A 140947-nucleotide genomic window follows, 5' to 3' on the forward strand; every position below is an offset into this window, starting at 1 on the left:
ACACACACACACACACACACACACCTTAAAAAATGTAACTTCTTATACAAGAAAAAATAGTAAACCAAGGGATCATTAACAAGGTGCATGACCCTGTGGTACAGGAATCAGGTAACGGGGGAAGGGATTCAGGCCAGGGGGTGCAGGATTCAGGGCAAGGAGGATCTCAGGTTGGGGGCTGAGAGGTTGAGGAGGTGGCTGCCCATTCCTCCAGCAGTTCCTTGCAGGACTAGGCTTCTCGGCCCCCCAGGAAGCTGCTTGCTGGAGGGGGGGGGGGAGCAGAGCTGAGCACTGCCCGACCCCTGGCCAGCCGGCAGCTGTTTATGGGAGGAAGGGATGGGGCTCCATTGATCCACAGACAAGCGGGGAGCAGGGGCTGCACTGCCCAGTGCTCCCAGCCCACTCTTAGGGTAAGGAGGCAAGGGCTGTGGCTGGCAGCCTCCCACCTAGACAGAGCGGCCGCCACGATGCACCGTACAGTGGCTTGAGCCCCGTTTGAGGCACCCGAATAGCTGCCTCCCACCACATGACTCCGGCCCCGGAACCTCAAATAACCACTCCCAGCCCCACGGCTCCGTCAGCCAGGGCACAGCGTCCTGCCTGCCATAGCTGGAGCCCAAGCTGACACAGGAGGGACAGCCCCACTGCACCCCGGCTCTAGCCGGAGCAAACGGGTAGGGCAACTCGCCGGTCATCACTCGGCCCCGCTAGACCATCACCGGCACCTTTCAGCTTCTGGTGCAGTAGGAACATGAGTGGTGGGCAGTGCTGCTGGGCGTCACTGCAAGTGCAGTGCACAGGCCTCAAATTTGTTGTGCATGGCCACGCAGAGGTGCCGCTTAGAGGGAATCCTGGTGAGTAGAACAAGCACGAATAAAGAACAGCCAGGCAGTGCTTACAAGATCCTGTGTTTAATGTCAGGGGTAAGACATTAGTCAGGGAAAGTACAGAAGACCAGAGAATGGTACAAAAGTACTGTTGGTACTTACCTGGTGTTGGTACTTACCTGGTATCACAAACAGCTACAGCTTATTGGGGGAAAGAGAAGAACTGGAAGCTGCCTAAGAGCTGCTGTATAAGCTACTCTTCTACCAAGAGCAGGGAGTTAACAATCCAGGAAATTAGACTGCATACAAATGGTTAAACAAACTATTTGAAAGGGGAGGAGGGAAGGTTTCTTACCAAAAGATAGGAAAGGCTTATCCTCTACCCACCTCAACCATACAGATGCTCTTCCAAATGTTGTACTCTATCAGACTGACAGACACTGCTTTTTAGTTATCATTTCTAGGTCAACAGGAAGCCAAAGGTTCCCGTATCTTTGACTAGCAGCTCACAGTAAGCTCACTAACTAAAACCTCTAGGGGAAATACATTTGAGCATTTTGGAGAAAATAAGTGGTGGGCAAAGGGATTGGTTTTTATCAGAATAATATTAAAGTTAAAAACCAGCTCTTTAGAAAAGTTACATCTAATCCTTTTGATTCATTGGGCTGCAGCTAGTATTCGCATAGAAGGGAAAGCAAACTCTTGTTTACCAGTGACCCCGTTCTCTCTCTCTGCACTTGTAAGTGGGAGGCATTAGAAAATGAGGGTAACACCCATAGAGGAAATCCAAGTATTCATATTGTGACCTTCATGTTTGTATTAACCAATCACCGTCACAAACTCTGGGGTTGCTGTTCATTATGGTTCCAAAACTAAGCCTCAAGATAGTTGCGATTTCAAACAGACCCAGTAAAGGAAACCAGCAATGTTTGTTCTTTTTGCTTTGCACAGGAAGTGTCTTAGGAAAATGCAGCTGCCTTTGCTACCCACAATCTAGTTATCGATACAAGTTTGAATTTTGCAACAGAAGATATTCAACTTATCCCTTGCCATTTCCCTTTTACATAGCCTAAACAAATAAAGTGGCGGGGAAGTTGTTTCATTTATGTATTAATAATTGCCGCCAAAATGTCACAATAACTCAGGACTGGTATGGTTCAAGTTTCTTTATTACAGTCCCCTGGGCTCTGACCAGATCCGTCTCCTTGCAGCTTCCCCCTTGCTGCTTGGTCAGTCCCGACAGGATAATAACCTCTCCATTGTTACGAGCTTATTAGCCATTGAGGGAAGAGAGAGGGAGCTGGACCTGCCCACCCTCCCCATGCTGTTCTACTGTTCTTGGGGGCTTGCTGAAGTAATTGTTAAAACCAGTTAAGATATTGTTTGTTTAAGGAGAGACCTCTCCCTGTGTAAGGGGGTATGGTCACAGGGCTGCTTCCCGGAGTGCTGATAAAGTCACTAACAATCGCTTCTTTGCTCTCTGGGGCTTCTCCACACCCTGGCCTGCTGGGTCACATCTCCTGGTGTTCCCCAGCCAAGGTACGGAGCTGAGATCACCCCTCCCCTCCAACGCTATGTCTATGCTCGCGGCTTCTTGCTCAAGTACGGCCGTTCTTGCGCAAGAATCTGCAGAGGGTCCCCACTGCCTGCTCGCTCTTGCACAAGGTAATTTACAGTACGGCGTGGTAAGAGAGGGCTTCTTGTGCAAGAGCTACGCTCTTTTTTATCAGGTACAAGCCCTCTTGCACAGGAGCTCTTGCGCAAAAGGGCAGTGTGGATGCTCGGCAGGGATTTCTTGTGCAAGAAAGCCATATGGCTAAAATGGCCACCAGAGCTTTCTTGCACAAGAGAGTGTCCACACGGCCATGGGCGCTCTTGCGCAAAAGCACAGCTCGCACATGGCAGTGTGGGCGTTTTCTTGCGCAAGACTTCTTGCACAAGAACCCTTGCACAAGATGTTCTTGCGCAAGAAGCCACCAGAGAACGGTACAAAAGTACCATTGGTACTTACCTGGTGTTGGTATTTACCCGGTATGACAAACAGCTACAGCTTATTGGGGGAAAGAGAAGAACTAGAAACTGCCTAAGAGCTGCTGTATAAGGTGCTCTTCTACCAAGAGCAGGGAGTTAACAATCCGGGAAATTAGACTGCATACAAATGGTTAAACAAACTATTTGAAAGGGGAGGGGGAAATGGTTACTTACTAAAAGGTAGGAAAGGCTTAGACTCTCTTCCAAATGTACTCTATGGCTGTATCTACATTGGCCACTGCTTTTGTGCAAAATCTTGCCGTCTGTCTAAACTGGCTGTCAGTGTTCTTGCGCAAGAACTCACAATCTAATGTAAGATCGTCAGTGTTCTTGCGCAAGAACTCTGACGCTCCCGCTTGGGAAAAAGCTCTCTTATCCAATTGTTTTTGTGCAAGAGGGCAGTGTAGACAGGGACAGGAATTTCTTGCGCAAGAAAGCCCCGATGGTGAAAATGGCCGCCAGAACTTTCTTGCGCAAGAGAGCATCAACACTGGCATGGTATGCTCTTGCGCAAAAGCACAGCTTTTGCGCAAAGGCACATGCCAGCGTAGATGCTCTCTTGCGCAAATACTTTTAACTCAAGAGTTCTTGCATTAAAAGTATTTGCGCAAGAGAGCACCAGTCTAGACGCAGCCTATCAGACTGACAGACACTGCTTTTTATTTATCATTTCTAGGTCAACAGGAAGCCAAAGGTTCCCATATCTTTGACTAGCAGCTCACAGCAAGCTCATTAACTAAAACCTCTAGGGGAAACACATTTGAGCGTTTTGGAGAAAAGAAGTGGTAGGCAAAGTGATTTGCTTTTATCAGAATAATATTAAAGTTAAAAACCAGCTCTTTATAAAAGTTACATCTAATCCTTTTGATTCATTGGGTTACATCTAGTGTTCACATGGAAGGGAAAGCAAACTCTTGTTTATCAGTGAACCCGCTCTCTCTCTCTGCACTTGTAAGTGGGAGGTATTAGAAAATGAGGGCTAGAAAACGAGGGTAACACCCTTAGGGGAAATTCAAGTATTAATATTATGACCTTCATGTTTGTATTAACCAATCACCGTCACAAACTCTGGGGTTGCTGTTCATTATGGTTCCAAAACTAAGCCTCAAGATAGTTGCGATTTCAAACAGACCCAGTAAAAGAAACCAGCAATGTTTGTTCTTTTTGCTTTGCACAGGAAGTGTCTTAGGAAAATGCAGCTGCCTTTGCTACCCACAATCTAGTTATCGATACAAGTTTGAATTTTGCAACAGAAGATATTCAACTTATCCCTGGCCATTTCCCTTTTACATAGCCTAAACAAATAAAGTTTGTATTTTAGTATTTGTCTAATATTTTAAATGAATGCTACTGGTTTCCAAAATGAGTAAAAGGAATAAAAGTATAATGCAAAGCAGAGCGGATATTCTAGCGTGTGCAGTGGTGGAGCCATGTGACTGTACTAAGGAGGCAACAGCAAAGAAATTACAGCTACTTAAAGGATACTGGTATCAGAGGGGTAGCTGTGTCAGTCTGGATCTGCAAAAGCGACAAGGAGTCCTGTGGCATCTTATAGACTAACTGAAGTGTAGGAGCATAAGCTTTCGTGGGCGAAGACCCAGTTTGTCATGCATCTGACGTAGTAAGTCTTTGCCCATGAAACCTTATGCTCTAATAAATCTGTTAGTCTATAAGGTGCCACGGGACTTCTTGTCATTTTTAAAGGATACTGACGGGTCGTACCCAGACAGAAGTGTTCTTTAGCATGGGGCACTACTGTCTGATTGAATAGCTTCCCAGATTGTCCAGTCAATATGTGGATAAGTTTTGGACACTCAGGGAACGAGGCTCTTTCAGCAGAGGTGTCTCCATCATAGGCTCTTTGAACAGTTGGAGCTGGGTAAGCCTACACTTTTTTTATTCCTGCACTCTCAGGAGTCCCCTCTCTTACACTATACAGTTGCTGCTGCCCTTCTCAATGGCCTGGTTTTAATTGAAATCGGAAACAGATTGAGACGAGCTAAGAGTTACCCTCTCACTCGTGTCCTAATCTAGGGGCTAACGATGCAAGAAAACACATTTGAGTCCTAATTAATTGATCAGATCTCTTACTGATTTTTTTTTTTGGGCAGCAGTTTTACACTGTTGACTCTTCTTTAGCTTGTGGGCCAAAGCGCTTGCAAACTCTTCCCAGTGTCCTATCATTCACAGTTAGGGTTGCCAGATGGTTTCAACAAAAATACCAGATGCACTTGCCATGACATCACAATCGACATTCCATCTGAGTTAGAAAATACCCGACATTTCTATATTCTCATTTCTATTGTCTCAATGTGTTTCCCGAACAGAAAGCTCAAATACTTGACCATCCGGTTCCAAACTGGACACTTGGCAACCCTATGCACAGCCTAGATCAAGGTACTCTCCAAGCAGAGGCAACTGGTTAGGGAGGACCCAGCGCGCCGGGTGAGGCTCAGGACATCCCCAACCCCAGATCCTTCTTTCTCCTGCTTTGGACTGGCCCTGCCTCATCCCCACACACACCAGCAGCAGCGGGGAAGCCTAGCAGACTGGCCCCCAGTTCTCTTTGCTCCCCTGCATGGGGCATCTGGTTTGTAAGGCAAAACAAGGCACAGCCTCCAGAAAGCTGAAGCTGTGCTGACCCCGCTCCCAACTGCCGGGGGGGTTGCTTTGGGGTTCAGGAAGGTCCCAGGGCAGCTGGGAAGACAGAGAAGCCGGGAGCCTCCTCAGCATCTGGGGCTTGATACAAGAAATAAGTATTAGGTACTTAGAAGTTTTATTTGAAGAAAACGTTTCACAAAATCACTATATAATACTGTCTGGTGTATAAGTGCATGCTGGCTCCTAGCTCTTGGTCCTGCTCCTAATGCTGGATTTGGTGCAGAGACTGCAGTATAAGCTTTAGACTACAGAGCCCCAGCTGCTTTCTGGCTTCCAGCTGTGTTTCCATAACAGGAACTGAAAAGCTGATGTTTGTCAGTTAACCATTAAACCAGTCGCATCACGCTCCCCTTTTGATTTTTGAGAAACCCTCCTTCCCCCCAAAAAAACCCTTGTTGAGCTAAAAAAAGGAAACTGACTGGGGCCTAAAAACAATTGCGGCCCCTTTAATTCCCAGGACCTGTGTAAAAAAAAAAAGTGTCCATACTCCAGGCACATGTTCTGGCAAATACCCAAGCCAGGAAAAACAGAAAATACCGGACATTTCACATGGTATTTTCTGAATTTTTTTACCGGATGGACCAGTCTCTTTCTGGGGGGGGGGGGGGGGATTGTTGTGCAAGAACTGTTTTGTGCAAAAGCGCGTCCACACTGCCATGTGCTTTTGTGCAGGAGCATCCATGGCAATGTGGACGCTCTCTTGTGCAAGAAAGCTCCGATGGACATTTTAGCCTCTGTTCCAACACTTTACTGTAAATTTACTTGGGCAAGAACGTGCGTGCCGTGTAGACGCTCCGCACGTTTTTGCGCCAGAACAGGTGTTCTGGCACAAAAAGCCTATAGGGTAGATGTAGCCAGAAAGAATTGTGAAAATCAGTGACTACTATGTACTTAAAGGCTGTTGAGCAGTAGCTATCAAAATAAAAACACAGCCCAGCAGCAGAACCTGTACAGAGTAATACGAGCAACAGAAATAACATTTGCCAAGTTTACATGTGTCTGACCAAGTGGGTCTTTGCCCAGGAAAGCTTATGCTCCAAGAAATCTATTGGTCTATAAGGTGCCACAGGACTCCTCTGGCTTTTGCTAATCCAGACTAACAGGGCTATTCAGTTATAAGGTCAAGAAGACATATTCCTGCTCATCCAGAAATATAATTTATGCCATGATGTGCTGACAGTGTCCGTCTGCTATGTACATTGGACAAATGTCTCAGCCACTTCGCCAAAGGATCAATGCCCACAAAACAGCTATCAGACAGTGTGTCACAAAGAAAAAACAGTTTCTTGCCATTTCAACCAGCCTGGGCATTGTCTCAACGACCTCACCACATGCATCCTGCTTCAAAGACTCTTTAACACAAGACTACAAAGGGAAGGCTCAGAACTGTCATTCATGCTTAAATTTGACACTTTACCACCGAGGGTCTCAACAAACGTGCTAATTACCTTACCTATTACAAAGATAGCTTCCCCAATTATCACCTCTAATATCATTAGCTCACAGACATTAACCTCCTCCTCACCCCCCCCCCAGTCTCCCCTCTGTTCTGAAATTTGATTTGTCCTTTTTATATGTGTTCATTTTTTTTATTGTATCCCTTTGGTATATATGCTCATGCCAATTTTCTTCCACAGTTTCATCTGAGAAAGTGGGTCTGGCCCAGGAAAGTTCATCACCTAATAAACCAGCAGCTACGTCTACACTGGCATGATTTTCCAGAAATGCTTTTAATGGAAAAGTTTTCTGTTAAAAGCATTTTCGGAAGAGCATCTAGATTGGCAGGACGCTTTTCCACAAAAGCATTTTTTGTGGAAAAGTGTCCGTGGCCAATCTAGATGCGCTTTTCCGCAAAAAAGCCCCGATGGCCATTTTCGCGATCGGGTCTTTTTTGCAGAAAACAAATCTCTGCTGTCTACACTGGCCCTTTTGCGCAAAATTTTTTTAAAAAAAGACTTTTGCCGGGAGCAGCATAGTATTTCCGCAAAAGCAGTGACAATCTTACATGAGATCGTCAATGCTTTTGTGGATATTCAAGCGGCCAGTGTAGACAGCTGGCAAGTTTTTTCCGCAAAAGCAGATGATTTTGTGGAAAAACTTGCCAGTCTAGACACAGCCATCTTGTTAGTCTTTAATGTGCTGAATAATCCTGTCTTTTGTTAGGGCTACTTCCCCTCTGATACTATTTGCCAAGGAGCAAAACTATCATTGCAAGCAGGGGAGTGCAACTCAGGGAACCAGGGCAGTGAAGAAAACACACACGGGACATATGAGACTTCGCGTCCTCTGCTCTGCCCCTTTGCTCCCTTTTTAACACAGCTGTAAAATGTAGGCAGCGGAAATTGACGCGTCCTGTGGGCAGGGCGACGGGCGGGGTTTCCGCAGAGCTACTAGCGTGCTCCGTGCCCCTAAATTGTCCCTACTGGCAGGGTCCTGTGTAAATCTCTGAGATCCCATCGGCTCCTCTGTCCCAAGGGCTTCAGAGATCCGACCTGTCCCTCCCCCTCTTCCCTCCCCTAGGGCCTGGCTATCGCAGGGGGGCCCGTAGCTCTCGGCCGCCGCGCAACACTATAAGCAGCTGAAGCTTCTTTGAATTTCGCGGGCAGCGATGCCGCCTCCCCGCGCAGCGGCAGAGGGCTGGAGCGGAGCCATCGCTCCGGCCGGGCCGCTTCGGGGGCTGCTGCCCTCGGCCCCCCGGCTTTGCGCTGGGGCGCGGCGGCGCCCATGGAGGGAGCGGTGAGCGCAGCGCGACACAGCCCCGGGGTGGGGGAGGAGAGATTTACTGGGAGGGGACTCACGGGGGGGGGGGGGGATCGCGGGGGCCCCAGAATAATGGGGGGGGGGGGATTTGTTTGTATTTGGGGCTGGGACCGAGCTACCGGGGGCTGAGCCCCGTTTGGGGCGGGCGTGGCCTGGGGGGCTGCCCCACCAGCAGGGAGGGAGGCGAGACCCACACAGAGGGGGGGCTGTATTGGGGAGCGGCGGATCTCGGGGCGCCCGGCCCCAGCTGCTCCCCTCTTTGGCTGGGTAGCGAGGGCGGGGTCGGTGCGTGGTTTTTTGGGTCTGCTACGACGGGGCCGCCCTTTCACTGCGCCTCTGGGGGAGGAGAGGCAGAATTTCACGCTGTCACAAACGCACCTTGCAGGGGCGGGGCTGCAGTTCCGCCCGGGCCCGCTAGAGGTCGCTGTGGCGCCGGGACCCGCCCAGCTGCGTTCTGGTGCTGACAGGCAGGTGCACGGATCTCAGGTCCCTGCCCGCTCCTCTGGCTGCAGCCGCCTCCGGCCCTCTGTGCATGGGGGAGAACCTGGAGCCCCAGGCGGCCGCCCCTTTTCTGGCTCCTCCAGAACCTCTTCCTGAGATGCCGGCTGCACTTCCCCGTCGCTTATTTCTCTCCCCGTTTCCCCCCATCCTGCTCCCCACAAAGTCCTGAGAACATCTTGTCACTTTGCTCCTGGCCAAAGCTGCCATCAATCACACCGGGTGGGGGGGTGGGGGGGGGGGCTCAGTGACAGGTGAAATCAGGAGGTGCAGAAATAAGGCCCCCTCTCTGGGCAGAGTCCCCCTGGGGGTGTTCACTGGCTCCTTGCACAGGGTGGAGGTTCCCTGCTCAATGTACCCCTCCTACTTTCCTTGTTTTAAACCAGTGACTTGCAGCCTGATCCTCTTTTGTATTAGTGTTCCCCAAATAATCAGTTGAGTCCTGGCCCCAGTGGTCACTCTACCAAGGCTGGGGAAGGGGCCTTTAGAAGTGGGTGGGGTTTTTCCCTCCCACCTCTCAGAACTCAAATAGTGTGTGGTCAGTGTGGACGGGGCCGGGCCTTGGTGTGCAGGTGGGGTGAGAAACCAACCCCGTTCCCAGCCGGCCTCTGTCCCCTGGGCTGCTGTGCCCTTCCTTCTAACCTAGCAACTGTCACAACTTGGTTCAGTGAAGTGGTGGGGGCCCCAAAGGGTTAAAGCCGACTACCCAGTGAAAACTACAGGATGATGGTGAAACAAATGATTTTTTTTTATTAGACAGAATGGTCTTTATCAAAAATCAAGTGACTTTCAAATGAGTTTTAAAACAAGCAATTGCCTAACGCTTTTACAGGAGGGGAAAACTGGACCAAACTGCACTCAACTGATTACATACTCAGTGATTACAATTCGATTATATCAAATCACTCTCTCATTCATTTAAGGCAGAGCAGCATGCAAGCAAAAAATACAAAAAACAAAGCCAATATAATGATAATAAAAACTCCACCCACGGCCAGTCCCTCTATGGTTATTTTTGGGCGGCTGGTGGAGTTAGTCATTGATTTATTTCTATAACTTAACAACTCCTGGGTTTCTATTTTCTAACACTTATACTTGGCCTTAATGCAACACTATTATACAACATGGCTGTGTCTACACTGGCATGAATTTCCGGAAATGCTTAAAACAGAATAGTTTTTGTTATAAGTATTTCCGGAAAAAGAGCGTCTACATTGGCAGGCTGCTTTTCCGGAAAAGCCCTTTTTCCGGAAAAGCATCTGTGGCCAATGTAGATGCACTTTTCCGGAAAAGAGCCCCGATCGTCATTTTCGTGATCGGGGCTTTTTTCCAGAAAAGACTACTGGGCTGTCTACACTGGCCCTTTTCCAGAATAGTGTTCCGGAATAAGGACTTATGCCCGAGCAGGAGCAGCGTAGCTTTTCCGGAATATCGGCTGATTTTGTACAGTAGAGCGTTGTTGCTTTTCCGGAAATTCAAGGGCCAGTGTAGACAGCTCGCAGCTTATTCCGGAAAAGCGGCTGATTTTCCGGAATAAGTGGCCCTGTGTAGACACAGCCCACAAGATTATACAATTTACACAGTGTGGTTAATAAGACTCAGTTACACTTTACAGCAGTGGTCCCCAACCATTTGAGGTTGCCGGGTGCCAGGGGGCGTGGCCGTTCGCCCGCCGGGCGCCCGGGGACGGGGCCCCCCATTGTGCACCCGGGCGCCCGGGGGCGTGGCCGTTCGCCCACCGGGCACCCGGGGGCGGGGCCCCCCATGCCACATTCCCAGGGCTGCCCCCCCCAAGCGCCGCACGCCCGGGGCCGGCGCTTGCGCTCTCCACCCCCAAAGCACCGCACGCCCAGGGCCTGTGCTCCCCCCATTCACCGTGCCCAGAGCGCGGGTGGCCAATCTGCGGCGTCCCCGGGGCCGGCACTCACCGTGCGCCATGTGCCCAGGGCCGGCTCCAGCACCACGCATGCGCCACGTGCCCAGGGCCAGGCCAGCCTTGAGCACTTGGCGGGCGCACACAAATGCCCCCGCGGGCACCATGTTGGGGACCACTGCTTTACAGAATTACACAGTGAGATTAACACAATTCAACTATTAACCAAACTAGTAACTAAGGGTACGTCTACACTACAGCACTAGTTCGAACTAACGCGTCTAGAACTAAAAACTAGTTCGAATTAGCGTTTTGCTAGTTCGAACTAGCGCGTCCACACTGATTGGACGCAGGGGGCATTTAAGGGCAGCTGAAACCGGTTCTGGCAGGGCATCAGGTCAGCAGTTGCTTTGTGTGGCTGCTGTCTGAGGCTATCTGAGGCTTGTGCTTAAAGGGACCCCCCTGGACAGCCGGTTCTCAGCTTTTCCTGCTTGCTTGCCAACCTCGCCGAGGGACAGCAAAGCGTCGGTCTCTGTGCCCGTCTGTGTCGGTGCTTCCCTTCGGGGGGGCCGCCGCAGGTGGCAACATGGAGCCCCGGCTCGCCCTGCACCTTCTGGTGCACGTTCTGGACTTGCTGCTGCAAGCCTGCCAGCAATGGCTCGAGGCTGCCTGGCACCACCTGGGGAACGTCAGCCCCCTGCCTCTCCACCTGGCCACCCTGGGGGCCGTGGAGGAGCCGCGGCGGCGCCCCGGCACCGGCGTGCCCCGCCGCATCTGGCGTCTGGACACCAGCAGCGACTGGTGGGACCGCATCGTCCTGGAGCACTGGGACGACCGAAGGTGGACCCAGAACTTTAGGATGAGGAGGGACACCTTCCTGGAGCTCTGCGAGTGGCTCGTCCCTGCCCTGCAAAGAAGGGACACTCGCATGAGGCCCGCCATCCCCCTCCAGAAGCGGGTGGCCATCGCCCTCTGGAAGCTCTCCACGCCGGACAGCTACCGATCCATCGGGAACCAGTTCGGCGTGGGGAGATCCACCGTCGGAGCAGTGCTCATGCAGGTACGGCGCTCGTCGGCCACCGAGCCGGGGGGGAGGGGGGTTGCGAGGAGGGGATGGGCCGCCCCAGGGACAAAGGGGGGGGCGGGAGGAGGCGAAAGCGCCCCGCACCGGAGGGGTCGGGCTGTCCCGGCCGTACTACACGCCGCCAGGGGGGTTGCTTCCGGGAGTGGGGCGCGGGGCACTGCCAGGGCACGCACACTCCCAGCCACCCGGGCGCCCCACTGATTGGCGCTTTGCTGTGTCTCTCTCCGCAGGTGGTCAAGGCCATCAACCGGGTGCTGCTCCGCAGGGTGGTCCGCCTCGCCGACCCGGACGCCGTCATCCGGGGATTCGGCGCCCTCGGCTTCCCCAACTGCGGGGGGGCCATCGACGGGACGCACATCCCCATCCGTGCCCCGGAACACCAGGCGTCCCGTTATGTGAACCGCAAGGGGTACTTCTCCGTCATCCTGCAGGCCGTGTGTGACCACCGGGGACAGTTCACGGACATAAATGTGGGCTGGTCCGGCAAAGCACACGACGCACGGGTGTACCGGAACTCCTCCGTGTGCCAGCGGCTGCAGGACGGGACCTTCTTCCCCGACCGCCACATCAGGGTCGGGGACGTGGACATGCCCGTCTGCCTGGTGGGGGATGCCGCCTACCCACTGCAGCCGTGGCTCATGAAGCCCTACAAGGGGCACCTCAATCCCTCCCACCAGGCCTTCAATGCCAGGCTGACCAGGGCCCGCATCGTGGTGGAGGGGGCCTTCGGGCGACTGAAAGCCCACTTTCGATGCCTCCTCACCCGTCTGGACCTGGCCGAGCACAACATCCCTCCCGTGGTGGCGGCATGTTGTGTGCTCCACAATTTGTGTGAGCGGAAGGGGGAGGCTTTCCTGCCAGCCTGGATGGCTGAGGCTGACCGCATGGCTGGACACTACGGTCAGCCCCGCACCGCCGCCGACCGGGAAGCCCAGCGGGGGGGCCATCCGGATCCGGGAAGCCCTGCGGGAGAGCTTCCAGGTGGAGGAGGAGGAGGACTGACCTCTCCCTGCATGCCCCACCGGGGCCTTCTTCCACCCCACCCCCCCTTTCCCCTCCCTACCTACTGTCAAATAAAGACACCTGTTTTTCAAACAAAAACGTCTGTTTATTTCACAGAACTGGGGTGGGGGAGGGAGGAATGAAGGTGGGAGAAGGGAGGGGGAAACCTGGGATGAGGGAGCTGGAAGGGGAGGGGAGGGAAGGGAGGAAGGGAAAGGAAAGCTCAGGGGTGGGAGTCCGGCTGCCTCTCCCGTCTCGCCACACTGCGGGTCTGGGGGCGTCGGTGGGGAATGGTTGTGGAGGGGGGGGCAGAGGGGACAGGGGGTGTGGAGGAAGCAGGAGCGGAAGCAGGAGCGGAAGCAGGAGGAGCAGGGGGAGCAAGAGGGGGAGCAGGGGGAGGAGGAAATGGAAAGCGGTCCAGCAGGCTCTGGAGGTGGCCTCGCAGGGCACGGCCCTGCTCCTCCAGGGCCTCCAGACTCCTCCGGCGCAGCCTGAGGTCCTCCTGGACCCAGTGGTCCTGGAGACGGAGCTGTCGGTCCAGGAACCGGAGATGCCGTCTCTGGTAGTCCTCCTGGTTCCTGGCTGTCCTGCTTGCCCGGGCGTGGGCGGCTGCTGCAGGCGGTGTGGTGCACCCTGCAGGCCCAGGTGCTGCGGCTGTGGTGCAAGAAGACCAGCGGTCAATTACCCCAGGGGCCCAGGTGTGTGAAACCCAGCTCCCCTCTGCAAGGCCAGGGCCCCTGCAGGATCCCCAGCTGCTGCTCCGTGGTGGGCAAGGCCCAGGCGCACGGCCCTGGGGCTCCCTCTCGCCCCAGCCCCCCGTACACATAAGGGGAACACGAGGGTACTCACAGGTGGACGCCTCCCCGGCCTCTGACGATGCAGGCGAGCGGGTCTGTGGCGTGCCTCGGGGGTCCCGGGTCCTGGGCAGGCTGGCGGCAGGCTCCTGGCTCTCAGAGCCCTCTTCCTCCTCCTCCGTGTCCAGGAGCGGTCCCTCTGCCCCGGGGTCAATCACGTCCCGGGGGGCAGGGACGGCATGAGGCCCCAGGATGCGGTCCAGGGCATGGAAGTGGGGGCAGGCCTCCGGGTCAGCCCCTGGCAGGCAGGCCCGGGAGTAGGACTGCCGCAAGTCCTTTATTTTGCAGCGCACCTGCTCCCGGCTGCGCTGGTGGCCCCTGGCGGCCAGGCTGGCAGCCATGCGTCCATAGACGGCCGCGTTCCGGTGGCTAGTGCGGAGATCGTGGACATTGGAGGCTTCCCCCCAAACCTCGATGAGGTCCACGATCTCCGCACTTGACCAGGCGGGCGCCCGCCTTTTGCGCCCTCGGGCAGGCTCCCGGGAGCCGCCAGGCTGGTCCTGGGGAGCAGTGGAGGGCTGGGAGCCCTCGGATGGCTGGCTCATCCTGTGGCAGGTGCAGGCTGTGCAGGCACGGGTGCTTGCAGCCTTGCAACTGGCACAAAGTGAGTAGCCAGCCCGTGGCCCTTTAAGGGCTCCGGGGCCGGGATGGGGGCAATAGAGTTTCCCTGGTGTTGGCCAGAGTGGCCACCAGGGAAACCTGGGAAGCCTTAGCCTCCCACTAGTTCGAACTAAAGGGCTACACAGCCCTTAGTTCGAACTAGCTAGTTCGAACTAGGCATTAGTCCTCGTAAAATGAGGTTTACCTAGTTCGAACTAAGAGCTCCGTTAGTTCGAATTAAGTTCGAACTAACGGAGCGCTAGTGTAGTGCCTAGGAAAGTTAGTTCGAACTAACGTCCGTTAGTTCGAACTAACTTTCTAGTGTAGACATACCCATATATATTTAAGTGATACTTACAAATCCAGCAACGGTAACAGCATAAAAACACACAAGAACTCGGAGCATGCTCAGGACTCGCGCACTCCTGTTTTTAACTTGGAGGAGTTGGGAGACAGCCTCAGGGTGATCAATCCTTCAGCCGGGCAAACAAAAAAGACACATGCCCTCAACACTCGGAACAAAGGGGTTGAGGGTGTTTATACCATAACCTGATGTCCGGTACCATATTAGGGTCTGTTCTTGGGCAGGGCCGGATAGGCTGGTAATGTGCAATATTGCCCTATAGGATTTTTCATGATGCCCGCCTGGTGGCCCCATGGACAGTGCCTGATGCGGGCATGGTCAGTGTGTGTGACAGTTGTCTTATCTCCTTATGTCTACTTCAAGGACCAGCCAACAGAGTCTTATCTATCTCTTGCAGCTGTGCTCTCTTCTCATGCTCACCTCCCTGTTCTTTGATGCCTACAAGGCATCACTTCCATTCACTGAAAGCTGCATTGTGCACTTGCAAGTTATGCTTTCTCAGAGTGTGTGGGCGGCCTACATTTTCTGTGAGGGGCCTTTGTGTGGCAGAATGGGCACTGTGCGCGTGAGGCTGTGGTCAAAAGGACCTGCTCTGCAACAGCAATGAACTACTCAGTGCCTGGCTGCGCCACCCAGCGCCCTGCCAGCTGGGAACACCCCACCCTGGCCATGCAGCCCATGGGGAATTGCCCACTGCTGGGCGGGTTGTGCTGGAGTCACGGAGCAAGGGGTGCCTCAGCCCCGGCTGTAGCTGTTGGCTGTGCAGCAGTGCCACCTCTGTGGGGCTCTGGGCTGAGACTGACTCAGACTTGTAGGAAAACGTGTTCATGCAGATGGGTGAGGTAAGGGGGATAATTGCCCAGGCCCAGTGCTGCAGGGACAGCAGCAGCTAGGGTTGCCAGATGGTTTCAAAAAAAATACCAGACAAAAACTTGATAAAAATTTGTTGAAGGGGGAAAAAAAAAGCGCCCGGGAGTAACCAGGGAGACCTGGCCGGGCGGGGTGGGATGTGGGAGGTTGGGCTGAAATGCAGTTGCGGCTCCTTTAATTGCCACATGTCCCGAGCAGGCTTCTGTCGGGTGACAAGCCTGGCCCAGGAATAGCAGAAAAACTTCCTTAATTAGAAAAACTTCCTTATTTTCTCAATTTGTTTACCAGACACAAACTCCAAATACTCGACTGTCTGGTTCAATACCAGATACCTGGCAGCCCCAGCAGCAGTTCCTCTTCCCACTTAAATCCAGCAGCTCCTCTTTGAACTTTTGTGGGAACGGTGCCTTCCCTGTAGGAGCTGGGGGGAGGGGGGCAGCTCCCTGGTATGGCCCTGCTGAGGGCTGCCTGCCCTCAGCCCCTCCCATTCCAGGGGCCTGGTGGCCTTTGCCCAGAGACTTCTGAGCACAGAGCGACCCAGCCCCATAGAGACGGGGGTAGGGAGAAGCAGGAACAGGATCCAGCCCTGCCTAGACCCCAGAGTGGGCGTGATTTGCTGGGTGGGGGAAACTGACTCCTCCCCCCCCCATGTCCATGTATGTGTGTTTGTGGGGGGGGGCAGGAGATCACTTGGACCCCCGGAAAAATGAGTGGAGGGGGGTTGTTTCCACACTGGGCTGAAATGGCCAGTGCCATGAGATAGACAGGTGAGACCGCATAATTATGCAGTTTTGGGATGATCAGCAGTGGCTGCAAACCCCTCCCGTGAAAGTGGCTCTCACGCAGGCCAGTTTGCGAATGGCTTTCCCTCGCCCGGACACACAAGAATACCCACGTGAGGCCAGCTCTGACAATGGAGAAGCAAGTGGCAATTGCCCTGCAGAAGCTGGCAACGCCAGATGCCACTGGTCAGCTGGGAATCAGTTGGCAGTAGGGAAGTGGACAGTGGCAGCTGTTGTAATCCACATAGCCAAGGCGATCAGCGCCCTTCTGCCTCGGAGGGTTGTGACTGTGGGAAATGTGGGGGACATCGTGGCTGGCTTTGCAGTGATGGGGTTCCCTAACTGTGATGGGGCGATAGGATGCACGTCCCCATCTTGGCCCCTGACCCACCTTGCCAAGGAGTGCATACAGCGCAAGTGGTGCTTTTCGATGGTGCTACAGGTGCTCATGGATCACAAGGGTCCTTTCACCAACATCAGCGTGGGATGGTCGGGAAAGATGCACGATGCACAAATCTTTGGGAGCGCCTGTTTTTCAGAAAGCTGCAAGCTGGAATTTTCCCAGAGCAAACAATTACTGTACTATTAGACACATGCAACTACCAAGAGCAGGGCTGCTCAATGTTGGAAGCCCCGGGGGCCACAATGATACTCACAGCACATGCCACAGGCTACGACTGAAGTGTGGTTGTATAGACATGAAAATATACATGCAAAGACTTTCTTTTACACCTACAGGAATGAATACAAAGATTAAGGCAAGACTACACAACACGTAGGTCCCATTTAAATCAGTTCTGCTGATATGAATAAAATGCAATATTTACCCAATTGCCACCCATGTGACAGCACTTTTCATGAGCAATGACAGTCCAGGAATTTAACTAGTAAAACACATCTCAACAGAAGACCATTCTATTGACTGCTTTTTTGTTTTGGCTCCCACCCGTGGGCCACAAACAAATGGCCAGCAGGCCAGATGCGGCCCAGGAGCTGTGTGTTGCATAGTCCTGACCAAGAGTGATCTTTGGCCTACCCCTTGCTTCCAGGGCTCATGAAGCTGTACGCAGGCAGCCTGGGAAGGTTTTATGCTGGGATTGGTGGCTGAGGCAAAGAGCCTAGACGTTAATTATGAGCAGCCAGACCCCAGGACAGCAAGGAGAGCACACTGAAGGGCACTGCAAATTAGAGAGGCTTTGAAAAACGGCTTTGTGAAAAGGCAGACAGTGATGACAGTCATGCCTGCTGCTATGAACAAGGTGCCCCATCTGTTGTGTGCTTGCTGGTAGACTCTGTAAACTCCCCCTCCTTAAGCGCAATTCATAAAGATAGTGTTATTGAGAAATCATGGAGTGGGGAGGGGTTGTTTTTTAGGGAACACAAGCAGGTACAGAAAAAGCGTTCAGGGCAGGAGCTTCAGGGATGGGAGAAGAGAATAGAAAGTGGCCTATTTCAGGTGTGAGAAAGACAGCCTCTTGCTCCGGGATACATCTCTGTTGGTCAAATGTAAGCTTGCCCTTGACTTCTCCTCCTCCCCTTTGCCCTGCATTCGAGGGTGCCTGGGAGAGGGGGCTATGGAACTTTGTGAGAAGGGAATGTGGGGCCTCCAAGGCCAAGAGCCCTGTCTAGGATAGTGCGCAGCATGTTCCCCGATGCACCCCCTTACAGCAGGTGCATCAGTGAGCCTGGCCCAGCTCATCCAGCTGTTTGGCTACCACAGATCTGAAGGTGAAATCTTAGCAGGGATGACATGTTCAAGGAACAAATGCAATCCACCTGCTTGGACAGGGAGTGTCAAGGCTGTTCTCCATTCTGGCATGACAAATGCAGAAGTGGGGACCCACAAAAGCACCCCAAGACCTGGTCTCTACTGCCTTTGGTACAAAAACCTCCCTCCAAAATCCTAATACCCAGACTTTGGAGAAATCCGATGCCATCACCCAAATAATGTCCATGAAAACCAGGGATGAGATCACTTGGGAAAACTCCTCCCTCAGGTAAAACTTTCCCCCTGCCCCAACCACCTTTTTACATGGAGTTGGGAAAAACAGAGGGAATTTTCAGACAGCAATGGACTCTGCCCTTATAACTGGGCACTGAGTCAAAGGACACAACAATCAACTAGTACCAGTTAATTAAAAAAAGAAACAAACTTTTATTATCAAAACAAAGCTACAGTTGCAAGCATAGTAAAGTGGCTAGATGGGAAGAACCACCAGTTGATATACTCATGGGAAATCTCTGGGTTAAAACTTAGTTACAGAGAAAGACCAAACTCTTAACCAGCTCAGGCATTATTTCCAAGTTCCCAAACCAGGAAAACAACAAATCCTGATGGACTAGCTAAACTTTTTCCTACTTACACCTTGTCAGAAGTGCGTCCTTGGAGAGAGAAGTGTCTCTCATGTCCTTTAATCTTGGAAGAAACTGCTCTGCTTTTCAAATGAGGAAAAAATAGACTCCTTTGCCCCAGTTTGAAATTCCTACCTTCTTTGTTATTGGCTGACCAGATACCTGGCTAGAGACAGAATTAACTCCTTAGTCACAAGGTGCTGGTCAGCACTCCTGATTAAGACAGGGAGCAATTTAAGTGAGTAAAACTCTGCTGCAGGAGATGCGAGTGGAGCGTGGGAATGGAAAAGCAAGCAGGGAACGTGACATGAAGAACAGAAGAAAGTCTTGACGGCCATGGTGGAGCTGATAACATGCATGGCAGACTCATATGACAGCCAGATTCACAGGTACCGCTTCCATTGCATGCTAGCCCACATTCCCTTCTCGCTAAGTTCCATAGCCTCCTCTCCCTGGGGCCCTAGAGGGATTAGGGTTGATTTTAAGGGGAGCCTCACATTCATATCTCAGGGATGTGCCCCAGCACTAGAGGCTGTTTGTCAGTCTCACATGCATGCGTGATTACTGAACAGGGGGCTTGCAATACACTGCTGTCCCTTCTCTGCTCCCGCCCTGATTTCTTTTTCTGACCCTTCTTTCTTATGTTCCCTAAATAACAATGCATGATTTCCCAACAACTGTAACTTTTGTGTTGCATGAGGGGGGTTTACAGGTGTTGAGGCTGTTCCCCACTTTGGCACTCCAAGGCTATGTCTACACTCGAGGCTTCTTGCGCGAGTAAAATGCAAATAAGGCTAAGCGTGGAATATTGCCGAGCCTCATTTGCATACTTAATGAGCCACCATTTTTTTCAGAAGAGGCTCTTGCACAAGAAGAAGAGTCTACACTGCCCCCTCTTGCGCGATGCCGTTACACCTATTACTTTTCAGCCTTAGAGTTTGTAAAGTCAGATATAAGTTAGATTTAATATTGTAACTGGTGTGTGTGTTTCTCTCCCCTTGTACGGTTACTACCTAGGAACAACTTTCATTGCTAAGCTGGTTGCTTTTCACTTTCCCCTCCCCAGGGCTGTTGTTGGGTTCCCCATTCACGCTGCAACAATGTTCCTTGCATCTAAGCTACAGCCCCCATGGTACCCAAAAATCCTGTGGGGTTTGCTCACCAAGGGGGTTACCTGCAGAGTGGTTGTGGTGTGGGAATGGGATAGGGAGGTGCTGAACCTGGGGGCTTATGAGGGTGGCAACTTAAAGTGCTGTTAAACTAGCCCATGGAGTCCAAAGGCGCAGGAGGGTCACAACTTGGCATTGCTGTGCAACCAGCCTGCTGAGTCCAGGGACAGATAAGGACTCAGCTGCTGAGTGCTGATTAACCCGCCTCTCAGACTGCTGTGGTAGTAGGTGTGTCTGTGTGTTCCTCTCATTTTAGTGCAGGAAGAGCCCAGCCCTGGGGAACCTAGAACCTGCAGGAGAGCCCCATTGGGAGGGAATTGGCAGAAGGGAGAAATATAGCCCCCATGGGAACACAAATAACACAAGCAGCACATTAATAGAATTATAACACCCCTGCCCCCCTGAAGAATAACCCTAATAAAGAAGCATGCCCAAAAGTAACGGGCAAATCTGGTAACAGCTATTACAGCAAGAGGGAATCGAAAAGAGGTGCATCCAGAGTGCCACGCCGGGGGCGAACACGGGCCATGCAAGCCAACAGTCCCAGCTGCCTTTTCTGTCCCATATGTTATTACACAGAGGCTACATCTACACTGGCACCCTTTTCCGGAAATGCTTAAAATGGAAACTTTTCCATTATAAGCATTTTTGGAAAAAGTGCATCTACATTGGCAGGATGCTTTTCCGGAAAAGCGTCCGTGGCCAATCTAGACGCGCTTTTCCGCAAAAAAGCCCTGATCATCATTTTCGCGATCGGGGCTTTTTTGCGGAAAAGAAATATCTGCTGTCTACACTGGCCCTTTTCTGAAACAGATTTCTGGAAAAGGACTTTTGCTTGAATGGGAGCAGCATAGTTTTTCCGGAAAAACACTGACGATTTTACATTAGATCGTCAGTGCTTTTCTGGATATTCAAGGGGCCAATGTAGACAGCTGGCAAGTTATTCCGGAAGAGTTGCTGATTTTCCAAAATAGCTGGCCAGTGTAGACACAGCCAGACTGTTTGTCCTGCCCCCCTCACTGAGCCACGCAGGAGTAAGTGAGAGTCTCCTTTGCAGCCTGAGTGTGTAGAGAGCAGGGACAGAACCATTATAGAAATCAAGAATGGGGTGGGTCAGATCAGAGCCCCATGGCAACAGTTCTGGTCTCACTGATGGGTTTTATCTTCCAGATAATGGGGCTCAACCTGTGCTATGGAAACATCCAGGTGTCCTCGCAGGTGTAATTGGGGCTGCAGTGGTTGTCATTATTGCTTTAGCAGCAGCTCTGGGAGGTAAGTTCCCACCCCTTGAAGATTCAGTCTTGGAGCATGGTGCTTTCTGCCTTGGTGATGACTATCTCCTATCTGTAGTAGGGACCTTGAAAGGTCATTGAGTCCAGTTGCTGGACTTCACAGCAGGACTAAGTACCATCCTTTACAGATTTTTAACCACAGATCTCTAAATGGCCTCCTTAAGGATTGAACTCACAACTCTAGGTTTAGCAGGTGAATGCTTAAACCACTAAGCTATCCCTCCCTTGCAGTGCCTGCTCCTGGGTTCTTGTAGACAAGAGAGTTTTATAATGTCTGATGTACGTAATGGGTAGTGTGAGAATAAATGTTAAGCAGCGTTAACTTTGCTGGCCACCCTTCTCTGGTTAGCAGGGAGAAACAGTCTTCTAGGCCCGTGCTAAAGATGCATCAGGTGGACACTGCATGTGTCTGTATCTGACATTAACATAGACACAGATTAGATGGATCCTTGTGATTCAGAATGATCACACCGCTGCTCTTAGGAGTAATTAGAATACAGATTCTATTATAAAGAAAATATGACGAATTAAAAGTTTGTATTAACAGAAGCTTTGTAGTGGAACTTTAAGCAACAGCAAGATGGGGTGTGGGCATATGTGTGCCTGTGTGTGTGAATATGCATATACCAGAATAATGTTATGATGGCAATAAATGTGGTGTTTTGCCTTCTCACCCTGGAAAGATATCCCATGAAATTCTTTCAAGGATAAAAATTGAGACAGGTTGAGGGTCCCCTTCCTGGCCTGTGGTACAGGTTTGCGGTTTTTGTATTGTATACTGTGTGCTGAAAATATTGTTAGTGAGGTTAAGAACTATTAGCAGGTCTCGACAATCTATGTAATCTACTCGCCCCGGGATTACAACCCAGAAGAGCCGAGTTCGGGTGATCTCCGCGTGCTGGTGAGCAGGGCTCACCATGGCTCAGCGAGCACTGACTATTAGTAAGTCCCAACAACTAATTGGTTAAACTAGGATGAGAAGTTGATAAACATTAGACATTTAAAATGTTAAAGGACCCGGAGGCGTGGGGGGTAGCTGTGGAACCCACCCTCCTGTAAATTGATAGTGGGACAAAGCCAGTGTCCGTGGAAAGGGGCTGATCAGCACAGAAAGCAGGATCAGGATCAGGCCCAGACAAGCAGGCAGGAAAGCTAGCGAGATTGGAAAACAGGTTCAGAGTCCTGAGAGCACAGTGGCAGGAGTAAAGGAAAGCAGTAAGTCCAGGCATTGGAAATTCAAATCCCTGGAATAAAATGTGGAGTGGTAACATCTGAATGAAAGAATTATTCCTTTTGGAGATGAGCAAGTATTTTAAGGAAAAAGGGCGAGATGTTAACTCTGCAGAGCCTGGAGGGAATGGAGACATCAGAATGTTGTAAAAAATGCTAAAAAGAAGAAAAGCGTGATAGGAAAAGAATTCTTGGTTTCTTTGCAGCCTTTCTAAAGGAAAAGTGGACACTTTTCCAAAGAAATGTCTGTAAATAAACCAGGCATAGAGACAATCTGATTTAATATTTGACTATGGACACGTTAGTTAAATTTGCTAAAAGAGCAGAAAGGGTTTCTATTGAGACTTGACCACCCAAATGTATAAAATGTGCACGATCTATGCACAGCTGTGTAAAAATAATTAAAGTAGTGTAAAGGAGATTAAATAAAGGAGAATGCATGCGTGTATGCATCTCTGTGAGATTTTTAAGACCTCCTTAAACACTTCTGTTTTGTAGGTTTGTAAAACTCTGTTTTGTAGGCTTCAGATGATTTGGTTTGCTTTGGTTTTTAATAAAGCCAATTCATTCAAAGTTGTAAAAGTGACAAGGCACTTTTTGCCAGACAAAGGAAACTAGTGTTGCTTGGCTTTTGGTATTCAACATGTAACCCTTAAGGTATCTCAATGCTTTATGAGGTTCAATATCTTCTTATAAACCAAGATATGACTGATACAAGGGGTAGCCAAAACCAAGAAAATGGGGAGAGATTCTGAATTTCTTGTTCAGTTACTACCTGAAAATAAAGGTAAAGGTTTGCAAAGTAGAGAAACTCACAAATTTTGCCACTGCACGGTTTACCCCTCTCTTCAGATAATTTATGAATATGTTGCCTAGGATTGGTCCAAAGTCAGACCCCTGGAGGACACCACTAGTTACCTCTCTCTATTCTGAAAACTGATTGGCTGCATCTAGACTGGCAAGATTTTGCGCAAATACTTTTGCGCAAAAGCATCCATGCCAGTGTAGATGCTCTCTTGCGCAAGAAAGCTCTGATGGCCATTTTAGCCATCGGGCTTTCTTGCGCAAGAAATTGACTTGTCTGTCTACATTGGCCCTCTTGCACAAGAATGCTTGCATAAGAGGGCTTATCCCTGAGTGGGAGAGTCAGAATATCTGCGCAAGAACCACTGATTTTGTAGAGTACAAAGTCAGTGTTCTTGCGCAAATACTCGCAGCCAGTGTAAACAGGCGGCAAGATTTTGCACAAAAGCGGCCGCTTTTGCGCAAAGTCTTGCCAGTCTAGACGCAGCCATCATGTATATCTTCTCTTTGTTTCCTGTCTCTTAACATTTACCAGTCCACGAAAGGACCTTTCCCCTTATCCCATGACAGTTTAGTTTGCTTAAGGGGGGGACCTTGTTAAAGGCTTTCTGGAAATCTAAATGCATTATATCCCCTGGATCCCTGTAGTGAGTCAGCGTGGGGCTCCCGCTGACCCTGAAAAGGAAATTCTCCCTAAGTGGGCTTGGCCAGAGCAACTCAGCCTCACCCACAGGAAGCAGAAAGGTGGGGCTGGGAGTATAAAAGGAGCTCAGCGCTCAGTTGGAACCCAACGGCCAAGCCAGCCAGATGCTCCAGCCGAGCGCCCTAGAAGAAAGGTCCGGCTGCCTCACCCAAGAAGGGAGGACAGGCAGGTACCGTCAGGTCCCCTGCCGGGCCCAGGAGACTGGATTGGGCGTCCTAGGCTGCTGCCAAGCCCCCATGACTGGTAAGGGGCATGTCAGTTGCTGACATGCCCTGAAGACTGGCCTGGGTGGCCCCAACCCCTGGCAGACCCAGGAGATTGGCCTGTGCTGTGGGGACCACTGATCAACCCCGACCTGGAGCCCATGGACACACGGCCAGCCCCACTGTCCCTGGCGGATCCTGAGAACCAGAGGCTGAGGCAGGTAGGTGGGAGAAGTGGGAAGCGGCCCAAGGACAGCCAACATTGGGTCGGTTGAGGAAATGGACGTCAACTGGTCTGTGTGTTGCGGTCAGGATCCCCACTGTCCCAGTGGCACCCCGCACTGCCACTGTTAGGGCCATGGGCTGGGACGCAGTGGAGTGGGTGGGCCTGCATCCCCCCCACCTCTTTCCTTGGGGGGCAGGTTTCCCCCCGAGACCTGACTAAGGGTGCGGCTTTTCTAAGCTGAGGCTCAGCCTGACTCCAGACCCGAACCCCTGAACTGCTTTTGGGGTTTGCTTCGGGCTAGGATCTGGACATTCAGACTACGGCTCAGCTGGGCTATAGGCCAGAGACCCCGCTTTTACCCACTGGTAGGCCAGTCCTGGAGCAGGGTTCCCTAGGCCCCCAAACTGGTCCGGCCACTGTCTGGTGAGGTAGCATGGCCTCCCTCCAGCCAGAGACACGTCCAGTCCCCTTCGTCCGAATGCTTGTTGACCCCCTCAAAGAATTCTAGTTGATTTAAGGTGTAAATGGTCTTTGGGAGCAAGCCCAGCAGCAGCAAATCCAGCAGCAGCAGCAAGCCCAGCAGGTCACGTCCACTTGTTGGGGTCTGATTCCCCCTAGTGGCCACTCCATGGAACTGGCTGAATTACTGCACCACTCTTAATCTTCTGTTGTATTCAGAGGAAATGCAACCCAACACCATGGGTGGGAGGAACAAGGGGCCCACCAGCAGCAGGTGGGGCCAAAGCCCCTGGGCATGGGGGAGTTAGTGGGGGAGGGAGGATGACACCAGCAACAAGGATCAGCCCCCAACACACCACACTCACCAGCAGTGGCAGAGGAAATGGAGCAACCCAGCCCCAGCTCTCTCTGCTATCCCGGGGCATTACTGGGTTGTCAGGTGTCCTGTATTCACCCAGACAGTCCAGTACTTTCACCTCCTGTCCGGTAAAAGAATTCAGAGAATACCAGACACCTAAAATGTTCAATATTTTCAGATTTTTTTCCCCAGCCAGGAGGCAAAAATGCCGGGCACCTGGCAACCCTACAAACACTCAGTGCCCGGCCTCCCTCCGCCCCCTCCCCCGGCTCCCAACACCCCCAGCCCTCCAACCCCAGACCCCATGCTTACCCAGGTCCTCAAGGTTGCCGGCACAAAATGTCTGCCAACCAATGACTTTGGTCTCCCCCCTCTTTTCCCCTTCAACAGAATTTTCTCCTAGTTTTTTTTGGGGGGGGGGGGAGGGAGGGGGCGCTAGTATTTTTGTTTCCACCATCTGGCAACCCTACAGAGGGGCAGGTCAGGATAGCCCATGTGCTCACCGGCGGGAAGCAGAGTGACACAACTGAGGGAACAGAACAGGCCACACCACCACTGCCGGCACCAGAACCCTGGCCAGTAGTCCCCTGGGCACATCGGCTGGTGGGAAGAGGGAGAAGACGGAGCAAAGGGAGGGAAGGGGTGGGGCAAGGTTGGGAGCAGCAGAGGGCGGAGCAGATGAAGGGAATGGCAGGGTCTGGGGGGCAGGGGATTTGTCTCTTCCTTGGGCTGGGTGAGGGTCACATGGTCTGTCCCCCCTCCCCTCATGTGCGTCCACGCCAGTCACCCCTCTGTGTGAACCTTTCTGCATTGAGGCCTGCATGGTGGAGGGAAGGGGGCAGAGTGCCCTGGGCAGGCTGTCCCCTCACCACCTACCAGGGTGTGTGTGTTGCCATTTGCTTTGAAGCAGCAGGTGCTGGCAGCTCTCAGAGAGCAGCCATGTAACCCACGGGTCTGATCTGTTCTCAGAGTCCCTGTGCTCCCGTGCCTGCTTGTTCTCCACTGAGAGATGGGAATGATCTCTCTCTCTCTCTCTCTCTCGTTCTCTCTCTCTTTTTCTCCTAGTGGAAAGATCTAAACATCCTCCTCCCTGCCCCCCTACTTCTCCTGGGTGCACAGAGAACTGGATCAGAATCCAGGGGAAATTCTACTATTTTTCGAATGCCGAAGGGAACTGGACCGACAGCCAGAAGAACTGCTCCTCACACGCTGCCTCCCTGGCCGCGATTGAGAGTCTGCAGCAGCTGGTGAGCCGCACGGACGCTTTGTGCAAAGCCTGGCGATCGCCGGCACCGCAGGCTGGGCTGAAGTCAGGCTGGGCCCAGCCCCTGAAGGACAGAGGGGAGTTGGGCGGGCCAGAGTTGGTGAGGTTTTGGCAGCCAAACCTTGGGTGGTCCTGGGGCTCCAGGCTCCCTGACTCTGAACGTGCTCAGAGCCCCAGTTTGAGACTCCCCCTGTGCAGGGCAGAGCCAGCTGCAGGCCCAGCAGTAAGGCCCGATGAAGAAATGGGCTTTAGGGACTGGTGCCTGGGGCCCCTTCAGCTTGGGGCCCTGGCTGCAGCCTGCAATGCCCGTGTTCTGGGCCATCCCCATCCCAGACCGCTCCACTCCCCTGAGGGACGTGCCTGGGAGCTGGGCTGGAGGGAGCGCATTGGGCTGGGGCCAGGTCACGCTATTTCGTAGCACCGCAGTGAATGCAGGGGTGGAGCATCCCCTGTTGCCAGTCCCAGTCCTCCCCTAAACCCTGGTAATCTCCCGGGCCCTGTCACTTGAGGAAAAGGGACTTGGAAGAGGGGATGGAGCAGGGGTGGGAAGAGGTGGGGTCAGATGGAGCCTGGAGTGCAGGAGAGAGCGGGGGTTGTCCTTGGTCCTGCATCTTCCTAGGGCAGGCACTAGGTAGGGTCCTATCTTAGCCCCCTCCCCAACTTCTTGCCCTGACCCCCTCCCCAAAGTGGAGGTTGCACAGAGACAGCGCTTGAATGAAATGTGTTACTTTTACCCTTGCTCCCCAGCTCCGCAAAGCCCCAGAGTTCCCCCATGGTTGGGGTGGGGACAGTTCACCCTGCCCTGTGCTCCCTGCCCTCCACTGCCCTGCCCTGGTGGCAGGGGTCTGTCTGCCCTCCTGTCAGGATTATGAGGGTTAGCCAGCATCCTGGGGTACCTCTAGACTACAGGGTTTTGTCGACAGTATCTGTCGACAAAACTTCTGTCGACGAAGAGCGTCTAGACACATTCAGTTCTGTCGACAAAGCAAGCTGCTTTGTCGACAAAACCCTGTAGTCTAGACACAACCCTACATGCAATAACACCTTCTGTCGACAGAAGGCGTTATGCCTCGTAAAATGAGGTTTACCAGCGTTGACAAAACTGCTGAGTTCTGTCGACATTACATCGACAGAACTCAGCGGTAGTGTAGATGCAGGTATAGTTTTGTCGACAAAGTCCACTTTTGTCGACAAAACTCTGTAGTCTAGACGTACCCCTGGGGATTAAGGAGTTAACTACACCTAGCCAGGTGGAGTGACCTGTAGGAATGTAGGTGGGACTTTCAAACTGGGACAAATGAATTTGGGTTTTTTCCTTTCTCCTTTTTTGTCTCTGGGGAGTCCTCTGCAGCTACAGTGGGGGACAGACATGTCTCTCTCTCTCTCCAAGAAACAATTCTTCTTTTTCTGTAAGTAGGGTAAAGTTTAGGTACTTTCGTTAGGCTTTATTGTTTTAAGGGTTGGTTATGGGATCTGAAAAATGGCACTGCTTAAGAGATGTTTGGATTTTCTTTTTAACTAAGTTCTAGCCCATGGTGTAATTCCTCCATGAACATATTTTGTTACCTTCCCATCTGATCCTTATGCTGCAACAGGAATATTGTTGTAATAATAAAAGTTTTTTCTTTTCTTTTTATTAACCTGGCATTGGTTAATTGTGTGCCTGATTTTTATAATAGGGGTGAGATTTCCCAAATGATCTTCCCCTAATCTCGTTATTAATATTTGGGTGGTGGCAGTGGAAGATTTATTCCCAAAATCTAGGGTTTTTAAGATTTTGGGGGAAGTTTTATACCAAAGCCTGGTAGATAAGGCTTTGGGGTACACTTGCTGGCCCCCACTTCTGCATTTATCATGCCAGAGTGGGGAAGGAGCCATGACACCTCCTCCCGCAGCTCCTTCTCCCCTCTGGACCTGCTGCACCCCAAGAAGGGGCCACTTGGCAGATAGTGACCTTGCTTCACCCAGTATGTGCCACAGCCCCAGGACCTGGTCGGCTGAAGGGTTAATACTGATCTGATCCCTTCACCCAGTAACAGTGAAAGAGGCCTCTGGAAATCCCCTGCTGCCAGAGGGGGGGAGCAGCAGAGTTGGACTAACAGCTGGTTTTGTTGGGTTTCTAAGCGCTCCCTGCTGCCCTACCCAGGCAGACTGGACCACTGGATCGGCCTCCGGAAGGACGCAGGCGGGGTCTGGAGATGGGTCAATGGCACCGAGTTCGATCATCGGTGAGTCTGTTTCTCTGCATTGGGTGGGAGTTGATGGAAATGCCCCACTGGCTGCTTTCACCTCCCCTCCTGCCTGGGGCAGTGTAGGGAGGGGGAGATCCTGAGGGGCTGTGAGTGCGGTAGCTCCCCTCCCTCTCCTGGGGTGTCTCCCCCGGTCTGTGCCTGGCACACACTGACTCTCGCTCCGACTGCCTCTGGCTTGCAGGTTTGAAATACAAGGGGGAGCCGACTGCGCCTACCTGGATGACGACCTCAACGTTAGCAGCTCCAGCTGCAGCACGCCGAGGAAATGGCTCTGTAGCAAACCTGATGCCCCTACCCAGGGAGAGGAGCGTGTCGTGGGAGGGAGATCATGAGCCCAAAGGAATCTGTTCCGGTTCCCTTCATGACCTCCGAGTGGAGGGTTAAGGCCCAGCTGGAGAAAGCAAACCCCAGTCCCACCCCTGGAGCCAAAACCCACCCACCCCCAGCCCGATCCTTCCTGGCCACCGGGAGTGTTGGGGTTGCCATGCTGTGGCCCGGGCTCCAGCCCTCCCTGGCAGCCAAGAAGCCCGACTGTAGTGCTGCAGCCCCAGCCCTCCCTGAAGGCTAGGAAGTCAGGCTGCTATGCTGTGTCTCCACCCTTCCCTAGCATCCAAGGAGCTAAGCTGCCATGTCACAACCACAGCCCTCCTGCCTGCCAGGCATGTAGGCAGTTTTGGGAAGGAAAGATTCAAAAAACATAAAGATCATGTGTTACGAGAGGAAGTGAACCGGGTAGTTAACCCAGTGCTACCAGGAATCAAGGGACGGTCACAGGAAGAGCAATTTACAGTTTAGAATGTGCATGCTATAACCCAACTGGGTAATGAGACACAACATTAAATTAATCAGCCTGTTGTGGTGTCCAACATGCTAGCCATTAGCCACATGCAGGTATTTGGCAAGCAGAGTGTGGCTAGTTGGCTTGGCCAGTGCAGCTCTTTGGCCAGTTGAGTGTGGCCTCAGAACTGGTTGGATTTTAAAAATGTTGGCTGTGTCTAGACTGGCAAGTTTTTCCGCAAAAGCAGCTGGTTTTGCGGAAAAACATGCCAGCTGTCTACACTGTCCGCTTGAATTTCTGCAAGAACACTGACTTCCTACTGTCTGAAATCAGTGCTTCTTGCGGAAATACTAAGCTACTCCTGTTCAGGCAAAAGTCCTTTTGCGCAAAGCTTTTGTGCAAAAGGGCCAGTGTAGACAGCTCAGATTTGTTTTGCGCAAAAAAGCCCCAATCGCGAAAATGGCGATTGAGGCTTTTTTGCGGAAAAGAGCATCTAGATTGGCACAGATGCTTTTCTGCAAAAAGTGCTTTTGTGGAAAAATATCTGTGCCAATCTAGACGCTCTTTTCCGCAAATGTTTTTACCGGAAAACTTTTCCGTTAAAAGCATTTGTGGAAAATCATGTCAGTCTAGACGTAGCCTGTTCAGTACAAGGATCAATATTGAGGAAAAAAAATGTTCTGCTCTTTATTTGTGGAATGTGTAGTCAACACAATAACGAAAGCATTATAATCCCACCTAATCAAAGATGAACAATTTGCGGAGTTGGTATTGTCCCAGATGTTTTCAAAAGTCAGAAAAGAAGTGATCCACATGTGTTGCTCCTTGTATGTCTCATTCACTATCTCAGTACCAGTGTGTGACTCAGACAACGAGATGTACAGACAGTTGGCGGCTGTCTGTTCCATTAACGACCCCAAAGCTAACATCGTCAGAGAATGTGTCACTTGTGAGGCTGACCAAACGGGAAAGTAAGATGGAGAGGATGACCTACTCTGGAATGGCCAATTTTGTGTGGCAACCAATCAAAAGAGGTTCCAGTGCGATTCCTGTAATTCTGGTCTGTATTTCCTCACTAGGATTGGAGTTAAAGGCATTGTTAGCTGGTAATGAGACCCATCTCATAGAAATTACTAATGATAAGGGTGAAGCCAAACAATCACCTTATTGGGGGGAGGGATAGCTCGGTGGCTTGCGCATAAGCCTACCAACTCCAGGATTGTGAGTTCAATTCTTGCAGAGAGGACTTGGGGCAAAAATTAGTCAGGGATGATACTTGGTCCTGCTTTGTGAAGGCAGGGGACTGGACTTGATGACCTTTCAAGGTCCCTTCCAGTTCTAGGAGATAAGCAATCTCCATTAATTTAATGAATGAGGGTGATGGGTCTTCAGCCACTCCTGTGGTGGATGTGGGATTAAAAGGATGAGTGATAGGCCAAGCATTTGCTGTTGGAATTATTTTCATTATTTTGGGATATACAGAATGTCACTCCACCAGGTGCAAGCAAAGATCTAGACAGGTACCTAACATAGATGACAGCAAATTCATAGATATGGTGCACATCCCAGAAAGGCACTAGAATATCTAAAGTGTCTGCTGTCTGATACACCTCCACCCCAAGCAGTGGACAATGACATTGAAATTGTCCCCACAAATCCCTGACCATTTACATCCATACCTGTGTGAAAGGGATCATTTTACAATCTCTCTGTCAAAGGGGGCCATGTACTCTGTAATCGCTTGCTTTATTATAGTAGTATTATTTGCTTATATGAAAGTAATTTGGCTGTAACGCAAGGGACCTACAGGCCATATCCTGTATGATAAGCTAAGGCAAAATTAGCATTTTTCTCTGGGACATTTCTCCCAGATAGTAGATATTCAGGATTTTGATTAGTTCAAGAAGTTAGGGAAGAAGAGGAGGAAAAAGAGCAGGAGGATTTGGGAGTTAAGATTAGTCTCTAAACTTTGTCTTTAAACTTTGTCTTTCCAATGGTCTCTTAGGCTAAGTCTACACTACATTTCTCTTTCGAAAGAGGAATGCAAATGAGGCCGATTGAAAATTCATATGAAGCGCAGATTTACAAATCTCACGCTTCATTTGCATAATTGTGTGAGAGCGCTTTTTTTGAAAGAGTTTTTCACAAAAAAACCGGCAGTTTAGATGGGGTTCTTTTGGAAAACAAACAAACTTTTTTTGAAAGAACCTGTACACCTAATTTTTTTTTCAGGAGTACGTTCTTTTGAAAAAGGTTTTGTTTTTGTTTTGTTTTCTTTTCAAGAGAACCCCATCTAGACTGCAGTTTCTTTTTTGAAAAACTCTTTTACGAAACAGCGCTCTCATGTGATTATGCAAATGAAGCACGAGATTTGTAAATCTGCGCTTCATTTGAATTTTCGATCGGCTTCCTTTACGTTCCTCTTTCAAAAGAGGAATGTAGTGTAGACATGCCCTGAGATTAATCTAGGTTTAAATCAGTCAGTTAAGTAAACTAAGCTAGCTTCAATACCTTATAGCATAAGCTTCTGCACCTCACACTCAAGAACTGAAAAACTCAGACCAGACCTATTTTGACATACTGGAGGCAACTCTTGGCTGTCGTTTCATATCACCATGTTATCGAGAACAAGTGTGAGTATATTAAACCACCGCTTATAGCTATAATCCCGTATGTATCTTAGACTGCTGATACTGCATTTGTAACCCTGATTGTATAACTCACGTTGCTATTTGATCTAGTCCATATATTTAAATAAAGTTTTCAACTGTTTTATCTGTGTGAACATCCTGTCATACCCCCAAGGATCTTCTGTACATTCTGTGCAGCCTGATTCTGGGACGAGAATCTTATTATCTTCTGCTCCGTTCAAATGGCAAGCCAACCACTACAAATAAATAATATTCACCCTCCTTAAATCAGGCAACAATAAGGAAACTAACGTTGGGCGTCCCAGTACTTCCAGGTCCTGTGGCAGCCGGGGAGAAAGGGAACTTTCCCCCACAGCCAGAGGTGTAGCAAGGGGGGAGGCGGGGAGAAGAGGGGTGCCATGCTGGGGTGGGTGCCAATTTAGCTGCCTGTGAATATCCCCTGCAGCACTGACTCCAACTTCCGCCCTCTCCCGGTCCAGCTGAAGGCTGGGGTGCAGCTGCAGGCTGGGCAGACCCCGGAGCTACCAAACTCTCACGAGCTGCAGGGGCAGTTGCAAGTGAGGGCTGACCCCTAGAGTTCAGCCTCCCCACTCGTTGGAGGGGAGTAAATGGAAACCGGGGCCAGCTCCTGGAGTCCCTTGTCTCTGTGAGGATCAGCTGCAAGAGCTGCGTCACACTCACCACTGGCCAGCTCCTTCCATGAACCCTTCACTACCCACCGCCATCCCTGACTCCTGCACCCTCACTCACAGCCCTGAGCCTACCCCCGATCCCAACCCCCTGCCTGGCTCCTTAACTCCCCCCGTGCTCCTCCAAACACCAACCCCCTGTCCCGAACCTCCCTCCTGACTCCAGAACCCCCTGCCCTGAGCCCCCCCTACATGTCCCGTCTCTCTGCTTCACAACACAAGCAAAGCCAGGGAACTTCCTTGGCGCTCTAGAGACCGGCTCCCACTCTAGCTACGCTGCAGCAGCTGCTCGCAACACAAGGCCACCCGGGACCTGCACAGCACCACCGTCATGCCGCCAGGCTCAGCACACAGGATGCACACAGCGCGCTGCCCCCGTATGGAGGGCAAGCAATTCTCTGGCCTCGGCCACTCACATCGGTGCGATTCATGGTCACCCTAAAGCACCGGGCCCCACTCGCCTTGCGGGCTGCAATCTCCCACTTCCCATGTGGCAGATTCTGCATTTGGCCAGACGGGAGCAGCATGGAGGGTCCAAGCCAAATCCTGTTGGCATGTTCCCCTCCCAACGCAGATTGGAATGTGTAAAGAACGTAAGGGCGGCCACACTGGGTCAGACCAAAGGTCCATCCAGTACAGGATCCTGTCTGCTGACAGTGGCCAATACCAGGTGTCCCAGAGGGCTAGGGGCACCATTCCTTACCCATCCTAGCTAATAGCCCTTAACGGACCTACCCTCCATGAATTTATCTAGCTCTATTTTGAACCCTGTTATAGTCCTCATCTTCACAACCTCTAGACACCTAGACACCTGTCAGGCATGGTCTAGAGCAGGCATGTCCAAAGTCCGGCCCGGGGGCCAATTGCGGCCCGTGTTCCAGTTTAATACGGCCCCCCAGGTAATTTGGCAATATCTATCTTTTATGGCCCCCAACGAATCCATATGTATTGAGATGAATACATTGTAAAATCTCAGTTAATGTCAGTTGGTCTAAATCAGTTATAAATATATTTGGACACAACATGTATACTTGGTGTTATGTTCCTGTTCATATTTTTTGAACTTAAAAGTTGACAGACAACCTTTATTACCAATAATATGTAATGTACTTTACAATGTTCCTGACATATATTTCAGCTTCCTGGATTTTTTTTTCATCTGGCCTTCAGATATGAAAGGCAGAGTGGTTTAACACCTGTTTAGATTTGTCATCCATGTGACGAAATGAAAAGTATGCCATTTGCAATAAACTTTGCATAAAATAGTTAATTTGCATTTCATTTTAATGGTTCAAAGAATGTCAGGCAAAATGGTCAGCCCTCATGCATGTTCACTTCATCAAATCTGGCCCTCTTTGAAAAAAGTTTGGACACCCCTGGTCTAGAGAGTCAATGCAGGCTCCTGCTGTGAGGGCAGGGGACTGGACTCAATGAGCTCTTGAGGTCCCCTCCAGTTCTAGTGTTCCATGATTCTGTGGGGAAGTGTCTGTCTGTGGGGGACACACTGGCAGTTTGTCGGGGACGTGGGGTTTAGAAGAGGGGGGGCTCTGTGACAGAGACCTGCATTCGGCGGCGCTATAGCGTATGGCTGGAAATGTCTGTGAGCGTGACATGCAGCGTGACGTACGGAAACGGAAGGATCTGGAAGGTCCAGGTTTAATTTATTTGGGGGGGAGGGGCTAACGCCAGTAAATGAATGATGGAGACACTGAAGTTGGATTGAAGTTTTTCCGTGGAGAATTGGCTGGCAATTATTTAGGGATCGCACTGGGACCACGCGAAGGCGTCTGGTGGGGCTGGAGTCGTTCAGTAGCTGGGGGTGGGATGCAGACCCGTTGGGAGTCAGGGGTGTTTTGCAGACAGGGCCTTTAGGTTTTTTGCCACCCCAAGCACAAAATATTTTGGCCGCCCCCCCTGCAGGACAGGCCCTGAGGAGCAAAGCCCCCTTGCACGTGGCGGCTCTTTGACTCCCCCCGCCCCCGGCCAAACCCAGCCTAGTCCTGGCCCCTCGCCATCCCCCCCCCCCGTTCAGACCCCGCCCCTACGCTGGGGGAGGGGCCAGGCGGGGGAGTCCCTGCCCGGGAAGGCGAAGCCGAGCCGGGCCAGAGCTGCGCATCTTTGCTTCGCTCAGGGCAGGGTGAGGCTGCGCGCGCGAGCGCAGGGGATCACGTCACGGGACCCAGATGCTGACGTCACGGCCGGGCGCTTCCCTCGCTTGCCCTTCCCCCCCCAGCTGGCACAGCCCCGGGCAGCAGCAGTAGCAGCCGCGCGCTCCGCTCCAGCCCTCCAGAGCTGCGCGCGATATTCAAAGACTCTTCAGCGGCTTTTGGTGCCGCGCAATGGCCGGTGGGTAGCGAGGGCGAGGGTCGGGCGGGGCGTGGTGTCAGGTCGGCTGCCGCAGGGCCGCGTGGCCGCCGTTTCGCCCCCCCCCCCCGCCCCCCCCCCCCCCCTCCGCGGGGCAGTTTCCTGCTCCCTGCACGGCGCGGGAGTGGGGGGCAGAATTTCCCGTTGGCACAAACGCACCTTACAGGCGCGGGGCTGCAGTTCCGCCCGGGCCCGCTAGAGGTCGCTGTGGCGCTGGGGCCCGCCCAGCTGCGTTCTGGTGCTGACAGGCAGGTGCACGGATCTCAGGTCCCTGCCTGCCCCTCTGGCTGCAGCTGCCTCCGGCCCTCGGTGCATGGGGGAGAACCTGGAGCCCAGGCGGCCGCCCCTTTTCTGGCTCCTCCAGAACCTCTTCCTGAGATGCCGGCTACACTTTTCCCCTTCCCCCCCCCCATCTGTGGTCCACACAAAGTCCTCCTGGCCTTGGCCAGAGCTGCCATTGACCACACCAGAGGAGGGGGGAGGGGGGCTCGGACAGGTGAAATCAGGAGGTGCAGAAATAAGTCTCCCTATCCGGACAGAGTTGTCACTTGGACAGGGAGTGTCAAGGCTGTTCTCCACTCTGGCACGACAAATGCCGAAATGGGGGCCCACAAAAGCATCCCAAGACCTGGTCTCTACAGGTACAAAAACTTCCCCTCAAAATCCTAATACCCGGATTTTGGAGAAATCCGCTGCCACCACCCAAGTAATTTCCAGCGAAAGACAGGGAAGAGATCACTTGAGAAACCTCCTCCCTCAGGTAAAACTCTTCCCCTGCCCCAACCTCCTTTTTACTTGGACTTGGTAAAAAACAGAGGGGATTTACAGACAACAATGGACTCTGCCCTTAGAATTAGGCACTGAGTCAAAGGACACAAAAATCGACCAGTACCAGTTAATTAGAACAAGAAATAACCTTTTATTATCAAAACAAAACTACGGTTGCAAGCATAGTAAAGTGGCTACATGGGAAGAGCCACCAGTTGATATACTCATTGGGAATCCCTGGGTTAAAACTTAGTTACAAAGAAAGACCAAACTCTTAACCAGCTCAGACATTATTTCCAAGTTCCCAAACCAGGAAAACAACCAATCCTGATAGACTAGCTAAAGTTTTTCCTACTTACACCTTGTCAGAAGTGCATCCTTGGAGACAGAAGTATCTCCCATGTCCTTTCTTCTTGGAAGAAACTGCTCTGCTTTTCAAAGGAGGGAAAAATAAAGACTCCTTTACCCCAGTTTGAAGTTCCTACCTGCATTATTACTGGCTGACCAGATACCTGGCTAGAGACAGAATTAACCCCTTAGTCACCAGGTGCTGGTCAGCACTCCTGAATAAGATAGGGAGCAATTTAAGTGCTGCAGGAGCGTGGGAATGGAAAAGCAAGCAGGGAACGTGACGTGAAGAACAGAAGAAAGTCTTGACAGCCATGGTGGAGCTGATAACATGCATGGCAGACTCATATGACAGCCAGATTCACAGGTACCACTTCCATCGCATGCTAGCCCACATTCCCTTCTCGCTAAGTTCCATAGCCTCCTCTCCCTGGGGCCCTAGAGGGGTTAGGGTTGATTTTAAGGGGAGCCTCACATTCATCTCTCAGGTATGTGCCCCAGCACAAGAGGCTGTTTGTCAGTCTCACATGCATGTGTGATTACTGCATGTGGGGAGGGAAAACTCAGTGGTTTGAGCATTGGCCTGCTAAACCCAGGGTTGTGAGTTCAGTCTTTGAGGAGGCCATTTAGGGACCTGGGGCAAAATCAGTCAGGGATGGTGCTTGGTCCTGCTGTGAAGGCAGGGGACTGGACTCAATGACCTTTCCAAGCTCCCTTCGAGTTCTAGGCGATAGGCATCTCCATTCATTTCATTTTATTTCATTTCATTACTGAACAGGGGGCTTGCAATACATTGCTTCCCCTTCTCTTCTCCTGCCTTTATTTCTTTTTCTGACCCTTCTTTCTTGTGTTCCCTAAATAACAATGCATGATTTCCCAACAACTGTAACTTTAATTATTGTGTTGCATGAGGGGGCTTTACAGGTGTTGAGGCTGTTCCCCACTCTGGCACTCTAAGTGCAGATGGTAGGGGCCCACCAGTGACCTTAAATACTATTCATATACAGGGTTCTGCTTACAAAAACTCCCCAAGGTCACAGATTCCCTGCCCTTGGGAGATAGCTGCTACCATTAAGAGTAACAATAACCCCCTTTTTCTTAAACCGAGGAAGAAGCACTTGAACTTCTTCCAGAGGGATACCCCAAGCTCTATTACCACAAGAGAGCTTGAAAAAGAAACAAACAGAAAACAAACTGCAGTCTTTGGGTGTGTCTAGACTACAGGGTTTTGTTGACAAAACTATACCTGCATCTACACTGCCGCTGAGTTCTGTCAACATAACGTTTTGTCGACGGCGGTAAGCTTCATTCTACAAGGAATAACGCCTTCTGTCGGCAGAGTTCTGTCGACAGAGGGTGTTATTTCATCTACACTGTCCTTTGTGTCTACACTGTCATGTCAACAAAGCGTCTTGCTTTGTCGACAGAACTGGATGTAGTCTAGACTCTCTTTGTCAGCAGAAGCTTTGTCGACAAAAGCCTGTAGTCTAGAGGTACCCTTTGATAGCTGATTTCTTAGTCTAGGCATGTATACACAGACCTCCTGCTACTTTTCAGGACACAAGAATCAAATTATCTCATTAAAAAAGGTGATTTTATTAACAAAACAAAAGTATATACTTAATAAAGCTTATATAGTTTCTAGGTGTTACAGAGTAACTGAGAAAAACAAATTAAAACGAGAAAGATAGTATCTCTGGATGCCGCTTAGCTATATAGTGAATGCGAGGAAGTACATGGATTTCACACAGAGAAGTTTAACCAAACAACAACAAAAAAATAACCTGATCATGACTAAATATACACTTCTCTGTCTACTCTTGCTGGTCATAAGTATCTGGAGTCTGATGCTGTCTAAGGTTTGTGCTAGATCTGGAATGCCCCTGAACCCGTGGAGGTGCAAGATAGTCCTGGTTTCTTCTGCACTGTGGGGACCAACCAATACTGACGCCTCCATTACTTAGAGAGGAACTGCAGCTATATGTAATCACACCCACCAGCATGATCAAATCCGGTGTCCCTCTTGGACCTTTGTTATTTCCGCCACAACAACCGTGACTCACCCTCAAGTACCGTGTTCTGATATCTGGATCTAAGGTCTGCATCAATTCTACGGGGATTTTGTCGTTTTCTCACTGATCTGCTGGGAGCTCTGCTCTGCCTGTCTCCAACAGTCTGGACCCATTGCTACCATTGCCACATGGGAACCCCCAACAGTTTAAACTTCACAGAATGGTGAGATCCCTTCTCCCCAGTATAGTCTCCTGACCCTGCCTTATGTGATCAGTTAGGCTACGTCTACACTGCTGGCTTTTGCTGGCAGAGAGTATGCAAATGAAGCGCTGATTAGCATTTTGCCAAGCTTCATTTGCATAACCTATTCGAGCCATTGATTGCAAAAACAAGCAGTGTAGACGTTTCCTTTTTGCGCAAAAAACCTTTTTGCTCAAGATCCTTCTCCTTCTCTGGGATGTTCACACTGCTTGTTTTCGTGCAAAAACGGCTTGAATAGATTATGCAAGTGAAACATGGCAAAATACTAATCAGCGCTTCATTTGCATTCTCTCTGCTGGCAAAAGCCGGCAGTGTAGGCAAAGCCTCAAGCTAGGTCTACATTGGCAAGATTTTATGCAAATACTTCTAAGGTCAGAGTTTTTGTGTTAAAGTATTTGTGCAAGAGAGCGTCTACACTGGCCTGTGCTTTTGTGCAAGAGATGCGCTTTTGCGCAGAAGCATCCGTGCCAGTGTAGACACTCTTTTGTTCAAGAAAGCTCCGATGGCCATTTTAGCCATCGGCTTTCTTGCGCAAGAAATTCATGTTGCCTGTCTACACTGGCCTCTTGCTCAAGAACAGTTGCGAAGAGGGCTAATTCCTGAGCGGGAGCATCATAGTTCTTGCGCAATAAGCCCTGATTTCACACATTAGAACGTCAGTGTTCTTGCACAAGAACTCCCCGCCCAGTGTAGACAGGCAGCATGTTTTTGTGCAAAAACAGCCACTTTTGCACAAAATCATGCCAATGTAGACACAGCCTCAGAGTTTGTAAAGTCAGATTTAAGTTAGATTTAATATTGTAACTGGTGTGTGTGTTTCTCTCCCCTTGTACGGTTACTACCTAGAAACAACTTTCATTGCTTAGATGCTTGCTTTCCTCTTTTTCTCTCCCCTCCCCAGGACTGTTGTTGGGTTCCCCATTCACTCTGCAACAACGCTCCTTGAATCTAAGCTACAGCCCCAATGGTGCCCCAAAATCCTGTGACCTTGCTTGCTGCAGAGTAGTTGTGGTGTGGGAGTGGGGATAGGGCGGCGCTGAACTTGGGGGCTTATGGTGGTGGCAACTTAAACTGCAGTTAAACCAGCCCATGGAGTCCAAAGGCACAGGAGGGGGTCACAACTTGGCATTACTGTGCAACCAACCTGCTGAGTCCAGGGACAGATAAGGAGTCAGCTGCTGAGTGCTGATTAACCCACCTCTCAGACTGCTGTGGTAGTGGGTGTGTCTGTGTGTTCCTCTCCTTCTAGTGTAGGAAGAGCCCAGCCCTGGGGAACCTAGAACCTGCAGGAGAGAGGGAATTGGCAGAAGGGAGAAGTACAGCCCCTGTGGGAACACAAATAACACAAGCAGCACGTTAATAGAATTATAACACTGCCCTCCTCCCAAGGATAACCCTAATAAATGAGCATGCCCAAAAGTAACAGGCAAATCTGGTAACAGAAGAGGCAGCTGAGGAGAGGTGCATCCAGAGCGCCACACCAGAGGCTGCCCAAACCTTCACCAACAAACAGTTCCAGCTGCCTTTTCTGTCCCATGTGTTATTACACGGGGGCTACATCTACACTGGCACCCTTTTCCGGAAAAGCTTAAAACAGAACAGTTTTCCGTTATAAGTATTTCCGGAAAAAGCGCGTCTACATTGGCAAGATGCTTTTCCGGAAAAGCACTTTTTCCGGAAAAGCGTCCGTGGCCAATGTAGACGCGCTTTTCTGCAAAAAAGCCCCGATAGTCATTTTCGTGATCGGGGCTTTTTTGCGGAAAAGATTACTGTGCTGTCTACACTGGTCCTTTTCCGGAACAGTTTTTCCGGAAAAGGACTTTTGCCCGAACGGGAGCAGCATAATTTTTCTGGAAAAACTTTGACAATTTTACAGTAGATCGTGATTGCTTTTCCGGAAAAGCAAGTGGCGGCCAGTGTAGACAGCTGGCAAGTTATTCCGGAAAAGCGGATGCTTTTCTGGAATAAGTGGCCCAGTGTAGACACAGCAGACTGTTTATCTTTCCCCATCTCGCTCCCCTTCCCAGCCTGCCAGTCTCTTGTCAGAGTTTTTCTAGTTCCTTCATTGTCCTTTGCATCCTGCCTAGCCTTCACTGAGCCAGTGAACCACTCACAGGTAAGTGAGAGTCTCTTTTACAGTCTGGGTGGGGTGTTAATAGCTGTGTAGAGAGCAGGGATAGAAGAATTATAGAAATCAGAATAGAACACCACTTGTCATCACCTACAACCCCCAACTAAAACCTGTCCAACACATTATCAATAAACTACAGCCAATATTGGAACAGGATACCATACTCAAAGAGGCTCTGGGAGACAGACCCATAATCTCCTATAGACAACCACCTAACCTCAAGATGATTCTTACCAACAACCACAGGACATACCACACTAATACCAACCCTGGTACCTTCCCTTGCAACAAACCCCGTTGCCAGCTTTGTCCACATATTCATTCTGCTGATACCATTATTGGACCTAACCAAGTGAGTTATAAGATCAAGAACACATATTCCTGCGCATCCAGAAATATAATCTACGCTATCATGTGCCGAAAGTGTCCGTCTGCTATGTACATTGGACAAACATCTCAGACACTTCGCCAAAGGATTAATGCCCACAAAACAGATATCAGACAAGATCACAAAGAGAAAACAGTTTCTTGCCACTTTAACCAGAAAGGACACTCTCTAAATGACTTAGCCACCTGCATTCTGCTACAAAGACCTTTTACATCTGCACTTGAAAGGGAATCCTCTGAACTGTCATTCATGTTAAAATTCGACACTTACCACCAGGGACTTAACAAGACTTTGAACTTTCTCACCCATTACCAAGACAGTTTCCCCAATTATCACCTGTAATACCATTAACTCACAAACATCCCACTCTCCCTACCTTTAATATCAGCAATTCACAGACACTTACCTTCCTTCCTCCCCCTTCCCACCCCCCCGCATCCTCCTTCTGTTCTGCAATGTGATTTGTCCTTTTCATATTTGTTCATTTTTTTAATTGTATCCTTTGGTATATATGGTTGTGACTATTTTCTTCCACTATTTGATCTGAGGAAGTGGGTCTGGCCCACGAAAGCTCATCATCTAATAAACCATCTTGTTAGTCTTTAAAGTGCTACATTGTCCTGCATTTTGCTTCAACTACCCCAGACTAACACGGCTACATCTCTATCACTAGAAATCAGAATGTGTGGGTAAGATCAGAGCACAATGATAACTGTTCTGGTCTCACTGATGGGTTTTATCTTCCAGACAATGGGGCTCAAACTGTGCTATGGAAACATCCAGGTGTCCTTGGAGCTGCAGCTGTAATCGGGGCTGCGGTGGTCATCATAATTGCTTTAGCAGCAGCTCTGGGAGGTAAGTTCCCACCCCCTGAAGAGTCAGTCTCTGGGATTTTCTGCTTTTGTGATGCCTATTTTCTAGAGCTGGCAGGGACCTTGAAAGGTCATTTAGTCCAGGCCCCTGCCTTCACAGAAGGATTAAGTACTATCCCTTACAGATTTTTGCCCTAGGTCCCTAAATGGCCCCCTGAAGGCTTGAAGTCACAACCCTGGGTTTAGCAGGCCAATGCTCAAACTACTGAGTTATCCCTCCCCCCACTGTCTGCTCCTGGGCGCTTGTAGACAAGAGAGTTTTATAATGTCTGATGTACTTAATGGGTAGTGTGAGAATAAATGTTAAGCAGCTTTAACTCTGCCGGCCACTCTTCTCTGGTTAGCAGGGAGGAACAGTCTTCTAGGCCCGTGTAAAGATGCATCAGGCAGACACTGCATGTGTCTGTATCTGACATTAACATAGAAACAGATTAGAAGGATCCTTATGATTCAGCATGATCACACCGCTGCTCTTAGGAGTAATTAGAATACAGACTGTACTATAAAGAAAATATGATGAAAGATTAAAAGTTTGTACTAATAGAAGCTTTGCAGTGGAACTTTAAGCAACAGCCATGATGGGGTGTGGGCATATGTGTGCCTTTGTGTGTATGAATATGCATATACCAGAATAATGTTACGATGGCAATAAATGTGGTGTTTTGCCTTCTCGCCCCGGAAAGATATCCCGTGAAATTCTTTCAAGGATAAGAATCGAGACAGGTTGAGGATCCTCTTCCTGGCCCGTGGTACAGGTTTGCAGTTTTTGTATTGCATACTGTGTGCTGAAAATATTGTTAGCGAGGTTAAGAACTATTAGTAAGTCTTAACAACTAATTGGTTAAACTAGGATGAGAAGTTGATAAACATTAGACATTTAAAATGTTAAAGGACCAGGAGGCGTGGGGGGTAACTGAGGAGCCCACCCTCCTGTAAATTGGTAGTGGGACAAAGCCTGTGTCCGTGGAAAGGGGCCGATGAGCACGGAAAGCAGGATCAGGTCCAGACAAGCAGGCAGGAAAGCAAGCGAGATTGGAAAATAGGTTCAGAGTCCTGAGAGCACAGTGGTAGGAGTAAAGGAAAGCAGTTAAGTCCAGGCATTGGAAATTCAAATCCCTGAAATAAAATGTGGAGTGGTAACATCTGAACGAAAGAACTTTTCCTTTTGGAGATGAGCAAGTATATTAAGGAAAAAGAGCGAGATGTTAACTCTGCAGAGTATGGAGAGGATGGAGACATCAGATTGTTGTAAAAATTCTAAAAAGAAGAAAAGCGTGATAGGAAAAGAATTCTTGGTTTCTTTGCAGCCTTTTGAAAAATGGGCCCTTTTCCAAGGGAACCTCTGTAAATAATCCAGGCAAAGAGACAATCTGATTTAATATTTGACTATGGACACGTTAGTTAAATTTAGTTAAATTTGCTAAAAGAGCAGAAGGGGTTTCTATTGAGACTTGACCGCCCAAATGTATAAAATGTGCGCAATCTATGCACAGGTGTGTAAAAATAATTAAAGTAGTGTAAAGGAAATTAAATAAAGGAGAATGTATGCATGTATGCATCTCTGTGAGATTTTTAAGACCTCCTTAAACACTTCTGTTTTGCAGGTTTGTAAAGCTCTTTTTTGTAGGCTTCAGATGATTTGGTTTGGTTTGGTTTGGTTTTTAATAAAGCCAATTCATTCAAAGTTGCAAAAGTGACAAGACGCTTTTTGCCAGACAGAGGTAACTAGTGTTGCTTTGGCTTTTGGTATTCGACATGTAACCCCTTAAGATATCTCAATGCTTTATCAGGTTCAAAGTCTTCTTATAAACCAAGTTATGGCTGATACAAAGGGTAGCCAAAACCAAGAAAATAGAGAGAGAGCCTGGATTTCTTGTTCAGTTACTACCTGAAAATAAAGGTAAAGGTTTGCAAAGTAAAGAAACTCTACAAATTTTGCCACCTCACTGTTTACCCATCTCTTCAGATAATTTATGAATATGTTGACTAGGATTGGTTCCAGGACAGACCCTTGGGGGACCTCACTAGTTACCTCTCTCCATTCTGAAAACTGACCGTTTATATCTACTCTTTGTTTCCTGTCTCTTAACTTTTACCAATCCACGAGAGGACCTTCCACATGACAGTTTAGTTTGCTTTAGGTGAGGGACCTTGTCGAAGGCTTTCTGGAGATTTAAATGCATTATATCACCTGGATCCCTGTAGTGAGTCAGTGTGGGGATCCTGTTGACCCTGAAAAGGAAACTCTCTCTAAGACCCCTTACTGGGCTTGGCCAGAGCAACCCAGCCCCTGAGGACCAGAGGCTGAGGTAGGTAGACGGTGGAAGTGGGAAGCGGCCTAGGGACAGCCATTGGGTTGGTTGAGGAAATGGAGGTCAACTGGTTGGCGTGTTGCGGTCAGGATCTCCGCTGACCCAGTGGCATTCCGTACTGCCACTTTTAGGGCCCTGGGCCAGGACGCAGTGAAGCAGGTGGGCCTACGTCCCCCCCCACCACTCTTCCCTTTGGAGGGCAGATTTCCCCTGAGGGGATAATCCCCCTGGGTGTGTCTAGACTGGCAAGTTTTTACGCAAAATCATAGGTTTTTGCGGAAAAACTTGCCAGCTGTCTACACTGGCCGCTTGAATTTCCGCAAGAACACTGACGATCTCATGTAAGATCGTCAGTGTTCTTTCGGAAATACTGTGCTGCTCCCGTTCGGGCAAAAGCCCTCTTGCGCAAATCATTTGCGCAAGAGGGCCAGTGTAAACAGCACAGTACTGTTTTGCGCAAAAAAGCCCCGATCGTGAAAATGGCGATCGGGGCTTTTTTGCGGAAAACCACGTCTAGATTGGCCACGGATGCTTTTCCGCAAAAAGTGCTTTTGCGGAAATGCGTCCTGCAAATCTAGACGCGATTTTCCGAAAATGCTTTTAACGGAAAACTTTTCCGTTAAAAGCATTTCTGGAAAATCATGCCAGTGTAGACATAGCCCCTGTGCTTGTCGACTTTCTTCCAAACAAAGAGACCCGACCCCTCGCCCCCAGCCTGCAGCAGGGCTTGACAATCTATGTAATCTACTTGCCCTGGGATTACAACCCGGAAGAGCCGAGTTCAGGTGATCTGCGCATGCTGGCGAGCAGGGCTCATCGTGGCTCAGCGAGTCCTATTAGTAAGTCCCAACAACTAATTGGTGAATCTAGGATGAGAAGTTGATAAACATTAGACATTTAAAATGTTAAAGGACCAAGAGGCGTGGGGGGTAGCTGAGGAGCCCACCCTCCTGAAAATTGGTAGTGGGACAAAGCCTGTGTCCGTGGAAAGGGGCCGATCAGCACAGAAAGCAGAATCAGGACATCAGCTGGTCTGTGTGTTGTGGTCAGGATCCCCACTGACCCAGTGGCACCCCGCACTGCCACTGTTAGGGCCATGGGCTGGGACGCAGTGGAGTGGGTGGGCCTGCGTCCCCCCCACCTCTTTCCTTGGGGGGCTGGTTCTCCCCCCCCCGAGACCCGACTCCCCCTCCCCCCCAGGCTGCAGACAGGCCTGCACTTTGGAACTATTTGTTTGTTGCCTCGCCCTGACTAAGGGTGCGGCTTTTCTAAGCTGAGGCTCAGCCTGACTCCAGGCCCAAGCCCCTGAACTGCTTTTGGGGTTTGCTTTGGCCTAGGATCTGGACATTTGGACTGCGGCTTAGCTGGGCTATAGGCCAGAGACCCCCCATTACCCACTGGTAGGCCAGCTCAGGAGCTGGGTTTCCTAGGCCCCCGAAATGGTCTGGCCGTCATCTAGGGTACATCTAGACTACAGGCTTTTGTCGACAGAGGCTTTGTTGACAGAGGCTGTCAACAAAGCTTCTGTCGACAAAGAGCGTCTAGACTACAGCCAGTTCTAGTGTAGACGCAAAGGACAGTGTAGATGCAATAACACCGTCTATCGACAGAATCCACTTTTGTAGGCACACCCCTAGTGAGGCAACTTGGCCTCCCTCCAGCCAAAGACGAGTCCAGTCCCCCTTGTCCAGACGCTTGTTGCCCCCCTCAAAGAATTCGAGTTGATTTAAGGTTTAAATGGTCTTAGGAAGCAAATCCAGCAGCAGCAAGCCCAGCAGCAGCAGCAAGCCCAGCAGGTCACGTCCGCTTGTTGGGGTCTGATTCCCCCTAGTGGCCGCTCCGTGGAACTGGCTGAATTACTGCACCACTCTTAATCTTCTGTTGCATTTGGAGTGAATGCAACCCTATGCCATGGGCGGGAGGGACAAGGGGCCAGCCAGTAGCTGGTGGGACAAAGTCCCTAGGCATCGGGGAGAGGTAGCGGGGGGAGGCTACCTGAGAACAGCAAAAAAGATCAGCCCCCAACACACCACACTCACTAGCAGTGGCAGGGGAAGTGGAGCAACACAGCCCCAGCTCTCTCTGCTCTCCCGGGGCATCCCTCAGAGCAGAACAGCCCCTGCACTCACGGGCGGAAAGCAGAGTGATGCGACTCTGGCAACAGAACAGGCCATACTGCCACTGCCGGCACCAGAACCTTGGCAGGTAGTCCCCTGGGCACATCGGCTGGGGGGTGAGGGAGAGGGCGGAGCAAGGGCAGGGAAGGAGTGGGGCAAGTTTGGGGAAGAGAGGGCAGAGGGCAGAGCAAGTGGAGGGAGAGGCAGGATCTGGGGTATAGGGGATTTGGCTCTTCCTTGGTCTGGGTGAGGGTCACGTGGTCTGTGCCCCCTCCCCTCATGTGCCTCCGCGCCAGTCACCCCTCTGTGTGAACCTTTCTGCTTTGAGGCTGCATGGAGGGGGGCAGAGTGCCCTGGGGCAGGCTGTCCCCTCACTGCCTATCAGAGTGTGTGTGTGGCCATTTGCTATGAAGCAGCAGGTACTGGCGGCTCTCAGAGAGCAGCTCTGTAACCCACGGATCTGATCTGTTCTCAGAGTCCCTGTGCTCCCGTGCCTGCTTGTTCTCCGCTGTGAGATGGGAATGATCTCTTTCTCTTTCTCTTTCTCTTTCTCTTTCTCTTTCTCTTTCTCTTTCTCTCATTTTCCAAGTGGAAAGATCTAAACAGCCTCCTCCCTGCCCCCCTACTTCTGGGTGCCCAGAGAACTGGATCAGAATCCAGGGGAAATTCTACTATTTTTCGAAGGCCGAAGGGAACTGGACCAACAGCCAGAAGAACTGCTCCTCACACGCTGCCTCCCTGGCCACGATTGAGAGTCTACAGCAGCTGGTGAGCCGCACGGACGCTTTGTGCCAAGCCCGGCGATCGCCGGCACCGCAGGCTGAGCTGGAGTCAGGCTGGGCCCAGCCCCCCTAGGGCAGAGGGGAGCCAGGCGCCTCCCGGGCTGCGGGCCAGAGTCGGTGCGGTTCTGCCAGCCAAATCCTGGTTGGTTCTGGGGCTCCAGCCTTCCCCACCCTCCAACTGCTCAGCGTCCTAGTTTGAAACTCCCCCTGTGTGGGGCTGAGCCGGCTGCAGGCCCAGCAGTAAGGCCTGATGAAGAAAGGGGCTTTAGGGACTGGAACCCTGCACCCCCTCATCTTGGGGCTCTGGCTGCAGCCTGTAATGCCCGTGTTCTGGGCCATCCCAGACGGCTCCACTCCCCTGAGGGACGTGCCTGGGAGCTGGGCTGGGGGGGAGCGCATTGGGCTGGGGCCAGGTCACGCTATTTCCTAGCACCTCAGTGAATTCAGGGGTGGAGCATCCCCTGTTGCCGGTCCCAGTCCTCCCCTCACCCCTGCTAATCTCCCGGGCCCTGTCGCATGAGGAAAAGGGACTTGGAAGAGGGGATGGAGCAGGGGTGGGAAAAGGTGGGGTCAGATGGAGGCTGGGGTGGCAGGAGAGACCGGGGGTTGTCCTTGGTCCTGCATCTTCCTAGGGCAGGCGCTAGGTAGGGTCCTATCTTAGCCCCCTCCCCAACTTCCTGCCCTGACCCCCCTCCCCAAAGTGGAGGTTGCACGGAGACAGCGCTTGAATGAAATGTGTTACTTTTACCCTTGCTCCCCAGCTCCACAAAGCCCCAGAGTTCCCCCATGGTTGGGGTGGGGACAATTCTGCCCTGTGCTCCCTGCCCTCCACTGCCCTGCCCTGGTAGCGGGGTCTGTCTGCCCCCTCCTGCAGCTCCCTCTCCCCCCTGCCCTGCTGCGCCCTGAGAGGGGGCCACTGGGCCGACAGTGACCTTGTTGCTCAATCCCTGCTTCACCCAGTAGGTGCCAAAGCCCCAGGACCTGGTCGGCTGAAGGGTTAATACTGTTAGCAGAGTTGGGCTAACAGCTGGTTTTGTTGGGTTTCTAAGCACTCCCTGCTGCCCTACCCAGGCAGACTGGACCACTGGATTGGCCTCCGGAAGGACGCAGTTGGGGTCTGGAGATGGGTCAATGGCACCGAGTTCGACCATCGGTGAGTCTGTTTCTCTGCATTGGGTGGGAGTTGATGGAAATGCCCCACTGGCTGCTTTCACCTCCCCTCCTGTCTGGGGCAGTGTAGGGAGGGGGAGATCCTGAGGGGCTGTGAGTGTGGTAGCTCCCCTCCCTCTCCTGGGGTGTCTGCCCCGGTCTGTGCCTGGCACACGCTGACTCTAGCTCTGACTGCCTCTGGCTTGCAGGTTTGAAATACAAGGAGGAGCCGACTGTGCCTACCTGAATGACGACCTCAATGTCAGCAGCTCCAGCTGCAGCACGCCGAGGAAATGGTTCTGCAGCAAACCTGATGCCCCTACCCAGGGAGGGGAGTGTGTCGTGGGAGGGAGATCATGAGCCGAAAGGAATCTGTTCCGGTTCCCTTCATGACCTCTCAGTGGTGGATGAAGGCCCAGCTGGGGAAAGCAAACCTCAGTCCCACCCCTGGAGCCAAAACCCACTCACCCCCAACCCGATCCTTCCTGGCCACCTGGAGGGCTGGGGCTGCTGTGCTGTGGCCCGGGCTCCAGCCCTCCCTGGCGGCTAAGATGCCGGACCGCCATGCTGCGTCCCCAGCCCTCCCTGATGGCTAGGGAATCCAGGCTGCTATGCTGTGTCTCTAGCCTTCCCCAGCATCCAAGAAGCTAAGCTGCCATGTCGCAACCACAGCCCTCCTGCCAGCCAAGCATGTAGGCAATTTTAGGGTATGTCTAGTCTACAGGGTTTTGTTGACAGAAGTTGTCAACAGATACTGTTGACAAAGCTACTGTCGACAAAGAGCGTCTAGACTACATCCAGTTCTGTAGACAAAGCAAGCTGCTTTGTCGACATAACAGTGTGGACGCAAAGGACAGTGTAGATGCAATAATGCCTTCTGTCGACAGAACTCTGTCTATAAAAGGCGTTATTCCTCGTAGAATGAGGTTTACATATGTCGACAAAACTGCTGAGTTTTGTCTACATTATGTCGACATAACTCAAAGGCAGTGTGGACGCAGGTATAGTTTTGTCGACAAAAGTCCACTTTTGCCAACAAAACCCTGTAGTCTAAACACACCCTTGGGAAGGAAGGATTGAAAAAACATGAAGATCGTGTGTTACGAGAGGAAGTGAACCGGGTAGTTAACCCAGTGTTACCAGAAATCAAGGGAATGTCATAGGAAGAGCAATTTATAGTTTATAATATGCTATAACCCAACTGGTTAATGAGACACAAATCATTAATCCTCCAGTTGCTTTAAACCCGGGGTGTCCAACATGCTAGCCAATAGCCACATGTGGCTATTTGGCCAGTAGAGTGTGGCTAGTTAGCTTGGCCAGTGTGGCTATTTGGCCAGTAGAGTGTGGCTAGTTAGCTTGGCCAGTGTGGCTATTTGGCCATTTGAGTGTGGCTTCAGAACTGGATGGACACCCCAGCTTTCAACAACGATCAGTATTTAGGTGATCTGCTAGGAATGTGGAGAATGTGTTGTCAATATAATAACGAAAGCGTTTTAATTTCACCTAATCTCGTGTTTCCCAATTGGTGCTCTGTGGAATCCTCGGGTTCCGCGAAGTGAAAGTAAGGGTCCTGTGAGAACTCAGTACTCTCCCGCCCCCTTTTAAAGAGAAAGAGCCTTTTTGTGGCGGTGCGTGGAGGGTCTTTTTTCCTTTTCCCATCAACAAATTTTATTCTAGCAACCCTAGAGGTTCCTTGAAATTCTTTCAAGCTGAAAAGAGTTCCGTGGCCAAATACAATTGGGAAACACTGACCTAATCAAAGATGAACCATTGTGGAGTTGGTATTGTCCAGATGTTTTCAAAAGTCAGAAAAGAAGTGATCCACATGTGTTTCTCCTTGTATGTCTCATTCACTGTCTCATTACCAGTGTATGACCCAGACAACGAGATGTACAGGCAGTTGGCAGCTGTCTGTTCCAATAGGGTGTGTCTAGACTACAGGGTTTTGTCGACAAAAGTCCACTTTTGTCGACAAAACTATACCTGCATCCACACTGCCTTTGAGTTATGTCAACATAACATCGACAAAACTCAGTAGTTTTGTCGACGTATGTAAACCTCATTCTACAAGGAATAACGCCTTTTATCGACAGAGTTCTGTCGATAGAAGGCATTATTGCATCTACACTGTCCTTTGCGTCCACTGTTATGTCAAGAAAGCGGCTTGCTTTGTCAACAGAACTGGATGTAGTCTAGACGCTCTTTGTCGACAGAAGCTTTGTCGACAGTATGTGTCGACAAAACTTCTGTCGACAAAACCCTGTAGTCTAGACGTACCCTTAATGACCCCAAAGCTGACATCGTCAGAGAATGTGTCACTGGTGAGGCTGACCAAAGGGAAAAGTAAGATGGAGAGGGTGACCTACTCTGGAAATGGCCAATTTTGTGTGGTAACCAATCAAAAGAGGTTCCAATATGATCCGTTGGGAGTGTCCCGCTACAGATCCAAATTGCTGTTTTACTCCAAAATATCCTGCCCTGATGGGGAATCAAGCAGTTTTTCCTATTCCCCACGTTTGAAAATATTGCCATCATCCAATTTAATTCAGACTACTAGGATACGTCTAGACTACAGGCTTTTGTCTACAGAAGTTTTGACAAAGCTTATGTTGACAAAGAGCATCTAGTCAACATCCAGTTCTGTCAACAAAGCAAGTCGCTTTGTCGACATGACAGTATAGACACAAAGGACAGTGTAGATGCAAGAACGCCTTCTGTTGACATAGAATGAGGTTTACCGCCGTCAACAAAAGTTCTGAGTTCTGATTTGTTTCAGCTAGACCAGACTAACACGGCTGCATTTCTATTACTATTCTCTAAACGTTGTCTTTAAACTTTGTCTTTTCACTAGTCTCTTAGGCTATGTATAAACTACATTCCTCTTTCGAAAGAGGAATATAAACGAGGCCGATTGAAAATTCATATGAAGCGCGGATTTAAAATCTCATGCTTCATTTGCATAATTGTGTGAGCGTGCTTTTTTGAAAAAAAATTTCAAAAAAGAAACTGCAGTCTAGACAGGGTTCTTTTGGAAAAAGAAAACTTTTTTCAAAGAATCCTTACACCTCATTTTTTTCAGGAGTACATGTTCTTCTTCGAGTGGTTGCTCATGTCCATTCGAAGTAGGTGTGTGCATCGCGTCTTCCGGAGCGTTTTCCATAGCGGTACCCGTAGCGCCGGCAGGGCGCCCCCTGGAGTGGTGCCGCCATGGCGGGGCATAAGTACCCCTGCCGGCACTGCCCCACCTCAGTTCCTTCTTACCGCCGTGACGGTCGTTGGAGCGTCTCTATCTCTCCTAGTCTCTTAGGGTATGTCTACACTACCCCGCTAGTTCGAACTAGCGGGGGTAATGTAGTCATCCCCAGTTGCAAATGAAGCCCGGGATTTAAATTTCCCGGGCTTCATTTGCATGAAGCCGGCCGGCGCCATTTTTAAATGCCGGCTAGTTCGAACCCCAGTACCGTGTATGCCAGCAATAACTTGGGTATGTCTACACTACCCCGCTAGTTCGAACTAGCAGGGTAATGTAGACATACCGCATTTGCAAATGAAGCCCGGGATTTGAATTTCCCGGGCTTCATTTTCATAAGCGGGGCGCCGCCATTTTTAAAACCCCACTCGTTCGAACCCCGTGCAGCATGGCTACATGGGGCACGAACTAGGTAGTTCGAACTAGGCTTCCTAGTTCGAACTACCGTTACTCCTCGTGGAGTAACTCCTCATAGCCCATCCCAGGGTTACTCCTCGTAGCCCATCCCAGGATCCTTGGTCGTGCAGGCTGCGGCCCAAAAGGAAAGGCTTCCCCAGCCTGGCCCATCTCCAAAGTCGAGGGAGCCTAAGCGGCTGGATTTAATGGGCCGTAAGGTTTATGCCACAGGTGCGGTGCAACTTCGCATCGCTAACCAACAGGCAGTGTTGAGCAGGTGTGCCTTCAACACCTGGCAAGCTGTGGAGAAATTCAGGGACAGGCTTCCAGCAGAGGAACGTCAGGAGTTCACAGCCACTGCTTCAGAGGGAAAGGTTATTGCCCGAACCGCTCTCCAGGCGTCCCTGGACTCAGTCGATTTAGCAGCCCGCACTATGGCATCTGGCGTTGTTATGCGTCGGGGAGCCTGGCTACAAGTCTCGGGGATTCCCCCTGACGTCCAAAATACGATCCAGGACTTGCCTTTTGAGGGCAAAACTTTGTTCTCGGAGCACATCATCTCTAGGCTCCATACGCTAAAGGACACAAGGTCTACTCTGAAGTCCTTGGGCATCCACACGCCTGCCCCGCAGCATCGCCAGCTGCCCTATAGGCAACAGAGGAGGGTGCAGCCCCAGGTCCCCCGTGGGGACTACTGGAGGCGCCGCTCCCAGGCCTTCGGTGGAGGTTCCGGGGCAGTTGCGCACCCCCAGGGCCCTAAGGGTTGCTGTCATTGCCCCAGGGCAAACAATCAGCGGGGAGGCCCCCACGACCCTTCCCATCAGGGCAAGCCGCAATTTTGACGCGCTCTTTGAGGGTTTCGTACCAGTCTCCCACCCTGGCCCCCCGTTTGGGGCCAGGCTATCCCTTTTTGCCTGTGCGTGGGCACTAATCACATCAGACGCCTGGGTATTAAATATAGTACATGGAGGCTATACCATCCCCTTCTTGGGCCCACCGCCTTCAAACCCCCCTTCCCCGTCCCCCTTCAGGGACACCCCTCACGAACACATCCTATGTCAGGAGGTGTCCGTGCTCCTCGCAAAGCGAGCAATAGAGGAGGTTCCCCCACACCTGCGGGGAAGGGGATTCTACTCCCGATATTTTGTTGTCCCCAAACCAAAGGGAGGAGTCTGTCCCATCTTGGACTTCAGAAATCTGAACATGGCGGTCATAAAACAAAAATTCAGAATGGTGACCTTAGCCTCGGTCATCCCAGTGCTCCAGTTAGGAGACTGGTACGCAACTCTCGATCTCAAGGACGCGTACTTCCACGTGGCGATCAGAACCAGCCACGGGAGGTTCCTCAGCTTTACGGTTGGCCAACACCATTTTCAGTTTACGGTGCTCCCTTTTGGCCTGTCAACGGCACCAAGGGTGGTCACCAAATGCATGGCTGTGGTGGCGGCGTTTCTCCACAAGCAAGGGGTGTACGTGTTCCCGTACCTCGACGATTGACTAATCCGAGGTCGCTTGTACGAGCAGGTCAGATCCTACGTGTCACTCACGAAGGCCCTCTTTCTAAAGCTCGGCCTCATGCTGAATGAGGGGAAGTCATCCCTAACCCCCTCTCAGCATCTTGAATTCGTGGGGGTCCTCCTTGATGCAAGGGTAGCAAGAGCGTTCCTCCCCAGGAGCAGGTTCCTCTCCATAGTGGAGCTGATTTCAGGGCTAACCCGGTCCCCTATCATGACCCCTCGGGTCTGCTCGAGGCTCCTGGGTCATATGGCTGCATGCACGTACACGGTACGCCACGCCAGAATGAGGATGAGGCCTCTGCAGGCCTGGTTGGCGAGGGTGTTCAATCAGTCCCGGGGTCTTTGGGATTCAGTCATAACAGTGCCCCCAGAGGTCCTGACCACCCTACAATGGTGGACCCAGGAGGGCGTGGTGTGCGGTGGGGTACCTTTCAATGCTCCTCCCCACTCCCTCACGCTGGTCACCGACGCCTCCGACCTGGGCTGGGGAGCACACCTGGGGCAGCACAGCACTCAGGGTCTGTGGTCCTCCTCGGAACGGACCCTTCACATAAACACCCGGGAACTGCGAGCGGTGAGAAGAGCCTGCGAAGCCTTCCTGCCAAGACTCTCTCCCCGCTCAATCCTGGTTCGTTTGGACAATACAGCAGTGGTCTTTTACCTCAACAAGCAGGGGGGAGCCCGGTCACCTCCCCTCTACAGAGAGGTTCTGCTACTCTGGCACCTGTGTGTGAAACACGACATCACGCCACAGCCGGAGTACCTCCCGGGGTGCAAGAATCTGTTAGCAGTCACACCCAGCAGATCCTTTGGAACCCACAAGTGGTCACTCAAGGACTCTGTCCTGTGTCAGGTTTTCCGCAGGTGGGGTTATCCCCTCCTAGACCTGTTTGACGTGGCACACAATGCAAAGTGCCGGAACTACTGTTCCCTGATGGGGCTGGGGAAATATTCCATGGTGGATGCCCTAACGGCCGTGTGGCCAGAGGGCATTCTGTATGCCTTTCCCCCGTTCCCTCTAATTTCCAGGGTGTTGACCAGGGCATGGACCTTTCGGTCCATGATCATTCTTATAGCCCCCAGGTGGCCCAGACAATTCTGGTTCCCCATCATGGTGGACATGCTCACCGAGGACCCGATGGCACTCCCTCCAGTCCGGGACCTTCTGACTCAACCCTGGGATGGGAGGACCATGGTTCACCCAAATCTCAGGTCTCTCCACCTAACTGCCTGGTTTATCCATGGCTGAACCAACCGGAAAGGGAATGTTCCCAGGAGGTTCAGATGGTGCTCCTCAGTAACAGGAAACCCTCTACCAGACGGCCGTACGCTGCCAAGTGGCGGCGCTTCTTGTCTTGGGCGTCCTGAAGAGGTGTGCACCCGTCCTCTGCCCCTGTCCCGACTATCTTAGACTATCTTTTTGAGCTTCGGTCTAGTGGCCTCTCTTTTTCTTCTATTAAAGTCCATGTGGCATCTCTCTCCACCTTCCATGTGGGTACGGCAGGAGTTTTTCTTTTCTCTGACCCAGTGGTTAAAAGATTGCTTACTGGTGCCACAACTGCTGGCAACCTCTCTCCCGGCACCGGGCCTCAGCACTCCGGTGCCGCATCCGGCAGCTTCTACTTTTCCGGCACCAGTCCCGTGCACCCCGGCGTCGCAACTGCTGGCGACCTCTCTCCCGGCACCGGGCCTCTGCACTCCGGTGCCGCATCCGGCGGCTTCTACTTTTCTGGCACCGGGCCTGGGCACCCCGGCGTCGCAACTGCTGGCGACCTCTCTCCCGGCACCGGGCCTCGGCACCCCGGTACCGCAACCAGCAGCGTCTACTTTTCCGGCACCAGTCCTGTGCACCCCGGCGCCGCAACTGCTGGCGACCTCTCTCCTGGCACCGGGCCTCGGCACCCCAGTGCCGCATCTGGCGGTGGCAAGTCTCCCGGCACCGGGCATGGGTCCCCCGGCGCCGCAACTGGTGGCAAGTCTCCCGGCACCGGGCATGGGTCCGCCGGTGCCGCAACTCGTCCGTCCCCGCCGTACTCATGCGGGCAAGCCAGAGTCCATGGCTAGGTTTGCCCCGCACTCTTCGTCGGCTCCGCCCTGACCGGAGTCTGACTACTTGTCAGATTCGGACGCAACTTCCATCTGTTCAGGGTCCTCGGGGGCGTCCTCGAACCACAGCTCCCGTTCCCGACACCGCTGCGACTATCCACAGCAAACCTGGCCCCCGCATCCGCAGTGGCCTTTTTGGACTCCTTGGGCCTACCACCAGTGGCCGGGGCCGGTACCCCCTTCTCTGGTGTCGGGGGCTTCGGGTCGCCAATCACAGCTCTCGGCGTCGCTGTCTCGACCTCCCTCCTTCCCACATGGGGCACCGCAGCCTGACTTAGCGGCAGAGGCCCCGGTGCCGGAGTCAGACCCGCAGGCAATGCAAGACGTCCAGCCGGCACCGCAGTCGGCACCGACCGGCCCGGCACCGATGCAGGAGTCATCCTCGTCGTCCTCCCCTGATGAGGCCCTGGCAGACCCAGCACCGAGCCTGCCTTCTATGGATGCCCGCACGCATCAGGAATTACTCCGGCTCATGGCATCAAATCTGAGCATCCCGGTGGAACCCGTCATTGAGGACATGGATCCAATGGTGGACATCCTCGCCAAGGACGCACCCACACGCTTGGCCTTACCGCTAAACAAAACGGTGGCCAAAATTACTAATGCCCTGTGGCAGACGCCGGCTACCTTGACCCCTACCTTAAAAGGGGTCGAGAGGGGCTATTATGTCCCACACTCGGGGCATGAACATCTGTATTCGTAGCCCATCCCAGGATCCTTGGTCGTGCAGGCCGCGGCCCAAAAGGAAAGGCTTCCCCAGCCTGGCCCATCTCCAAAGGCGAGGGAGCCTAAGCGGCTGGATTTAATGGGCCGTAAGGTTTACGCCACAGGTGCGGTGCAATTTCGCATCGCTAACCAACAGGCAGTGTTGAGCAGGTGTGCCTTCAACACCTGGCAAGCTGTGGAGAAATTCAGGGACAGGCTTCCGGCGGAGGGACAGGCTTCCGGCGGAGGAACGTCAGGAGTTCACAGCCATTGCTTCGGAGGGAAAGGTTATTGCCCGAACCGCTCTCCAGGCATCCCTGGACTCAGTCAATTCAGCAGCCCACACTATGGCATCTGGCGTGGTTATGCGTCGGGGAGCCTGGCTACAAGTCTCGGGGATTCCCCCTGACGTCCAAAATACGATCCAGGACTTGCCTTTTGAGGGCAAAACTTTGTTCTCGGAGCACATCGTCTCTAGGCTCCATACGCTAAAGGACACAGGAAACCCTCTACCAGACGGCCGTACGCTGCCAAGTGGCGGCGCTTCTCGTCTTACGCGTCCTGAAGAGGAGTGCACCCGTCCTCTGCCCCTGTCCCGACTATCTTAGACTATCTTTTTGAGCTTCGGTCTAGTGGCCTCTCTTTTTCTTCTATTAAAGTCCATGTGGCATCTCTCTCCGCTTTCCATGTGGGTACGGCAGGAGTTTCTCTTTTCTCTGACCCGGTGGTTAAAAGATTCCTTACTGGTCTGGAAAAACTGTTTCCTCAGTGAGGGTCCTGCTTCCCGCCTGGGGCCTCAACGTGGTCCTGCTCAGGCTTATGTCACCCCCTTTTGAGCCGTTGGCTACGTGTTCCCTGAAGCACCTCTCGTGGAAGGTTTCATTCATCGTGGCCATTACGTCTGCTCGTAGGGTTTCCGAACTAAGGGCGCTGACTATAGATCTGCCCTACCTTGTCTTTTCACATAGTAACGTCAGGCTCCGCCCTCATCCAACCTTCCTCCCAAAGATGGTGTCACCGTTCCACCTGTCCCAGAAAATCTATCTCCCGGTTTTCTTCCTGAAGCCCCATGCCTCTCCTAAGGAGCGGGTGCTCCATTCCCTGGACGCTAAGCGAGCGCTGGCATTCTACATTGATAGGACCAAGCTCTTTCACAGATCCCAGCAGTTGTTTATTGCTTTTGGGGACAGGGTGAAAGGGTCACCTATTTCGACCCTGAGGTTGTCAAACTGGGTCGCGCAATGCATCAGGGAATGTTATCAACTGGCTGGTAAAACCCCGCCCAGGGTAAAAGCCCACACTACCAGGGCGCAGGCGTCCTCGGTATCATTTGGGGCTCAGGTACCGATTGCGGAAATTTGCAGGGTGGCCATGTGGTCGTCCCTCCATACCTTTACGGTGCACTCTGCGCTGGCACAGCAGGCCAGGGAGGATGTAGGGGTGGGCTCTGCAGTCCTCAATTCTGTGTTGTAAATATGTTGAGTTGTTACTGTTGTTAACACGTGCCTTCTGTGTGTTTCCCTGTTTGAATAAATTCGTTCTGTTTATTCATCTTTACCATGGCTCTTGTGGTCTGACTGCTCCGACCCCTCCTCCGTATGTGAGGTTGACTTGGAAGTCACCTACTTCGAATGGACATGAGCAACCACTCGAAGAAGAAAAGAACGGATACTTACCTGTAACTGTTGTTCTTCAAGATGTGTTGCTCATGTCCATTCGACTCCCACCCTACCTCCTCTTCGTCGGAGTCTCCGGCAAGAAGGAACTGAGGTGGGGCAGCGCCGGCATGGGTACTTATGCCCCGCCATGGCGGCACCACTCGAGGGGGCGCCCTGCCGGCGCTACGAGTACCACTAGGGAAAACACTCCGGAAGACACGGTGCACGCGGTGCGCACACCTACTTCAAATGGACATGAGCAACCACTCGAAGAACAACAGTTACAGGTAAGTAACGGTTCTTTTCTTTTGAAAAAGGGGTTCCCCCCCCCAAAAGAACCACATCTACACTGCGGTTTCTTTTTTGAGAAACCCTTTTTCAAAAAAGCACTCTCATGTGATTATGCAAACAAAGCGTGAGATTTGTAAAACTGCGCTTCATTTGAACTTTCGATCGGCTTCATTTACATTCCTCTTTCGAAAGAGGAATGTAGTGTAGACATGCCCTGAGATTAATCTGGGTTTAAATCAGTCAGTTAAGTAAACTAAGCTAGCTTCAATAGCATAAGCTTCTGCACCTCACACTCAAGAACTGAAAAACTCAGACCAGTCCTATTTTGACATACCGGAGGCAACTCTTGGCTGTCGTTTCATATCACCATCTTATTGAGAACAAGTGTGAGTATATTAAACCACCGCTTATAGCCATAATCCCGTATGTATCTTAGATTGCTTATACTGCATTTGTAACCCTGATTTTACTACTCACGTTGCTATTTGATCTAGTCCATATATTTAAATAAAGTTTTCAACTGTTTTGTCTCAGTGGGAACATCCTCTCATACCCCCGAGGATCCTCTGTACATTCTGTGTTGCCTGACTCTGGGACGAGAATCTTCTTATCTTCTGATCCATTCAGTCGTCAAGCCAACCACCCAAACTCTTCACATAAATAATATTCACCCTCCTTAAATCAGGCAACAATAAAGAAACTAACGTTGGGGCGTCCTAGTACATCGAGCTCCCGTGACAGCCGCGGAGAAAGGGAACTTTCCCCTGCAGCCAGAGGCGTAGCGAAGGAGAGGATGGGGAGGGGCAGTTGCCCCTGGGTGCCACATTGGGGGGACGGGGCGCCAATTTAGTTGCCTGTGAACAGCTCCTGCAGCACTGACCCTGACTTCCACCCTCTCCTGGTCTGGCAGGAGGCTGGGGTGCAGCTGCAGGCCAGGCAGACCCTGGAATGACAAAGCCCTCGAGATGCAGGGGCAGTTGCGGCGAGGGCCGACCCCTAGTTAAGCCTCCCCACTCTGGACGGGAGTAGATAGAAACCAGAGCCAGCCCCCAGAGTCCCTTGTCCCTGTGAGGATCTGCTGCAAGAGCTGTGTCACATTCACCACCGGCCAGCCTCTTCCAGCTCCCTGCCAGGAACCCTTCACCACCCACTGCCATCCCTGACTCCTGCACCCTCACCCCAGCCCTGAGCCTGCCCCCGAACTCAACCTCCTGCCTGGCTCCTTAACTCCCCCTGCGTCCCAAACACCAACCCCCTGTCCCGAACCCACCTCCTCACACAGGAACCCCCTGCTCTGAGCCCCCCTACACGTCCCATCCCTCTGCTTAAGAACACAAGCAAAGCCTGGGACCTTCCTCAGCTCTCTACAGAGACCGGCTCCCGCTCCGGCTACGCTGCAGTGCTACCCGGGACCTGCACAGCACCCCCATCATGCTGCCAAGCTTGGCGTGGACACACCGGATGAACAGCGTGTGCTACCCCTATGCGGAGCTGAAGCAATTCTGCGGCCTCGGCCAGCCACGTCGGTGCAATTTGTGGTCACCCCAAAGCGCCGGGCTCCGCTATCCTTGTGGTCTGCGAGCTCTTGCTTCCCATGTGGCAAATTCTACACTTTGGCCAGATGGGGGCAGCACAGAGGGTGCAAGCCAAACCCTGTTTGCATGTTCCCCTCCCGGGAGTAAGGGTTATTTCGAGGGAAGGGTTTTCTCTCAAAATAACCCCACGGGGACTGAGTTTGATGTCCCGAAATAGCGCTAGCGTGGAAAAGCAGCCGTCCACGATTATGCAGATGACATGCACGTTAGTTAAATCCCCGCTTCATTTGCAATTTCGGATGTTCACATTTGCATTCCTCCCTCGAAGAAGGAATGAAATGTAGACATACTCTTTAGATTATAGGGATGTCTGTCTAAGGGTATGTCTACACTACCCCGCTAGTTCGAACTAGTGGGGTAATGTATGCATACCGAACTTGCTAATGAAGCCCGGGATTTGAATTTCCCAGGCTTCATTAGCATAAAGCCGCGCCGCCATTTTTAAAAGCCGGCTAGTGCGAACCCCGTGCCGCGCGGCTACACGCGGCACGGGCTAGATAGTTCGAACTAGCTAGCTATTCCGAACTATCTGTACACCTCATTCCACGAGGCGTACAGATAGTTCGGAATAGCTAGCTACTTCGAACTATCTAGCCCATGCCGCGTGTAGCCGCGCGGCACGGGGTTCGCACTAGCCGGCTTTTAAAAATGGCGGCGCCGGCTTTATGCTAATGAAGCCCGGGAAATTCAAATCCCGGGCTTCATTAGCAAGTTCGGTATGCATACATTACCCCGCTAGTTCGAACTAGCGGGGTAGTGTAGACATACCCTCAGAGACTAGGGACGTGTTATGTACAAGCCCAAAGTTATGCTTTTAAGCACTCACTTTTCAGCAGGCACACCACAGAGATATAGGAGCAGTAGGCCATAATTCGGTGTCAGGCATGCTAATGGATAAATTGCAGCTTTGGCTTTGAAAGCACGTGTGCCATGGTGGCTGCAAATATCAGCTCCCGCAGCTAGGCAGATATCTGCATTTGCAAAGGGGGGGCCACGGTGGAATGGCCGCAGAGCAGGGGCTCACATGGTTGCCTTGTGTTTTTCCACGTTTTCTGGGAGAGTGCAACTTTGAGTTCCCATGGGAACCTGCAGGTGGGAAGGGAGTCTGGGTGTGACCCCTGGTGGGTAAATGGGGTTGGGGGGTAGAGAAAGGGAGAGAACTGGTTGGTGGGACGCAAGTCAGGGAGAAGAGGTGGGTGGGACAGTGGAAGGGAGTTGGAGGAGAACGGGGATGGAGCATCTATCACCTCCATGTTCTCCCCTCTCATGGATTTGCCAGGATCTGGAGGGAGCTGTCCCTTCAGAGGAGAAAGGTCCCTCTCCCTACCCACTGTGTGTGAGCCAAGATGGGGGGGGGGATCAGCACAGCTGTTTGTTGTGGGAGTTGGGGAGCCTAGAGGGGCTCTGTCTGTGGGGGACAGACTAGCAGTTAGGGATGTGGGGGAAGGAGCTGGCAGAGGGGGGCTCTGTGGGGGACTGACTGGCAGTGATGCTGCCTGTGGGCAGTCTGTCCCCCACAGAGTCTTTGAGGCATGTGATGCCTGCCTGTGAGCCTGATCTGTGCGTGGGAAGCACTCACCACCCAGTTCCCACGCAGCCGCACTCACCATCAGCTGAGTAAAAAAAGTTTTGTAGACCCTGCACCCGAGTATACCCCATGGGGGGTGGGGGATTGTGGGCTTTGTAAAAACGAATATAATCCGCGGGTTATAGTTGCTAAAATACAGTATATGCCTCAGAGGCTCACTGTGACCCTCCACACTGCCTCTTTCCTTTTCTAGAGGCTAGGGTCACAGCTTACTGGATCATCCTCATCATTGACAAAGTCAAAGGACTGGGGTGAAACCCTCCCGTAATACTGGCCTCCCATTCCAGGAGCAGACTTTTTAGTGGCGTGGGCAGGGTGGGGAAGCCCAGGTCCACCCACTACTCCAGGTTCCAGCCCAGGGGCCCTAGGTAGCAGCAAATGGTGGGATTTTCTTCTGGCCACCATATACCAACCTTTTCCCTGGGCCACTTCCCCAAATGCCAGGCCTTCAGCTGCCCCCCACCATCCTGGGGGGAGTGGTGTTCCAAAGGATCAGGTAAGTGGCTCCCCTATCCCAAACAGTGTGAGACAAAGAGGGGGGAGAGTCTCTGCTCCCACCAGCCCTTCCACCATTGCCCTTCTAGGACCACCCATGGGGCCAGGCAGAGGAGCCTGGGCTGCTGCCTACCCCACAGAAAAGGCTGGGGCTGGGAACTGTGGCCTGCCCCCCCAGAGAAGAGACCAGGAGGTCCAATTAAGAGAGGTGCAAGAGAAGCAGCATCGCCTCCTCAAAAATCTCCAACTCTCCCAGCAGGCAAAAATTGCGATCTCCATCGAGATCACCTTCTTCTTGTAAACATGCCTGTAGAAACCTTTCTTGTTATCCTTCACATGCTTTGCCAGTCACAAGTCCAACTGAGGGTTAATGATGAGGGTTAATGTATGTGTGTGCAGGATTTGGACGTAGGCAACACTATCATGAGAATAATTGTAAATATTTACACATAGGGTGTGTCTAGACTACAGGGTTTTGTCGACAAAAGTGGACTTTTGTCGACAAAACTATACCTGCGTCCACACTGCCTTTGATTTATGTCGACAAAACTCAGCAGTTTTGTCGACGTATGTAAACCTCATTCTACGAGGAATAACGCCTTTTATCGACAGAGTTCTGTCAATAGAAGGCGTTATTGCATCTACACTGTCCTTTGCGTCCACACTGTTATGTCGACAAAGCGGCTTGCTTTGTCGACAGAACTGGATGTAGTCTAGACGCTCTATGTCAACATAAGTTTTGTCGACAGATTCTGTCGACAAAACTTATGTCAACGTAAGCCTGTAGTCTAGACATACCCATAGGTATCAAAATCTTTTTGCACAGGCTTTCTGAAATATTTCACTTCCCTTGCAGCAGGATTTTGGTCACTTTCAGTGATGATCAAGTTTCAGAGGGATTAGTTTGGTTCAGGAAAAATCAAAAGGAGTCCTCTGGTATTGTAAAGACTAACACATTTCATAGGCTATTAGGGCCTAAGCTTTCATGAGCTACAGCTGGGGAGAGGGTCTCTCACAAGTGTGAAATAGTCCTGTATTTTGTCTCACAAGTGTGAAATGCAGAGCGTATGCTGATACTCGTCAAAGATCACACAGGAAAGAAGCAGGTGGTAAACCACTGCTTGGGCAGGCACCTGTAGCCATGTTAGATCATTTCCTCTACAGTAGTGGAGCAGACAGAAAAAAAAAAAGTACCATTAAAGAAAAGTAACATGAAGCCTGAGTTTGAGATAATATTTGCCTATCAGGGAAGTGGGGGAGAATCACATGATATTCTTGCACTTCATTAAAATATTTCAGTGTAAGGGTAGATAGTTAAGTCATTTGGTCTCAGTCTCCTAGTCCCTCCAGAACACTAATCATTTCTAGCACTATTACATTAAAAAAATGGTGTTAAAAACAGTTGCAAAGTCAAATACTCCAGTTGAGATACTAGAATTTAGGTTGCCTGTGCAACCTTAATTTTGTCCCTTTGTACAAACATTGTGTTACTGTCTTTAATTACATGATCACAGACTATTTTCCCATAGGATTCTTGCCTTATTCAGTACACAGGATACATGATGATCTGGGAATCAATCAGAGCTGTGGCGTGCAGGAGACAGTCTGACCCTTACCTCATTTGTTGAGGAAATAGAAATGTGTGTAATGATAGTGAAGGAAACAGGGGATTGCAGATTGGAGAACGTGGGTCTTATTTAATGCAGCTGTTTGCCACCCTAGGAGATGGATTCTAACCCTGCCTCTGCTACAGTTCCTGTGTGGTGCTGAGCGAGTCACTGAAACCAAACTTTTCATATGTGGTCACCAGTTGAGAGTATTTCTGGTTTTTTGGCTGATGAGTGTAAGACACCAGAGGGACCTGTCCTGCAGAAATCATGAGTGCTCAGTGCTCCTGCCTGTCACTGAAGCCGATGGGTAGGTGCTTTAAATGTTTCAAGTGGTAGAAAAATGACACCGAGTATTCCGAAAAAAATGATCATAGGCATCTGTAGGTGGGCACCAGTAGTTAGTGTTCTGTGACCTTAATCTCCTAGGGTATGTCTACACTGCCACCCTACTTCGAACTAGGGTGGCTAATGTAGGCATTCGAAGTTGCAAATGAAGCCTGGGATATTTAAATATCCCACTGCTGTTTTTAATTCAAAGCCTCTGGCCCCAGGCAACTCTGGGGGGAGGTTAGTCCCAGCCCTACCCCTTCCAGGGTGGGGGTGGAGCTGGCCCATGACCATGTACCAAAGTTCGTTAAGTGGCTCCTCTGCAAAAATTATTGCCCACCCCGATCTACACTTTGAATAGGGAGTATAAAGAGAAATATTATGTAAGTACTCATTCCTTGACTGAGTCAAGAGTCCTTTGGAAAAATATATATAATCATATTATAAAAGATGGTATCATAATCCATCCATGCAATGGGGGTGAATTAATGCTTCATGGGAAACCATAAATGCTGGCATTTCCTAGCATTTGAATGCTTGATTTTACAATTGCAACTTTCTTCTAGAATAGTGAGTAGTCCTCTGGCATCCTAGAGACTAACAAAGATTATAAGCCTTTATGGGTAAAATCTTTTCATCAGATGAACTGGAATGGAAATGATAGAATCCAAGGTATATATAACAGCAAAAGCCTGTCAATTATAAGACAAGTGTTATGAAGCTAATTAAAAAACAACCAATAGTCTAGTAGCACCTTAAAGTCCAGTCATTTCATGGGCTGTGCCCACGAAAGCTTATGATACCATCTACATGTTATGTTAGTCTTTAGGATTCTATTAGACCATAGGGTCCCAAACTGGGGAGCATGAAGAAACACACGCAGCTCAGGCTGGCTGGGGTGGGGGGAAGATGGAACTTCCCGGGCAGACTTAAAAAAAGGCCACCTTAAAAGGGCAATGCCTGCTTGGCTCTTAAAAGGGCAACTTTTTTTTTTTGTTTGGTCAACAACTTTTCCCGTGGAGTACCAGTCCTTTTTTTTTTTACAGTGGTCCTGGGAATTAATTGGGACATGACTTTTTTTGGCCCCGATCAGTAACTTTTTTTTTTCTCAACAAGTTTTGCTGCTATTTTTTTGAGTGGGCGGGGGGCATGAGGGTTTCTCAAAAATCAAAAAGGGAGTGTGATGCCAAAAAGTTTGGGAACCACTATACTAGACTATTCATTGTTTTTTAAGTTTGTTACAGGCTCACTCGGCTCCCCCTCTGAAACTTTTGAAACTAATTAAATCAGGCTGAATATGTCCCATTCGTAGCTTTTTATGTTGAAATTGGAATATCAACGGCAGTAAATGAATTCCAGTTTAGAAGTCTCTCTCTGTAATTGGGTGATAAAATTGGGTTGGTTTTATTTGGGGGGGGGGGGTTAACTGAAAACTGAAATTTAATCCCATGGATTTATGTTGCTCTCCACCTTGTGAATGGGATTTGAAGGTTTTGGGGCCAGCTTCTTCCTGCTGGGTGGTAATAATCCCCTCAGGTTCCTCATACTGCAAAGAAACGTAAGTACTCCTTACTTTTTTAAATGCCTGAGAGCCCTTCTGCTGCTTTCCCTCAGGACTGTCAATATAACCATAGTTCATGAATTCTTCCAGCCTGAACATTTATGGATATTTAATATGCCTTATTCTAACTGGCACCCTCAACTATAAATTAAGATAAATTGGCTGTGTCTAGACTGGCCAGTTTTTCTGGAAAATCAGCCGCTTTTCCGGAAAAACTTGCCAGCTGTCTACACTGGCCGCTTGAATTTCCGCAAAAGCACTGACTTCCTACTGTAAGAAATCAGTGCTTTTTGCGGAAATATTATGCTGCTCCCTTTCGGGCAATAGTCCCTTTTGTGCAAAACTTTTGCGCAAAAGGGCCAGTGTAGACAGCTGAGATTTGTTTTCTGCAAAAAAGCCCCGATCGGGAAAATGGCAATCGGGGCTTTTTTGCGGAAAAGCGCGTCTAGATTAGCCACGGACGCTTTTCCGCAAAAAGTGCTTTAGCGGAAAAGTGTCCGTGCTAATCTAGATGCTCTTTTCCAAAAAATGCTTTTAACGGAAAACTTTTCCGTTAAAAGCATTTGCGGAAAATCATGCCAGTCTAGACGTAGCCATTTTGTATTGGAATTATTTCTAAAAGATGCTGGGCTTGCTGTCCAGTTGAGACTACAGACTTTATAGCTGTATTGTCAGGCAGCCAAAGTGGTAGTAAGTATTGCAGGAAATGTGGGATACCACATACGACCAGTGCCGTCTAACACCATTTCCCACTTGTCATGACACTGTATAAATGCAAGCACAACCAGTTTACCGGGGCCACAAATTCTACCCTCTGTTGCCAACTCTCATGATTTTTTCACAAGGCTCATGCTAATTATTGTTTTCCTAAAATCCCCAGCTCCTGGAGCCATGTGGATATGTGATTTCAATCTTAATGCCTAAAAAGGAAGTAAGTTTCTAGCCCTCATGGCTGAGCAGAAAACTCCCAAATGTGACCCACCCTGAAGCTTAAAGGCTCAAAAATCAGAAGGCAACTAAAGAGCCTGAGATCTCTTATTTGTACATAATCGTTATAATTTTAAAGCCAATCTCATGATTCTGGTGAGCCTGACTCAACATTCTGAACAGCTGGGGTTGGCCACGCTACAGTCTATTGAATAGACTCTTGTGCTGCCAGTCCCCATGCATGGAGCCCGATTCAGACACGGACTGGGTGCCCTTTGCTCCCAGGACTTCAGTTGCACGACCACTCCTGCATTCAAGTCCTGATACAGCAGTGTTTGTCTTGGAAAAGGCCGTTCAACCACCCTGTGCAGCAGAGTTTGTCACTAGCACTAGAGTTGAGTCCCCAAAAACACACAGGCTGTGTCTACATTGGCCGCGAGTTCTTGCACAAGTACACTGACGTTCTAATGTATGAAAACAGTGCTTCCTGCGCAAGAATTATGATGCTCCCGCTCAGGAATAAGCCCTCTTGTGCAACTGTTCTTGTGCAAGAGGCCAGTGTAGACAGGCAACATGAATTTCTTGTGCAAGAAAGCCCTATGGTTAAAATGGCCATCAGAGCTTTCTTGCGCAAGAGAGTGTCTACGCTGGCATGGATGCTCTTGTGCAAAAGCACATCTCTTGCGCAAAAACACATGCCAATGTAGATGCTCTCTTGCACAACTACTTTAATGCAAGAACTCTTGCACTAAAGAGTTTTTGCGCAAGATCATACCAGTATAGACGTAGCCACAGTGAACAGGGTGAAGGGTATAAGTTAGAGATGGCTGCACTGCTGAAAGGCTTGGAAAATGCCAATTGACTATTTCCTACTTGTATGCTGTGAGGAGACTTTCTTGCCATGTGAATGTTCAGGGATGTCCTGCTAAATTGATCAGATTACTTGTACTGCTGAAAAAAAACCTGTGCATTTGAAATCCTGAACACCCGAATAGGGAACAGCTCTCCTGTCCTGTGTGTTTCTAAAGCCCAACTCAGACTGGTCACTAGCCCACATGCCTTCATTTATTAGCTAGGTGCCTGGACGTTTTAAATCACCGGGGAAAAGGAAGTACACAGCTTTAGCTAGATAACAGACACTTCCTGATTTTGGAGACATTAGCTCAGATATAAGTAAGGCTGCTCAGACACTCTGTCCTCTTCTGTACATGCTCTTCCTCCTCAGTGCGCAGCATGGAAGGACAAATTATTTATGCTGATTTAAACATTTTGGGAGCCTCTTCCAGGCCACTGCCTCCACCTCAGCGTCTCAGTAAGTCTTTGGCTTCTTAGTTTTTGTACCAGTATGATCTCTATTTTTGGTTAGAAAAATGGAATCCTACTCTACTTTTTTATTTCACTTGTAGCATGGAGAGCTTAGAAAGTAGGTCTTTAGAACCAAGGAGTAGATCTACAGCCTATCTTCATAGTGAGGGACTTCAGAGCATGTCAAATTCCCTACTATTGTCATGACTGGATACAGAATTTCTGTAAATTCCACTATGATTACAGTGTTCATTATATTAGTACTATTAATACAGCCACAACACTACAGGTGTAGCCAGCGGCAGCCTATATGTTCGTAATTACAAGTGCAATCAAATATTTTATTTTCTGCTGTCTTTATACATATTTGGAGGATTGAAGTAAGCTAGTGAATTTATAGTTCTTGCTGCAGTGGGATGAGTCAGAGCTGAAGGAGCAAGGCATTGGACAAATGTTGCAGAATGAACAGAAGAGAAGGAATCTGGGAAGCTCCAGGAAAAGGAAGCATTTGATTGTTGTTAGAAGAAAGTTGGTGGGGATTCATTTAGGTACACTGTATCGTGGAGTCTGTGTGAAGAAAAGGATTCACTAGCCTCCAGTGAAAGACCTAAATTTATCTGAGAAAGTTAAGACAGGGCTAGAGAAAAACGAGAATCTGGCTAATAGAAAATTATAGGCAATCTCAGGATTTTGGACACGATTCTGAAATGGGAGCTCATGCTCAACTTCCCAGGTATCTCTGAGCGCAGAAGAGAAGATGTTTCATGCCAAATGCATTTTGGAAAGTTGCAACTTAAAGATGACTCTCATATGTCTACACTGCGGGACAAAGGGTACGTTTAGACTGCGAGGATCTATTGGAAAAAGATATGCATAATGTGCTCCGGTACCTTTGTTGATACTTTTGTTGTCTACACTGGAACAAGTTTCGGAAAAAAGCCCTGTTTCGAAAGCCCTCTTCTTCTTTGTGGAATGAGGAATACAGGAGATTCTGAAAGAGCGCATTTGCTCTTCCGCAAAAAAAAAAAAAAAAAAAGCCGAAGAGCATATACATTCCCTGGATGTAGAGGAGTTTTTTCAGGATACCTTCAGTATCCTGAAAAAACCTGCAGTCTAGCTGTACTGAAAAGTCGAGTTAAGCTATGCAGCTTCAGCTATGTTAATTGCATACCTGAAGTCGAAGTAGCTTAAATTAGTTTTCGACTTCCCTTATTCCTCATGAAAGGAGAGTTTCTGGTGTCAACAGGAGTGCTCTCCCACCCTGAAAGATCGAACCCTGGAAGATCGACAGCGGAAGATTTGATCTTTCTCTACAGTGTAGACATTCGCTTAGGGAGGAATATAGTAGCCAGGATGGGAGAAGGCAGGGAAAATGCATATCAGAATAGTGAAAAACAAAGTGAGCTAAATGTTAAGACAGGGGGTTTTAAGCTTTTCCAGACTGTGACTCCATATTAATATAAGTTTTAGGGCACCTGTCACGTTATTGGATTGTGAGGGGAGCAGCCGGGTGACTGTTGCACCCATGGGGGGGTTGTTGGTCCCAAAAGTAGTATAAAGGGGGCCATGCAAGATGTGGAATAGAAGCTTACTGTCTGCTAATTTTATATATGCTATTCATGTAAATGTTTAATGTCTGAGCGTGAAGTTATAAGTATGTATTTTGTGTGAGTATTAGATATTTCTCTGTGTGGTTGAGCAATGGGTAGAGCTCAGACTATGGACACGGTAATTAGTGAGGCTCTGTGGGACAATAGCACTCAATGGGCCAAGGTCACACCTCGTGAATGAGGAATGACACCTAAGGGCTACCAGCAGGGAACACGGGGATAGGCCGCTGGCCAGGTGACCTGCTGCAGCCAAGAAGAGACCAGGAAGGAGGGATAAATTTTCCATGTGGCCATCTCCATCTGGTACTCAGCTCAACACTTCATCCCAGAGGCAGCAGTGCAGGGATCAAAGAACCGGGAAGTACTGTGAACCCATCCTGACCTAGGATGCTCAACAAGGACTTTTAAGCCAGCAGCTGTAACATCTCTGCTAGGAGCCTGCATCGAGGACTGGGAGATTCGATGCATGTAATGTATGATACTTCAGCAACCTCACTCTCATGCTTTTCTTTCTCATAGCACTAAACCTTTAGATGGTAGATTCTAAAGGATTGGCTCAGCGTGATTCGTGGGTAAGGTCCAGAGTGTAAATTGACCTGGGATCTGTGGCTGGTTTCTTGGAACAGGACAGAACTTGTTCGGGGTAGGTGAGATTGGGTTCTAAGACACCTCACCTGTGTATGAGGCCCGGGGTCATCTGGGGCATGGATATTGCTGGGGTGCTGGAGGGGTTTTGCTTGTGAGGCTTCAGGCAGGCAGCTGAAGCGCTCTGTGGGACTGGTTTGTGGCCTGTTTGGGAAGGTCTCCAGTCTGGGGGCTGTAAGGAGCCCCAAATTTGAGCAATTCGCCCTGAGCAGACACCCTCAGCTGTGCCCAGACCTGGCCCGATCCGTCACAGCACCCATCCCATGTATTCAGAAAGAAAGGGAGTGTGATCATATCCCCCACAAACCTGTTCATGTCCCAGTGAGGAAAATAATCCTTTTTTTTTGTATATAGAGGATGTAAAATATGAGGGGGAAAAATTATAGTGCAACTTCTAAAGAATTTGCCAGAAAATTAGTGCTATTTGAAACTTTAAAATCTTTTAGAACTGACAATATAGGGTAGAAGTTAAACCTCCCTCTTCAAGCTAGTACAGTGGAGTGAAAACCCAATGAGATGGTGTCAATTATCTTTCTAAAAAAGGATTAAACTTTTAGGGTATGTCTAGGGTATGTAGATGAGGTTTCTAGACATAGGAAAATGAAGCAGAGATTTAAATAATTGCTGCTTCATTACTGTTTTTCGAGTACACTAATCTACATGGCTCCGTCGACAGTGTTAGTAATTATTTCCAAGTGGCAAATGAACAAAACACAAATCTGAATTTTACTTGTTTGTTTTCCAAATGTAGTCTCATTTCTTAACAGGAAAAGAGCAAATACAGGATGATACAGAGAAAGCTGAGTTTAATGCTTTTTTTTCCTTCGGTCTTCACTAAAAAGATTAACTTAGAGCACATACTTAATCTAATATTAACAAAAATGGGGAAGGGTTTTGGGCCAGAAGAGGAAAAGAACAGGTTACAGTATTTTTTAGGTAAGGTTGATGCATTCAAGTCGACAGGGCCTGATTAAATTCACAAGAGGGGATTTAAGGAAATAGCCCATATAATATCAGAACTCTCAATTGTTTTTGAAAACTCCTGGAGGAGGGGTGAGGTCCCGAGGGCTGGAGAAAGACACACACAGCACTTGTCTCCAAAAGAGAGAGAGACAGAGGAAAAAAGAAGGATGGCCCAGGAAATTACAAACCGGTCAATCTAAGGGTGTGTCTAGACTACAGAGTTTTGTCGACAAAAGTGGACTTTTGTCGACAAAACTATACCAGAGTCTACACTACCGCTGAGTTCTGTCGACGTAACTTTGACAGAACTCAGCAGTCTTGTCGACGCTGGTAAACCTCATTCTACGAGGCATAACGCCTTCTGTCGACAGAGTTCTATCGACAGAAGGCGTTATTGAATGTAAACTGTCCTTGCATCTACACTGCCATGTCGACAAAGCAGCTTGTAGTGTAGTGTAATGTAGTGTAGACGCTCTTTGTCGACAGAAGCTTTGTCGACAGTATCTGTCGACAAAACTTCTGTCGACAAAACTCTGTAGTCTAGATGTACCCTAATTTTGATACGTGGAAAGACATTGGAACAAATGATCGAACGATGAATTTGTTCAGACCTAGACGCTAATTAGTAGCGAGAACAATGTACCAAGAAGAAAGCAAACCCAAACCCATCTACTGTCTGCCTTTGACAAGGTACTTGGCAGAGTGACTGGAGGGCAGAGATACACCCTAGAGTGTCGCTCTGGCATGAGCCAGCCACACTCCAGCAAGAGCTGGCTGAGCCAGTGACAGTAGCCATGTGCGGAGGCAACAGATTAAAGGGGCCCGCAGGGGCCAGCAGGCCAGGGACCTTTGGCAGCTGGGGATGGGCTATTCCCCCTCCAGCCCAAAACAAGCCCACCCTCCAACTGGCCAGGCCCACTGGGCTCCAGCCAGACCTGGACACAGGCAGCGCAGTCCTGACCTGGTGCCTGTGTAGCAGTCCAGAGATGTCTACACTACAATGTTAGTTCGAACTAACGGACGTTAGTTCGAACTAACGTTCATAGGCGCTACACTAGCGCTCCGTTAGTTCGAATTTAAATCGAACTAGCAGAGCGCTTAATTCGAACTAGGAAAACCTCATTTTACGAGGACTAAGCCTAGTTCGAACTTACTAGTTCGAATTTAGGGGTGTGTAGCCCCTTAATTCGAACTAGTGGGAGGCTAGTCCTCCCCAGGTTTCCCTGGTGGCCACTCTGGCCAACACCAGGGAAACGCTATGCCCTCCTCCCGGCCCCGGACCCCTTAAAGGGGCACGGGATGGCTACGGTGCCCGTGCCAGGTGCAAGCCTGTCAGCACCCAGCCAGCAGACCCTGCACCTGGCACAGATCGAGCCACCCACCCGATGCCCCCCAGCCCTCCCCCTCTACCCAGGACCAGGCTGGCAGCTCCCGGGAGCTTGCCCGGGACCGCAAAAGGCGGGCACCCGCCTGGGTTAGTGCGGACATCGTGGACCTTGTCCACGATCTCCACACCAGGCACAGGAAAGTGGCCGTCTAGGGCAGGAGAGCTGCCAGCCTGGCCACCCAGGAGCAGGTGTGCATGAAAATCAAGGGGGTCCACTGAGACCCCCGACCCTGAGCCCTGAGCTTACAATGGCCGTCCTGGGTCAGACCAAAGGTCCATCTAGCCCAGTAGCCTGTCTGCCGACAGCGGCCAACCCTAGGGACCCTGGAGGGGATGGACCGAAGACAGTGACCAAGCCATTTGTCTCGTTCCATCCCTCTCCAGCCTTCCACAAACCTTGGGCAGGGACACCACTCCTACCCCCTGGCTAATACCACTCCATGGACCCAACCTCCATGACTTGATCTCACTTCCCTTTAAACTCTGTTCTAGTTCTAGCCTTCATAGCCTCCTGCAGCAAGGAGTTCCACAGGTTGACTCTTTGCTTTGTGAAAAACAACTTTCTGTTACTAGTTTGAAGCCTGCTCCCCATTCCTTTCCTTTGGTGTCCTCTAGTCCTTCTTTTATGGGAACTAATGAAGAACTTTTCTGTATGCACCCTCTCCACCCAACTCCTGCTTTTAGAGACCTCTATCCTGTCCCCCCTCCGTCTCCTCTTTTCTAAGCTGAAAAGTCCCAGTCTCTTTAGCCTCTCTTCATATGGGACCTGTTCCCAACCCCTGATCATTTTAGTTGCCCTCCCCTCTCCCAGCCTCTCTCTTCCCCTCTCCCACCTCCTTTTCCCAGTCTCCCCCAGTTTTGTTCAATAAAGACAGATTCCATTTTTGAACACAATTGTCCTTTATTTTGTACATCAAGAAAAGGGGCTAGGGAAGGGTAAGTGGAAGGAGGTGAGGGAGGAATGGGGTACGAGCCCCCGATGGGGAGGACTGGGCTGGCTCTGTGGGCTTCTGGGGGTGGAACCTCTCCTGCAGCTCCCCAATTGTTCCCTCTCCCCAGATGGCAACCTGCGGCAAGTGCAGCCGGGCTGATGGCCGAGTGGTGTGATGTGCCCAGTGTGGGCACTCCGGGCACTCCAAGCCAGGACTGGTTTTCAAGTGGGGCACCCCTGAGAACTGTCTGTCCGGGGTGGGGGTCGGGACCCTTTAAGCGCAGCCCTCGGCTAGCCTGAGGCAGCATCTCCACGCTCTAAGTCCTCCTCTGATGCCCTGCCTGCACTGCTTCCGGCCATCCTTAAGCCCTGTTCAGAGTCCACTTAATGTGGACATGCTAGTTCGAATTAGCAAAACGCTAATTCGAACTAGTTTTTAGTTCTAGACGCGTTAGTTAACTAATTCGAACTAAGTTAGTTCGAACTAACTCTGTAGTGTAGACATACCCTATTACTATTCAACAGGCAAAGTAAGACCCTAAGGAAGGAAAATTCAAATTGCCACCTGCCAAATGCAGGGTACAGGACTTCACTGGTTCTGATAGCTTGACAGGTTCCCTTGCTGGGTCAAAAAGGAACCAACTGCGGAATGGGGGTGCAGATACAATGCAATTTCCCCTCTGATGGATGGGAATTAAGAGAATGTGGCTAGTAGCATTGAGCCGTGGGAGGGCATCTTAAGACAGCAGTCTGGTGTGTGGTGCAGTCGGAAAGTCTGAGTATTGTTGTGGAAGAAAGGGGCCATTTGGTGATCAAGTGAGGGGGCATTTCTTCCTCTGTGCCTGCTCCACATGCACTAAACTAAATTAGCTGCTTTATTTTTAAACTGCATTTAAAAATTCAGCCCTTGACGAAGTACAATTAGAAGTAACTGTGGACGTAAAGAAGAGATACAGAAACCAAAATCGGGCTAACCATTAAGGCTGCAGCTTTATTTAAAACTGTTACCTAATTAGGGAAACGACCCAAACTATCTAGCAGCGTCGTTCCCTCGTGGATCTCAGTTTGCACCACTGGCTTGGTGTACTTCAAACTTGAGGGAGAACGTGAAACCCCTGCCCCACCCACACCCTCAAGGTGCCAAGAGACCCTGAGTGTAAGCCAGACTCCCAGTCCATGGCCTTCCACCTCCAGGCCAGAGGTGGAAGAGACACAGAATGAGGGGAGCCCAAAGCTGCATTGAGTGTGTCCACACTTGGAGCTGGCAGTTTCCAGCGTGAGGAGACTGGGTGTCTGTCTGGTGAGTCTTGCCCACATGCTCAGGGTTTAGCTGATCGCCATATTTGGGGTCGGGAAGGAATTTTCCTCCAGGGTAGATTGGCAGAGGCCCTGGAGGTTTTTCGCCTTCCTCTGTAGCATGGGGCACAGATCACAGCTGAAGGATTCTCTTCATCTTGGGGTCTTCAAAGTATTTGAAGGCTTCAATATCTGAGATCTAGGTGAGAGGATTATTCTAAGAGGGGTGGGTGAGATTCTGTGGCCTGCACTGTGCAGGGGGGTCAGACTAGATGATCATAATGGTCCCTTCTGACCTTAAAGTCTATGAGTTGATGAGACAAACCCTGCACTCGCTCTGAGTGAGCCAGTGTGCTAAAACAAGGGTGCACTTTTAAAAGATAGCGCATCCATGTCGAGCAGCTCCCATGCTGAGTATGTCAGTATGAACCATCAGAGACCACTCCAAAGCTGTTCTTTTTAAAAACTCCCCATGGTGACGCATTCCTTGGTCTTGGAGGCTTTGCTGGCACCACCCAAATGCATCAACCCCTTGGGAATCCAAGAAGGCACATTTGGGAAAAAGAACTCCGATGATAAGGACAGTTTTAATTCACTGAGACTGGAAAACTCCAACAGGAGAGTTTTATCAGCCACATTGTTAGAAGCTCCTGAAATGTGTTTGTATTTCAAAATCAAAGTCTTGGAGGGATACGCTCCACCGTAGGAGTTCCTTGTTAGTCTCTTTGTGTGAAACCACTTCCTTCCAAACAAACGAAATTTTAGCCCAGGATTTCTAACATCTCCGGGCAGATGGCCACTGGCTAACACACTCAGGCTGTGTCTAAAGCAAAATGCAGGACTATGTAGCACTTTAAAGACTAACAAGATGGTTTATTAGATGATGAGCTTTCATGGGCCAGATCTGAGGAAGTGGGTCTGGCCCACGAAAGCTCATCATCTAATAAACCATCTTGTTAGTCTTTAAAGTGCTACATAGTCCTGCATTTTGCTTCAGCTACACCAGACTAACACGGCTAAATTTCTATTACTAGGCGGTGTCTAGACTGGCCAGTTTTTCCGGAAAAACTTGCCAGCTGTCTACACTGGCTGCTTGAATTTCCGCAAAAGCACTGACGATCTCATGTAAGATTGTCAGTGTTCTTACGGAAATACTATGCTGCTCCCGTTCAGGAAAAAGTCCTTTTGCGCAAAACATTTGTGCAAAAGGGCCAGTGTAGACAGCTCAGATTTGTTTTCCGCAAAAAAGCCGCGATCGCGAAAATGGCAATCAGGGCTTTTTTGTGCAAAAGCGTGTCTAGATTGGCCACGGATGCTTTTCCGGAAAAGCATCCTGCCAATCTAGATGCGCTTTTCTGAAAATGCTTTTAACGGAAAACTTGTCTGTTAAAAGCATTTCCGGAAAATCATGCCAGTGTAGACGTAGCCCCAGAGTAGCCAAAAGCAAGTTGTTTATCTTTACCTCCGGCTACTAGTTGAAAAACATGTTAGTCTAGAACTGCAGAGGATTCACTGTTGTGTGGTTGCTCTACAAGTCTCCCCACCCTCATCATATTGTTCTGGCACGTTTCAGATCTTGTAATTACGTCACCAATCAGTTGCTAATTAATACCAACCCCTCCTCACTCCAGCCCCACCAAGAAAAGGGAAGATGTATGTGGACTTCCCTGATGCATGAATGAGAAATGGAGTTTCCCAGCAGCGCCCCATCTCCCAGGTAGCCACATGGCCCTCATGCCCCAGCAGGAGTGGTCCGAGGCTGGCTATGGTAGCTGGTGCCCCAGGCGGAAGGCGCAATCGGTGCCCCCACCTGCACAGCTGTCAGTGGCCATGACATAAACATCGGGTAACCAGGTTGGCAGCACCCTAGGAGACCGTCAAGTCTGCCTAGGCTCACGGGCCGCCCTTGTGCCCCAGCAAGCCAGCATAACCCTCCTGAAATGTTGGCACACACACACACCCCGCCAGGTAGCCTGCATTCTTCCCTGGTATTATCCCCATCTCCAGCCTAGGAAAGAGTCCTGGGTGTCTCCCCTGAGCCTACTGCCCAGAGATGGCAGAGAGCAAAGAGTGAGAGGGTCTGATCTTGCTGCAGCCCAGACGAGAGTCAGGCTGCTCCAAACAAACTCCCCACCCCAATCTCACTAACACCAGGACCCAACCACTCCCTGTTTCCTCCATCTACCCCATGCAGTTGGCTACCCTACTTCCCACCCACTCTACGGATGGGGGGGAGCGCTGGGTTCACACAAGTAGCTGCAGCCAAACCCAACTGCTGTGATCAGCATCTCTCTCTTCTCTTCTCTTCTCTTCTCTTCTCTTCTCTTCTCTTCTCTTCTCTTCTCTTCTCTTCTCTTCTCTTCTCTTCTCTTCTCTTCTCTTCTCTTCTCTTCTCTTCTCTTCTCTTCTCTTGTGGCTGCCACTACCCAACTAGGAGACAGGATGCCCCAAACACTCCGTCCCTCCTTCTTATGTCTCCCAGCTATCCATGGGAGCCATGTTTAGACTACAGGCTTCTTTCAGAAGAAGCTTTTCCAGAAGAGATCTTCCAAAAAAACTTCTTCCAAAAGAGAGTGTCCCCACTGCCAAAACGCATCGAAAAAGCCACCTGCTTTTTTGACAGAGCACATCCAGAGTGAATGGACATTCTTTCACATGTAAGCTGTGATTACTATGGGCAGAATGGTCACCAGAGCACCTGTGCTTTTTCCTCTTCTTCCGAAAGAATTCCCCCTTCCCCATTCACACACGCCTTTTTGCAAAAGAGCTCTGTTGCAAAAAGGCTTCTTCCTCATAGAATGAGGCTTACCAACACCAGAAAAAAACCCCTCAGTTCTTTCAATTTACTTTTGAAAGAACATGATTGCAGTGTGGGCGTTAGGCAGGTTTTGTCAGAAAAATGGCTCGTTTCCTGACAAAACTCTGTAGCATAGACATACCCTGGGAGAGGTGCACTCCTCTGTCCCCCACAGAGATTTTCAACAGCTGAGAGTGGTGCCCCTACCACCAGCCAGGCAGTTCTGTGCTGGGCAGTCCTGAGCATGGGGTGAGGCTTCATTTAGCAGCTGGGTGATTGCACTTAACAGGAACCTTGGCTGCAATGCCGATGAAAAAGCTGATGGCATCTAGACTGAATGATTGACTGGAAGAGCCAATTTACCTTTATGAATGATGGAAACAAATTTCAAATTCTTTAGTCAGTGTTAGTTATAAAATGACAAGATTCATCTCCAAGGTTGAATGGGGAACAGGTTTAAAACTAATAAAAGAAAGTTCTTCTTCACTCAGCGTGTAGTCAACCTGTGGAACTCCTTGCCATAGGAGGCTGTGAAGGCTAGGACTATAACAGAGTTTAAAGAGAAGCTAGATAATTTCATGGAGGTTAGGTCCATAAAAGGCTACTAGCCAGGGGATAAAATGGTGACCCTGGCCTCTGTTTGTCAGAGGCTGGAGAGAGATGGCAGAAGACAAATCGCTTGATCATTGTCTTCGGTCCACCCTCTCTGGGGCACCTGGTGCTGGCCACTGTCGGCAGACAGGATACTGGGCTAGATGGACCTTTGGTCTGACCCAGTACAGCCGTTCTTATGTTCTTATGGCTCCAGGTGTCCTAACCTAATTCTACAATCAAATTAACTGCAAAACTGTGCACGGCCCTCATCTCTGTAATGTCTGTTCTTCTCTGAATGAGTGTTCCTGTGCATTTGAAGTAGGTGTGTAGACGCCTACGTGCACAGGGGCCAGAAGATTTTCTCCTCTCTGTGACCCCTGGAGTTGCACCTTCATGGCACCCAGGATAGCAACCTGCCAACCCATCACCTCCGCGGTTCCTTCCTACCACCAGTGACATGCGGCTGGGACATCCCGTAGCCATTGCCTCTGCAAGCTCACCGGTTTTCCTGTTATTCTGTACACAGTTTGTTTCTTATTGTTCTAAGTCCGATTTTGTGTTTCTAGTTATTGTAAGTGCACCTCCCTTCTTAGAACCCACAGAGTCATGGCGGTCGCACAAGCCAAAAAACCACCCACGCTCTTCCTGCCTGCAGTGCTTGAGTGAGGGTTACCAAAGAGACCACTACAGAATCTGCCACAAGCTCCGCCCTAGGACTCTAAAGGACAGAGGCTCAAGGCACGTTGGATGGAGGTGGCTCTGCACCTTCAGCCTGACCCGGGACCAGAAGACCCAGCACCACGCAACTCTTCATCGGCATGGAGCGCTCTGGTGCCATCCTCCACATCAGGGCTAAAGGAGGATTCCTCTAAGCACCATCACAGGTCCATGAGAGGAGGAACAGTAAGGTGCCATTCTCCATTGCTGGTGCCTCAGAAGAGGAAGAATGAAGTTTGAGACCCACGCCTCGTTATTTTGAACTGGGCTGTGCCACAATGAAAACACGTGACCAGTTGGTATAGCGATAGTGGCTCTGACTTCCTTGATAGGGCTGCTGTTTTGCAAGTGTTAGCAGACATTGAGTCTTGCAGGTCAGTTTCGCATTGGAGGCGAAATTAATTATCCGGTTTCAAGCACTTCTGCAGAAAAGGACCTGGGGATTTTAATGGATGAGAAATGGGGTATGAGTCAACAGTGTGTCCTTGTAGCCAAGAAGGCTAGCAGCATATTAGTAGAAGTATTGCCAGCAGATCTAGGAAAGTTATTATTCTGTTCTATGTGGCACTGGTGTGGCCACATCTGGGCTACGTCTAGACTGGCATGATTTTCCGCAAATGCTTTTAACGGAAAAGTTTTTCCGTTAAAAGCATTTGCGAAAAAGAGCATCTAATTGACACAGATGCTATTCCGCAAAAGCACTTTTTGCAGAAAAGCATCCATGCCAATCTAGATGCGGTTTTGCGCAAGAAAGCCCTGATCGCCATTTTCGTGAACGGGGCTTTTTTGCACAAAACAATACCGTGTTGTCTACACTGGCCCTCTTGCGCAAAAGCATTTGCACAAGAGGGCTTTTGTCCAAACGGGAGCAGCATAGTATTTCCGCAAGAACACTGACAATCTTACATGAGATCATCAGTGTTCTTGCAGAAATTCAAGTGGCCAGTGTAGACAGCTGGCAAGTTTTTCTGGAAAAACTTGCCAGTCTAGATGCAGCCCTGGAGTATTGCATCCGGTTTTGCCCTCCCCCTGTGCAGAAAGGCTGTGGATAAATTGGAGCGAGAACAGTGTAGGGCAACGAAAATCATTAGGGGCTGGAGCACATGACCTATGAGGAGAGGCTGATGGATTTGGGTTTGTTTAGTCTACAGAAGAGAAGAGTGAGGGGGGATTTGAGAGCAGCCTTCAACTCCTTGAAGGGAGGTTCCAGAGAGGATGGAGAGAGACTGTTCTCAGTGGTGATGGATGGCAGAACAAGGAGCAATGGGCTCAAGTTGCAGTGGGAGAGGTCTAGGTTGGATATTAGGAAAAACTATTTTATCAGATGGGTGATGAAGCACAGGAAGAGGTTACCTAATGCTATTTACTTGGTCATGAGAGGCCATTGGGCTTTACAAATGAGTCTTGACCCCAGAAAAGTTACGAACCAAAAGCCAACACAAGGCCAGACAGGGCTGAAACAAAGACTTGCTATACAATGTGGTCAAATATACACCATCCTAAGGACAGCACCCGAAACTAGGCTAGTTTGAAATTTGGTGCTGCCTACACTATTTCGAGCCATCCCTTACTCCTTGTAGAATGAAGTTTACAGGGATGGTGAATTAGCACATCCACTCTGTTTTGAAATAGTGGACGTGTTCGAAAGACGTGGGGTAGCTATTTTGGGATACTGGAGATATCCTGAAATAGCACTGCAGTATAGACATACCCTAAGTGGGTTAGAACCATGTTGTTCAATAATTGACAGTAGGAATGTGTTAGTATTTTCTTCATCTTTGCAGTATTTTGCTCTTCCATCACTGTAGTGCCCTCAGCATGATGCAGCCCTTAACTGACAGGTTTTTAATTATTCCTGGCATTATGTGAGGAGGAGTATAAATGCCCATTGGTGGGTGCTGCACAGGGAAGTCCATTATTATGTCTTGCTCTACATGCTGAAAGTGTTTCACCAAACACTGCCTCTTACAGATCATCCTCCGTGTCCTCGCTGGCATCGGCTCGCTCTGCAGCTGGGAGCAGCTGGGATCCTCGTCCTGGCGGGAGCTGTGACAGTGATGGGCACTTGGGGTAAGCACCTCCAAATTAATTTGTAGGAAAAGCTACACCCTGAAATTTCCCCATCTCCGACATTTCTGATTCCAACTCTCTTGTGAAAAACCCCCCCAGACATTTCACTAGCACCAAAATGGGAACAATATGACATGGGCAGGACAATGTTAGAGCTTAATACTTGAGGCCCCTGTGATCCCGCTCTTACAGCTTCACTGTCATCAGTGTGCAGGGCGGAGTGGGAGACACCCATCACTGTGTAATAAATGCAGCAGTCTCTCTTATCGTCTCTCATGACCTATCCCCCTGGCCCAGTTCTGAATGTGAAAGCTGCAGTGTGTGATGTGCGGCTGATCCCTGAGCAGTAGCTGCCATTCATGCTCATGCTGTTCTGAAGTTTTTTAGCCCAGACGGTCTCTGAATTGCTTGAAGAACAACAGTACCAAGGAGAGACTCATCCCTCAATGCAACAGCAGACCTGGCCTGACAGATTTCCAGTCCCGCTTGCAACAATTTGTGTGTGAATCATCTCCCAGCAACTCAACAGGTATCTCACCTCTTTCTCTCAGCTACTCCTTGCACTGCAGCGCCACCTACTGGTCACATGGGGGCAATGACACAAACTACTGCAATAAGACAAGGGGGGGGGAGGGATAGCTCAGTGTTTTGAGCATTGGCCTGCTAAACCTAAGGTTGTGAGTTCAATCCTTGTGGAGACAATTTGGGGCAAAAATTTGTTGGGGATGGTACTTGGTCCTGCTGTGAAGGCAGGGGACTGGACATGATGACCTTTCAAGGTCCCTTCCAGTTCTAGAAGATAGGCAATCTCCATTAATTTAATGGTGGGTGGGATCCAACATGGGACTTCTAAGCTGAATCTATGAGCTATAGGCTCATACTAAGGCAGTAGAGCAGACTCATTAATCTCTCTCTGGTCTCAGTGCCACTACATGGGACACCACACCCAGAAGGTATGTGCATTATAGGACAATTACCCTATTGCTACCAACTAATTAGGACAGCTGGTAGCAACTCCTGTGTTCAGTTTCCCTAATTCTTCCATTGTAAATGGGTGTTGTGGTACCTTTGAGAAACTTTCACACATCCATTATTGGAACCAGACCTTAGAAATATGGGTGTGGGGTGCTCTCAGGTTGAAGAAACAGGATTGCTTTGTCCCAGGAAATGTCATCCAAGAAGAGTCGCCATTTCCCCTCTGGCTTCTGATCCTCAGGAAGACTCTGGAGCAGGACACAGATAACAGCACGAACAGTCAGAAACCTTGGGCTCACCCTGGTGTGGCAGCTCACCCTGCGCTGGGAGTTACCCATAGAGATGGGGAAGGGGGTGAGATCTGGGCCAGGTTCTCCCTCACCTAGCACATAGGAGCTGCATGTTTGTAGAAATGTCGGTGGTGTCCATAATGCCTACACACCTCCCCCACTTAAAAAAGGCCCTTCCCCACACCTGCCTGAGGTTCTGGGAGGGAGTGTGGATGTAGGAGGCAGGCTCTGGGCTGGGGCAGGTGATGGGGGGGCAAGAGGGGGTGAGGGGTGCAGGCTCTGGGATGAGGTAGAGGGAGTAGGAGGGGGTAGGTGTAGGATTTTTACCTGGGGCACCTCCTTCTGGCAGCAGCTCCTTGGCAGAAGGAAGCCAGAAGATCTCCACCACCAAAGGCACCACCCCATTAGCTCCCATTGACCACAAGGGTGATCAAGGGGAGGGGCAATGTGCAGAGACACAACTTCCTTTCCACTCAGGAGGCAGAGCGACAGGTGGAGCCAGAGCTGATAGGAAGTTGCTTTAGTCCAGCTGCACTACCAGTGACAGCGACCAGGGGTGGCAGGTAGTGTTGGGGGATGCATAGGGGGCAGCAAATGGGGCCAGGGAGAGACTCAATCCTAAGCATCGCTGGAGCTGGGCCTCTGGGCCAGGAATATCCTTGGTGCCCGAGCACCAAGGGCCCAAAGAACTTTCCAACCCTGCCCCCGTGGTCTGTCACCTCCAGGGACACCACGTGGGCCAGAAGCTCCTACAGGGGAGGAAGACAGAGCTGACCAGGCTCCCACTGTGCACCCAACCCCTGCTTCCTCCCCTCGTGAGGACACACTCTCCATGTCACCCACCAGCCCTGAGCGGTAGCAGTGGGTACGGTGCTGGACCAGGTCCAAACCCTGCTGCTGGTTCAGGATGTGGCAGTTGTTTCTGCTGCGTGTAACAGAATTGCTTTACATGTTTGGGTTTTTTTGGGTTTGTTTTTTAAAGAAATTAGGCCATGAAACACAACGCTGCATTAAGGGCACAGGAAGGTTACAAAGCCAAGCTCCTGAAAGTTAGGAAATGCCAGATTTACAGTCGCCCACACAACCATAATCCAGCCTCCATTTGTGTGTGCCTTGCGATACTGTCTCTATTGCATGGTTACCTACTGTTTTTCCCAAGGTTGCTGACTCATCCAGTGTGCAGAGCTATTTGGTACCCATGTCCATGATGGCTCCCCAAATAAACATTCACTGCATGGGAAGAACCCACAGTCAGGCTGAGGGACAGCTGCATGGGCAGCCATGAACGTGGCGTTTTCAGTTTGACTTTGTGACCTAAATAAAGTTCTAACTCTGATGTGTGGTATTATCTGCCTCTCCTGCAATGCAGCCATCTGTAGGGGAAACACAAGGGCTGTGCAGCAGGGCACAGGAAAGCTACACAAGGGGAGGAAATGATGTAGCATTGCAGTCGAACCTGACCTGCATTAGCCCCATGCTAATTCAGGCCTGAGATACGCACAGTTTCACCAGCATCCTCCCTCCTGCCCTGCAGCATCTGCTGCTAATTGGTTATGGGAACTGCCCTCAAACCCAGTCCAGGCAATGGGGCAACTGGAAATGTTGAGCCCATGCACGAGTGTAATGAAGTTCAGAACTTTTAGCTCCGTGACATGTTTCCATTTTCCCCTCCAGAGGGACCAGGGTGCAAGCTCTGCCCCCCAAACTGGATGTTGCACCGGGACAAATGCTACTGGGTGTCTAAAAACAAATCTTCCTGGAACAAGAGCCGCGATGACTGTTCAAGGAGGGGCTCCCGACTGCTGGTGATACAGGACCAGGCCGAGATGGTAAATCAATCGTGTCCTGGGGATAACAGCTCTAGTAATAATTATTCTTCCTCAAGGAATGTCTCTGTGGGCGCTCTACTTTGGGTATCTTGGCGCTCTTTTGCTTATAATCAGAATTTTTTAGCAGCAGTATTCCCACCCAGGTGCCGATGCCACTCATGCTGCAGTGAATGTGCTGAGATGCATGCACCATCAACCCTCCCTCAGTTCTCTTTGAACCACTCCTGGCTTGGTTGGCACCTAGCAGCTAGGGTTGCCAGGTGTCCAGTTTTCACCCGGACAGTCCGGTATTTGTGGCCTTTGTCTGGTAAAAATACTCAGGAAATACATTTTACATGTCAGGTACTTTCTGTTTCTCTCATTTTTCCCTTGCTGCATCTGGCGGGGGTGGGATGAACAGGGAGTGTAGGGATTTAAAGGGGCAGTTACTTTTTTTTTTCCTCAACCAATTTTTTCCATGCTATGTTCAGTATTTTTTGTGAAAGTATCTGGTAACCCTACCAGCAGCACTCCATGCCTGTGACAGAATCATTCCCCTAAGAGCTGCCACCACTGTATGAAGTTCTCTTCTACATCTTTGAAAGCAAGAGAGCTTCAGCTAAAACTCCTCACCACAGAGAAGACCAACCTTGGAACCAGTATCACAGGTCTCTCCAACCCATATCTCTCCTACAGTGGCTTCTGATCAAGGACCACTTGGACCAAGAGACCCTCCAGCCAAGAAAATGACTAAGAGGAAGCATGCCTCTCCTTCAGCAGACAGGTCACCCAAAAGGTTATCCCTTTAGCAGAAGCCTTCCTCCACACCCAAGGTACAGGCTTCAGCGGATGGGAAGGCAGTCCCGTATGTTCAAACTCCAAGGGACAGTGTCCTCTAAAGACACACTTCCTGCAGTCTCAGTACTGAAGTTGAAGAAGGCCACCCCTCGCCGTTGGTACCGACAACAGCAGTACCAACATAGTCAGTACCCAAACTGCATCGCACCGCAGGCAAGGGCTGACAGGAACCGCCAGTGTAGATGCCGACCAAGATGGTACTGGCACTGCATGCCAAAGTTTTCCTGGTACCGACCACATTGAAGGCACGGGATGACTTGGTACCGCAAAGAATCCAGTCCTCCGCACCAGTGGCACCAATCTTTCCACTGCCGAGGCCACTCACCCCTCACCAAGAGCTGGCGGTTGCAGGCGGGGAAATCGGTGCCCGATTCCCCATGCAACATGAGGATCGGAGCAACAGGAGTGCGGGACAAGCCCAAGCAGACAGAGGTTGGTTGTAAGTGTGGATGGTTGTAAGTCGAGGTGGTAGTAAGTCGGGGAACGGCTGTATCTCAGGACCAGGGTCCACAAGCTCCATCTCAAGGCCTGGATCCTCCGAGGGTGATGGCGCAGGACCTCACCTGTTCTTGTAAAGAGAGTACAAGTAAGCCCTATTTGCGGAAATGGCCTCATTTCTCTAACTGGGCCACCTACAGAGCACTTTGACCTTGCTCAGCACAGTTAATGATGGACTTGGAGAACCTTCTTTTCTTAAAGAAACCGAATCTTTTGAATTCATCAGTAAAGGTCCACTTAGTGGGTCTTTCTAGGAAACATGATATTGTAGAGGGGCACACTATTTTCTGACACCTGACCACTAAGACATTTTTAAAGGTCTCAAGAATCTTTTTCCTCCAGTAAGGCCAGCAGTGCCATCTTGGGAGCTCAACCTTGTCCTTAACATCTTGATCCACCTTCCATCCGAACTGATTTCACCATGAAAGTTGCTTTCTTACTCGCCATCACAACAGCTAGAAGGGTTCGTGAGTTGACAGCTCTTAGAGCAGATCCTCCACTTACGATCTTTGACAAAGACAGAGTTGTCCTAAGACCACACCCGAAATTTCTTCACAGTTCCACCTCAGCGAAAGCCACCAAATGCCTCATCCTGATGCTAATGTGGCTCGACTCCTCTCTGTGGGTGCTCGACGGATGATTGCTTTTTATCTAGATAGAACAAAGCAGTCCAGACGCTTTTCCAGACTGTTCATTTCCATAGTAGATGGCTCCAAAGAGCAGGCTGTTTTGAAACAGAGGCTTTCAAAATGCATAACGAATTGTATTAAAACTTGCTATGACATCAATAAGGTGTCACAACCGACTCAGTTCCGGGCCCGCTCCACCAGGGCAATGGCCAACTCTACGGCCTTCCTCCATAACATGCCCATCATGCACATGTGAAGGGTGGCCCCATGGGCCTCTACACATATCTTTACAAAACAGTATGCCATATACACTCTTCACAATGTATCCGGTTTGGGGTGGCAGTCCTCTCCGCTGTCCACCACTCAGGTCCGAAGCTCCTTCTTCCAGATGACCAAGGTATTACTCCGTAATCACCTGCAGTGGAGTGCCCACAGGGACACTCCTTGACAAAGAAAAAAGGGGGTTATTCACCTTGTTCATTAACTGATGTTCTTCAAGATGGGTGTTCCCGTGGGCACTCCTTGACTGTTTCTCCTCCCCTCTGCTTTGGAGCTGTAACGTCTCTCCATAGTAGAGAAGGAACTGAGGGACGATTGATGGCACACACCCGTTGGCATGCTCACTACAGCGTGAGCAGTGCCACATATGCACGCCAGCACCCAAGGGGGATACTGCTAAAAAGTTTCAATTACAGCTGCTCCCCAAGTTGCGAACGGTCGAGTTACGACCGTTTGCACTTACAACCAAAGCTCCCATGGAGCAGTCGTAAAGGCAGTCCCGGAGTTACGAACACGACCCACGCTTATGAACAGCATGGTCACGTGTAACTCAATGGAGTCCGAGTTATGAACAGTTCGAGTTACGGATCAAGTGTTGGTCCGTAACTTGTTCGTAACTCAGAGAGCGGCTGTATAAACACAGGAACACGAAGATACCACAGTGAAAAACCCACAAGGACACCCATCTCAAAGATCAGTTACTGGACGAGGTGAGTAACCTCCCTTATACACAGAACCACGGTGTTGTGCGTCTGCCGCATTTGCTCTACACACACCAACACGAGCTAAAAAGCAAGGAAACAAAAAATAATTGATGCTCTGCCACCCAGAGGCAGACACCTCACTGACAACACCACAAAGGTTGTACTAAGGCCTTAATTCTGCCCAAGTCAGGAGAGAACCTACACTACTGGCCCATAGTCACAGAGGGAGTTTGGGGAATTAAATCCAGTTCCTAGACTTTTTACTGAGCACCTTACCCACTAGACCTGCCTTCCCCCCTCACTTCATTCCTCCATGTCATTTGCAGACTTTCATTCAAACCACTTTCAAAGACATAAATCGGTTTTGGCTTGGTCTCATTATTACATCCCCCTTGAGGAACTGGACGTGGATGGATGGCTCCCTGTTAAATCAAACACTGTGAGTGGTTTTATCTTCTGGGTCCATAGAAGATGTGCAGCAGGGGGCACAGAGCTGTTGCTTTCTAGCATTGGTGGGAACAGAGGCTACATAGGGGCACAAGGGATGTCAAGTGCTAGGCACCATGTTCTGTACAGAGCGGAGTCCTGAGCCTCATTCCACGGCTTCCATCAGCGGTCAGGCTAATCCTGCCGGCTGAGTTTGGTAATATGGACACATGTTTCCTATGCTCAAACAGCTGCTTATAGGGTTATGGGCTAGGAAGTATTTAATCAACCAGGGCTCTGCAGGAACAATTCGGCAGAATAAATTCAAGGAGTGTCTGAATGAGGAAAAGCTGCTAAAAATCTCGTTCCAAAATTCTAAACAGTGTTTATTTGTTTCCCAGGTTCAAGTCAGTGAATCCTCCCGAAGGGAACAACAACTGTGGGGTGATAAAAGCAGATGTGATTCGTTTTGAAAGCTGCAGAGCTGCAGCCAAGTGCGTTTGTGAAAAAGACGCTCTCCAGATATAGGCAGTGACATTAAATAGCTGCATTTTCTATGGACAATACAATCTCCTTTAGTTTCTTTCTGTCACATGAATGATGAATATTGAAGGCAAGTTTCAAAGGGAAGAACTGGGCTTGTGCCCACTCCCTTCCTCCTGTTTTTATAAGGTGTCTGAAGACAACATGGAAGATTATGGTGCAGGAAGAACTATTGACAATTGACATCACAGGTAGAGCCGGGGGGGAATTTTCCACCGAAAAATCTATATGTCCAAAAAAATTGCAGTTGTAAGTCAAAGAGGACTATTCACAACCTGGTGCTGAGGTCACTGAATAGCTGCAGCCACAATAAAATAATAAAACATCAGGGGCAAGGGGCAGCAGGAGGAGACAGCAGCTAACAGCAGCGAGTAGCTAAATGGTTAGTGCACCATGTTGGAATCCCAGCTCTGGAGCAGTGCAAACAGATGGGCCATGTATATCAAGAGGGGGTGGGGCTATTTTAAGAGCTTTCTCTCAGCGACAGAATCCATTCCCAGGAACGAGCTCAACAAGCCTAACAAATGGATCTAAGGAGGACAAACCTATTGTTCTGCATAGGGCCGGTCTTAGGGCTGGGCAGACAGGGCCCATGCCTAGGGCGCTGTAGACAGGGGAGCATTGGAAGGAGCTTGTGCTGCCCCCTGCTGGCTGTGGAAGGACTTGGCTGCCCACAGCAAGTTTTCCTCCGCTCTGGCACCTTCCCAGGGCTTCTTCCTGATCCCAATCCCTGGTCCCGCCCCTCCATCTGCTCATTCCTCAGCTGGCCGACTGTGGGCCCGGGCTCTACTGCAGGCTCCCCAGGAGCCCAAAGTGACAGTGTGGCAGCATGGCCCAGCACCGCCTGGAGTGAAGTCCCTCCCTGCCTGTGCCACTTGATCTCTGGCAGGGCAGGAGCAAAACTCTCTAGGCTGTGTCTACACTGGGCCACTTATTCCGGAAAATCAGCCGCTTTTCCTGGAATTAGCTGCGAGCTGTCTACACTGGCCCTTGAATTTCCGGAAAAGCAACGATGTTGAACTGTACAAAATCAACCACTATTCCGGAAAAACTATTCTGCTCCCGCTCGGGAATAAGTCCTTATTCTGGAACACTGTTCTGGAAAAGGGCCAGTGTAGACAGCCCAGTAGTCTTTTCCGGAAAAAAGCCCCAATCGCGGAAATGACGATTGGGGCTCTTTTCCGGAAAAGCACGTCTACATTGGCCACGGACGCTTTTCCGGAAAAAGGGCTTTTCCGGAAAAGCAGCCTGCCAGTGCAGACGCTCTTTTTCCTGAAATACTTATAACGAAAACTATTCTGTTTTAAGCATTTCCGGAAATTCATGCCAGTGTAGACACAGTCTCTCCGTGTGAGTGAGCAGGCAAAGTCAGGGAACAGAGAGAGGGGAGAGGAGGTACCCAGAGGCTGAGAAGAGAGTGGGGAAACTGAACTTAGGGGGTAAAACCAGGCACAAACTTCATGGAGTGGGATGGTAATGCAGAGTCAGTTCTTCTGGATAATGTACATCTTTGAACAAACTTACACATAACATTAATCTGAGCTTTGGAAGTTTCACAATCAGCACTATCTCTTGCAAAGTTTATCCAATTAGCTTGTCCATCAACAAACGTTTATTTTCCTTTACTATGCTCGGGGAATAATTTGCAAACATAACAGTAGACCACCTTGGTGGTTTCTGGAAAAAAATCAGTTCATTTCTAATTTCTGTGGTCTTGTTTTCCTTCCTCCTCAGAAAATGGGACTCATGAAGACCTCTGAGTTGCTTTCCTCCTCTAATTTCATACTCGTTTCTCAAATTTTCCGTATTACCTATGTTTTTTATTTACTAACAAATATTCTTTCCGAGCCAATTAAATAGATTTTGGCCTTAATGCAATGTCTTCAGGGTAGATTTCTTCCCTTACTTTGACAAAATTACCAATAGTTTGTCATTCCATTGCCACTTCAGAGTCCACTTGTTCAACTTTTCCAGTCATGGTGATAGCCCCACAATTCGTCAAATGATCAGACAATTGAGATGTTTCTTCACCCATACTTTTTGATGAACGTCCTTTGTTCAATACTTGAAGATCTGGAAGGACTGATTCTGTGTTATTGCCTCTGTGAACGTAGACTGAATTATATTGTAAAAGTAGAATGAATTAAAGAAATGTTTGTTCCTTTAGCAGGAAGAGAGATGTTAAGGTAAAGTTGTTTGTGTGTAAGCAGGAAGGAGGATGTTAAGGTACAGGACAATGGTTCCACTTAAGAGTGATAGTGGGACATTAACAGGAGATTGGTAAGAGTTAATAAGGAAATGAGACAAAATACAGGACTATATAGCACTTTAAAGACTAACAAGATGGTTTATTAGATGACGAGCTTTCGTGGGCCAGACCCACTTCCTCAGATCAAATAGTGGAAGAAAATAGTCACAACCATATATACCAAAGGATACAATTAAAAAAATGAACACATATGAAAAGGACAAATCACATTTCAGAACAGGAGGGAGATGTGGGGGGAGGAGGGAGGTAAATGTCTGTGAGCTAATGGTATTAGAGGTGATAATTGGGGAAGCTATCTTTGTAATGGGTAAGATAGCTAGAGTCTTTGTTGAGACCCCCACGTAGAGTATCGAATTTTAGCATGAATGACAGTTCAGAGGATTCCCTTTCAAGTGCAGATTTAAAAGGCTTCTGAAGCAGGATGCAGGTAATTAAGTCGTTGAGACAGTGTCCTTTCTATGAGATTCTTGACTGAACCCAAGTAACCTTGTCAGTTCGTGCCCTTTTTCAATCCTTTGTCTGCTCTCCTCTTTTATCTGTATAAATAAGGTGACTTGGGTTTCTGTGGGGTCTTACTCTTCTGGTCGTATTAGCGAAATGCTTTGCTAATAAAACAGAGTGGCCAACGAAATTGTGAGTCCTGAGTCTAACTTTTGACAGCTCAGTTTGACAAGGAGTGTTCTTATTGGACGGAAGTGCTGAGTTGCCATGGTGAAACTCCTGTTTTCTTTGGGGCTACCTCTAAAAAGACATGATGAGTCATCAGTGTCAAATTGAAAAGGTCATTTTTTTAACTTGCCTTGAATAGCTTAGTGAATTTGACAATTTTCTCAGGGTACGTCTACACTAGCCCCCTAGTTCGAACTAGGGAGGCTAATGAGGGCGACCGAAATTGCAAATGAAGCGTGGGATTTAAATATCCCACGCTTCATTAGCATGTTCCTGGCCAGTTGCCATTTTGGAAATTGATTAGCCCAGAATAACTTCCTGCGTGTAGACATGGCAGAGAAGCGCGATTCCGAGATAAACCCCTTAGTTCAAATTCCATGAGGTTTAACTGTTAATTCATTGATGTACCCTCAATGAACATTTGGAAAATTATCAGTATTGTGGCCTAGGGGAAAACAACTTTTTAATACACTTCCCTACAGTAAATTCATTACTGTAATGGCAGAGCAGCTCAGAAACCAATTCACTGAAGAAGTAAAGGATGCCAAGTACTATTCTATAATAGTCAATTCAACACCAGATGTGAGTCATATAGACCAATTAACATTAACTTTAAAATATGTGACAGGCAATGGTGAAGCTGTAGAATGATTTCTTTGTTTTGTTTCACTAAAATCCCACACTTCTGAATGTCTAGAGACAATAGTTTTGGAAATCATTGCAAATTTAGGTTTGGATATCAAAAACTGTCACGGGCAGTTCTGATAATGCTATAAGTATAGCAAGAAAATGTTCAGGTCTACTGGCAAGACTGAACAATACAAATCTCTTCGCTTTATTCATACCATGTGTCAGCCATTCCTTAACTTTAAGCTGGAATACTGCAGCTGTATTTTGTGAGGGAGTTACACATTTTGCTTTACTTCCAAAAATGTTCAAAACACATATGCTTTTTTTTCGGTTTCCAGATATCAGTTGAGTATGCTACAATCACACTTGGAGCAGGTGAATGGAAAATATTTAACAGTGAAAAAATATCAGGTGGTCTCACGCAGATGCGGTTTTGGCATTGAAAATGAGCTATGGTGTTATAAAGAAAACCTTGTTAGACATAGCCACATACAATTCTGAAAAACCATGGGAAGAAACTGAATCAAACTACTTAGCAGAAAAGTCTGAAAAGTATGCTATTGCTGTTTTCACTATTTTGTAAAGTCGTTTACTTCAAAGAATTTATGTAATCAGGAAATGACTGCAAAAAGTTGACACAAATTTATTAAATGCTGCACATTTATTAGCCTCAGTTGCAAGTTTTGTCACGGCTATAGGTTCAAAATGACTATAGGGCTATGGAAACAGAGGCACTAACATTAACAGAAATATATAGATTCCTCGGCTACGTCTACATTGGCACCCTTTTCCGGGAAAAGAATGCTAATGAGACAAGTCGGAATTGCAAATCTGCGGGGGATTTAAATATCCCCCGCGGCATTTGCATTTACATGCAACCCACTTCTTCAGCTGACAGGAGTATTAGAAGTCCAGATCCAGGAATAAATAAGAGAAGGGGGAGGAGGGGAGGAGGAAAAAAAGAGAGAGAAAAGGAGGGGAAGAAGAAAAAAGAGAGAGACAGTGAGCAGATGATTCAAATAGTTATGAGAGTCTGATAAGAACAATTAGAACCTCCCTTGTTTAATTGGTTGGTTAAGTCAAAAATGGAGGTGCTAATTGTTCTTATCAGACCCTTGTAACTATTTGAACCACCTACTCACTGTCTCTCTTTTTTTCCTCTCCCTCCCCTTTTCTCTCTCTTTTTTTTCTTCTCTCCTCTCCCCTTCCCTTATTTATTCATGGATCTGGACTTCTAATACTCCTGTCATCTGAAGAACTGGGTTGTGGCCATGAAAGCTCATGAGACCATCTACATATTTTATTATTCTTTAAGGTGCTACTACTAGACTATTTCTTGTTTTTTAAGTTTTTCCAGTTACAGACTAACCTGGCTTCACCCTCCCCCCCCCCCCCCCCGCCCCGCTAATGTTATTTGTGACATGATAATAGTGCAATTTCAGAGTAGATATGAATTTCTAAAGTAAAGTACTGATTTATTTTGCATGTTTTTGTGAAAAGTATGGATGAAGATGCTAAAAGCCACTACTCTAAGAAATTAAGCGAATTCTACTGAGAGGACATAGACACGAATCTTTTTGAAGATGAAGTGAAACATTTCATTCATTTTATTGAAAATGACATGGTCTGTGCTTTGAGATCACCAGTTCATTTGTATAGACTTGCAATGCAGACAACCTTTCCAAATGTAGACACCATTCTGACAATAATTTTCACAATGCCTGTCATGAAAGCTACTGGTGAAATTTCTTTTTCTGTGTTGAAATGAGTGAAAAATTATTTGCAAACTATGAAGGAAGGGTTAAAAGAAATTTATTTAGGCTGCTAAGTGAAATGTGGAAATGCTGCATTCATGGCTGCCTCTGAAGTTCCAATTCAGCCTGATTGTCAGGTTACCCAGTGCACTGAATGTTTGGGTAACATCAGGAAATAGATACCAAATAGGCCTGCACACTGAATGAGGCAGCAGCCTTGAGCAAAAAAAGAGTAGGTAACCATGCAATAAAGTTTGTATCACCAGATACAACCAATGGGGGCTGAATTACAATTCTGTGTGTCACTATAAATCTGGTATTTCCTAGCTGTCGGGAGCTTGGCTTTGTAACCTTACTCTTCTCTTAGCCCACTATTATTTTTCATTTCCTGTTTTTTAGAAATCTATATGTAACTTTTCTTCCAGGTAGCACCAGCATCAGCAAGAGCTGGGTTCAATATCTAGGGGTACGTCTAGACTACATGGCTCCGTTGATGGAGCCATGTAGATTTGTTTGTTCGGCAAAGGGAAATGAAGCCATGATTTAAATAATCACGGCTTCATTCACATTTAAATGGCTGCCCCGCTCTGCCGATCAGCTGTTTGTCAGCAAATCGGGGCAGTCTGGACGCTCCCCTGTTGACATGAAAGCCCTTTATCGACCTCCCCGTTATGCCTCGTAAGATGAGGTTTACCGGTCAGCGCGGGAGTGTCTGGGAGTGTCCAGACTAGCGCGCTGAGCTGACAAACAGCTGATCAGCTGTTTGTCGGCTCAGCACGGCAGCCATTTAAATTTAAATGAAGCCGCGATTTAAATAATTATTTAAATCGCGGCTTCATTTCCCTCTGCCGATCAGCCTAATCTACATGGCTCCATTGACGGAGCCATGTAGTTTAGACACACCCTAGGTGTTCTTCTCCATCCATCCAACACAGAACTGACTCGAGCTCCTACCCAGTAACCTAGGAAATTCACACCACACCCATGGACGCCTCTGGGAGGCAGTGCTTTCCCACTCGCAAGCACAGTGTGTAAGTGTAGAAAAGAAACTTTTAATAAAGGGGAGGGAAGTAACGTGGCATTAATTTGGGGAAACACCAGAAGCAGAGTTTATAACCCAAAAGTAGGCGTAACACTCCCACCCTTAGCATGTTGGGCAGTGTCCTTTCCCTCAGACTCATAAGTCCAGCAATGTAAATGTCCCTTCACATGCCCAACTCTCTTCTGCATCCCACTCACAGTCGCTGCCTTTGGTCAGGGCAGACCCAGAGTTCAGAGGTGCAGCTGCAGAGTTCCCCTCCCATCCTGACTGGGGGTAGGTAAAAAGCTTCATCCTCCCTCCCCTGGTCACTCCTCGTCCACCTGCTTGTTGTTCTCCAGTGCCCCCTGCCATTGGTCACTCGCCAGCTGCCTGCTCGCTTCTCTCTGGCGCCCCCTGCTGCCCATTGGTCACTCGCCAGCCACTTGCTCACTGCTCTTTGGTGCCACCCTGCTGGCCATTAGTCACTCACCAGCTGCCTGCTCACTGCTGTCTGGCACCCCCTGCTGGCCAATGGTCACTCCCCAGCCACCTGCTTGCTGCTCTCTGGCACCCCCTGCTGGCCAATGGTCACTCCCCAGCCACCTGCTTGCTGCTCTCTGGCACCCCTTGCTGGCCAATGGTCATTCTCCAGCTGCCTGCTCACCCCCCCTGTTTATAAGCAAACTCCCTGCCTCAAAGGCAAAGCTGGAAGCAGCCAAACTCTTGCAATTAAGACCTGTCCCTGGAGGACATGCACTTGAAGCAAATCTCATGTATGAAATCCGGGGGGGGCTCAGACTACCCTGTCGTTCTCCATACATGGCACCCTTACTTCTGGGGCCCTGGGGCCCACTGATACGTCACTGGACCACTGTCATCCAGATCTTTAAAGATGTCCTAAGCATCTGTGCCCACTGACTCACTATTCAGAGAGTTTATATATAACTAAGAACATAAGAACGTCCATACTGGATCAGACCAATGGTCCAATGCCAGATGCCCCAGAGGCTGGGAACACAACAGGTAATCACATGATACCTCTCCTGCCACCTATATCTAGACTAACTAACTAATAATGTATATGTGACTAGCACTTGTTTCCATAACTGTTCGAAAATAGGACAAAATGCATGTTCCTGTTTGATTTTGTATATCGTGAAGATGCCACTGTAGGAAGAAGAGGTGTCCCAAAGAGCTATTTAGTCTGCGAAGATGTATTCTGAGAACTTGAACAGAGTAGTTAGTAAAAAACATTGGTCCTTTGCAAAAATACCCAGCACACAAGGATGCTATAGTACTGGTTAACAAGTGGTAACAGGGCTATGCAGTTAACAAAAAGCAAAGGTCTCTGTGTAAATAACAAGGCCCAAAAGTGACAAACAGTGTTAGGAATCCGGATGTCCTTTAGGTGGCTTGCTTTTTCTCCACTGTGTTTTCAAACTTACTTTGTGAATTGTAAAAAATGCAGTCAGGCTGAGGAGCCGAGGGATCTGACGTGAGAGTTGTGAAATACACAGTTTAATTGTTGAAACCCTCCATTTCTTTTCTCAGAAATCAAGCAAACAGAAGAAGGCCTTGCAAGGGGATATTTAACTCAGAGTGGGCTGTAACACTCTCTCATGGAAAATACTGAATGAAACAACAGGAATAGAGTCAAGATGTTCAGGCAGAAGATTGGGGGTTGAAGTTATTGTGGTCAGATAAAGAATTCGGAATGTCCTGCAGATAAATATCCATCTCTTAGCGTTACTTCTAAAAATTTCTAAAAATTACTAACAATTGTAGGACCTGTCTGATTAGCACTGGAACAAAAACAAACTTCACCTATTTCTGGCACTGTGGTTATGGTATTCTTCTTCAGTTCTTGATCTAAAGTGTTGCTGCTAAACCACCAATATGGTTCATTCCAGAACTGCTGCATTTCAGTGGCAGATGAAACCATACACCAGACAGACTGAATGTGCAAAAAGTATTCAGATAAAACTAATAGATAAATAAATGTAGAGCTACTATTTGAAACATCTAAACTTACTGTATTTATATGCCACTATTTATGCACCAAAACTACATAGTGTGAAAAAGGCATCTGCAGTTACTAACAAACTAGCAGACGTACCCGGCCTTGCTTGGGTTCTTAACTCAGTCTGGAATATTTAAGAGCAGGTTAGACAAACATCCATCAGGGTTTAGCTAGATGGTGCTTGGTCCTGCCATGAGGGCAGGGGATTGACTTGATGACATCTAAAAGGTCCCTTCCAGGGCTAGTGTTCTGTGAGTCTAAGCACACGATGTCAATGACAGCAACAGTCATTGGGGCTCCCAAAGGCAGTAGCATTGAGGAGAGGATACAGGGGTCTGAGACAAGGTATGCAGGTCACCTACTTGGCACTGGCCTCTGAACGCTGTGTGCCTAGATCCTGATCTCCATGACAAAGCTCTGACTGTGGGTGCCCATAGGGGGTGGGGAGGGGAAGAGGTGGTACCAGGTGATAGGGTAGGTACCGGTGCTAAGATTCCTTCTGCCAGGCCACATGGGACACGCCCAGCAGCAGACAGTCTGTTTCCATGCGGGAGCTTGCCCTGGCGTCACCGTTACTGAGGGCCAATCCACAGCCCCACTGGAAATGCCAGTCCTGGGCTACATACCCTGCGCCCGGCTTGTGCTCCTTATTCTGGTGCTGCAAACGCCTGTTGTTCCCATGCTGGGGTCTCTTCCAAGGGGCGTCTGCCCTGATCCCCGCAACCCCCAACCTGAAGACATCTAACTTCTCTAAGTAATTTTTAACTTGTTCTTTTCCTATTTTAACTACTAAACTTACCTTATTTCCACTAACATTCACTACGTTAGGCATCCTGTCATCATGAATCTTCTTGGTGAAAGCTGAAACCAAGAAGTCATTTAAGCACCTCTGCCTTTTCCAAGTTTTCTGTTATTGTTTCTCCCTCTTCATTGAGCAATGGGTCTAGCCTGTCCTTGGTCTTCTTCTTGCTTCAAATATCTTTGTGCATTTTTTGCTTGTTACCCTTTATGTCTCAAGCTAGATGGAGCTTGTTTTGTGCCTTCACATTTCTAATTTTGCCCCTACATACTGTGCTGTTAATCCTTTGTATTTTGACCTAGTTTCCACTTTTTATTCGACTCCTTTTTGATATTTAGATCATGTACAATCATTTGGTTAAGCCAAGATAGTCTTTTACCATATTTCCTGTCTTTCCTACGCAGTGGAATAGTTTGCTCTTAGGCCCTTAATAATGTCCCTTTGAAAAACTGCCAACTGTCTTCAATTGTTTTTCTTCTTAGTTTTGCTTCTCATGGGACCTTACCTACCAGCTCTTTGAGTTTACCAAAATCTGCCTTCCTGAAATCTATTTTCTCTATTTTGCTGTTCTCCCTTCTACTGTTCCTTAGAATCATGAACTCTATGATTTCATGTTTATTTTCACCCAAGCTGCCTTTCATTTTCAAATTCTCAACCAGTTCCTCCCTATTTGTTAAAATCAAATGTAGAACAAAGGGAGAGAAAAAGAAAACAGTATGTCGCAGGGGTGGAAGTTTTTAGGCTCCGGGTTTGGTGGCAGGAGGGCTCCTTATCTGGTCTGAAGGCAGGCAGGATGGTGTAGCCTCAGCTCTGTGGTCTATTTTCTTTGTGCTGCAGCTGCCTCTAGTGGCCACTCTCAGTATCACGTCACTTTTCTCTGTGCCCTTCGCTTTCATGTGGCTCCACTCTCAGCTCCCTCTCTCTCCATTCCCGGCATTTCCCATTTTGCAGGCACAAACAAACTTTGACTTCGGTTTAAGTCAGTGTAAGAGGAAGCTGCAATCAAATTCAGTGGTCCTAGTTCTTACCCTATAGGAGGAGTTCTTGAACGAATGGACAAACAGACGCATAAACAGACGGCTGCCCTCTAAAAATAGATGAGATAGATTAGATTATGTGAGAGATTGAAACCAAAGATGACTGATTGTTTGCACATAGAAAATACAGATCACTAATATCACCGTCTATATCTGGAGAGCGTCTCTTTGACAAATCCACTTAGATGCCGCGATGCAGCTTTCAAAATGAATCACATCTGCTTTTAACACCCCACATCTGTTTCCTTCAGGAGGATTCACTAACTTGAAGCTGGGAAACAAAATAAACAAACAAATCACTGCTTAGGATTTTTGAATAGCCCTCTTAACTGCTGACTGGTTCCTGCAGCGCCCTGGTTGATCATTAGTAACAGTAGTTTGGCCTTGGTCTATTTCTGGAAAAGACATGTCCACATTATAAAACCCAGCTCACAGGATTGGCCTGACACTGATGGAAGCTGTGGAATGAGGCTCAAGACTAGCTCTTAACATCCCTTTCTCCCATATATAGCCTCTGCTCTCACAAATGCTGGAAAAAAATACCCTTGTGCCGCTAGCTGAACATCTTACACCAGCAGATAAAACCACTCACAGTGTTCGATTTAACAGGGACCCATCCATCCAAGTCCAATTCCTTGCAGGGGATGTAACAGTGAGTCCGAGCCAGACCTCGTTTGTGTCTTTGGAATTTGTTTTAATGAAAATCTGTAAAGGACAGGGAAGAATGAACTGATGGGGGAAAGAGGGTTTAGTGGTTAGGGTACTTGCCAGAGGCTCTGGCAAAATAAAGGCCTTGCTACTCTGTTTGTGATGTCTGAGGCCATGCTATAGGTGAGATGGCAGAGTGCAGTTTCTGTACTGTTGCTCGCTTTAACTTTTCATTTCCTTGCTTTTTAGCACATTTAGGGTACGTCTAAACTACATGCCTCTGTCGGCAGAGGCATGTAGATTTGTTTGTTCAGTAAAGGTAAATGAAGCCGCGATTTAAATGATTGCGGCTTCATTTACATTTACATGGCTGCCGCGCTGAGCCGACAAACAGCTGATCAGCTGTTTGTCGGCTCGCCGCTAGTTTGGACGTTCCCCCTGTCGACATCAAAGCCCTTTGTCGGCAGCCCCCGGAAACCTCATTCCACGAGGAATAATGGGGCTGCCGACAAAGGGCTTTGATGTCGGCAGGGGGAACGTCCAGACTACCAGCGAGCCGACAAACAGCTGATCAGCTGTTTGTCGGCTCAGCGCGGCAGCCATGTAAATGTAAATGAAGCTGCGATCATTTAAATCGCGGCTTCATTTGCCTTTGCTGATCTGTCTAATCTACATGCCTCTGCTGACAAAGGCATGTAGTCTAGACACAGCCTTAGATGTGTACAGGGCAACTCTGACAGATGCACAGCACCGTGGCTCTGTCTGTTATTACTAGCAATGCTCATAGCCCCCAAGGGAAGTGTTATTTACCATCTCAGCCTGGTCCCGGATCACCGGCAGTCGGGAGCCCCTCCTTGAACAGTTATTGCAGCTCTCGTTCCAGGAAGCTTTGTCTTTAGACACCCAGTAGCACTTGTCCCGGTGCAGCAGCCAGTCTGGGGGGCAGAGCTTGCACCCCGGTGCATCTGGAGGGGAAAATGGAAATGTGCCATGAAGCTGAAAGTTCTGAACTTCACTGAACTTGTGCACAGGCCCAATAGTCAATTTGCAGCTGCAGGCCAGGAAGGAGATTGCTGGTGTGATTTGCGAGCTCTGAGTAACAGCACCGGCCTGTGAAGGTCAGGCTCAGCTGGAATTCTCCTTCACTCTCTCCCCTCAACAGCTGCAGGGTTCCTGTGCCCCACTGAACAGCCATTGCAATTTGCACTCCAGGTGGGGCAGGTAACAGGGCCTGTGCAAAGCTAAAGGATCTTAATTTAGGTCACAAAGTCAAAGTTGGAAACACCACGTTCATGGCAGCCCATGCAGCTGTCACTCAGCCTGACTGGGGGTTCTTCCTGTGCAGTGAATGTTTGTTTGGGGACCCATCATGGACATGGGCACCAGATCAGCCTGCACACTGAATGAGGCAGCAGCCATAGGGGGAAAAAACGGTAGGTAACCATGCAATAGAGACAGTATCATAAGATGCACACAAATGGGAGCTGGATTATGGTTGTGTGGGTAACTATAATACTGGCATTTCCTAACTATCAGGAGCTTGGCTTTGTAACCATCCTGTTCCCTTAATGCAGGGTTGTATTCCAAGTGTTAGTTTCTCTAACAAACAAACAAACAAACAAACAAACAAACAAACAAACAAACACATAAAGCAATTCTGATACACGCAGCAGGAACAACGGCCCCATCCTGAACCTGAAGCAGGGTTTGGACCTGGCTCAGCACCACGCCCCACTGCTACTGCTCAGGGATAGTGGGTGACATGGAAAATCTGTCATCATGAGAGGAGGAAGCAGGGGATGGGTACTCAGAGGGAGCCCGGCCAGCTCTGTCTTCCTCCCCAGTAGGATCTTCTGCCCCATGTGGTGTCCCTGGAGGTGACAGACCACTGGGGCCATGTGCTGGCAGGGTTGGTGAGTTCTATGGGTTCTTGATGCAACAGCACCAGGAATATTCCTGGCCCAGAGGCTTAGCTCCAGTAAAGTTTAGGACTGTATCTCACTCTGGCCTCACATGCCTCCCCCATCACCACCTGCAACCCCTGAGAGATTTAAAATGGCCCCAGGAGTCCCTGTCACCTGCAGCACAGCTGGATTAAAGCAGCTTCCTGCCAGCTCTGGCCCCATGCACAGCAGCCAGCATGTCCCTGTGGCTCCTGGGTGGAAAGGAAGTTGTGTCTCCACACATTGCCCCTCCCCTGGACACCCCTATGGCCAATGGAAGCTAATGGGCTGGTGCCTGTGGGGAAAAGCGCATGGAGAGCTCTGAGACTTCCCCTGCGTAGGAGCTGGGGCCAGAGGGAGGTCCCCGAGGTAAGCGCCGTGTTCCTCCTGCACGCCTACCCCATCACAGAACCTGTAATCCTAACCCCCTCCTCTCCCCACAAATCCTCTACCCAGCTCAGAGCCTACACCCAGCATCCAAATTCCCACCCAGAACCTTAGGCATGTGTGGGGGAGGGACTTTGAGTGGGGGAGGGGTGCAGGCATTCTGGACCCCACCAAAATTTCTACAAACTTGCTGCCCCTATGTGCTGGGTGAGGGAGAACATGGTCCAGATCTCTCCCCCTCCCCCACCTTTATAGGTAGCTCCCAGTGCAGGGTGAGCTGGCGCACCAGGGTGAACCCAGCATTTCTGACTGTTCTTGCTGTTATCGGTGTCCTGCTACAGAGTCTTCCTGAGCATCAGAAGCCAGAGGGGAAATGGCGACTCTTCCTGGAATACATTTCCTGGGCCAAAGCAAATGTGTTTCTCCAGCCTCAGGGCTCCCCTACCCTGTATTTCCAAGGCCTGCTTCTAATAATGGAAGTGTGAAAGCTTCTCAAAGGTGCCACAGGACCTGTTTACAATGGGAGAAGCAGGGAAACTAAACAAGAGTCGCTGCCAGCTGCCCTAAGTATTTTGTACCAATAGGGTATTTATCATGTAACCCACGCACCTTCCCGTGTAGTGGCACTGAGACCACTACAAGATTCATGAGTCTGCTCTACAGACTCAGCTAAGGCCTTGTAGCTTTTAGCTCATGTGGTAGAATCTCATACCTCTAATTTCAGAAGTCCCAGGTTTGATCCCACCCACCAATCTCGTTTTATTGCAGTAGCTTGTATCATTACCCTGTGTGACCAGTAGGCAGTTCTGCACTGCAAGGCGCAGCTGAGAGGAGGAGGTGAGGTACCTGCTGAGTTGCTGGAAGATGATTCACACACAAATTGTTTCAAGCGGGACTGAAAATCTGTCATGCCAGGGCTGCCGTTGGATTGAGGGATGAGTCTCTCCCCGGTACTGTTGTTCTCCAGGCAATTCAGAGACCCTCTGTGCTGAAAAACTTCAGAACAGCATCAGCATAAATGGCAGCTACTGCTCAGGGATCAGCCTCCCATCCCATACTGCAGCTTTCACATTCAGAACTGGGCCGGGGAGATAGAACATGAGAGAAGATAAGAGAGACTGTTGCATTTATTGCACAGTGATAGGTGTCTCCCACTCTGCCCTGCACACTGATGACAGTGAAAGTCTAAGAGAGGAATCACAGGGGGCTCACGTATCAAGCTCTAACATTGTCCTGCCCATGTCATATTGTTCGCATTTTGGTGCTAGTGACGTGTCTGGGATTTTATTCACAAGAGCGTTGGAATCAGAAATGCAGATGGAGAAATGTCAGGGTGTAGCATTTGGCACAAATTAATTTGGAGGTGCTTACCCCAAATGCCCGTCAGAATCATAGATGCCACCTGGACGAGGAACCAAACTGTTCCCAGCCGCAGAGCGAGCAGATGCCAGCAAGGGCATGGAGGATGATCTGTAAGAAGCAGAGTCTGGTGGAAGGTCTTCAGCACATAGAGCAAGGACTAAGGGACGTGCCTGTGCAGCACCTGCCAATGGACATTTATATTCCTCCTGACATACCAGGAATAGTTTAAAGCCTGTCAGTTAAGAGCTACATCATGCTGAGGGCACCCTGGTGATGAAAGAGAAAAATACTGCCAAAGTGAAGAAAAGACTAACAAATTCCTACTGTCAATTATGTCACAACATGGTTCTAGCCTTTTTAGGGTGTGTCTAGACTACAGAGTTTAGTCAACAAAAGTGGACTTTTGCCAACAAAACTATACCTGCATCTACACTGCCTCTGAGTTCTGTCGACATAACATCGACAGAACTCAGCAGTTTTGTTTACGGCTGTAAACCTCATTCTACGAGGAATAACGCCTTCTGTTGACAAAGTTTTGTCGACAGAAGGCGTTATTACATTTACACTGTCCTTTGCGTCTACACTGCCATGTCGACAAAGTGGCTCGCTTTGTCGACGAAACTGGATGTAGTCTAGATGCTCTTTGTCAACAGAAGCTTTGTCAACAGTATCTGTCGACAAAACTTCTGTTGACAAAAGCCTGTAGTCTAGACATACCCGAAGAGTGGGGTGTATCTGACCATGTTACATAGCAAGGCTTTGCTTCAGCCCCTTTTAAGTGCAGTTCCCTATGGTCTTTTCATTATGATCTAACAATCCTTCTAATGACTGCCTTTTACTATTCTCATCTCCTTCTTTCCTTACAAATCCATGCTGGCTGTTACCTATCAACTTATTATCTTCCAGATATTTGCAGATGAATTCCTTAATTATTTGCTTCATTATCATTCCTGGAACAGAAGTTAAGCTGACTTAACTGAATGAGGTTTGCAGTATTTTTGCAGTGGTTTGTAGTTTCCTGGCTTGTTCTGATTTCCCTTCTTATAGATGGGCATTATATTGCCCTTTTCCAGTCTTCTGGAATCTCTCCCAACTTCCATGACTTTTCAATGATGGTAGCTAAAGGCTCGGATATCCTCTCTATCAGCTCACGTATTCTAGGATGCATTTCATCAGGTCCTGGTGACTTGAAGACGTCTAACTTTTCTAAGTAACCTTTAACTTGTTCTTTTCCTATTTTAACTTCTAAACCAACCCCATTTCCTCTAGCATTTACTATGTAAGGCATCCCCTCATCACCAAACTTCTTGATGAAAACTGAAACAAAGATGTCATTAAGCACCTCTGCCGTTTCCAAGTTTCCTGTTGTTGTAATTGTGTGACAATATACCTAGCACTTTGGATGGGATTGCTCTGGGGGTGGCTAACCCATGCAACGCTGCTATTTTTAGTACACTAGGTCATATAAGCTACCGCGGATATATCTATCCAAGCTGAACTCACTTCTTTAGCCCAGGTGTAGACGTACAGCAAAATTCTTCCACACCCCATTAGCTCTAAGTTTTGTCTGGCAACTTGAAACAAGTTGGAGCCCACTAATATACTCCCAGACACCCAGAACTGCCATCATAGGATATTCAAAACCCTTTCAACTTCAGCTTCTACTGCCTATTGCCTCCTGGCCCTAGGAGTGGAGATTAATATCTATGGGTATGTCTACACTACCACCCTAGTTCGAACTAGGGTGGTAATGTAGGCAACCGGAGTTGCAAATGAAGCCCGGGATTTGAATTTCCCAGGCTTCATTAGCATATTGCCGGCCTATGCCATTTTTAAACATCCGCTAGTGCGGACTCCGTGCCGCATGTAGCCGCGGGCATGGAATCCGCACTAGCGGACATTTAAAAATGGCACCGGCCGGCAATATGCTAATGAAGCCCGGGAAATTCATATCCCGGGCTTCATTTGCAACTCCAGTTGCCTACATTACCACCCTAGTTCGAACTAGGGTGGTAGTGTAGACATACCCTTTGGGACCTGTTTGTATTGCACTGTGAAAAGTTTCATTCCAGGATGTGACCATGAGGCATTCACTGGTGTCTGATTTTATAGCTCTGAGTTGGGAGGGATGCTTCTGTAGGAGAACTGAACCAGAAGACCCAACTATAGAAAGGAGAAAAGGCTCTGAAGAGCTGTATATTACAGCACTCACAGGGGAGAAGATAACCAGCTCAGCTCTAGTTGGAGTTGGAGCACAGTTCTTGCTCCTGTACAGATACAGTACATCCAGAGTGACTGACATAATTCATCTAGTGACATTCTTCAGCTTTGAAGCCTCATGACCAACCTCCTTTCCAGATCAGGAGTATATTAAACACCAGCCTAATGCAGAACCTTGTGGCAGCCCCCTGCTAAGTTATTGTTACAATGAAACTGACCACTAAGTCCTACTGCTTCTTTCCTATCTCCTGCAAGTCTCAGTTCCTAGCTAGTAGTTTCTGAATATCAGGGGCTTGTCTGCACAGGGAAATTGACCAGATGGTTTTTCCCAAATAGCTCTCTATATGCTCTATTCCAATTAAAATCACTTTATTCCAGAATAAGCAGTGCCCTTTCAAAGCAGAGTAATTATTTCTGAAAAAAAATCACTTTTAAAATCACTGTCCTGGTCAATGTATCTATATATACGAGTCCTTATTTTCCTTAATAACTTCTTGTGAGGGACTTTATCAAAAGCTCTTTGAAAGTCAGGAGGCTGGTGCAGTCGTGTGAGAACAAGTGTATCTGTATTATGAGCACTTGGAATTACACTGGCATATTGTGACTCCAAAATCTAATGTTTCCTTCCTTTATTGTTTACACATGGGTGCTACAGTGCCCCATTAATTTGATCAACTCTGCCACCAGTTATGTCTGGGGTTCTGCCTCCATTCCAATTCACTGGCTTGTTGCTTTGATACTTCTCGCGTTTGTGGACAGACTTTTACAAGTTTCACTTTGACCATCGGCCTGTTTTTATTTAAATCTTTTGATGCCCGTTTGCATCATTTACATTTTTGATCTTTTCCTGCACAGCCTCCCAAGTAGCATCCCTGTATTTATTGGATCTTGCACCCCTGATATTACTAACATCCCCAATGGACAGATGTCTCACCTTAGAGAAGGCTCCTCCACACTCGTTAGCATTCCCCCAGCTTCTACCGTAAATAATCATCCCAACTCCTACTTACTACATGTGCCAAAAGTCTGCTCCCACTCTAGTTAAGGCAGAGTCCAGCCTTTCTGTGCAATCTCTCTTCCACCAGATAGCCCCACCCTCACTTTGTCACCTCTAGCCAACGCCCCCTGCAGTTCTCTGTGCCGTCACTGGTATGTCACATTGGCACATCCAGAATTCCCATTCACAAGAGATATTTCCCCTTGCCCCATCCCTGCAAGGTACCATGTAAAGGCAGAGTCGGGAATGGACACCCAGGGAGACAGTGAGTCACTTACCTTGGGTCTCAGGTTGACGTGAGCAGTCTGCTGTTCTCACCTTTGGGCGAAGGTGTAATGACGTATAACCCTCTTCGTCCTCCATTAGCCAGGCTTTTCCTGGCTGTGAATCCTTTTCAGCAGGTACTCAGAGGAGGGAACAGAACAGCTAGTGACTGACCGCCAGGCTCTGCAGCTCAGGGCTCACCTCCCAAAGCAGCACAGACCCTCCCCATGAGAAACCACAGGAAGTGCAGGCTCTGAAGTGACACCCAACTCTTCCGCCTTCCCCACACATGTCTGAGCCCATCACTAGACCCTGCCAGCTTCTCTACTGACAGTGCTTAAACTGGGTTTGAAAAGAAAATGCATTGTACCTGCCAAGGGTTGCCGGAAGGAGGGGGGAGCAGTTATGGGGAAGAGGGTAAATGGGGTTGGGTGGTAGACAAAGGTAGAGAACTGGAGGAGGGCACAAGTAAGGGAGAAGAGATGAGGTATAGAGGAGTGGGACAACGGAAGGGAGGGCAAAAGAGTGAGTGGCAGGAAGTTGGGAAAGAATAAGGGAGGAGCATTTATCACCCCCAAGTTCTCTCCTGTCATGGGTTTGCCAGGATCTGGAGGGAGCTGTTCCCTCGGAGAAGAAAAGGTCCCTCTCCCTACCCTCTGTGTGCACCAAGATTGGGGGGTTTCTCCCTCCTCTCCTGTGAGCTAGGATCCAGGGGGCCTTTTGCCTCTGGGGTGCCTCTGCTACTCCAACAGGAGTGTGACCCTTTCCCATGGGAACTAAGATCTGTGGCCCTGTCTGTCTGGTGTTGTCTTTGCTTTTCTCTCCTCCCTTCTTGGATCTGGGGGAACCTTTTTTCTCTGCAGGGTCTGGGCTCTTCCTCCTATTCCCATATAGGTTGGGGTCTGTCTCTACAGGGCAGACTGAGGAAAGACTCAGCAACTGTGATGTGTCGCTATATCCTCTCTCATAGGCAGGAGAGTTGAGATCCCTGTAGCTCGGCACTCGTAGAATCAGGCAGTCAGAGCCCTGATGGAAGGGCTGTAAGGAATGAACTGGCCCAGGGTTTCTATAGGGGGATGGTTAGTCATGGCACAGAGGGATTTTCTTATGTCTGGTTTAAGGTGCAGCAAAGAGCTTTCGTTCCATCTGGCACCTTTTGCCGCCAGGATTACTCATTGGAGGTAATGACGACTCCTTGCTCAACTTTTTTTACTGTCAGGCTCCTGGGATGCAGAGACTAATTCCTCCCCTAAACACACACACACGGCCGACCAGAAGCACACCCAGAGAAGTCCCCCCAATGCCTTGGTCGGTGGTAATAACATTTCCCTGTCTCTGCTGGCGATGCCTGGCGTGATGCATCCTGGGACTGAATTAACCTTTTTCACAGTTGCCTCACATTGGCAGCTCAGTTAGCCTGGGATGGGCTGATGCTCCCAGGTCCCTCTCCTCCTTCCCCAGCCGATAGCAAACATTCTTGGTACTAGTCTCTAAGAGGATGACCTTGCATTTTGCACTATTACTTGTTATCCCAGTTCTACCAGTGCTATTATCAGTCACCCTGATCACCTTAAATGATATTGCAGTCCTGCTCCAGATTGTCCGTACCTCCCCATTTTGGGTCACACACATTTTATTAGACCAATCCAATTGTATGTGCCAAGGTAATTAATAAAATTGTTAGATAAAATTGCCTCCAAAGCTGATGCTTGTAGAACTTTATTGTGCCCTCAGGCCTGATAGTTCACCTTCAGCATGACCCATTGTAGGCTCCCCTTTCTCAAGTTCCATACCTGGTTTTGAGTCTCCTATTAATCTCGATCTTCTCCAATTTAAGTAATAATTTCCCATTTGGAACTGTATTACTGAACTCCAGGCTGATTAGATCTCCTGCTGTTTCTTTCTTTGCAAGAGGATTTATCATCCCAAAGACACATCGGCTGTGTCTAGACTGGCAAGTTCTTCTGCAAAAGCAGCTGCTTTTGCAGAAAAACTTGCCAGCTGTCTACACTGGACGCTTGAATTTCTGCAAAAACACTGACGATCTCATGTAAGATTGTCAGTGCTTCTTGCGGAAATACTATGCTGCTCCAATTTGGGCAAAAGTCCTTTTGTGCAAAAGCTTTTGTGGAAAAGGGCCAGTGTAGACAGCTCAGATTTGTTTTGCGCATAAAAGCCCCGATCACAAAAATGGCGATCGGGGCTTTTTTGCGCAAAAGCGCATCTAGATTGTCACGGACGCTTTTCCGCAAAAAGTGCTTTTGCGGAAAAGCGTCCGAGCCAATCTAGATGCTCTTTTCCGCAAATGCTTTTAATGGAAAAGTTTTCCATTAAAAGTATTTGCGGAAAATCATGACAGTCTAGACGCAGCCATCAAGTTGATCTGGTTCTCTGACACATCTACCTTTTGTAAAACCATGTTGTGTTTATCCCAGGCACCATTTACCTCTCTCTCTAATTTCTCAAAATATTTTCTAAGACCTCTTATACAATCAAGCTCAAGAAATGGGTCTTCAGTTTTATGGATAGGATTGCGTGCTCTCATACTGTCTGTTACATATAGGTACTGTATTTTCTCCTAATTCCGTCTCATTCTTCCCACCCAGTGGAAGCAGCATGAAGTAAAGTAAAAGACTCTGCATTGTTAACCAGTCAGGCCTTCAGGCCTGTCTGACACCTCAGAAAGGCATGCCTACAGTTTGAAAACCAAATCGAACACCACCATAAGGGTTTCTCGCAGGAAGAACCTGGGCAATTCTAAACAAAACTAAGCTCCGTGACCTCCTGAGGTCTCTTCCGCTCTGTGATTCTATGAAACATTATGAGAGGCTGTGCTGAACAGCTTGCAAGTGTTGCTAGCAGAGTCAGGCAGCAAAGAAATGTTCAACATTAGTGGTTAACAAGTGCTTTTGGGAGTAGTTAATAAACAAGTCTATTCCATTAAACTGACCGGCGTGAAGATGCTTTGTAAAAAGATAGCTCGGCTGCTGAGAGTGACCCGCCACTGCACTTTGAAGTGTAAGTTTTATTGCTTGCACCTTGCATGTCCTTTTGTTGAAAAGTAAACCACAGAATGTTTTGCAGAGCTAAGTTTAAGTAAATGGATTGTAAAACCCACTCACATGGAAGTTATGGGATGAGAGAATGGTCTCAGGGCTGACAGAATTTTTTCAACAAATTTTGACAGTCAAAAAGTGTTCAAAGAAAATCATTGTTGTGCGTTCATACTGTCTCCCTGTCAGCCCCGGCGTCTACACACATGGGTGGTCAATCAGTACTGGCAGCAATGCCCTGGAGGCAGCAATCCAGTTCATGAGTCCATATTCACTGTCCCCTGATGCATTGCTTTCTATCCCAGCATTTCATGGGTTTCCTTCTTCAGTTCGCAGCATTTTTCAACATTCTTTGTTTTCTGCACACCCATCATCTTTAACCACAGGAGTGGATCCTTCAGTGCTCTCCACTGCTCTGCTAGCTGCACTGAGCACATCACGAATGGCAGTCGAGTTAATATTGAATTTATGAAGGCAATGACAGCCTGGCTACTGATTTTGAACAGTCAGATCCACAGGCTATTAGGCGGTACGACCTGGAGTACTAGGAATCAGAAAAGCTTTGAGGCAACACTTTGAAGATGAAAACCAGTAATGGTTGTTTCACCTTAGCTCGGCACTGCAGGATGTCCCATCCATAGCGCTTTTCCATGAAACTGCATAAAATCTGCCCATAGGAATCAAAATTCCTATGGCTTGTGTGCAATTGGAACGACACAGCCTCCTCTCCCTGAATACTGATCCAGGAGCTCTGCAGTGCTCCAAGCAGGAGAATGTTTTCTGTATAGAGCCACCATGGTCATCTAGGAAGATGTGATGTAAACACTCCATGGCTACGTCTACACTGGCATGATTTTCCAGAAATGCTTTTAACAGAAAAGGTTTCTGTTAAAAGCATTTTCGGAAAAAGCGCGTCTAGATTGGCAGGATGCTTTTCCGCAAAAGCACTTTTCACGATTGGGGCTTTTTTGCGGAAAACAGTACTATGCTGTCTACACTGGCCCTTTTGCATAAAAGTCTTTTCGTAAAAAGACTTTTGCCCGAACGGGAGCAGCGTAGATTTTCTGGAAAAGCACTGATGATTTTACATGAGATCGTCAGTTCTTTTCCGGAAATTCAAGCGGCCAGTGTAGACAGCTGGCAAGTTTTTCCGCAAAATCATCTGATTTTGCGGAAAAACTTGCCAGTCTAGACACAGCCCATGTGTATGTCTACACTGGTGGGTTATTGTGCAAGAACCTGCAACGCGTCCATACTACCCACCCACGCTCGCTCAAGAAGATTTACAGTACGACGTCGAAAGAAAGGGCTTCTTCCGCATGAGCTACACTCTTTTCTAACAGGTGTATAAAACTTATACAAAAGCAAATTTTCAGGGTTTTTGTTGAAAATGAAATAATTTTCAATTTCTGGCAACCAAATCACCAAAATAGTCTGGCTTGTAACCAAAAATGCAAAACTGAGGTATACCGAACGTTTTTCAACAAAAAGTCTCATCAAAACCTCAAATTAACAAGTTTCAACCAGCTCTGCTAACCATCTGTCTGCCTATTGTCTGTGCATTGTCAGAGTCCTATTTCCGTTCACACTTCTACCTCCTTAGTAACTCTCCTGACTCTGCAGAGCCGGCCAGTCCTGCCCTGCATGCGCCTCCTTCTCTTTCCCATTCTTATGCTGACTCTTGCTCTTCCAGAACCTTCCATCTCTACACGCACCCCTGACTGACTCCCCAAAACTAAGAGCCTGGAGCTTTTCCCCACCCCTTGTGACATACTTGACTCACTATTTGGCTCTTCCATTTTCTAACCCACGCCCATCCCACCACCATTTCCTGTAACTGCACTAGCCCCTGCAGAACCTCCCCCCACCTGCACTATCCCTAATTAACTGCCAGGCTCTGCCCCCAAGAAAATGTAGTTTTTCTAGAACCTTCCATCTCTATATTCCTGACGGCCATTACACCCACCCTTCACTACTAAACCCCTCACTTCCCAACACTGTCCTCCACACAGCACCTCCCACCCCCTGCTAGCCTGTCCCTGCCCCCACCTTATCAACTACCCCAGCCCTGCCTAACTCTCCTCCACGGCCCCAGTGATATCCCTGACAAACAACAGACTCCCCACGGCCCTGGTCCCCGTCCCCCCTTCCTGCCTCTGCCCCCAACGTCTCCCCCTACCCCCACTGCAGCCCCCTGCCTGCCCAGAGAGACCCTGGCACCTCCCAGAACTCCCCCCCCCCCCATGTGCCCGGCTGGCAGAGGCTGCTCTGCACTGATGGCAGTTACCTCCCCCAGATACATTTCCACCCCCCACTGCTTCACAGGAACCTCCCTCTGCCCCACGGCCGACCCACTGCCAGTCTGTGCCCCACGGACAGAGCCCCCCTCTGCCAGCCCCTCCCCCACTGCCCGCTTGTGCCCCATGGACAGAGCCCCCCTCTGCCAGCCCCTCCCCCACTGCCCATTTGTGCCCCATGGACAGAGCTCCCCTCTGCCAACCCCTCCCCCACTGCCCGTTTGTGCCCCATGGACAGAGCCCCCCTCTGCCAGCCCCTCCCCCACGTTCCCCACTAACTGCCAGTCCGTCTCCAGACTCCCCTTTTACAGCCCCTCCCCATATCTCTGATTAACTGCCAGTCTGTGTCCCACACACAGAACCCCACTCTTGCAGACCCCCATACCTGACTGCCAGTCTGTCCCCCCACTGAACCCCGTTTTTCTAGCTCCTCCTTCCACATCAGTTCTCTCTGTTATTAATAGCTATAGTAAAGGAAAGAACAAGCTCTACGATCCTCCCCTCTCCAGCAGCCAGACCCTCTCCCTGTTAGTGCCAGGGAGATCCCAGCAGTTCCTCGCTCCCTGCTGCCTGCTTTATACTCTTGAGCCTCAATGCCCCCGGCTGGAGTCTGCCCCCTTCCTTCTGCTGCAACCTCCGCTCTGATGGCAGAGCCCTGGGGTCCTTTCCCCCCAGGCTTAGAGAGATTTAACCCTGACACCTCCCCTGAGACTCCCTCAGCCTTAGGAGCCAGGCACTGAGCAGTGTGTGTACGTGGAGTGATGCCAGGGGAGATGGTCCCACCGATTAGATTGGATACAGCTGGGGTGGTGAGGTAACCCAACCCACTCAGCCATGGGCAGTACTGCAGGCTGTTTTGCCTCTAACACTCCTCCCTTTCCTCTCTCTTCATCTCCAGCGCCCGCAGTGCTAGACAGGCCTGCCAGACCAACCTGTGTCCATGGGCCTCTCTGATGCCCATGAGTAAACCTGAGGGCAGATGATGCCAGATGGAACAAAAGCTCTTTGCTGCCACAGAAACCAAATGTAGGAAAATCCCTCAGTGCCATGACTAACCATCTCCCTATGGAAACCCAGGTCCGGCTCATTCCCTACAGCCCTTCCACCAGGGCTCTGACCTGCCTGATCCTAAGTGTGCCCAGCCACAGGGCCTCAGCTCTCCCGCCTATGAGAGACAATTTCACAGCCCAACAAACCCATCAGCCACCGAGTCTTTCCTCAGCCTCCCCTGTAGGGACAGACCCCGACCCATATGGGAATAGGAGGAAAAGCTCAGACCCTGCAGACAAAAGAAGTTTCCCCAGATCCAAGAAGGGTGGGGAGAAAGGCAAAGACACCACCAGACAGACAGGGCCCCAGAACCTAGTTCCCATGGGAGGGTCAGATCCCTGTTGGAGTAGCAGAGGCGCCCCAGGACCCAGTCAAACATAGGAGGTTATGAAGAGCAGCTCAGGCACCCCAGAGGGGAAAGGCCCCCTGGTCGCTGGCTCACAGAAAAGGAGGGAGAAACCCTCCAACCTTGGTGCACACAGTGGGTAGGGAGAGGGAACTTCTCTCCTCTGAGGGAACAGCTCCCTCCAGATCCTGACAAACCCGTGAGAGGGGAGAACATGGAGGTGATAGATGCTCCAGCCTTATTCTCCCCCAACCCCCTGCCATTCACCCTCGTCCCTCCCTCCCATTTTCCCTCTCCTCTACACCCCACCTCTTCTCCCTTACCTGTGTCCCATGCCTCCCCCCCGTTCTCTTTTTTTTCTCTACCACCCAACCCCATTTACCCTCGTCCCCATAACTCTTCTCCTCTCTTCTCAGCAAGCATTAGCTTGTACTATTTATTTTATTTTCTAACCTAGTTTAAGCACTGTCAGCAGAGAAGCTAGTAGGGTCTAGTGATGGGCTCAGACGTGTGTGGGGAAGGCGGAAGAGTTGGGTGTCACTTGAGTTCAGAGCCTGCACTTCCTGTGGTTTCTCATGGGGAGGGTCTGTGCTGCTTTGGGAGGTGAGCCCTGAGCTGCAGAGCCTGGCGGTCAGTCACTAGCTGTTCTGTTCCCTCCTCTGAGTACCTGCTGAAAAGGATTCACAGCCAGGAAAAGCCTGGCTAATGGAGGATGAAGAGGGTTATACGTCATTACACCTTCGCCCAAAGGTGAGAACAGCAGACCGCTCACGTCAACCTGAGACCCAAGGTAAGTGACTCACTGTCTCTCTGGGAGTCCATTCCCGACTCTGCCTTTACATGGTACTTTGCAGGGAGGGGCCAAGGGGAAATATCACTTGTGAATGGGAATTCTGGATGTGCCAATGTGACATGCCAGTGACGGCACAGAGAACTGCAGGGGGCGTTGGCTAGAAGTGACAAAGTGAGGGTGGGGCTATCTGGTGGAAGAGAGATTGCACAGAAAGGCTGGACTCTGCCTTAACTAGAGTGGGAGCAGACTTTTGGCATATGCAGTAAGTAGGAGTTGGGAAGATTATTTACGGTAGGAGCTGGGGGAATGCTAACGAGTGTGGAGGAGCCTTCTCTAAGGTGAGACATCTGTCCATTGGGGATGTTAGTAATATCAGGGGTGCAAGATCCAATAAAAGACAGGACATACAGGGATGCTACTTGGGAGGCTGTGCAGGATAAGATCAAAAATGTAAATGATACAAACGGGCATCAAAAGATTTAAATAAAAACAGGCCGATGGTTAAAAGTGAAACTTGTAAAAGTCTGTCCACAAACGCGAGAAGTATCAAAGCAACAAGCCGGTGAACTGGAATGGAGGCAGAACCCCGGACATAACAGGTGGTAGAGTTGATCAAATTAATGGGGCACTATAGCACCCATGTGTAAACAAAAAAGGAAGCAAACATTAGATTTTGGAGTCACAATATGCCAGTGTAATTCCAAGTGCTCATAATACAGATACACTTGTTCTCACACGACTGCACCAGTCTCCTGACTTTCAAAGAGCTTTTGATAAAGTCCCTCACAAGAAGTTATTAAGGAAAATAAGGACTCGTATATATAGATACATTGACCAGGACAGTGATTTTAAAAGTGATTTTTTTCAGAAATAATTACTCTGCTTTGAAAGGGCACTGCTTATTCTGGAATAAAGTGATTTTAATTGGAATAGAGCATATAGAGAGCTATTTGGGAAAAACCATCTGGTCAATTTCCCTGTGTAGACAAGCCGCTGGTATTCAGAAACTACAAGCTGGGAATTGAGACTTGCAGGAGACAGGAAAGAAGTAGTAGGACTTAGTGGTCAGTTTCATTGTAACAATAACTTAGCAGGAGGCTGGCACAAGGTTCAGTGCTAGGCTGGTGTTTAATATACTCCTGATCTGGAAAGGAGGTTGGTCATAGGCTTCAAAGCTGAAGAATGTCACTAGAGGCTATGTCTAGACTGCAGGCTTCTTTTGAAAGATGCTCTTTCGAAAGCATCTTTCGAAAGAGCATCTTTCGAAAGATCGCGTCTAGACTGCAGGCGGATCTTTCGAAAGAAAAATCCGCTTTTTCGAAAGAGAGCACCCAGCGAGTCTGGATGCTCTCTTTCGAAGACGGCCTCTTTACATTGAAGAACGCCTTCCTTCGAAAGAGGAACTTTCGAAGGAAGGCGTTCTTCCTCGTGAAACGAGGTTCACCGCCATCGAAAGAAAAGCCGCGTTCTTTCGAAATAATTTCGAAAGAATGCGGCTTGAGTCTGGACGCAGGGAAGTTTTTTCGGGAAAAGGCTACTTTTCCCGAAAAAACCCCTGAGTCTGGACACGGCCCAAATGAATTATGTCAGTCACTCTGGATTTACTGTATCTATACAGGAGCAAGAACTGTGCTCAAACTCCATCTAGAGCTGAGCTGGTTATCTTCTCCCCTGTGAGTGCTGTAATATACAGCTCTTCAGAGCCTTTTCTCCTTTCTATATTTGGGTCTTCTGGTTCAGTTCTCCTACAGAAGCATCCCTCCGACCTCAGAGTTATAAAATCAGACACCAGTAAATGCCTCATGGTCACGTCCTGGAATGAAACTTTTCACAGTGCAATACAAACAGGTCCCTATTGCCTCCTTGGGCCAGGAGGCAATACGCAGCAGAAGCTGAGGTTGAAAGGGCCTGATTTTGCATATCCTATGATGGCAGTTCTGGGTGTCTGGGAGTATATAAGTGGGCTCCAACTTGTTTCAAGTTGCCAGACAAGACCTGGAGCTAATGGGGTGTGGCAGAATTTTGCCATACGTCTACACCGGGGCTAAAGAAGTGAGCTCAGTTGGGGGAGATATATCTACGGTAGCCCATATGAGCTACTGTACTAAAAATAGCAGCATCTCTTGGGTTAGCCACCCCCAGAGTAATCCCATCCAAGGTGCTAGGTATATTGTCACACAATTACAACAACAGGAAACTTGGAAATGGCAGAAGTGCTTAACAACATCTTTGTTTCGGTTTTCACCAAGAAGATTGATGGGGATGGGATGCCTAACACAGTAAATGCTAGAGGAAATGGGGTAGGTTTAGAAGTTAAAATAGGAAAAGAACAAGTTAAAGGTTAGTTAGAAAAGTTAGGCGTCTTCAAGTCACCAGGGCTTGATGAAATGCATCCTAGAATACTCGAGCTGATAGAGAGGGTATCTGAGCCTTTAGCTACCATCATTGAAAAGTCATGGAAGTTGAGAGAGATTCCAGAAGACTGGAAAAGGGCAATATAATGCCCATCTATAAGAAGGGAAATAAGAACAAGCCAGGAAACTACAAACGAGTCAGCTTAACTTCTGTGCCAGGAATGATAATGAAGCAAATAATTAAGGAATTCATCTGCAAATATCTGGAAGATGATAAGCTGATAGATAACAGCCAGCATGGATTTGTAATGAGAGAAGCAGGCAATTTAGAATAGCAAAAGGCTGGGCATTCCAGTCACTAAGGGTATGTCTACACTACTGCGCTAATTCGAACTAACTTAGTTCGAATTAGTTAATTCGAACTAAGCTAATTCGAACTAACGCATCCAGACTAAAAAACTAGTTCGAATTAGAGTTTCGTTAATTCGAACTAGCATGTCCACATTAAGTGGACCCTGAACAGGGCTTAAGGATGGCCGGAAGCAGTGCCGGCAGGGCATCAGATGAGGACTTAGAGCGTGGAGCTGCTGTCTCAGGGTAGCCGAGGGCTGTGCTTAAAGGGACCCGACCCCCACCCCGACAGACAGTTCTCAGGGGTGCCCCACTTGCAAAGCAGTCCTGGCTTGGATTGCCCAGAGTACCCACACTGGGCACATCACAGCACTTGGCCATCAGACCGGCTGCACTTGCCGCAGGCTGCCATCTGGGGAAAGGGGACAATTGGGGGGCTGCAGGAGAGGTTCCACCCCCAGAAGCCTGCAGAGCCAGCCCAGTCCTCCCCATCGGGGGCTCGTACCCCATTCCTCCCTCACCTCCTTCCACTTACCCCTCTCTAGCCCCCTTCCTTATGTACAAAATAAAGGACAATTGTGTTCAAAAATAGAATCTCTCTTTATTGAACAAAACTGGGGGAGACTGGGAAAAGGAGGTGGGAGAGGGGAAGAGAGAGGGTGGGAGAGGGGAAGAGAGAGGGTGGGAGAGGGGAGGGCAACAACAATGATGAGGGGTTTGGAACAGGTCCCATATGAAGAGAGGCTAAAGAGACTGGAACTTTTCAGCGTAGAAAAGAGGAGACGGAGGGGGGATATGATAGAGGTCTATAAAAGCATGAGTGGGATGGAGAGGGTGCATACAGAAAAGTTCTTCATTAGTGCCCATAATAGAAGGACTAGAGGACACCAAAGGAAAAGAATGGGTAGCAGGCTTCAAACTAATAACAGAAAGTTGTTCTTCACAAAGCAAAGAGTCAACCTGTGGAACTCCTTGCTGCAGGAGGCTGTGAAGGCTACAACTAGAACAGAGTTTAAAGGAAGTGAGATCAAGTAATGGTGGTTGGGTCCATGGAGTGCTATTAGCCAGGATGTAGGAGTGGTGTCCCTGCCCAAAGTTTGTGGCAGGCTGGAGAGGGATGGCACGAGACAAATGGCTTGGTCACTGTCTTCAGTCCATCCCCTCCAGGGTCCCTAGGGTTGACCGCTGTCGGCAGACAGGCTACTGGGCTAGATGGACCTTTGGTCTGTCCCAGTTCGGCCATTCTAAGCTCAGGGCTCAGGGTCGGGGGTCTCAGTGGACCCTCTTGATTTTCATGCACACCTGCTCCTGGGTGGCCAGACTGGCAGCTAGCCTGCCCTAGACGGCCACTTTCCTGTGCCTAGTGCGGAGGTCGTGGATGAGGTCCACGATGTCTGCACTAGACCAGGCGGGTGCCCGCCTCATGCAGACCTGGGCAGGCTCCTGGGAGCCGTCAGCCTGGTCCCGGGAAGAGGCGGAGGGCTGGTGGCAGCGGGTGGGTGGCTCGAGCCGTGCCAGGTGCAGGGTCTGCTGGCTGGGTGCTGGCAGGCTTGCACCTGGCATGGACACCGTAGCCAGCCCGTGCCCCTTTAAGGGGTCCGGGGCCGGGAGGGGGGGCAGAAGAGTTTCCCTGGTGGTGCCCAGAGTGGCCACCAGTGAAACCTGGGGAGGGCTAACCTCCCACTAGTTCCAATTAAGTGGCTACACAGCCCTTAATTCGAACTAGCTAATTCGAACTAGGCGTTAGTCCTCGTGGAATGAGGTTTACCTAGTTCGAATTAAGCGCTCCGCTACTTCGAATTAAGTTCGAACTAGCGGTTTGCTAGAGTAGCGCCTATCGAAGTTAATTCGAACTAACGTCTGTTAGTTCGAATTAACTTTGTAGTGTAGACATACCCTAAGGGATTGTTAGATCATCATGAAAAGGCTGCAGCAAACTGCACTTAAAAGGGATTGAAGCAAAGCTTTGATATGTAACGTGGTCAGATACACACCACTCTAAGAGGACTAGAACCATGTTGTGACATAATTGACAGTAGGAATTTGTTAGTATTTTCTTCACTTTGGCAGTATTTTTCTCTTTCATCACCAGGGTGCCCTCAGCATGATGTAGCTCTTAACTTACAGGCTTTAAACTATTCCTGGTATGTCAGGAGGAATATAAATATCCATTGATGGGTGATGCACATGCACATCCATTATTGCTTGCTCTATGTGCTGAAGATCTTTCACCAGACTCTGCCTCTTACAGATCATCCTCCGTGCCCCTGCTGGCATCGGCTCGCTCTGCGGCTGGGAGCAGCTTGGTTCCTCGTCCAGGTGGCATCTGTGATTCTGAGGGGCATTTGGGGTAAGCACCTCCAAATTAATTTGTGCCAAATGCAACACCTCGAAATTTCCCCATCTCCTGCATTTCTGATTCCAACGCTCTTGTGAATAAAATCCCAGACACGTCACTAGCACCAAAACAGGATCAATAGGACATTTACAGGACAAAGTTGGAGCTTGATACACAAACCCCATGTGAGCCCTCTCCTAGAGCTTCACTGCAATCAGTGTGCAGGGCAGAGTGGGAGACACCGAGCGCTGTGCAATAAATGCAATAGTCTCTCATCTTCTCTCATGTTCTATCTCCCTGGCCCAGTTCTGAATGTGAAAGTTGCAGTATGTCATGGGCGGCTGATCCCAGAGCAGTAGCTGCCATTCATGCTCATGCTGTTCTGAAGTTTTTCAGCCCAGAGGGTGTCTGAATTGCCTGGAGAACAACAGTACCAGGGAGAGACTCATCCCTCAATGCAACCGCAGCCCCGGCCTGACAGATTTCCAGTCCCGCCTGAAACAATTTGTGTGTGAATCATCTCCCAGCAACTCAGCAGGTACCTCACCTCCTTCTCTCAGCTGCGCCTTGCACTGCAGCACCACCTACTGGTCTCTTGGGGTAATGACACAAACTACTGCAATAAAACGAGATTGGTGGGTGGGATCAAACCTGGGACTTCTGAAATTAGACATATGAGATTCTACTGCATGAGCTAAAAGCCACAAGGCCTTAGCTGAGTCTGTAGAGCAGACTCATGAATCTCTAAATGGTCTCAGTGACGCTACACAGGAAGGTGTGAGAGTTACCCAATAAATACCCTATTGCTACAAAATACTTAGGGCAGCTGGCAGCAACTCCTGTTTAGTTTCCCTGCTTCTCCCATTGTAAACAGGTCCTGTGGTACCTTTGAGAAGCTTTTACACTTCCATTATTCAAACCAGGCCTTGGGAATACGGGATGAGGGGAACCGTCGGGCTGATGAAACAGGCTTTCTTTGAGCCAGGAAATGCCATGCAGGATTTGCTGAGATGTGGACTCTGAAGAGTCACCATTTCCCCTCTGGCTTCTGATGCTCAGGAAGACTCTGCAGCACGACACCGTAACAGCATGAACAGTCAGAAATGCTGGGCTTACCCTGGTATGGCAGCTATGCTGTGCTTAAAAGATCTTTTTCAGGGGGATAAGGCAACATGCCACATTTATTGAACATACATAGATCAATCAATACTTATCATATGCATATGACACATTACACTCATGCAGTCTCTCTCTCTCTCTCTTTCTCTCTCTCTCTCACTCACTCATACACACACGTACACAAGCACACTCCATCTTGTTGTTACCAATAGTTGCTCCCCCTAACTGCACTGGCCAGGTGAGTTAGATGGAGAGGGAGGGAGGGAGGGAATGGAGCCAGGCTTCTGCAGATCTGGATTGATGCTCCCATGTAGACAAGATGAAAACCCGGGGTCCCTCTGCAAGATGCCTCCTATTTATCCCTCTCTTGCAGCCAATTAGTAATCACCTCGCCTTTCCTAATACTGCTTCAAAGAGAGTTCTTCCAAGGGCAGGCACTTGCTTTACTCCCAAGGTGTCTGTATGTCCAGTCTTCTTAATGAGTTCACTTCACAGGTATTGTCTTGGATCTGGCTCCCAGACCTTCACCACCCTGGCAACTGCTGCTGGAGGTGCTCCCCTTTCAGTCTCCATTCACACCTCATTCATTTCAACAGGGCAATCAAGAAAAGGGGAGAGATCTCAAAAGACATTTTTATCTTACAAGATCTATATATCTTAATACAAAGCTATAGGAGAAATGTTACAGAGAGTCTATAAGAACACTTAACAAAGATAGATCTAAAAGGACAAGATCTTAATACAAAGTATAATATTACAGGGATTTATCCACAGCTCACTCTGCACTGGGGGCTACCCATAGAGGTGGGGAAGGAGGTGAGTTCTGGGCCATGTTCTCCCTCACTCAGCACACAGGGGCAGCAAGTTTGTAGAAATTTTGGTGGGGTCCAGAATCCCTGCACCCCTCCCCCACTCAAAGTCCCCACCCCCAACATGTGCCTAAGGTTCTGCGAGGGAGTTTAGATGCTGGATGCAGGCTCTGGGCTGGGCAAAGGAGCGGGGCGGGGGAGGGGGGGCAGAAGGGGGTTAGGATTACAGGGTCTGTGATGGGGTAGGAGGTGCAGGAGTGCAGCGCTTACCTGGGGGCATTGCCCTCTGGCAGCAGCTCCTAGGCAGGGGGAGTCCGGGAGGCCTCCGTGTGCTTTTCCCCACAGGCACCACCTCGTTAGCTCCCATTGGCCACAGGGGTGCCCGGGGGGAGGGACAATGTGTGGAGACAAAGCTTCCTTTCCACCCAGGAGCTACACGGACATGCTGGCAGCTGTGCACGGAGCCAGAGATGGCAGGAAGTTGCTTTAGCCCAGCTATGCTGTAGATGGCAGGGGCATCTGGAGACATTTTAAATCTCCCAGGGGCAGCAGGTGAAGTTGGGGGATGCATGGGGGTGAGCACACAGAGGCAGCAAGTGAGGCCAGAGTGAGACACAGTCTGAAACTTTGCTGGAGCTGGACCACTAATATTCCTGGTGCCCAGGCTGCAAAAAACTTGCAAGCTCTGCCAGCACATGGCCCCAGTGGTCTGTTGCCTCCAGGGACACTACATGGGGCAGAAGCTCCTACTGGGGAGGAAGACAGAGCTGGCTGGGCTCCCACTGAACACCTACCCTCTGCTTTCTGCCCTCATGAGAACAGATTCTCCATGTCACCCACCAGCCCTGAGTGATAGCAGTGAGCATGGTGCTGAGCCAGGTCTAAACCGTGCTACTGGTTTAGGAAGGGGAAGTTATTCCCGTTGCATATAATAGAATTTCTGTATTTTAATTTACTTTTTTTAAGAAACTGAAGCATGACTGTGTGCAGGACGGTTACAAAGCCAAACTCCTGAAAGTGAGGAAATGGCAGATTTACCGTTACCCGCACAACCATAATCCAGCCCCCATTTATGTGTGCCTTGGGATACAGTCTCAATTACACGGTTACTTACTGTTTGTCTCCCATGGCTGCTGCCTTATTCTGTGTGTACACTGATCTGGTGCCCATGTCCATGATGGGTCCCCAAACAAACATTCCCTGCACAGGAATAACCCACAGTCAGGCTGAGTGACAGCCGCATGGGCAGCCATGAACGTGGCGTTTCCAACTTTGACTTTGTGACCTAAATGAAGTTCTTTTAGCTTTGCACAGGCCATGTTACCTGGAGTGCAAACCACAATGGCTGTTCAGTGGGACACAGGAACCCTGCAGCAGCTGATGGGAGGGAGTGAAGGAGAATTCCAGCTGAGCCTGACCTTCACAGGCCGGTGCTGTTACTCACAGCTCACAAACCACACCAGCACCCTCCTTCCTGGCCCACAGCTGCGAATTGGTTATGGGACCTGCCTTCAAACAAAGCCCAAGCAATGGGGCTACTGGAAATGTTGAGCCTGTGCACAAGTTCAATGAAGTTCAGAACTTCCAGCTCCATGACGTGTTTCCATTTACCCCTCCAGAGGGACCAGGGTGCAAGCTCTGCCCCCCAGACTGGCTGCTGCACCGGGACAAGTGCTACTGGGTGTCTAAAAATAGAACTCCCTGGAACGAGAGCCGTGATGACTGTTCAGGGAGGGGCTCTCGACTGCTAGTGATCCGGGATCAGGCCGAGATGGTAAATAAAATGTGTCCTGGGGATGTGAGCATTGCTAGTAAGAGTTAACACACAAAACCCCTGTGCTGTGTCTGTCAGGGTTGCTCTAGTAACACCCACACAAGCGAAAAAGCAAGGAAATGAAGGTTAAGGCTACCACCCGCACAGAACCTGCGCTTTATAAAACTAGGGCTTTATTTCGAACTACCGGGTCCCTGCTGCGTATAGACACGGGCAGTTAGTCCTGACTTGTAAATTTCCCAGCAACCAGCTGGGAAGATGCAAAGCAAGTGTGAGATATTTAAATCCCGGGCTTGATTTGCAACTTCGAATGCCTACATTAGCCTCCCTAGTTCGAACTAGGAGGCTAGTGTAGACATACCCTAAGGGAAGTCGGAGGAAGAGTGCTCTATTTCTAAATAAGAGCTGTGTAGATGCTCCCAATTTCAAAATAAGTTATTTTGAAATAAGCTACACAATTGACGTAGCTTAATTTCCATCGCTTATTTTGAGTTATGCCCTGCTGTGTAGACCCACCTTTACTGTGCTGAGGGGTCATTACTCCAACTCTGTGCCTGGGCTAGGGTAGATCAGGGCTTTTGGCCCAGAAGGACAGTGAGACAGGGTATCCCAATGGGCAGGTAGAAAGGCTCAGTGGTATGATCAGCCCATTGGGTGACAATCTCAAAGTGATCCCCGTGACACATCCCTTCCCAGGGCCCACTGTCTATAGAGCCTGGGGCCTGGAACTGCTGTCAGTAGGCCTAGAGGAGGAGTGGGGAACTAAACCCAGCTCCCAGCATCTCTGGCTAGCACCTTAACCACTTCATCCTCCTTACCCCCGTCTGTGTCATTTACAGACTTTCATTCAAAAGAATTCCAAAGACACAAACGAGGTCTGGCTTGGACTCACCAGTACATCCCCCACAAGGTATTGGACTTGGACTGATGGCTCCCTGTTAAATACAACACTGTGAGTGGCTTTATCTGCTGGGTCCATATAAGGTGTGCAGGAGGAGTTGTTGCTTTTCAGCACTGGTGAGAGCAGAGGCTACATACAGGCAGGAGGAATGTGAAGCACTAGCCATAAAGAGATGAATCCTGAGCTTCATTCCACGGCTTCCATCAGCAGTTGAGCTAATCCTGCGGGGTGGGCTTGGTAATATGGAACCATGTTTCCAGAAATAGACCCAGCCAAACAGCTGCTACTACAGGGTCATAGGATAGGGAGTGTTTTATCAATCAGGGCTCTATAAGGAACAATTCAGCAGTTAATTCAAGAAAGGTGTCAGAATGAGGAAAAGCTGTTAAAAATCTTGTTCAAATGTTCTAAACAGGAATTTGTTTATGTTATTTCTCAGGTTCAAGGCAGTACATCCCCCTAAGGGAAATACCAGCTGTGGGGTGATAAAAGCATATGAGATTCATTTTGAGAGCTGCAGTGCTGCATCTAAATGGATTTGTGAAAAAGACGCTTTCCTGGTATAGAGAGAAACACAGCTCACTGATGTCATCTCTGTGCAAACAAAAATCTTCTTTAGTTTCTTTCTGTCACATGAATGATGAATATGAAGAATGTAAAGCTTCAAAAAGAACAAATGGGCTAGCCCCCCTCCTCCCCCCCCCCCCCCCCGGTCCCTTTTATAAGGTGTCTAAAGAGAGCCAGAAAAACCTTTCTTGCATTTGAAATTCAGGTCCTGTCTAGGCTGGAAGATTAAGGTACAGGGAGAACTAGTGAAGTGACATCACAAGTGGGGGTTAGGAGGTTCCAATGAATACTTTATTTCTCCCCAAAAATGCAGTTTCAGGGCTTCAGGTAAAAAACAAGGAGAAAAATATCCTGGTGGCTGTGCAAATAAGAAACCACCTTGGGCAAAAAGGCAGGGTGGGAGCGCAGCCTGCCCTTATCCTTAAAAAAGACGCTATACAGGGGGTCCACCATTAAAGTCCTGAGTTCTGACACTCACCTGGCCAAGGTAATGGCCACCAAGGACAGCTTCCAGGAAAGGTGCAGAAGGGAACATGTGGACAACAGCTCAAAGGGGAGGCCCATGAGCCTTGGGAAAACTGGATTTAGGTCCCACGAGGGCAAGAGCTCGCGCACCTGAGGGTAATCCCTATCCAATCCCTTGAGAAACCGGTGCACCATTGGGTCTGACAAAATGGTCCTGCTCCCCAAACCAGTATGGAAAGCCGAGATGGCTACTAGGTGCACCTGCATGGAGGAAGGAGCCAGGCCCTGAAGGCTGAGCCCCAGGAGGTAGCTGGCACAGGGGCGTCCAGAGGGGGGAACCCCTTGTCACCTGAGCAGATTATGAAACTTTCCACTTTACCAGGTAGGAAGACTAGGTGGAAGGCTTCCAGCTCCCCAAAAGCACTGCTTGGACCTGCTCTGAGCACTGTCTCTCTCTAGCTGTCAGCCACGGAGCTTCCACGCCATGAGGTGCAGGGAGCAGAGGTTCGGGTGCCTGAGCCTGCCAAACTCCTGGGAGATTAGGTCTGGACACAGTGGGAGCGCCAGAGGCTGCTCCACTGAAAGTGCGAGGAGGTCCAAGTACCAATGCTGACGAGGCCAGGCCGTAGCTATCAGGATCACCAAGGCCCAGAATTTCCTGACCCTGCGAATCGCTGTGGGGATCAGTGGGAAGGGGGGAAAGGTGTACAGCAGGCCCCAAGACCGGGAGATCCTCAATGCGTCCCCCAGAGAGCCCGGGCTGTGCCCGATTAGTGAGCAGAACCAGGGACACTTCCTGTTGACGAGGGTGGTGAACAGATCCGGGAGGGGAAACCCCCACCTACAGAAAATGGAGAGGGGTACCTCCGCCTTTAGGGACCATTCGTGCCCATGCAAGGACCTGCTGAGGCAGTCCGTCAACTCCTTCTGAGTCCCGGGGAGATAAGCGGACACTGGGTGAATATGGTGAGCCACACAAAGCTCCCATAGGAGGATAGCCTCCTTGCACAGGGGATAGGAGCGAGTACCACCCTGTCTGTTTATGGAAAACTCCGCAGCCACGTTGTTGGTCAGAATCAATATATGCTTGTTTCAAAGCTGCAGAAAGAAAACCCCACAGGTGAAACGATTAGCTCGCAGCTCCCTGACGTAGCTATGAAGGGAGAGATCCTCTAGGCCCCACATACCTTGCATCTGTAGCTTCCTGAGGTGGGCACCCCGACCTGTATCGGGAGCATCCATTACGAGCTGGATGGATGGAGAAGGACTGAGAAACGGCATCCGCTGGAGCACCGTCTCCACGTCTCAACAGCCACCAGTCGAGGGAACTCAGCACATCTGCGAGCACCGTCACAACCGTGACCCCGTGCTGAAAAGCTGGGTTGTGGATCCGTGCCAGCCACAGTTGAAGTGACTGTAACCTTAGCCTGGCCAACCTCACTCATATAAGTACAGGCCGCTGAGCCCCAGCAGCCTCCTGCCACAACAGGCCATTGTGGTGGGAAAAAAGGGAGCCATAATATGCTCTCTTTCAGTGTCGAGAAGCACTTTCTGGGGACGGAAGCCCTGGCCCTCATTGCATCCAGGAAGGCTCCCACAAACTCTACGGTTTAGGTGGGACCCAGAGTGGATTTGGCCTCGTTCAGTATAAGACCCAGTTTGAGGCAGGTATCCCTTATAAGAGTTATATGGCTGATCACCTGCGACGGGAAAGAGCTTCTTATGGGCCAATCGTCCAGGTATGGATAAACCTGGACCTGTCACTTCCTCAGGAACGTAGTCACAACTGCCATACACTTTGTAAAAACCCTGGGGGATGTAGAAAGTCCAAAGGGGAGGGCCGTAAACTGATAATGGTCGCAGCCCACCATGAAACGGAGGAACTGCCTGTGAGCATGTGTGATAGAGGTGTGAAAATAGGGGGTCTTTGAGATCAAAGGCAGCGTGCCAGTCTCCTATGGCTAGGGAGGGAATGATGGAGGACAGGGTTACCATCTTGAACTTGGCTTTTACTATGAGAGCATTCAGGTCCCTCAGGCCCAGAAGGGGACAGAAGCTGCCCTTGGTCTTTGGGACCAGGAAATAACAGGAGTAGAAACCCTTTCCCCTGAGATCTGAAGGTTAAGAAGCTTTTGCACTTCCACCAAGAAGATGCTGGTGAGAGGAGCAGGTTTAAAACTAATACAAGAACGTTCTTCTTAACACAGCACATAGTCACCCTGTGGAACTCCTTGCCAGAGGAGGCTGTGAAGGCTAGGACTATAACAGAGTTTAAAGAGATGCTAGATAAATTCATGGAGGTTAGGTCCATAAAAGACTATTAGCCAGGGAATAGAAATGGTGTCCCTGGCCTCTGTTTGTCAGAGGCTGGAGAAGGATGGCACGAGACAAATCGCTTGATCACAGTCTTTGGTCCACCCCCTCTGGTGCACCTGGTGCTGGCCACTGTGGGCAGACAGGCTACTGGGCTAGATGGACCTTTGGTCTGATCCAGTACAGCCATTCTTATGAGTCCCTGAAGAGGGACGGGAAAGGAGGATGGGAACGGAGTGGAAGGGGATGAAGCATCCTTGCCTCGCCGTGTCCAGAACTTAACAGTCCGTTGTAATATGCAACTAGACATGATGGAAGGGGAAAAGGTAAAGGACTTTTGGTCTGAGCCTGGTGCACAAGACAATAGCATTGCCAAGGGCAGGGCCTGGATGCCCAAAGGCAAGGAGCCCGCTGTGCGGGGAGCACTCCCTGGGCCAGGTGGCATGCCCAGCCTCCAACTGGCCACAATGTCCAGTCCTTGGTCCTGATCCTGGGGCAGGCCCTGCAGTCTGGCCCCCATATAACCACAGGAAGGTCTAGCGGCAGCTTCTGTCTTCTACAACGTGGGTTGGAGATGAGGCCATGATTCGGCTGTGGCAATCCTGGTCCAGCCCCTCGTCTTGCCAGGTGCAGCTCAACCTCACCCAGGTAAGGTAATCCGGCCCCAGGGCTCCCCCACCTCCAGCACCCACCCTGCCCTGCCTCCTGCACCTCCCACACATCCCAACCTGCTGCCCAGAGCTCCCCATACACCCCAACCCTGACTCCTGCCAGGCGCAGCAGCAACAAAAATGCTATTACATAAAGTCTGTGAATACAATGTTTCATTTAGTGTTCTGTCAAGTAGCAATAACATTAGGTTGTATATTTTCAGTCTGCAAAAGGGCATTCTTACACGGCTCTTTGTTGACCAGTTGTTCTGAATTTTGGTGGAGTTTGGCTCTTTGGTTTGAAAAGGTTGCTGACCCCTGCCCTAGAGGGAATGAACAGAAAAGGGAATCAGCAAGTGGGCCCACCCTGTCACCCGACCCAGCGTTATGGCGTATGGGAAATTTTATTTTTATACATTTTCTCTTCTGTGCTTTTACCCTAGAAAAACGCATCAGCTGAGGAATGGCTCTGATAGCTTATAAGTGCTGGCCTATCCTTAGTTCAGAGCAGAAGCAAAATGTAGGCACTGGTTTGCAGAAGGGCTGGCTTGTGGGGACAACACAGTGCACAGAAGGGAGATGTGAAGCCTTAAATGCCAGGTCAGCTGGGAGTGGAAGAGGCCCCCTGCACGAAGTGATAGAGCAGCGAGAGACCCAAGCCCTGACAAAGGTGGGATACAGAGGCACTTCCTCTGAAACTGAGACATCTGCCCTAGAGAAGGCTCTCAGACCCCAGCATCAGGGAGATTCAAAGCTAGGACCAGGCAAAATTCTGGAGGCAGAGTAATAAACACAGAACAAGGCTGCAGCACGAAGGGGACATGAAGGGGGACCAGATCCAGGCTGTGTCATATCTGGTCTCCAATTCCACTCAGTTCCCAAGTCCCTTTCTAAAACATGCACCTCTAGCTATGTAGAGGCATCGGGTTTGCTGCAGAGCCATTTCCTCAGCCTACTGCAGCTGGAGCTGCTGATTGTGAGGTCTTCATTTAGGTAGGTGCAGTCGGCTCCTCCTTGTATTTCAAACCTGCAAGCCAGAGGCAGTAGGAGTTAGATTCAGCATGTGCCAGGCAGAGACCAGGACAGACACCCAGATGAGGGATGGGAGCTGCTGCACTCATAGCCCCTCAGGATCCCCGCTCCCTGTGCCAGCCCAGACCCCACTACTGGCAGGGGGGGAAGCAGCCAGTGGGGCATTTCCATCAACTCGGACCCAATGCAGAAAAAGAAACAGACTCACCGACGGTCGAACTTGGTGCCATTGACCCATCTCCAGACCCCACCTGCGTCCTTCTGGAGGCCAATCCAGTGGTCCAGTCTGCCTGGGTAGGGCAGCAGGGAAGCCTTTCAAATACAAGCAAAGTTGTCAGCTGAGTTAGACCCTGGCTCTGTGCTGCCCCCACCTCCCAGGGAGTCCAGGGCAGCCAAGGATTTCTAGAGACATCAACCTTTCTAATTGAGTGAAGAGATCAGATCCGTGTTAACCCTTCACTCTCCCTGGGGCTGTAGCATCTACTGGATAAAGCAGGGATTGAGCAACAAGACTGACCAGCAGGGCCCATCTCAGGGCACAGGAGGGCCAGGGGAGAGGAACTGTGGCAGGTGGGAAGGGGGCACAGAGCAGGTCCCATTTTCAGCTGGATCCTCCTTCTCCATCCATAGGGAACCTGGAGACTGGGGCTCAGCTGAGGAGGGAGGTTCACAACCCAGCAGGCCCCAGGCAGCGACTGGAACTGACTGAGAGGGCCCAGCCCTGTTCAGGGGGAGTCTCCCACCAAGGCTCTGAGCAGGTGCAAGGTTGGGGAGGCTGGGGCCCTAGGCTCTTCCCTACAGTGGCTGGGCCCAGCCTGACTCCAGCCCGGCCTGTGCTGCCGGCGATCACTGGGCTCGGCACAAAGCGTCCGTGCTGCTCACCAGCTCCTGCAGATTCTCAATCCCAGTCAGGGAGGCAGCGTGTGAGGAGCAGTTGTTCTGGCTTTCGGTCCAGTCCCTTTCAGCCTTAGAAAAATAGTAACATCTCCCTTCGCTCCTGAACCAGCCGTCGGGGCACCCAGGGGCAGCAGCGGGGCAGGGAGGCGGCTGCCTAGATTTTTCCACTTAAAAAATAAAAAGAGAGAAAGTGAGAGAGACAGAGAGGAGATGGACAATGCAGAAAACACCCAGATAGGAGACTGATGCTTCCCTCGTGTCTCCATGGGGAACGAGCAGGAAGAGAAGCGCAGGAACGGCCAGACTGGAACAGACTGATGGGCTACACGGCTGCTCTCTGCGAGCCGCCACCAGCGATTTCAGAGGGAGGCAAGACACCCCCTAGTGGGCAGTGGTGGCAATACCTGCCCCAGGGAATATCCCCCCCAAAGTGGGAAGGTTTCTATTCCTTCCAGTCGTACCCTGATCCAGAGAGAGTGACCTACCCGGAGAGGCAGGAGAGAACGGCTGATTCATCCCCCTTTATAGAGGACACAGTGTCTCCTCTGGATGGTCTCATGATTCACATCAAGGTCCAGTCCCATTATGAATCCTGCTGAGCTCTAGGACTCAGGACTCTCCTGTGCCAGCGAGTTCCCAAGGCTGCTAGTTACATATTCAATGCAGCCATAATTCAGTCAATTCCACAAAATGGCCACTAGAGGGGATCAGACCCCAAAGAGGGGGTTTGACCTGCTGCACTTGCTGCTGCTGGTCTTGTTCCCAAAGACCATGTGAGTCTGAAATCTACTAGAATTCCTTGAAGGGGCCAACAAGCATGCGGGGAAGGAGGGTCCAGTGAATGCAGTTTGCTTACACTTCCAGAAAGCCTTTGACAAGGTCCCTGTGACCGGGTCTCCCTGGGGGTGGGGTGGCCTAGTGGATGGGTCTGTGGATTAGCCAGCAGAGAAAGGCTGCAGGACTTTGCTGCTGGTGCCCCAGGCCTAGGAACTCTGACCTACTATACTAGGATAGTTCTTAAGCTCAGGACCTGGCCCCAAGAGTCCAGGTTCCTCCCTTAGTTAAGGTTCTAGCAGGGTCTCCCCTTTGTCCCATGGGGTGAGGTTGGAGGCTGACTTTCTCCTGTGGCTGGCCAAGTGAACAGGCTTGGGTTTGTGTCCTGCAGTCTGCGGAACCAAACTCCCGTTTCCTTGCTGGTCAGCCCCTAAACGAGCCAGGTTCCTTCATTATCCTCCCTCCTGACCTGGCATTGGCTACAGATAAAGTGGGGTGGGACTAGCTGAGCCAAAAGGTCCTGTTTCACCCCTGCGATGCCAGGCCCTCCTCTTTTCACTCCCTCACATTCCCTTATCAAAGGCATAAAGTCATGACAAGTATGGAGAAAGTGATTAAGGAAAAACTATTTACTTGTTCTCATAACAAAAGAACTAGGGGTCATTTAATAAAATTTATAGTTAGCAGGTTTAAAACAAACCAAAGAAAATATTTCTTCATGCAGTGCACAGTGAACCTGTGGAACTCCTTGCCAGAGTTATATAGATTGGCAAAAGCCAATATAACAGGATTCAAAAAGGAACTAGCTAAGTTCACGGAGGTTAGGTCCATCAATGTCTCTTAGCCAGGATGGGCAGGGTTGGTGTCCCTAGCCTCTGCCAGAAGTCTGGAAAGTATAATGAGATGGATCAAGTCACTCTATTCACTCCTTTTGAAACATTTGGCATTGACACTATTGGAATACTGCCTTCGTTCTGTCCCAATATGGCTGTTTTTAGTTGATTTAGGCTTTTTCTCCAGCTAAAGGAAACTCCTGGTGGAATTCTGCATCACTGCAGGCCTTCAGAAATCTTTGCTTCCCCACAGAAAAGGAATTTCTGATGAGGCAGCAAAGGAAAACCTCAAGAGTGGTCATGTGCACATGCTGCTGGGAAGGGGACACATCATTCCATGCCAGTCCACACATGTGTAGAGAGAATCCCCAAGTACAGAAAGTAGCAACAGAAGGGGCTGGGATCTGAAACAGAGTGACTGTCTTGTGTTCACTGCCTTGTGTGACTGGGATCCAGGAAATCCAGATAAAATTCCAAGCCATGTCCGAATCCCTGCCTGACCCTTGGGTCTGGATACAGGCAGGGACAGAGGCATGTGATGTCCAGCCTTGCAATGCTGAAATTTTACTTGTCTAGGAAATCATTAGGACAACGGGATACCCAAGGACTGCCCTGGGCACCCAGATGCCCCATGCAATGAATGGGGAGAGAGAGGTGCCTACAAATGGGACCCACAACAGCCAGAAGGTTAGACAGCGGCTGCCCAAGCCAGCCAACAGGAGACAGCGACCAGGGATGTGCCCTGCACCTCGTCCCTCTTGCAACTCAGCACCTAAGCCCTGGCTGCAGGGAGGAGCAGCCCTGCTAGTCTCCTGCAGCAGAAATCCTGCCCTAGACACAGGCACCAATGTCAGCTCTTGGGAGAAGTTGACACCTAACTCCCCTGGAAATGGCTGGGGGGGAGGGCAGGAGAAAAGGCAGTCTTTGAGATAACCTTTAACCCCTCGGTAGGGCTCCCAGCTGGATGTGGGAGACCCTGCTCAGTCCCCGATCCCTGGTGAGCAGGGATCTGAGAGCGGGGGGCTCCTACCACTCGGGACACTAGATCAGAGGGTTATAGTAAGTCATTGTGGAATTAAATAACTGAAGTGGAACAACTTCCACAGGCAATATTGAGGATTCTTCCCCTGCCTCCCCCCAGAGCTCAGTGGCTGGGCCCTCCCCTGGGAGGTGGGGGATCCCTGGTCAGACCCTCTCTCACCTCATGCAGAGGGGACTGGAACCAGGGTGTCTCACAGCCCAGGTGAGGGCCCTAACCACTGAGTCAGGGTTAAGAGGGGAGGTCTCATTGTCCCCCCACCTGTTTCACAGAGGCTGATCCTGCCCCACGGCTACCACAGGCAAGGCCAAGCAGCAGCACAAGCCCAGAGACAGACACAGAAGCACCGAGGGAATGTCTATGGCAAAACTGTCATCCCCAGGGGGGCTCAGGCGCCCCAGGGCTCAGCAGTGGCCATACAGGGGTTTGGTGGATCACAGGGTGCCTGAAATTGGGACGTGGGTGTCTTGGTGCCTTTTCTGGAAAGATGCCTCAGTGCCTGTGCCCACCACATAAAGGGGAGCCGCCTCACAGAACTGTGAGGAGAAACCTGCGAGTGACTGTGATATCCTCAGCTCAGACAGTGATTGGGCAGGAGGGGACACGGAACTAAAAGGAAGCCAGAGACATTCCTGGAGGATGGCTCCTAGGAGGATGGACAGGAATGGAGTCCCCACCTCTGTTGGTCAGAAGCTGGGAACAGGCGACAGAGAAGGGATCACCTGATGAATCCCTGTTTCTGTTCACTCCCTTTATGCACCTGGCCTTGGCCACTGTTGGCAGACAAGCCACCGGGCTACATGGACCTTGGGTCTGGCCCAGTCTGGGCTTCGTATGAAAGACCCTCGAGCGACTCTGAGAGCCCAGGAGCAGACACCAGGGCGCTGTGAGCAGCAAAGGCAGAAAGCTCCAGGCCCAGAGACTGAATGTTCAGGGGGTGGGAACTTACCTCCCAGAGCTGCTGCTAAAGCAACGACGACGACCACCAGAGCCAAGATTACGGCTGCGAGGACAGCTGGACGTTTCCATAGCGCAGGTTTAGCCTGATCACCTGGAAAATAAAACCCATCAGTGAGACCAGAACGGTTGCCGTCAGGATCTAATCTGAAGGGAGGAGGATCAAGGAGCTAGAAAACTCTGACAAGAGACTGGCAGGCGAGGGAGAGTTCACCATGGAGGGCAGGGGAATGAGCTGGGGCAGCACAAACAGTCTGTGCAATAACACATGGAACAGAAAAGGCAGCTGGGAGCGTTTGCTGGTGAAGGTTTGGGCAGCCCCTGCTCGCCCCCTGGTGGCCGGTTGTAGCGCTCTGGGTGACCTCTCCTCAGTTTCCTCTTGCTGTAACAGTTGTTACCAGATTTGTCCCTTAATTTTAAGCATGCTCATTTTTTATGGTTACACTTTGGGGGAGGGGGTGATAATTCTATTCACATGTTGCAGGTATTCTCAGGAGGAGTTATGCCTCTCCCTGCTGCCAGTTCCCTCCCAATGGGACTGTCCCCCTGGCTATGTCTAGACAATGCTGATCTATCAGAATAAAGTATGCAAATTGTGCAAAAATTTGTGGGCCAAATTTAGGAAAATCCTTGTCTTTCTGAAGAGCCCTTCTTCCTCATAGAACGAGGGGCATACAGGGCTTCTTAAAAGGCACGTCTGCTGTTCCACCAAAAAAAAAGAAAAGGGGGGGGGGGGAGAAAAGCAGACGCATTCCCAGGACACCGTGCAGTTTTTCCGTGACACTGGCTACAACTACTCAAGAGAGATATCTTGGAGTCATTGTGGATTGTTCTCTGAAAACATCCATTCAGTGTGCAGAGACAGACAAAAAAGCAAACAGGATGTTAGGAATAATTTAAAAAGGGATAGGGAATAAGACAGAATGTCTTACTGCCTCTCTCTATATATTCAGTTACATAATATTTTGAATATTCCAAACAGATGTGGTCACTTCATCTCAAAAAAAGATATACTGGCTTTTGAAAAGGTTCAGAAACGGACAACAAAAATGATGAGGGGTTTGGAATGGGTCCCATATGAAGAGAGATTAAAAAGTCTTGGACTTTTCAGCTTAGAAAAGAGGGGAGGTCCATACAATCATGACTGGTGTGGAAAAAATGAATAAGGAAAAGTTATTTACTTGTTCCCATGATACAGGAACTAGGAGTCACCAAACGAAACTAACAGGTAGCACATTTAAAACAAACAAAATGAAGTGGCTCTTCATTCAGCACACAGTCAACCTGTGGAACTCCTTGCCAGAGGATGTTGTGAAGATTAAGACTTTAACAGGATTCAAAAAAGAGCTAAATAGATTCATGGAGGTTAGGGCTATCAATGGCTATTAGCCAGGATGGGAAGGAATGGTGTCCCTAGCCTGTTTGTCTGGAAATGGAGAAGAGGAGAGGGATCACATGATGATTACCATGATGAATACCATACTATTGTGTTTCCTCCCTCTGTGGTATCTGGTATTCGCCACTATCAGCAGACAGGATACTGGGCTACATAGACCTTTGGTCTGAACCAGTATGGCCGTTCTTATGTTCTTACTTGTGCACCACTGGAGCTGCATGTGCTACAGCAGCCACGCTAGAGAGAAGCTGCACATAACAAGCTGAGTCCATAGAAGAAATACGGCCCCTGCTGCACCAGGGAACGGGAGGAAGAAGGCAGTTACACCCACCACTATAAGTCAGAATCTCGACATCTCTCCTTTGCCAGTCCCTAGGCAGGGAAGCTCCAGTTACCTGGTTTTCCTTCACTCTTCAAATCTCCTGAGGCATTAAGAGGCCGCGCAGAGGGGCCCGTTTCCTCTCTCTCCCTCATCTCTTTTCTCAGAGAAGCAGCGCTGGCTGCTGGACTTTCATGAAGTAGGCAGCTGCACAAAACAGCCTCTCACAGCCATGGCAGGGTCTGTTCTCGTAGGCAACAGTCCATGGCTTTGGCTCCTCTCCTGGCTGACCTAGAATGAGAAATGAGTCAGGGCAGCCGAAGGGTCAGTTGGTTTGTTTGCGGTATCCCATCCCCCAGGGTAGATAAACATAAATTATTTTTTAAAATGACAAAATACTAAATGTCTCATTTAAAAGTAACAGCTACAGTTGCTCCTCATCCCAAATGTGCCAGGCCTATAGTCTCGTTCTGGCTTCTGGAATGTTCTGTACGTTCAGATTTCTGTTTCCCAGCAGACTAAAGTAACATGTGCAAAGAGACACGAGCTGGATTGGACTGTTCTGTGTTTACGTGATGGTGAATCAGGGCTAAGCATGACAGAGGAGTTAATTAAGACAAGGATTGTCAGACCGTGATTAATTGAATAGTCGTGTAACTGCACAAAATATTATAGGTTACACAACTATTATAGAGACCACAGTGGCAGGGCCAGCAGCTTCCCCAAGCTCCCCATGAACCGGATATGTGCCAGCATCCCATGCTCTAATAGAGGTAGCAGTGTGGTAGGGGGAGGTAGCAACATGGAGCCAGGGCTGGCTCCCCACATCGCCAGCTTCTGCCTCCCCACCCTCTCCACTGTCTATGTAAAGGCAGCAAGGGGTAAGGGCAGACGGGTCCATGGAGCCGGTATGCATGCAGAGCGAGGTTAAAAGCTGGCTCCCCATGTGTATTTGGTCCCACCTGTCCTCTGAACAACCCAAGCTGCTGCCTCTCTATCAGAGGGAGCACCATAGGTTGGGGAAGGCTATCTGCTGGTCTCGGGCTCACGCCCTCCACTGCTTGCTGCCTCTGATACAGAGGTAACAAGGAGTGGGGGAAGTGGGGATGTGTTTAGTTGACAGGATTATTACTTAATCATGCAGTCGTCTACATGTTGACATCCCTAGTGCTGGGTTGCAAACTAACATGTTTCAATGATCAGATTTGTGCCATCATATATATAGTAGCCCAGTGTCTTAGAGTCTGTAACGCTGCAATGCTGGTTGTTCCCTCTGGGGGGCGCTGTTGCCTGAAATTCTGGCTGTTCCCTGGGGGGGGGGGGGGGCTGTTGCCTGAAATGCTAGCTGTTCACTCTGGGTAGCCCGTGCTGCATGGAGAGTGCGGGGCCCAAACAGACACTTGTGCTGCTTGCTCCCCCGTGGCAGCCCAGGTGAGCGGCACAGAAGTCAGCTGAGTGCCACAGTGGGAGGCAAAGGGGGGCAGGGCAGTGATATGCGGTCTGACAGCGGCTCCAGGCCCCGCCCCCTGGCCATGAACATCATTGCCCTGCCCCCCTTCGCCTCCTGCCGTGGCGCTCGGCTGACTTCTGTGCGGCTCAGCCAGGCCACCGCATGGGAGCAAGTGGCACAAGCGACCATTTGGGCTCCGCGCCCCCCATGAAGCACAGGGAGTGTGGAGCCCAAACGGCCATTTGGGCTCTGCAGTCCCCCGAGTGAGAGGCAGGACGGGGAGGAGAAGAGAAAGAAAGAGACAGAGAGAGAGGCAGGAGGTGGAGGAGAGCTGGGGGGGGGGGGGGGGGAGGAGGCAGTAGAAGTTGGAGAGAGAGAGAGAGAGAGAGAGAGAGACAGACCCCGGAGGCTCAGGAGAAAAGACCGACGTGGAGGAGAGACCTCAAAATCCCGTCTTATGACGAGCGAATTGCCTAGTTGTTTAAGAAACATCAAGAAATATCATTGGGATACTTGATTTAAATCAATTATTTTTGTTGGTGATTTAAATGCTGGGATTTCAATCAGTCCAGTTGCATCCCCAGTGAAAAGAACCAAGAGTGACCCGGCAGTTTGTCTCCCTCCAACCATTCTAGTCCATTCCTGCACAAACCAATGCTGATGGCCTATCACACATGCACATATGCTAAATGCCTGCCTGAAGAAGGGAGGTCAGGACTCCAAAGGGGATTTTACCCAAATGTATGAACTTGCTTTTACTGAGGATAGCTCAGTAGGCTGTGGCTCCTGTCTCGATTAAAGAGACAGAGGCTGTGTGGAGGGCTACAGTGAGTCCCTGGGGCTAACACTAGTACAAGATCCACAGGAAATAGCTGGAGCTTTGCCACACACCCCCCACTGCTCAGAACAAACCCCAAAGCTAAGAACAGCGCAGTAATGCTCACTGATTAACCACTCACGTCCAGAATTGTACAGAACCTATTATCGATAGATTTGGGTGAGCATGCCCACATCCGTTGCACAGAGAATGACATTAAGGCACAGGCAATAACCAACCCCCTGCCATGTCCACAGAGTCACTCAGGCGGTAGCAGCTGTAGGAACAGACTCCAGGCATCCGGACTCAGCCCTGTGGTTTAACGGTTACACAGCTCTCTCCCACAGCTGGGTTTCAACTGTGTGCCCTAGACAACCTCCCCTCTTCTAGTCACAAAGTGGAACAGTAACTCACTTATAACACAGACTAGATAGTGGTTAACAGCAACTGTTGTTGGACAAGTCCAGTTATTTGCTCCCCAAATGCGGTTGGGCCCTTCATCCCTTCACCTGGAGTAGGGTGGTGAAACACTAGTCGACCCACACCTAGTTGCTTCTATCAGGAAGAGGCATCAAGAGTGGGGGGAAGAGGACGGGATACTTCAAAGCGGCAGCTCCGCATAGAGCCCACGGACAGCGGGGGAAGTCCTCGGCTGACCCATGGCTCCATGCAGTACTGCCGCCTTGAAATGATACAGGAAGCCCTGCACTAGCTGAGAACTCCCCAGCTGGCCCCAGGCATCCCTCAGTGTTTCAAAGAGGCAGCACCACATGGAACTTAGGGTAACTTAGCTAACCTGGGCTCCCTGCACCACAGCTACTTTGAAATGCTGCAGGTACCCCCATATAGCGTTTCAAAACAGCAGCGCTGCATGGAGCCCTGGGTCGGCGGGGCAGTCTCCAGTTGACCCTGGGCTCCATGTGGCGCTACTGCTTTGAAACGCCACAGGGAGCACTGGGCCAGTGAAGGACTCAATCAGACCCCTGATGGTCCCCCTGTTCCCTGCATCACTTTCGCCTTTGAAGTGTAGCAACAGCGCTGGGACAAGGCACCCTTATCGACTATTCAATTAGTTTATTGATAAAAATGTAAAATCCCTACCTGGAGAGAATGGGGGGAAATCCTGCTCCTGCCCACTTATCTCCCCACTTCGTCTCCGGGGAAATTATATTTCAAAGTGATTCCCTTCTCCAAAAAGGTAAATGCTTCCAGAGGGAGGGGATGCAGAGAAAGGATGTTTCTGCCACTAGGAAAAAAGGTGATTAAGAAAGAACTACAAGTTTAGGGAGACTCCACTCCAGTAAACAGCTTTCAGTGTGTGCGTGTGTTGGGGGGAAGCTTTTCCACTGAGATTTGGACTGTTCGGACACAGCTTCTGTTCAAGTAAAAAGATGAGAGCTCAAAACCACTGTAAAGTGACATGGGTCACCTAAGCACTGCTGCAATAGAGATCATGAGGTTTCTAAATTTCCTGCTGGAAAATTCTCACACCCTGTTACCAGCTGTGATTTTAGGATAGTTGGGGTTTTCCAAAGCCCAGCTCCTTAGGCAGTGCTTTTTTTGTAAGAAAAAGAGTGCCAGTACTCCAGGCTCAAAGTTGCTGAGCAAATAAAAATGGGGCATGTCCCAAGCTGCGTGTCCCAAGGGCCTTGCGTTGGGAGCCAGGCCGCCCCAGGAAAATGCCAATAAATGAATCTTATTTAAGTAAGGCATGATAGGAAAATAGGTGCTGGTATGCCATCCCAGGGCAAACAGTTAGGAAAGAATCTCAGTATTCATTTTTTTTAAAATTATTAAAGAACATTTCCAGCCTTTGTGGATACAGAGAAAAGTTTGAAAATGTGACCTGGTTCCATTCCAGAGACTGAGAAACCAGAAGATGAAGAGGGGAACTCCGATTTTTAAAATCTCATTTTTTGAGTCCTCACTCAGTTAAGAATGCTTAAAATTACAACACAGAGAGTGACAACTCAGATCCTTTGTGGAGCGGGCAGGGGGAAGCCTGTAGCACACTCACTAGAGGACCAGGTTACAAATGCTCCCAGGTTTAAGGACTCAGGCTCTAGTTCAGTTTTCTGCCTCCCCTGTGCTCTGCCAGAGGGAATTAAGGTTTAGGTGCCTCTGTCTGGTGCTGATCTCATCTGTGGAATTCAGTTCAGACACAAGGGGTGGGAGGAACCTGCAGCCAGAGGGGCAGATAAGGGAGCTGAGAGATCTGTGCACCTGCCTGTCACCACTAGGGATGTTAATCGACAGTCTTGTCAACTCGTCGCTTCCCTCTCCCCTTGCTGCCTCTATCAGCTAGAGGCAGCAAGAGGGGGGAGGGGGAAGAGGGGTGTACTTCAAAACTGCAGCTGGGGAGTCCCCATCTGACTCTGGGCTTCATGCAGCCCTGCCACTTTGAAACCGTTGTGGCATTTCAAAGGGGCAGCTCTACCCTTTCGACTATCCGATTAGTCAATTACACGATCCTTTACATCCTTACTCACCACCATAACCCAGCTGTGTTCATGCAGCTGACTGTCCTGCCACCACAGTGGCCTCTACCCGGCCCAGGTAGTATTGCAGCCCTTCTCAGGCTCAACATGTTTCAACTAAAGAAACTCCACCCCGCCCGAATGCGGGTTGCATGACTGTGCTGTGGGAAGGGAAATGGTTTGGGGGAAACCACAGATCAACCGCAGAGGTTCTTAATGACTTCTTTGTTTCGGTTTTCACCAAGTTAGATTGGGGCGGGCAATAATTTTTGCCCACGGGACACTTCAAAAATATTTGAAGTGGCCCTGGGCTACCCTGTTAGGGGTGGGGCCTAAATGGGAAGGGGAGGGGCTACCCACTCCCAGACCATGATTTTCCCCCTTCCCACTAGACACCCAGGCCCTGGAAGAGGCTTGGCACGCTCCTCCAGCCCCAGTCCAATCAGGGCCAGGGGGCAGTGGAGCATGGGAAGCCTCCTCCAGCCCTGCAAGGAGCCCGTGTCACTATGAAGCGCTGCAGGCTCTTCGCAGGGTGGAGGAAGCTTCACACAGCTCCCTCGCCCCCGGGCCCTGATTGGCTGCGGGGGGGGGGGGGGGAGGCAAGAGCATGCAAAGCGTGCTCCACTCTCCCCACTGCCCTGTGAGCAGGGCACACACAGCAGGACAGGAGGGGGCTTTGCATGCTCCTCTGCCTCCAGGCCAATTAGGGCTTGGGGCAGGGGAATGTGCAAAGCCTTGTCCACTCTGCCCCGCCCTGTAAGCAGTGCGCAGTGGGGGAGAGCAAAGAAGGCTTCAGGCACTGCCCCACACCAGGCCTTAATTGCCCTGGGAGCAGGGGGGCAGCCGTGCCTCCGCAGGCCGGATCCACCTGCTTTGCAGATCTGGCTCGCAGAGTCTCTTTTGCCCACCCTGAGTTAGACGAAGGGATGCCTAACATAAGGAAATCCAGCAGAAATGGGGGCAGGCTTAGAAGTTCATAGAATCTTAGAACCATAGAGCTGGAATAAGAATAAGTTAAAATAAAAAAACTAAAAAGTTAAAAATTACTTAGAAAAGTTGATGACTTCGAGTCACCAGGGCCTGATGAAATGCAGCCTAGAATACTCAAGTAGCTCAGAGAAGTTATCCGAGCCGTTTGCTCTCACCTTTGAAAAATCATGCAAGTGAGGAGAATTTCCAGCAGACTGGAAAAGGGCATATATAGTGCCCAGCTATAAAAAAGGAAATAACAACCTAGGAAATGACAGACACCTGTCAGGGATGATCTACACGGTGCTTGGCCACGCCCGTGAGGCCAGGGGACTGGACTAGATCACCTCTGAAGGGCCCTTCCAGTTCTAGTTCTAGGATTTTATCATCCTAGCAGCCATGTTGCCCTGTTGCGTTAGTCACTGGCTAACCCTGAGCTCACTTTGCTCTGAGCAGCCACAGGGAAGCGACTTCATCAGTGTTCGCCCAGCTCGGAGCCCACCCCACCCCAGGGTGAGGCGGCTCGGGCTGAGCCGGGAACCTTGAGAACCGCCCTCCTCCCCTAGCTCCAGCCCCAGACCTTGGGGAATGGGATGTAAGGGGGGGAATCACCCTGGCTCCGCCTCTGGCCAGAGCTGGGCTCCAGAAACCCCAAATACCCGCTCCTCCACTTGCTTGGTCCCTCTTGGCTTCCAGCCTCACCACAGGCGGGAGCAGCCAGATGCGGGAAGTGCAGCAGCAGCGAAACAAGGCGCTGAATCCTGCTCGGCCCCGCCAGCTGGCCACTGAGGCAGGCAGGGACTGGGGCAGTTTTCCTATCCCCCTCCCTGCCTCGGTCTCCGGTGGATTCTTACCTCAGCGCTCTGCGTGCGCCGGGATATGGCGAGAGGAATGGCTGCTCCAAGGAATAGGCTCCACCTCTTCCCAACAGTAGTAACTTGGAGAGGCGGGGGTGGGTGGGCTGTAGCGCTTAGAGATAACCAGTCCATGGCAGGTTCTGGCCAATCGATACACACACAACCCAGGTAACAGCGCCGGATTCCTCCGTGAAATCTGCCAAGAAATAACAGGGACAAAGCAGCTGAGGGACGATCCCAGCTCACCCCACAAAGCGATAGGGCCAGAGGAGCCATTAGGAAAGGATTCACACTGCTCAGGCTGAAATTAATGCCCCCTTGACCCACTGAGGGCACTTTCATGACTTCGGGCTGTTTCTGTGGCCCGAGGGACAGGTATTTGCCATGTGACAGGTTGATCTGAATGAATTTCAGAGACCCCCTTAGTAGGGTTGC

The 140947-nt window shown here is 49.7% G+C and overlaps 5 protein-coding genes, 1 long non-coding RNA gene and 1 pseudogene across 11 annotated transcripts in view; 5 read left to right on the forward strand and 2 right to left on the reverse strand.

Moving 5' to 3' along the window:
* The first annotated feature begins 7936 nt into the window (after positions 1 to 7936).
* On the forward strand, positions 7937 to 32068 carry LOC112547226 (C-type lectin domain family 2 member D-like). Its single transcript, XM_089770610.1, has 6 exons — positions 7937 to 8255; positions 18818 to 18947; positions 20898 to 20999; positions 26068 to 26249; positions 28391 to 28494; positions 28700 to 32068. The coding sequence occupies exons 2-6, from the start codon at positions 18929 to 18931 to the stop codon at positions 28848 to 28850; spliced, it is 558 nt and encodes a 185-aa protein (XP_089626736.1). The 5' UTR covers positions 7937 to 8255; positions 18818 to 18928; the 3' UTR covers positions 28851 to 32068.
* On the forward strand, positions 8366 to 16795 carry LOC149522203 (uncharacterized). Its single transcript, XM_089771502.1, has 3 exons — positions 8366 to 11710; positions 11965 to 12819; positions 16214 to 16795. The coding sequence occupies exons 1-3, from the start codon at positions 11237 to 11239 to the stop codon at positions 16793 to 16795; spliced, it is 1911 nt and encodes a 636-aa protein (XP_089627628.1). The 5' UTR covers positions 8366 to 11236.
* Positions 32069 to 34719: 2651 nt separating the features above from the next.
* Positions 34720 to 49029, forward strand: LOC102462874 (C-type lectin domain family 2 member B-like). 2 transcript variants are annotated; one of them, XM_089770609.1, is made up of 5 exons: positions 34720 to 34982; positions 41657 to 41764; positions 46800 to 46978; positions 48042 to 48145; positions 48351 to 49029. In XM_089770609.1, exons 1-5 carry the CDS (start codon positions 34976 to 34978, stop codon positions 48499 to 48501), a joined length of 549 nt encoding a protein of 182 aa, XP_089626735.1. In that variant the 5' UTR covers positions 34720 to 34975; the 3' UTR covers positions 48502 to 49029. The 2 variants fall into 2 exon arrangements, with proteins under 2 accessions (XP_089626735.1, XP_089626734.1); XM_089770608.1 differs by lacking the exon at positions 34720 to 34982 and adding an exon at positions 35100 to 36483.
* A 6751-nt stretch (positions 49030 to 55780) lies between these two features.
* Positions 55781 to 87775, forward strand: LOC142823132 (killer cell lectin-like receptor subfamily B member 1B allele C; annotated as a pseudogene).
* Positions 87776 to 98264: 10489 nt separating this feature from the next.
* LOC142823082 (uncharacterized) lies at positions 98265 to 101792 on the reverse strand. Its single transcript, XR_016347279.1, has 3 exons — positions 101519 to 101792; positions 99153 to 99307; positions 98265 to 98399 (listed from the first exon to the last, which is right to left on the reverse strand). It is a non-coding gene; the product is annotated as an uncharacterized LOC142823082 (long non-coding RNA).
* Positions 101793 to 111226: 9434 nt separating this feature from the next.
* Positions 111227 to 123391, forward strand: LOC102450220 (killer cell lectin-like receptor subfamily B member 1B allele C). Its single transcript, XM_075913470.2, has 6 exons — positions 111227 to 113051; positions 118011 to 118109; positions 118486 to 118635; positions 121645 to 121799; positions 122639 to 122751; positions 123140 to 123391. Exons 1-6 carry the CDS (start codon positions 112967 to 112969, stop codon positions 123264 to 123266), a joined length of 729 nt encoding a protein of 242 aa, XP_075769585.2. The 5' UTR covers positions 111227 to 112966; the 3' UTR covers positions 123267 to 123391.
* Positions 123392 to 126852: 3461 nt separating this feature from the next.
* Positions 126853 to 140947, reverse strand: part of LOC142823226 (C-type lectin domain family 2 member B-like) — a 21165-nt gene continuing 7070 nt past the window's right edge. For 2 of the 5 annotated variants that reach the window (XM_089770612.1, XM_089770611.1), the window contains 7 exons: positions 140510 to 140708; positions 137311 to 137455; positions 134019 to 134233; positions 132220 to 132321; positions 128610 to 128791; positions 127936 to 128039; positions 127044 to 127722 (listed from right to left, as the gene is read on the reverse strand). In XM_089770612.1, the coding sequence (XP_089626738.1) occupies positions 127605 to 127722; positions 127936 to 128039; positions 128610 to 128791; positions 132220 to 132321; positions 134019 to 134097 (585 nt within the window). In that variant the 5' untranslated portion in view covers positions 134098 to 134233; positions 137311 to 137455; positions 140510 to 140708 and the 3' untranslated portion in view covers positions 127044 to 127604. Of the gene's footprint in view, positions 127019 to 127043; positions 127723 to 127935; positions 128040 to 128609; positions 128792 to 132219; positions 132322 to 134018; positions 134234 to 137310; positions 137456 to 140509; positions 140940 to 140947 lie in introns of those variants that run through there. The other 3 variants (XM_089770614.1, XM_089770615.1, XM_089770613.1) reach the window with 3 other exon arrangements.

Source organism: Pelodiscus sinensis, chromosome 19 (genome assembly GCF_052426305.1).
Source record: "Pelodiscus sinensis isolate ZL-2025 chromosome 19, ASM5242630v1, whole genome shotgun sequence".
Taxonomy (NCBI): Eukaryota; Metazoa; Chordata; order Testudines; family Trionychidae; genus Pelodiscus; species Pelodiscus sinensis.

Bases quoted from the DNA above. Each gene is read 5' to 3' on its own strand.
- LOC102462874 (XM_089770608.1), top strand. The intron at 41,765-46,799 runs GTAAGTTCCCAC...TCATTTTCCAAG, and splicing joins TTTAGCAGCAGCTCTGGGAG to TGGAAAGATCTAAACAGCCT. The intron at 48,146-48,350 runs GTGAGTCTGTTT...TCTGGCTTGCAG, and splicing joins GGCACCGAGTTCGACCATCG to GTTTGAAATACAAGGAGGAG.
- LOC149522203 (XM_089771502.1), top strand. From the start codon at position 11,237: ATGGAGCCCCGGCTCGCCCTGCACCTTCTGGTGCACGTTCTGGACTTG. The intron at 11,711-11,964 runs GTACGGCGCTCG...CTCTCTCCGCAG, and splicing joins TCGGAGCAGTGCTCATGCAG to GTGGTCAAGGCCATCAACCG. The intron at 12,820-16,213 runs GTTTTTCAAACA...ATAATTATGCAG, and splicing joins ACTGTCAAATAAAGACACCT to TTTTGGGATGATCAGCAGTG.
- LOC102450220 (XM_075913470.2), top strand. From the start codon at position 112,967: ATGGAGGATGAAGAGGGTTATACGTCATTACACCTTCGCCCAAAGGTG. The intron at 113,052-118,010 runs GTAAGTGACTCA...TGCCTCTTACAG, and splicing joins ACGTCAACCTGAGACCCAAG to ATCATCCTCCGTGCCCCTGC. The intron at 118,110-118,485 runs GTAAGCACCTCC...GCTGTTCTGAAG, and splicing joins GATTCTGAGGGGCATTTGGG to TTTTTCAGCCCAGAGGGTGT.
- LOC112547226 (XM_089770610.1), top strand. The intron at 21,000-26,067 runs GTAAGTTCCCAC...TTTTTCTCCTAG, and splicing joins TTTAGCAGCAGCTCTGGGAG to TGGAAAGATCTAAACATCCT. The intron at 26,250-28,390 runs GTGAGCCGCACG...TGGGTTTCTAAG, and splicing joins TTGAGAGTCTGCAGCAGCTG to CGCTCCCTGCTGCCCTACCC.